The 121,896-nt window shown below is 36.0% G+C and overlaps 1 protein-coding gene across 1 annotated transcript; it reads left to right on the top strand.

Moving 5' to 3' along the window:
* Positions 1-241: 241 nt before the first annotated feature.
* LRRC9 (leucine rich repeat containing 9) lies at positions 242-99,908 on the top strand (the record flags this gene model as incomplete). Its single annotated transcript, XM_082845499.1, has 32 exons — positions 242-289; positions 7,382-7,600; positions 8,216-8,356; positions 8,891-8,954; positions 9,229-9,299; positions 13,862-14,044; positions 17,463-17,618; positions 20,797-20,993; positions 21,891-22,022; positions 29,368-29,544; positions 29,875-29,992; positions 33,560-33,692; positions 35,788-35,910; positions 36,530-36,645; positions 41,416-41,628; positions 46,549-46,668; positions 55,562-55,753; positions 57,002-57,127; positions 59,273-59,407; positions 60,431-60,608; positions 62,709-62,929; positions 63,854-63,976; positions 68,237-68,367; positions 72,090-72,198; positions 72,841-72,980; positions 75,804-75,940; positions 85,841-86,058; positions 87,944-88,012; positions 92,790-92,930; positions 97,000-97,144; positions 98,946-99,114; positions 99,869-99,908. The coding sequence occupies 32 exons, from the start codon at positions 242-244 to the stop codon at positions 99,906-99,908; spliced, it is 4,485 nt and encodes a 1,494-aa protein (XP_082701625.1).
* Positions 99,909-121,896: the final 21,988 nt, after the last annotated feature.

Here is a 121,896-nt window from a genome sequence, read left to right as displayed (position 1 = left end):
GAGAATTAAATGCAGAATAAAAAATAACTGTCTAAGAGAAAACTTCATAGATGGAATGGACTGTCTTGGGGTCCAGACATACTTGGTAATGTACTGTTGGGAAATGTCAAGCCACAGGTGAGTAATTCCACCTAAGTAACTTTAAGGCTCCTTTAAATGATATGGCATGACTCTAGTACTTATTTCAACTTTTCCTTTTCCTTAACAGTTATATTATTATAACCTTCATTTTTAATGGAAGATGATTGAATGTGAAAACCTAAACCAAGAAGACATAATTAAAGAACTGGTGAGTCAAAGCCAGGTTTCTTTTCAACTACATTTGTAAGAATATTAAATGGAACATTTCTACACTCCTTTCTGGAGCTTATCTAGAGATTTCTTCTACACCATGATCTTTGGAAATAGAGAAAAATCATATATATGACACAACTTTTCTTCTTGTGAGTGAAAAATGACATCAGTGAAACTGGCCGTTTATAATTTCTAATGGCAAAAATAAGTTTTTCTCTTTTTTTTTCATTTTAACATCTTTATTGGAGTATAATTGCTTTACAGTGATATGTTAGTTTCAGCGTCACAACAAAATGAATCAGTTATACATATACATATGTTCCCATATCTCTTCCCGCTTTTGTCTCCCTCCCTCCCACCCTCCCTATCCCACCCTCCAGGTGGTCACAAAGCACCAAGCTGATCTCCCTGTGCTATGCGGCTGCTTCCCACTAGCTATCTACCTTACGTTTGGTAGTGTATATATGTCCATGCCTCTCTCTCGCTTTGTCACAGTTTACCCTTCCCCCTCCCCATAACCTCAAGTCCATTCTTTAGTAAGTCTGTGTCTTTATTCCTGTTTCACACTTAGGTTTTTCATGACATTTTTTTCCTTAAATTCCATATATATGTGTTAGCATACGGTATTTGTCTCTCTCTTTCTGACTTACTTCACTCTGTATGACAGACTCTAGGTCTATCCACCTCATTACAAATAGCTCAATTTCGTTTCTTTTTATGGCTGAGTAATATTCCATTGTATATATGTGCCACATCTTCTTTATCCATTCATCCGATGATGGACACTTAGGTTGTTTCCATCTCTGGGCTATTGTAAATAGAGCTGCAATGAACATTTTGGTACATGACCCTTTTTGAATTATGGTTTTCTCAGGGTATATGGCCAGTAGTGGGATTGCTGGGTCGTATGGTAGTTCTATTTGTAGTTTTTTAAGGAACCTCCATACTGTTCTCCACAGTGGCTGTATCAATTTACATTCCCACCAACAGTGCAAGAGGGTTCCCTTTTCTCCACACCCTCTCCAGCATTTATTGTTTCTAGATTTTTTGATGATGGCCATTCTGACTGGTGTGAGATGATATCTCATTGTAGTTTTGATTTGCATTTCTCTAATGATTAGTGATGTTGAGCATTCTTTCATGTGTTTGTTGGCACTCTGTATATCTTCTTTGGAGAAATGTCTATTTAGGTCTTCTACTCATTTTTGGATTGGGTTTTTTTTTTTGTTATTAAGCTGCATGAGCTGCTTATAAATTTTGGAGATTAATCCTTTGTCGGTTGCTTCATTTGCAAATATTTTCTCCCATTCAGAGGGTTGTCTTTTGGTCTTGTTTATGGTTTCCTTTGCTGTGCAAAAGCTTTGAAGTTTCATTAGGTCCCATTTGTTTATGTTTGTTTTTATTTCCATTTCTCTAGGAGGTGGGTCAAAAAGGACCTTGCTGTGATTTATGTCATAGAGTGTCCTGCCTATGTTTTCCTCTAAGAGTTTGATAGTTTCTGGCCTTACATTTAGGTCTTTAATCCATTTTGAGCTTATTTTTGTGTATGGTGTTTGGGAGTGATCTAATCTCATACTTTTACATGTACCTGTCCAGTTTTCCCAGCACCACTTATTGAATAGGCTGTCCTTTCTCCACTGTACATTCCTGCCTCCTTTATCAAAGATAAGGTGACCATATGTGCGTGGGTTTATCTCTGGGCTTTCTATCCTGTTCCATTGATCTATCTTTCTGTTTTAGTGCCAGTACCATACTGTCTTGATTACTGTAGCTTTGTAGTATAGTCTGAAGTCAGCAAGCCTGATTCCTCCAGCTGCATTTTTCGTTCTCAAGATTGCTTTGGCTATTCGGGGTCTTTTGTGTTTCCATACAAATTGTGAAATTTTTTGTTCTAGTTCTGTGAAAAATGCCAGTGGTAGTTTGATAGGGATTGCATTGAATCTGTAGATTGCTTTGGGTAGTAGGGTCATTTTCCCAATGTTGATGCTTCCAATCCAAGAACATGGTATATCTCTCCATCTATTTGTATCATCTTTAATTTCTTTCATCAGTGTCTTATAATTTTCTGCATACAGGTCTTTTGTCTCCTTAGGTAGCTTTATTTCTAGATATTTTATTCTTTTTGTTGCAATGGTAAATGGGAGTGTTTTCTTGATTTCACTTTCAGATTTTTCATCCTTAGTGTATAGGAATGCCAGAGATTTCTGTGCATTAATTTTGTATCCTGCTACTTTACCAAATTCATTGATTAGCTCTAGTAGTTTTCTGGTAGCATCTTTAGGATTCTCTATGTATAGTATCATGTCATCTGCAAACAGTGACAGCTTTACTTCTTCTTTTCCGATTTGGATTCCTTTTATTTCCTTTTCTTCTCTGATTGCTGTGGCTAAAACTTCCAAAACTGTGTTGAATAAGAGTGGTGAGAGTGGGCAACCTTGTCTTGTTCCTGATCTTAGTGGAAATGCTTTCAGTTTTTCACCATTGAGGATGATGTTGGCTGTGGGTTTGTCATATATGGCCTTTATTATGTTAGGAAATTTCCCTCTATGCCTACTTTCTGCAGGGTTTTTATCATAAATCGGTGTTGAATTTGGTCAAAAACTTTCTCTGCATCTATTGAGATGATCATATGGTTTTTCTCCTTCAATTTTTTAATATGGTGTATCACGTTGATTGATTTGCATATATTGAAGAATGCTTGCATTCCTGGAATAAACCCCACTTGATCATGGTGTATGATCCTTTTAATGTGCTGTTGGATTCTGTTTGCTAGTATTTTGTTGAGGATTTTTGCATCTATGTTCATCAGTGATATTGGCATGTAGTTTTCTTTCTTTGTGACATCCTTGTCTGGTTTTGGTATCAGGATGATGGTGGCCTCGTAGAATGAGTTGGGGAGTGTTCCTCCCTCTGCTATATTTTGAAAGAGTTTGAGAAGGATAGGTGATACCTCTTCTCTAAATGTTTTATAGAATTCGCCTGTGAAGCCATCTGGTCTGGGCTTTTGCTTGTTGGAAGATTTTTAATCACAGTTTCAATTTCAGTGCTTGTGATTGGTCTGTTCATATTTTCTATTTCTTCCTGATTCAGTCTTGGCAGGTTGTGCCTTTCTAAGAATTTGTCCATTTCTTCCAGGTTGTCCATTTTATTGGCATAGAGTTGCTTGTAGTAATCTCTCATGATCTTTTGTATTTCTGCAGTGTCAGTTGTTACTTCTCCTTTTTCATTTCTAATTCTATTGATTTGAGTCTTCTCCCTTTTTTTCTTTATGAGTCTGGCTAATGGTTTATCAATTTTGTTTATTCTTTCAAAGAACCAGCTTTTAGTTTTATTGATCTTTGCTATCGTTTCCTTCATTTCTTTTTCATTTATTTCTGATCTGATTTTTATGATTTCTTTTCTTCTGCTAACTTTGGGGGTTTTTTGTTCTTCTTTCTCTAATTGCTTTAGGTGCAAGGTTAAGTTGTTTATTCGAGATGTTTCCTGTTTCTTAAGGTAGGATTGTATTGCTATAAACTTCCCTCTTAGAACTGCTTTTGCTGCATCCCATAGATTTTGAGTTGTCGTGTCTCCATTGTCATTTGTCTCTAGGTATTTTTTGATTTCCTCTTTGATTTCTTCAGTGATCACTTCGTTATTAAGTAGTGTATTGTTTAGCCTCCATGTGTTTGTATTTTTTACAGATCTTTTCCTGTAATTGATATCTAGTCTCATAGCGTTGTGGTCGGAGAAGATACTTGATACAATTTCAATTTTCTTAAATTTACCAAGGCTTGATTTGTGACCCAAGATATGATCGATCCTGGAGAATGTTCCATGAGCACTTGAGAAAAATGTGTATTCTGTTGTTTTTGGATGGAATGTCCTATAAATATCAATTAAGTCCATCTTGTTTAATGTATCATTTAAAGCTTGTGTTTCCTTATTTATTTTCATTTTGGATGATCTGTCCATTGGTGAAAGTGGGGTGTTAAAGTCCCCTACTATGAATGTGTTACTGTCGATTTCCCCTTTTATGGCTGTTAGTATTTGCCTTATGTATTGAGGTGCTCCTATGTTGGGTGCATAAATATTTACAATTGTTATATCTTCTTCTTGGATCGATCCCTTGATCATTATGTAGTGTCCTTCTTTGCCTCTTCTAATAGTCTTTAGTTTAATGTCTATTTTGTCTGATATGAGAATTGCTACTCCAGCTTTCTTTTGGTTTCCATGTGCATGAAATACCTTTTTCCATCCCCTTACTTTCAGTCTGTATGTGTCTCTAGGTCTGAAGTGGGTCTCTTGTAGACAGCAAATATATGCGTCTTGTTTTTGTATCCATTCAGCCAAGCTGCGTCTTTTGGTGGGAGCATTTAGTCCATTTACATTTAAGGTAATTATCGATGTGTATGTTCCCATTCCCATTTTCTTAATTGTTTTGGGTTCGTTATTGTAGGTCTTTTCCTTCTTTTGTGTTTCTTGCCTAGAGAATTTCCTTTAGCAGTTGTTGTAGAGCTGGTTTGGTGGTGCTGAACTGTCTCAGCTTTTGCTTGTCTGTAAAGGTTTTCATTTCTCCATCAAATCTGAATGAGATCCTTGCTGGGTAGAGTAATCTTGGTTGCAGGTTTTTCTCCTTCAACACTTTCAATATGTCCTGCCACTCCCTTCTGGCTTGCAGAGTTTCTGCTGAAAGATCAGCTGTTAACCTTATGGGGATTCCCTTGTGTGTTATTTTTCCCTTGCTGCTTTTAATATGTTTTCTTTGTATTTAATTTTTGACAGTTTGATTAATATGTGTCTTGGCGTATTTCTCCTTGGATTTATCCTGTATGGGACTCTCTGTGCCTCCTGGACTTGATTAACTATTTCCTTTCCCATATTAGGGAAGTTTTCAACTATAATCTCTTCAAATATTTTCTCAGTCCCTTTCTTTTTCTCTTCTTCTTCTGGAACCCCTATAATTCGAATGTTGGTGCGTTTAATGTTGTCCCAGAGGTCTCTGAGACTGTCTTCAGTTCTTTTCATTCTTTTTTCTTTATTCTGCTCTGCATTAGTTATTTCCACTATTTTATCTTCCAGGTCACATATCCGTTCTTCTGCCTCAGTTATTCTGCTATTGATCCCATCTAGAGTATTTTTCATTTCATTTATTGTGTTGTTCATCATTGTTTGTTTCATCTTTAGTTCTTCTAGGTCCTCGTTAAATGTTTCTTGCATTTTGTCTATTCTGTTTCCAAGATTTTGGATCATCTTTACTATCATTATTCTGAATTCTTTTTCAGGTAGACTGCCTATTTCCTCTTCATTTGTTAGGTCTGGTGGGTTTTTATCTTGCTCCTTCATCTGCTGTGTGTTTTTCTGTCTTTTCATTTTGCTTATCTTACTGTGTTTGGGGTCTCCTTTTTGCAGGCTGAAGGTTCGTAGTTCCTGTTGTTTTTAGTGTCTGTCCCCAGTGGCTAAGGTTGGTTCAGTGGGTTGTGTAGGCTTCCTGGTGGAGGGTACTAGTGCCTGTGTTTTGGTGGATGAGGCTGGATCTTGTCTTTCTGGTGGGCAGGTCCACGTCTGGTGGTGTGTTTTGGGGTGTCTGTAGACTTATTATTATTTTGGGCAGCCTCCCTGCTAATGGGTGGGGTCGTGTTCCTGTCTTGCTAGTTGTTTGGCATAGGATGTCCAGCACTGTAGCTTGCTGGTCGTTGAGTGAAGCTGGGTGCTGGCGTTGAGATGGAGATCTCTGGGAGATTTTCGCCGTTTGCTATTATGTGCAGCTGGGAGGCCTCTTGTGGACCAGTGTCCTGAAGTTGGCTCTCCCACCTCAGAGGCACAGCACTAAGTCCTGGCTGCAGCACCAAGAGCCTTTCATCCACACGGCTCCTTAATTTGGGATGATTCGTTGTCTATTCATGTATTCCACAGATGCAGGGTACATCAAGTTGATTGTGGAGCTTTAATCCGCTGCTTCTGAGGCTGCTGGGAGAGATTTCCCTTTCTCTTCTTTGTTCTCACAGCTTCCAGGGGCTCAGCTTTGGATTTGGCCCTGTCTGTGCGTGTAGGTCGCCGGAGGGCGTCTGTTCTTTGCTCAGACAGGACCGGGTTAAAGGAGCCGCTGATTCGGAGGCTCTGGCTCACTCAGGCCGGGGGCAGGCGGTAGGGAGGGTCACGGAGTGCGGGGCGGGCCTGCGGCGGCAGAGGCCGGCATGATGTCGCTAGCCTGAGGCGCACCGTGCGGTCTCCCGGGGGAGTTGTCCCTGGATCCCGGGACCCTGGCAGTGGCGCGCTGCACAGGCTCCCCGAAAGGGGACCTGTGTTCGCACACAGGCTTCTTGGTGGCGGCAGCAGTGGCCTTAGCGTCTCATGTCTGTCTCTGGGGTCCGCACTTTTAGCCGCGGCTCACGCCCGTCTCTGGAGCACCTTTAAGCAGCGCTCTTAATCCCCTCTCCTCGCGCACCAGGAAATAAAGAGGGAAGAAAAAGTTTTTTGCCTCTTCGGCAGGTCCAGACTTTTCCCCCGGACTCCTTCCCGGCTGGCCGCGGTGCACTAACGCCCTGCAGGCTGTGTTCACGCCGCCAACCCCAGTCCTCTCCCGGCGCTCCGACTGAAGCCGGAGCCTCAGCTCCCAGCCCCGCCCGCCCCGGCGGGTGAGCAGACAAGCCTCTCGGCTGGTGAGTGCCGGTCAGGTCGGCCCTGATCCTCTGTGCTGGAATCTCACCGCTTTGCCCTCCGCACCCCTGTTGCTGTGCTCTCCTCCGCAGCTCCGAAGCTCCCCCAATCCGCCACCCGCAGTCTCCGCCCGCGAAGGGGCTTCCTAGTGTGTGGACACTTTTCCTCCTTCACAGCTCCTTCCCGCTGGTGCAGGACCCGTCCCTATCCTTTTGTCTCTGTTTATTTTTTTCTTTTGCCCTAACCAGGTACGTGGGGGGTTTCTTGCCTTTTGGGAGGTCTGAGGTCTTCTGCCAGCATTCAGTAGGTGCTCTGTAGGAGTTGTTCCACGTGTAGATGTATTTCTGGTGTATCTGTGGGGAGGAAGGTGATCTCCGCGTCTTACTCTTCTGCCATCTTCCTTTATTATCTTAAACAGGTAATAATCCAATTTCTTTTTTGAAAACAGTGTTTATGCAATGGTTTATCTTATGAGATGATTGGAGAAGAAGGATCAGATACTTCAAAACTGGAAATGTTTTTCTCAGGGTACCCTCGTATACTCGGATTATCATTATTTCCTAATTTAACAAGTCTTACAATTGTTGCTCAAGATATAAAAGAAATTTCAGGACTAGAAACTTGTTTACGGCTTAAAGAACTTTGGATTGCCGAATGCTACATAGAGGTAAGTCTAAACATAACCTTACATGAAGATTATGCTAAGTCCTTTGGCTTTGGAAAAATAATTCATTGAAGTATATGCTTGAGGCATGGATCAAAACAGATAGATTCATACATGATGAATTGCAATTAAACCCTTTGCCCAGTAAAACAAAACAGAAAACAGATAAATGGACAAAATATAAAAATAGATTTATACAAAGGAGAAAATAGAAATAAAGAGCCAAAACATAGACACATTCTACTTTTTAATAATCAAATCAGATCAAATAATACCCAGTACTGCTAGTGAAATTGGTTTACTTTGACCCTATTGGTTGTGTGAAAATTATAACATCTATATTGAAAAGCAATATTGCAAAATGTATATGGTTATCATTATAACCATATAAAAATAGGTATCAAGTTGATTTAAAAAGAATATGAAAATTGAAAATAGTATTTAGGCAGAGGGATTGTATGATTTTTTATATTTTAGTACATTTCGCTGGGTGTTGATTTTGCAATCTATTCTGAAAATGTGCTTTTTAAGGAAAATGTACTTAAAATCTACTTTATTGAAGGATTAATAGAAAAACACAAGTTAACACTATTCAGGCTCCTCTTTTTTTTTTAACAGAAAATTGAAGGTATTCAAGAATGTAGAAATTTAGAAAAACTGTACTTATATTTTAATAAAATTTCTAAAATAGAAAATTTAGAGAAATTATCCAGATTGGAGGTTCTTTGGCTGAACCACAATGCAATTAAAAATATTGAGGTAAGATAATTTCAGTGATTTATATTTAAAGTCAACTCCTGTAGAGTTTAACCACAATGTCCAAGAAATATTCATGACTAGTTTAATTAGTTAAGAAGAACTAATGTGTATGTAGCATATTGTAACATATAGAGAACTTCGTATGCATCATTTTCTTTACTCCTCCCACCGTGTCTGGGAGGTAAGGTGTTATTTCTTCTCTGAAGGTTAAAAAAAAAAAAAAAAGAGGTTTAGAGAAGTTTTGAATATAACTTGCCTAAGATTTTAAACACACTCTGTGTGATGTGTTCTTTTTGCTACTCCTCCTCCTCTTTTCCTCTCTGCTTCCCTCCCTGTTCCCTTCTCCTTCAAAAATTCTTTCCAGGTTCCAGAGAACAAAGTAGACTTCACTGAGGCACCCACTTACTTCTAAGCTTGTAAAGTAAACAGCACCTGGTGCTTGGAACACCTGGAGAACTAACCAGATTGCTCAGATGATTTATAAACATAGATTTTAATGATTTCTTCTAAATTATATATTGTCTAAAATTTTAGGGTTTGCAAACTTTGAAGAATTTAAGTGATCTCAACCTTGCTGGAAATCTAATAAGCAGCATTGGTATGTACAGTTTCATTTGGAATATGAGAGAATGTTACAATAATTTTTTGTCAATATGAAAAGTACAGTCTTGAAAAGCATTTCTAAATCTATAATTACAGGATGTGAAAATACTACCCATTGATCAGTGGTTACTAATTATACAACGTTACTGTTAGTCTCATTTATATGCAAGAAAAGATGGTCATATACAACTCAGAAATATGACAAGATATGAACAGGAGGTAAAATGAGAAATTTAACTTTTTTCTCATCTTGTTTTTTTTAATTAAAGGTCGATGTCTTGATCCCAATGAACAACTAGAAAGATTAAACCTTTCTGGTAACCAAATATGTTCTTTCAAGGTATGTTTAAGTGGAATAATTTATTTTATTCATCAACCTGGATCATGAACCATCTTTTTGCAGAAAATGGACTAAAGAGTCCCCACTTAAAGAGTAATTTATTTTGGACTACCCAATACTCCCAGAAATTTGAGAGTTACCTGATTAAATTGGCCCTAACGATCTGACACTATTAAAACCAAACAAATAACTATTTACTTGGTCTTAGGATACCACTTTCTCTTAGTTTTTCTCCCATCTTTCTGGCTACACCTCTTTGGTTTTCTGGTTTTTCATCCTCTCCTAGCATCTAAAAAATGGATTGCCCCAAGTTAGTCCAAGATCTTTTCTCATTTCTATCTGCATTCATTCTCTAATCTAATCATCTTATAACTTTAAATACCTTTATCCACTTATTACTCCTAAATTGGTATCTCTACTTTCCCTAACAATTACCCCAAATGATAGACATCTCCTATCCTAACTCAAACTGATTTCCCCTCTACCGAACCTTTGTCTCCTGCAGCCTTCTCCCTTTCTCTAAATGTCATCTCAATTCTTCTAATAACTTAAGCCAAAATCCTTGAGTCATTTTTGACTCCTCTTATTCATTCATACCCCATAATCAGTCCATCAGCAAATTCTGTTGGCTCTACCTTCAGAATATATCCAAAGTCTGACCATTTTTTACCACCTGCATCACTATCAACCTGGTTGAAGACACCATCATCTCTTTCCTGCATTATTGGAAAAAAAAAAGCCTCCTAACAGTTCTCCCTGTGTTTACCCTTTCACTGCACTCAGTCTGTTCTCCACATAGAAGCCCACTCCTTTAAAAATATGTCAGATCAAATCATTTCTGCTCAAAACCCTCCCTTGGCTTCTCATCTCTTTCAAAGTAAAAGTCAGTTCTTACAATGGCCCACCAGACTCTATATAATCTAGTCTCCCCACTGTCTCTCTGACCACAGCTTCTACCACTCTCCCCTTTGTTTTCATCATTCTAGCCACTCTGGTCTCCTCACTGTTCCTTACATATATCTAGGACACATTCACCTTAGGGCCTTTGCACTTGCTGGAGTATTCTTACCCCATATATCTTCGTGACTCATCTCATTTCTTTCTGGATGTTATTCAAATGTTATGTTCTTGGTGACACCTTTCCTGCCTAATTAAGTAAAATAGCAATGACCCCTACTACCCTCCTCAAGTGGAAGCATTCCATTACTTTTCCCCTGTTTTATTTTTCCTATTGGCACTTACCCACAACCCTTACTAGAATACAAGCTCCATGAGTACAGGAATTTGGCTTGTTTTGTTCACTGCTATAGCTACAATACTTAAAGCAGTACTTGACTTGTAATGAATCTCAATAACCATTTGTCAAGCACATAAATGAGAGAGAAAAAACAAATAAGAAGACAATGTTTATGGTATATAATGTGGGTGAAAGCATATGGCATTCATAATTCTGACAGCGTCAGACTGAAGGTACATTTTCAAACACTTCCTCTAGACAATAGGTGAGCAAATTAGCTATAGAAATAATTTTGAATTGATCAATATTAAAGTAGGCATTCTTTTACTCAGAGAAGAATATAAGACACCAAAAATCTATAGAATGAGGCAGAATGTTATAAACACCTTAAAAAGAAATTTCAATAAAATTTAATTTTATTAGTCAAATTCAAGAGGAAATATCTGATGTGAACATTGAAGGGTTGACAGAATTTCAACAGGCATTGTAGGGAGGATTTTCTACAACGCAGTGGGAAGTAGGCATTCCAAGATGAGAAGAACAATATGCAAAAAGGTGTGGAGGTAAGAAATCAGTGTTATTTGAGTAACATCAGCAGCAGAGATCAGAGGGAGCTGTGAAAGGTAAATTCAGAATACTGTAGCAGGTAATGTTTAAGGTAACAAATGAGACATAAGCAGGAGTTACCTAGGGAAATAGCATTCCAAGCAAAGGTGTGAAGGACCTAAGTGGTGGAAAGAGTGTGGCAAATATAGAAAACTAGAAATCCTCTGTGCCTGGAACGGAATGAGGGAGAGAATCATGAGTTGAGGCTGAAGAAGATAAGTGCAGAAGGCTGGGAGGATAAGGTATCACCCTGCCAAGAAGCCATATGGAAGTTTATCTCACCCTGGCCAGCCACGGCAGCCTTGTGGTAAAGAGCAGAGGCTGCACAGGCAGAAAGATCTGTCACTTCTAGCCCTGCCACAGACTAAGGGCAGCATAATACAATGGTAACATGAAGTTGAAGTGAAATAATAAAATAAAGCTCCTAGAACAATGACTAAACACAGTAAGCACTCAATAGATATGCCATTTTATTATTATTACTATCACTTTAATGACGTTAACCTATTTCAATCTCCTCATCAAAAGGATGGGGATAAAAATAGGATTATTGTGAAGGTTCATTGTATGGCATAAAATTAAAAAGGCTCTCTATAATAATTATGGCTTCTCATAAAAACATTGAACATGACTCACAGCAATCTTTATTATTCAAATATTAGGAATATTCCTGAAATATTATTATTCTGAATTTTTATGTCTACCCTTTCCAGTCACCCTAAAAAGATACTATCCTGGTGAAAGTGAGATGTGCTTTCATAGACTCCAGCGTCATCTAACTTCTGAGTGTATGTGGAGGATTCCTGCATAAGACTTCAAAGTTCACACCCGCCATAGCCCAGACTGATGGTCAAATGCAACACAGCCACCCAGAAATCAAACAGTATCTTTACTCTTCAGCATAGTCAATGGTTTACCTTCCTTGCCCTGCAGAATTTGACCAAATAATTCTCTGCACAGCTCTATTCAGAAATCTCCTTTTTAGAGTCACCCTGATTAGTTAGTCCCACTCATGCTATGGGCCTAGCCATAGCCTTAGGTCCAGCCAGTAAGCCAAGTTATCACTTGTCCAGAGAGAGTTTGGACACACATTATCCACCTCACCCTGTCTTACTCTTAATTCTAGCAGCCTGATTTCACTACTTGCTTCCCGATTCCATTTGTATTGATACTTTATCTTCTAAATTAGTGCCTCCTGGTCCTTGCTTTGGATTTCCTTTAATTCTGATTCTGAGTCTCTTAACTAGCAGTGCATTCATTTAAGTCCAACTCTACCATAGTACCTTCCTACCCCAGGCACCACCCTAGTAATACTATTATTGAGAAAGATGTGGGCGTGTCTTAGAGGTTGGTAGAAAGTAATAAGCATTCAATTCAATTCACATTATTTATTTAGTGCCTGCTGTGTTCTAAATGCTGAATGCTGGGAATGCAGTGTTAACAGGACACAAACCCTGTTCTCAAAGAGTTTATCTCAGGAATTGGCAAACTTTTTCTATAAAAGGCCAGAAAGAAAATATTTCAGGTTTTGTGGGCCATATATGGCCTCTGTCACACATTCTTCTTTATTTTTTCCCAACACTTTAAAAATGCAATCACCATTCTTAGCTTGTGGATTGAGGGCCAAAGCACATACAGACCCTTGGCTTATAGACTTGTGGATAATTGACAATAGGGTGTGATAAATTTTATAACAAGGGTAAGCCCCGTGGCTAAGAGAGTTCATAGGAGGAGCATCTACCCCAAGCCTGGGGGATGAAACAAGGCTCTCAAAGAAGAAGATACCTAGGTTGAGTCTTGACAGATTAAAAGGTAAAATTGGGGTGAAGTTCAGTCCATTCAAAGGCAGAAGCGTGAGTGAATGTCTAAATGGTCTGGGACATTCTGAAACTTCAAGTTGTTCAGTATGGCTAAAACATAAAATGTCAGGGTTTAAATAGAAGGGACAAGACTGAAGAGTTAAGCAAGGGCCAGATGCCAAATAAAGGAAGGTGTAAACAGTGACTTAAACTTCAAGATAAAAGATGTTAAGGAATCACATTGGTCTGGAAGTGCATCGTCAACCCCTACCCCTCCAGAGGCTGTGAGGAAAATGAGGCCCTCAGGAGAAAGCTAGCTTTCAGTTGCCCTTAATAGGCAGAAAGGGCATTTATAGAAACAAACAACAACAACAACAACAAAAACCTCAAACCAAAAAACCCTAAAAATCAGGAGTTCAGTGTTAATTATATTAAAACATGGGTGCCATAGCCTTTGGTGAGAAGAGCAGACCTGGAGGCTGAGGAAAATAGCGAGCTGTGTTCCTGGGTGGTCAGTGTGGGGAGTATGGTGAAGGAGGTAGGAGACCTACATCCTTGTTATTCCTGGGGCACGTGTTAGCAAAGGGGCTGTGCAGAGAGGGAATGGTGTCTTAAGGAATAAATGGGCTTCAGGGTTTCATGTGGAATACATCATTTAGTAAATACTCTGTCATTTTACATTTAAAATGTATAGTTATATAGAGTCTGCTGTTTAATTATTGTTGATCCATTTTTCATGTATTTAGCATCTTTTTCAATAGAGAATAACACTTTATGCATCTAAATACCTTTAACATATTAAAGCACATAATTAGAATGCATTACATTAAGTTATGGGTGATCTTAAGAGCTAAAATGCCTCCTTTAGAAATGGAGAGTTGCAATTAATCAATTGACCATTATTGTTGCTGTTGTTTTAGGACCTCACTAACTTAACCAGGCTGCGTCGCTTAAAGGATTTATGTCTCAATGATCCTCAGTATAAAACCAATCCAGTTTGTCTGCTGTGTAATTATTCCACACATGTGTTATATCATTTGCCTTGCCTTCAAAGACTTGACACGTTTGATGTGTCAGCAAAGCAAATCAAGGAACTGGCAGATGTAAGTGCATACCTAATCAGGTGTCTGTGTCTTAAGTTTAATTAACTCCTTCTTTCTGGCTGTGTCAACATGTGGTAGGTAGTATGATCTTGTCAGTGTTGTCACCAATTCTACTTTTGCCCAGTGAACTGGATATTTCACATAGATGCATACAGATAATAACATTAGTACTAGAATCTCAATTTTGATGACAGTATTGGAAGGTAAAATAATAGAAAAACGTTTAAACTTATATAAAACTTGAAGGAAATCTGAAAAATTATCAGTGTTAAGAATAATTAAACTAATGCTATATATACGAAAATTAAGCCTAAATAAAGTAGAAATGAAACAACTAACCTCCTCTCATTTGGAGTATTATATATCAAAATTAGAAGATACCCATGGTTGATGGTAGTATGCCAGGATTAGGTAGATTTTAATCTAATTAAAGATGGTTTGGGGTTCTCTGTAAGTATAAGTGAATCTACCCACACTGCCAAAATCTTGAAGATCTCCAAAATCTTGAAAAGGGCTTTTCCTGGGCTGTCACTGATGGTGAATCTCCCAGTAAAGGGACTACTATGCTATGGTATGAAAGGCTTTATAATTTGAGAGTAGAGTTCATAGGAATTTACCATGTTTTTTAATATTCTTCCCACATTATATTTCTACCTCTCCTTCTAGTCCATTGAGTCCCATTTGTTTATTCAGTTAACCATTCAATAAATAGTTTATGAGTGTCCAGAATGTGCCCACATGAAGCCCTCCCATCCTTTCCTTGTGGCTCATCCATCATCTCAACATAGATAAAGAATGTCTTTATCCATTTCTCTTGTATCTCTTCTCTTGGTAGCTTGAGGATTTATTCTCAAGTTCCACTGTCTCCTCTCATCTTTTCAAAACTGAGATTATCCTCTCTCCCATCCCAATCTAAGAAGTGAGCTGTCTTGTAATATTGAGCAAAAGGCTAGAGTTATTGTCTACTAGCAGATGTCCAGAGTCATTGGAGGGTCAGGGAGGAATGTCTTCTCTAACAATGTTAAATCAAAAATAATGACAAAACTTTGCAGTGACAACCATATTTTTGAAATTTCCATTATCATCTCTGTAGTTTTTCATCACACACTTTCTGAAAAGGTGAGCAGGATGAATGTGCTTCACTAAATTACTTGGCTGATTAATTTATCTAACAAATATTTAATGCCTATTACATTCGAGGCACAGTTCAAGGCACTAGAAATAGAGTGACCAAAACAGAAAAAAAAAACCTGCTTCCTTGGAGTTTACATTTAGTGAGAGAAGACAGATAGTAAGCAGCTAAATGAGTGAAAAACTAGTATGTCAGATGGTGATAAATGCTATGGAGGAAAATGAAATAAGGGTGAAGGAAACAAGATTGTTGGTAGGGGCAGAGAAAGGGCTGTAGGCTCTTTTCTATAGAACTGTTGGGAAAGGATTTACTAAGGCAGCATTTGAGCAGAGACCTGAAGGAAATAAGGGAGCAAGTTTTTCAGGGATCAGCAAGTACAAAGACCTTGAGCAGGAGCATGCCTCATATTTTAAGCACAACAAGGAGGCTAGTATGGCTGGAGCTGAGTAAGCAAAGAGGAAAGAAAGAAGAGATGAATACAGGAGTGGTGGGGGGCAGATCACGTGAGACTGAAGAATGTTGTAAGGACTTTGGCTTTTACTTTGAGTGATATGAGGCCACTGGAAAATTTTGAGAGGAGGAGGAAACAAGATGACTTATGTTTTAAAGGGATCCTTTTGGTTAATGAATTAAGAATAGAGGATTAAAGGAAAAGGTGAAAGCAGAGAGACCAGTTAGATTCCAGAAACTTGGATGAGAGATGCTGATGGTTTGATACAGGACACTGTAGAGGGGGTAGTAAAAAGTAATCAAAAGTAATTGTAGCAGTAGTTAGAAGGTAGAATCCATCTGGATTTGCTGTAGATTGAATTTGAAGTGTAGATGAAAAGGTAGAGAATAATTCCAAGCAACTAACCCAAGCAACTGAAGGAGGGAAGGAGTTGCTATTTGATGAGATGAGGAAGAGTATGGGAGGAGTAAATTTAGAAGGAAGAATCACAGCATAATGTTAAGCATATAAAGTTTGAACAATCTTTTGAATATCCAAGATGGATATATGAGACTGTTATTTAAGAGAGTTGCCTGGATTGGAGATAAAGATATGGGAATTGAAAGCAGAAGGATGATACCAAGCCGAGGACTGGATGAATCACCAAGGGAATGTTGTGGGTGGGGAAGTGTGTCACTTGGGTAGGTAAGTTCTGACTTTACTTGCCACTTGTAGGCAAAAAAAAAAAAAAAAAATCAAGAAACACCATCTGCCATTTCCTTAGTTACAGTTTTTTCTACTCAATTGCACCTGAGAAACAAGCTCTTCTTGATCAGGAATTTTTATCTGCTAATCATCACCCTAAAACAGCCTTTTTCCCCTTAACTCTTCTATGTTATGAATGCCTGATTTTTTGCAGAAGAATTTAGTAATTTCAGTTTCAGAATTTCATATTATGTGTGGAGAAGGAATTCTTTTGTCTGTTCATCGAGCCATATATTTGTTTCCATTCTATCTGTTATGCCAAATAATTCTGTTGGGATCTTGACTATCCACTTTCTACTAAATAAATCACACAACAGTGTACAAGCCTTCCAACTTAATTGAGGTACAGATTTGCTGATAATGCCTTCATTATTTCAAGTAAACAGTTAAAACTAGGTCACATTATAACATGCACCTGATTTGTTTATTTTCTTAGCTAGTTCTTTTGACTAATATAACTCTTGAGCACCATTTACCTGGTATATTTCTTAATGGTGGATTTAATTAATTTATCATGATAAACATTAGTAACTGCATGATCCATTGATATTAAGGAATTCAAGATAACTGGATTAGATTGACAATTTAGTAATTTGCTCAATCTAAAACAAGTTCATTTAGAGCATTCTTTTATAGATTTGGGGGAAAAAACCCATGAAATCCTATTTCTTAGCCGTGCATTTAAAAAATGAATAATGTTACATTTGATTTTATTCTTTTAAATTTATTTTTTCTCTAAATTAATCAAATAGGAATAATATGTTAGCTTCAGTAGTACTGCCACATTAGCTAAATGACACTATTTTGTAAATTGAGTTCTTTCTATAGTCTCTTTATGTTGTCACTGAAAGTAAATATGCCTCACACTTAAAATATTATACACAAAGAACATCTTTGAAATTTTATGTTTTGCTTATTAAATTTAAATAGAGGATTCTGTGTAGCCATTATCATTTCAACTAATATCATTATTAGTAACTGAGCATGTAAAACTTAAAAATAATTATATAGAACATACCACACTCATATAATACCACTAATAATTACCTATAATGTTTTTTGTTTCAGCTAACCTTTTTTCTCACTTTTAGACCACAGCAATGAAAAAAATAATGTATTACAATATGCGTATAAAAACTGTTCAGAGGCATCTTAATGAAGACCTTGAAAAACTGAATGATCGAAAATGTAAATTACAGAAGTTGCCAGAAGAACGAATAAAATTATTCAGCCTTTTGAAAAAAAATGTGAGATTTAATATTGTAAAATTTCCATAGCCTTGTCTTAAGAAAACTGGCAGATAAGATACTATTATCTTTTAAATTTTATATGTATGTATACATTTATAAATATGCATACCTTTTAAAATTAATACTAAGTTTCAAGTAAGTTTGCCCTGAAAATGTTTTGATTCTAGGTACTTAACTAAGCTTCATTCTGTGCTTAGAAATCTGCAATTTAAAAAAGGTATAGGCAGGGCTTCCCTGGTGGCGCAGTGGTTGAGAGTCCGCCTGCCGATTCAGGGGACGCGGGTCGTGCCCCGGTCCGGGAAGATCCCACATGCCGCAGAGCGGCTGGGCCCTTGAGCCATGGCCGCTGAGCCTGCGCGTCAGGAGCCTGTGCTCTGCAACGCGAGAGGCCACAGCAGTGAGAGGCCCGCATACCGCAAAAAAAAAAAAAAAGTATAGGCATATTAATTTATAAAGTTTTAAAAATGCTGTGTAATTCAATATGATTCAGTGAGTTATAGAGATCTGTTAGACTTATTTCACTACATTTTTATTAGATACCAGCAGGCTGTGCTCAAAATTCATTTTTTTGTCTAAAATGCTAAAGTACTCTTTACTATTGTGTGTTGTATACTATTAAAATATAGCTTGTTATAAAGTTCCCATAATGTTGTATACTTCAATAGTTTGTGCTTTAGTAGTTATATGTGCTTTTTTAATTTAGAATAAATTAGATTTCCTTTACTAAAAGTAGACTCTGAGAAATGAAGGCTTACGTCAAAACAGAACTTTGTATGTATAAGAACTTACTGTATTAAAAAAAAGGTATAAGAAAATAATGGTTTATTCAAAAAATGGTGTTACAAAAATAGTCAAACTACTTGGGAATAGGGGACTTGGATCCTTAGTTTATACTTTACTAAAAGTAAATACAGTGGGGAAAATAGAATTAAATGTAAAATGAAAACATAAAAAAGCAGAAGAGTATATGGATTAATATATTTAACTGATCTCAGCCTGCCAAGTAAGAAAAATACTAGAAATCACAGGGAACAGAATTTAGCTTTGATTGAAAAAAAAAAAGTAAAACGCTTTTGTACTAAAAAGCATCATTAATGAAAATAAACAATAAATGACAGTCTGAAAAATTGTTTTCAACAAACATGAAGGACAAACATAATATCCTTAGTATAAAAGTACTCATAAGTAAAACAAGACAAAAAGGGACTTCCCTGGTGGCACAGTGGTTAAGAATCCGCCTGCCAATGCAGGGGACACGGGTTCAATCCCTGGTCTGGGAAAATCCCACATGCCACGGAGCAACTAAGCCCATGAAGCCCACGTGCTTAGAGCCTGTGCTCCGCAACAAGAGAAGCCACTGTAATGAGAAGCCTGTGCACCACAATGAAGAGTAGCCCCCACTCACTGCAACTAGAGAAAGCCCACACGCACCAACGAAGACCCAATGCCGCCAAAAATAAATAAATTAATTAAAAAACTTTAAAGAAGACAAGAAAGTATATATCCAAATAGAAAAATTAAGCAAATTCCATAAACTATCTTTTTACAAAAGAAGAAATAAAAACTAATAAACATGTGAAAGAGGACCTCAATCTGATTATTAATTTCCTAATATGAAATAAGACAACAAGCAACCATTTTCACCTATAAATTTGTCATAGCCTGCCTGGTGAAGATGGGTGTGACACTATTACACCACTGATGAGAGTGTAATTGGGTCATATATATTACTAACAGCCTAAAAATGCTCATAGCCTTTGACCCAGTAAATCTACTTCTAGCACTCCATTTAAAGATTTGGATAAATATTTATATGAGAATATTCATCACTGTACTATTAATAACAACAAAAAATTGGAAACTACCTAAATGTTTAAAAAGAGAGGCAGAATTACTCATTCTTAAGATTGAATGGTATGTAGCGATTAAAAATCAATTTTTAAAAATATATTTAGTACTCTTTATGAAATGAACAGGTTTAAATTCATATTATAATCAGAAAGGTATTCTTAAAACATTAACGTAATTTATTTATTTGAATAAAAAACGACAGGAAAACCAGTATATGGAAATCATTTTATATCTGCCATTTTCATGTGCAAATGGATGTATTAATATGTGAAAAATAATAGTTATAGATTATATAAACTATAGGTATTTTTATAAAATATGCTTACTTCATTTTTTTAACAGCTGTATGTAGCCATTATAGAGAAAGGAGTACAGATACTTAGCAAATTTCTATTTGTATGCACTTCTCTGTGTACAGTACAATTTATCTTGAAATCCATTCTACGATGCTGGGGTTAGGGTAAGGCAAATGAGGCACTCACCCTGGGCCCAAAGTTTAAGGGAAGGTCTAAAACCTCCATAATTAAGGTAAATCATGTATTTTATTATAATATATATTTTAAAAATATTTATTTAAATTTATTTGGTTGCGCTGGTCTTAGTTGCGGCATGTGGGCTCCTTAGTTGTGGCATGTGAACTCTTAGTTGTGGCATGCACGTGGGATCTAGTTCCCTGACCAGAGATTAAACCCAGGCCCCCTGCATTGGGAGCATGGAGTCTTAACCAATGCACCACCAGGGAAGTCCCTATTATAATATTTCTTAAAAATACAAATGAATGCAAAAAAAGTCCATTACGAACAATAAGAAAAAATCACAAATATCAAAATTTTAAATAATGACATTGCTGTGCTGAGCCGTATAGGAGACTGAGGCAAAGAGAAAAATGTGCACCCCTATATCCATGCTTGTGTATATTTTTTATGTTGTTTCCCAGAATACCAAAGTAGTTGAAAAATTGAAAAGTAGGAGTGATAAAAGTCACATTATTTCAAGCTTATTCTCTTTGTTCCAAAACCAGCATTTCTTATCATTTTACTTTGGCTTTATTAGAAGCTAACTCATCAATAATATTTTAAAATTTATTTCTTTGCTTTTCTTATTTTCAGTTGAGAGAACTGCCATGTCTGAAGTATTTAATTTCACTTGGTCAAGAGAAATTCGTTGACCAAACTTGTACTAAAGTTATAATCACATGCTTGCCATGTTTTTATGAAGTTTGGCTTATTTATTATCTAGATTGCTACTTTGTTAATTTAAGTTAACTAAATATTTAATAGATTCCACTGAACAATTTTGCTCTCTGGCACATTGATTTCAACAGTTGGAACGGGAACTGACTGAACTCAGAGGATCTGGCAAAGGGCACAATGATAGATCCAGTAACAATAAAGTAACTGAGCTTGAAAAATCAAAAAACTGTGAAACTGTCACAGAAGAACCAAGTCTTCAGCAGAAGATAGTGACCAAACTAAATGCCTTGAATGAAAGGGTAACATTCTGGAACAAAAAACTAGATGAGTATGTTTAATGAATTATCTCGTTGTTCAAATTTGAAACATGAGGGAAAAGAATGTTCTGGGCCACTGGTCAAGCTCAATTCTCTTCTTCAGGAATGGAAAGAATTACAGTATGAAGTAAAACACAACATGTTTTTTCAGTCCAGTTCTTAGTAGAGGTAGGCATCATTGGTTCAAAGTTAGCATATAGTTTTTTAAAGAAGCAATACTTTACTAGGAACACTGGACTTCCCCTGAGTGGCTTCTTGTCACATGACTCTAGTGTCTGCAAATTAAAAACATTAGTTTTTTTAACGTTAGTTGCTACTGGTGCAGAAAGCACATACAAAAGTTGTCTGGAATCATGTAGAAAGAAACTCAGGTTGAGTATCAACTAGAAACATAAAGCAAGAAGACTTATTAAGTACTGTGAATTTTTTTTTTAACTTACTAAGGCACTAAGTGGATAAGTTAGTTTGCCCTGTAATAATAAATAGTAGCAAAATAATAACTAATATTTATTGAGTTCTTACTCTGTGCCAAGCTCTTGGCTAAGAGCTTTTCATATATTTTGCCTATAATCTTCAAAAAGCCTATTCAGGTGTAGGTACTATCAATCTTGTCATTTTCTAAGAAGTTGCAGCAGAAAAATGTTGTGACTTGTCTAAGAGCTGAGAATCATAAATGGTGGAGCCAGGAGAGTCTTCTAACCTTCACTTACTCTGAGGTTAACAAAATTTGAGGTGATTTTAATTGCCAAAAACAGAATGTCTTTTACTTGGTTTAACTGTTAGCACCAAGCTTTCTTTGTTCATTGATGAAAGCCTTATACTTTAACATCAGCTTAGAAGAAACTATCATGAATTTTAATGTTGTGAATTTTAGATCATTTTAATAGCTTTATTTTTTTCTTAAATAGAATTGAAGGAATTTATCGTATTGAAGTAAAACAAAAGAAGAAAAGTCATAGTTTATTAATCCCATTTTTGTTAATTGAGTTGGAGACTGTGGGAAACATCTACTTTGAAGAAGGCACTCGATCTGATGACTGGTAAATCTTTTGATATTTAGTTATAGCTTTAAAACTAATTTTAAGTGCTTAGGATCATCAACCAAAATATCAACTTATAAAAATCTTAAAATGTCCCATTTCAAAACACTTACCATATAGAGTATTCATCCACTGAAAATTGGCAGTTACCTACTTTACCATATATACATTTCTCTGTTTATACTATTGCCATGAGCTAACTTGAAAACATCCTAATAGTATTTCTTTGCTCTTTACTTAATTTTCCTTAGCCCAAGAGCAGAATATAATTTAGAAAAGCTTATGGTCATGAATTAATTTTATGTATGTTTATACGGTTTATTTCTGGACTGAATATAGCCCTGGATTCTGAATATTGGGTGAGAGGCTAGAATAGGGAAGGAGTGGCAAAGCAGGATTGGCAACAGCAAGTTGCAAATACTGGAGGAGGCTGCCTAGTAAATTTCCTGGGGGTCCATGATCAAAGTGAAACCAGTTGTCTAGAGCTAGATAGAGTCAGGGTGCACATAGACTTTATGAGTTAAAATAAGGCAGACGCTTAAAAACCAGGAATTTGGGTGAAAAGCCCATTTGGACAAAAATGGCAAAGCCACCCAAAATGGAAACAGGAAAAAGGGATCCACACTTCAGAATCAAGTCCTACTGGTAGACACAAGGAAGTGGTTGTGTTGCTTCAACTAGAGGGTACAACCCAAAAAATGATCCTAAAAAAAGAGAGCCTTGGCACAAAAATATCATAACTTTCATATTTCTGCAGTCACTTTCTCAAAATTGAGAAGCCCGTGAACAAGGAAACATGTAAAGCTATAGCATGGACTTGATATATCACCCCAGAGGATGGTTTTACTCACTGTCACTGTTGAAACAAACACGATTTTTGTGAAGTAAACTACAAAACTTACAATAACCTTTTAGAAAGAAAAATGTGTGCCTGTTATCCATTACTTTAAGCCAAGCCCCCTGATTCTATTAGATGTGGCTCTAACTCACCTCTGTGAGTAAAAGCTTCTGAAGGGCCTTGGGGGTACTTTGGTGGAAAAGTCTAAGACGCTCTGCCCAAGGGACAAAGGGATCTTCTAAAATACTTTCTTTTGTATCAGTAGATCCATTTGCCCAACAGTTATCACTGTTGCTTAACCACAGTATTTGATTTTTATGTACAAAGATATAAAAGGTATTCATCCCAGTCCCCATGTAAACAAGTAGAGGCCTTGATTTTTCAAGTGTTAAGAATTGAATGGTGTCTCTCTGCAGGATGTATGCATAATTCTTCAGTCTTTTATTTGTATTCACTTAACCTAAACAGAATTGCTTTTTATTATTTGTTTCTTTTTAACTTATCACAAAGTAAGCTCTTTATAAAACAAGTACATTAGTGAAAAAACTATGTAAAAGCAAAATAACTAAAAAGCCATTTAGGTAACTGTGTCAGCCTGATAGTAATTTAGATAGCTTTGGTGGATTTTAATAAGCATTAATAATTGTTTACTTGTTTTTAATAAAAATAACCTTGATCCATTTTAAGGAGAAAATCAAATACATGTTGGCAGAATTTCAAGGACTGTTTGTTACTTTTAGCATACTACAAGCTTGGCTACCTTAGCTCTGATCGTTTATGTATATTAGGAAATAACTATTAAAGTGCTTTAAATTGCTCTGTGTGGTACATATCTAGTCATTTTATAATTTAAACACTGACTTTTCTTTAATATTTTTAAGGCCAATATTTAGCATTGAAATAAAAAGTACTGGAGTAGAGCTAGAACTAAAACATAAAGGTTTTCTCTCAGAAAAGCCTATGTTTATAGTAAAAGAGCATTGCAGATTTCTAATTGTATATTGTTAAAAATTTCTTAGTGGGCTTCCCTGGTGGTGCAGTGGTTGAGAGTCCGCCTGCCGATGCAGGGGACGCGGGTTCATGCCCCGGTCCAGGAAGATCCCACATGCCGCGGAGCAGCTAGGCCCGTGAGCCATGGCCGCTGAGCCTGCGCGTCTGGAGCCTGTGCTCCGCAACGGGAGAGGCCACAACAGTGAGAGGCCCACGTACCGCAAAAAAAAAAAAAAAAAAAAAAAAAAATTTCTTAGCTTCATTTCTTTTTTGAAATTGAAGAGCTTTATTTTTCAGTTTAAAAAAGTCCTGATTTTACAGAGACTTGTCTGTTGAGTAGATTGTTGCCACTACAGCATTTTCATTATAGATCATATTATTTACCTCTGTATTGCCAACTGAGTTATATCTATTGACAACAGACAACATTTATCAACATTTATCAGATGGGGACTCCAATGCATCAAAGATGCTGTCCTTGTGCTTGAGAAGCTTTTTTAACCTGGTTATAGATACATGCATGGCATTTACAATTTAAAGAAATAACTTCAAAGTACCACAAAACAATATATAAGTGACTCTGTGAGATCCTTGGGGACAGATAGGATGTGCCTTATAAGTCATTACATCTAGCATAGGGCTGGCTGGATTCATAACTCAATAGATAACTAATTGAAGTCTCTATATCAATATATAGATATTCACTTAGTAGGTTCACTTTTGTCTATAAAATAACTTTCAGTAATTAATCTAACTTTTTATATATAAACATTTCAGGCTGTACTGTTTTAGAGAGCTACAGAAACTCAGACTTTTTGTTTTATACTGTTTTATATTTGTTTTTGATATGGTTTAAGTCAGCAAGTCAGTTAACAGTATTTATTAAATGCTTGTTTAGGATTTTGAAGTGATTTTAATAGATTATATTATGCTTCAGCCATTTAAAACCATGTGCATTCTACATTTGCTAAATGGGTGCATCATTTGTATATTAAGAACGTTTGTAGGCATCTCTCTGTGTAACTGAATATCTTAGTCAATGTGTATATCACCACTGTGGATGCTCACACATTCAGGTCTTACTGAATGAGTGGGGGCACCCAGTGACATGAGGGGCCCTCACTCTCCTAACCTCTGCAGATCTTGTTGCTTTTAGCCATTCCTTCCATGTAACTTCACCTCTCTCTCTCTCTTTTTTTTTCTTGTAGTTAGACATTTCCTATTTTCTTTTTACACTCTCCCTTGACAGTCTCTTCTACTCCTGCACTTTCAAAAATTACTTAAAGTTACAATCTCTCTCCTTTACCCCAGTCCTGAATTTCTACCTATTAGACATTTCTAGCCGAATGTCCAACTGGCAAGGCAAACTCAACATATTTAAAAGGGAACTCAGCTGTAAAGTAAAAAATAGACAGTGGGGTTAGAGTCAGAAAGCCTAGGCTCAAACTCTATCTGCATAGTCTTAAAACAGTTATTTAACTCATCTGAATGTCATCTGTAAAATGAGAAAATAAAAAACTATCACAAAAGGTTACTGTTAGGATTAGACAAGGTGATGTAAAAATATTTAGTTCTTAATCTTTTTGCTTTTGTTTTCCTCTTCCTGCCCACAAACCACCCCTTCCTTCTGACTCCTCCATTCCTGTTTGTAGCACTACCACCCTCTTAGTCATAGAGGCACAACAAACACTGAAGCCATTCTTGACTCCATTCTCTTCCTCCATCTCCATATCCAATCAGCCTAAGACCCACAGGTTCTCTCCATAATGTCTCTTGCATTCATTCTCTCCCTCTTTGTAACCAAAATCTCCTGCACATGGGCCATCATAACCTTCCTCTTAGACTATTGCTACATATAGCTGGTCCCTGCCTATGCCAAGAGCACTCCGTTAAAAACAAAACAAAAGCCTCCTGTAGCAACCTGTTATCTTCCAAATTACATTCTAACTCTTCACACTGACATTCAGTGTCCTTCACTGTATAGTCTCCAAACTACTCTAACCCCTTTTCAAACCCTTTCAGAGTCAGCTGAACTGTTCATGCCTCACTGCTCTTGGAATATATCTGGTACACCATCACATAAGTGGTTTTCTTTGTTCTACTTCCTTCACCCAGAATGCCTCGCATCCCAGGCCCTGGCTCTATCATTGCCTGTCAAAACTTACTTTATCTTCAAGGATGACATCAAAAGCCATTCCTTTGTGAGGAATTTTCTTGTCATCTCCATCAGCTATAGTCATTTCTTCTTCTTCTTTTTGAATCTTCATAGCACTGAGTTTTATCTCTCCTATCTTATACTCTATTATAATTTTGCTTGTACTTATCCATTACTTCTTCACTTTATTGGTTTATAAACTCGGTGAAGATAGAGACTGCATCTTTTTAATCTTTGAGTCTTTTCTACTTTGTTCACTTGCTCAGCATTCATCCACTGAGCTTCTACCATAAGTCACATTCTATGCTAGGTGCTAGTGATAAAAGTCAAATAAGATATAGTTCCCTCTCTAATCAAGCCTACAATCTGCTGTAGAAGACTATGGTAATGAAATAGTAATAAGTTCTGGGATGATTGTACACATGGAGAATGTAGGAGAGGGCAGCTATGTGAAGATCAAAGCAGAGTGGCAAGTTACAGAAAGTATTGTGGAAGTGGGGACACTTGAGGGAGATGCTTTGATCTGAGTTTTGAAGGACTGATAGAAGTTAACTATACGAAGAATTAGAGGAAGGACTTTGCAGGCAGAGGAAACAGCATGTGAAAGGGTGTGGAAATAGTATAATATGTTTGGAGAACTCAGTAGTTCCACATGACAAGGGCCTGATCATTAAGGGTCTTGCAGGCTGGGCTGGGTAGTTTCAATTTTGCCCTTAAATCTATCAGACTGAAAGAAAGGTGTAGCAGATTTCAATATTATTTTATACAAAGTCCTACAGAGTCATTATTTCAGGTTCAGACTAAAATGTGTATACATCAGACCAGTAATGACATGCTCCCCAGTTGCATGTAGCACATATTCAACAATGCTGTGAGAAGTTATCATCCTCCATGACGTACTGATAATATTGTAAGTCTCAGTACTTCTCTATCAGCATAGGTCTGTTCTCCCTCCTCCAGCAGTATTGCAGCCTCTGAATGATGTTTTCTCATCCACGGTGTGGCCAGGTGATTGAATGAATTGCTTTACTTCTGTGACCCCAGGTAGCACAGAGCCCTTGTCCTCTCAGCACCAGGGTTCTGTATCTCCAGGGCTCTAGGAATTCCATATGAGGAAGGGATCAGCTGCTTAATTCCCAAAGAAAAGCTCTATGAAAGGATCATACTACTTGGAGTTTCCTGTGCCATTCCTGGTTCTTGCATTCCTGGGAGACCAGGCTAGAAGCTGGGAACTGTCCATTCATCACTTCCATCTATTCTCGATTACTCTCAAGGGCAATTCTCGATTACCCTTTTGTTACTTTATAACAAAAACCTTATCTACATAAAACGCCTATAGCACTAGTTTCTATCAGAGCACAATAATAATGATAATAATAACAATTAGAGTGCAAGTAATAATGAGTTTCAGTGGTTCCAGGACATGTTGTTTAGGGGTGACTTGGACTAATTTAGGCCCACCCAGGAAATGATCCCCCTATACATGACACTGTAGGTTTCCCACTGCACATGATGATCTGGTTGTTTAGCCGGACCTCTGAACTAGTTAGCAGCATTATGCTGGATTGCAGCACTATTTCTGTCTCCTTTACCAGACTGCGAGCTCCTCTGGGATTAGTTTGGTTTGGGCAGCTCACTTTTCAACTCTTGGGGAAGAGTAACTGGGCAGTTCCTAGCTGCACTGGTTCAGTCTTTGCTAGTGAGAAAGGCGAATGCTCTAAATTAGGAGCTCAGATGTTAGTCTTAGGAAGAGACACCCCATCAAGAAGCTTACCTTTGTGATCTTAGCCCACACCGACGCTCAGGCCCTGGTTGATTATCCCAGTGAGGACCAGTCATCTCATTCAAAGGCAGATGTACCCCATATAGGAGCACTTAACTTCCTTTTCAAACTGATCCATTTTTTTCAAATTTATTTTTTATTTTTACTTCTTTTCATTAAGGTAACATTGGTTTATAACATTATATGTTTCATGTGTACAACATTATACTTCTACTTTTGTATACATTACAGTGTGCTCACCACCAAATATTTAGTTTCATCTGTCACCATACAGTTGACCCCGCCCTTAAATTTCAAATTAATCTAAATTCTGTGCTACTTTAAGACAGTGCCAGAATTATTACTGTGAGTGTGGCCAGGCAAGGGCAGCAGAGAGCAAATGAGCATTGTGTACATTTTCCTGAGATCTTCACACAGCAGGCCCCTACTTCTCCTTCAATTTTTAGCTCAAATATCTTCTCTGAACGTCTTACCCAAGACTTGTCTTAAGTAGCCCCTGCCTCTCCAAGCCTCTCTTACCCCAAGCCTCTCTTTCTTCAGAGCACTTACCAGTTTAGATTTTTTTATGTCTTGTTTATTTTTTTGTCCAACTCCCTTGGAAGATAGGGTCCATGAGAGCAGGGACCCTGCCTCTTTCACTTCTATATCCCTAGCTATGAAGTTATTGCAATAGCCCAACTAAGAGATGATGGTGATTTTAACTAGGAAAATAGCAGCAGTAATGATTAAATAGGGTCATATTCAGGATGTATTTTAGATGTAGAATCAAACAGACTTGCTGAAGACTTGGATATTGGTGAGGAAGAGACGAGGCAAGGTTTATTCCTGGGATTTTAACCTAAGCTACCAGTTAGGTGATGTTGCCATATACTGAGGTGGAAAACACTCAGGAGGAGCAGGTTTAAAGGCAGGTGTGTTGGGTGAGTTAAATTTGAGAGGCCTATTACATATACAAGTGAACACAGCAAGCAGGTAGTTGGATGTTCAAGAGTAGGTATATCCAGCTAAGTGGGGTAAGGGTAAAGCCTGAAAATAAAATGTTGGAATTTACTAGTATAATAAATATATATGTATATGTATTTATATATATATAAATAATATATTTAAAATATGTATTCCCAAAGGACCAGGTGAAATCACCTAGGGATAGAGTTTATGGAAACAAGAGGAGAGCCAAAGACTGATTGCTGGGGCAATCCATCATTTAGAAGTCTGTCAGAGGAAAGAGAAGCAGCAAAGAAAAACATGAAAGAGCAGCCAGTAAGATGAAAGCCAGAAGCATGTAGTTTTACTGAAGCCAAAAAATGAAGTGTTTCAATAAAAGAGGATTGCTCCATATCTTTTAGTCAGAACAAATATATAATAATTAATGAAAGAACTATTATTTTATGTTTCAAAGTTTAGCGCCTCTTTTACTGATTGAATAAGAACCAAATCAGAGCTATACTATATGACCATTTATCTTTAGCAAAAAAAAAAAAATATATATTAGCTATTACTTTTTTCATATGTAACTTTGTGTTCTCAACATTTTAAGGAAAATCTCTTTTCTTTGCATATATTTTGTATTCTCATATAGGTTTAATTCCTGCTATGAATTAATTCTATCACGTTTTTGTACATGGGACTTCAGAACGTATGGTATTACAGGAGTGAAAGTAAAACGTGTCATCAAGGTTAACAACCGTATTCTGAGACTAAAATTTGAAGAGAAATTCCAAAAGTTTTTGGACAATGAAGATATGCATGATTCAGAGTAAGAAGTTAACTTCCATAAGGAACATTTTTACAACAGTCTGATTTTATTTTGTAAAAGAAAGTCTTTCTGTTTTAAAAGTTTACAATGTTGAAAATATCCTTGTCAGTAAATAGTTCCTTTTCATGCATCTTCCTTGACTAGGATGACCTCATAGTTTATCCACATTGGAGCTCTTTTTGAGACTGAGAAGGAGTGCAAGTTTAATAATGACACTGGAACATCCAGCGTAAATGGGAAATATCCTGGGCAAGGCATATGGTCACTTATCTACAGCTAGGCTTTTCTGAAATCAATTCTAAAACTTTTTTTGTCTTAATTATTCTTAAGGAGCTATCGACAGATGCTGGAATGCCTTTTTTATGTTTTTGATCCTGAAGTTACAGTGAAGAAAAAGCATCTGCTACAAATACTTGAAAAAGGATTCAAAGACAGTGAAACGAGCAAGGTAACATAAAATGTCATTCAGAATAATGCTTTCTTCCTAATGAATAAAACTTTGCCACTGATTAAGCGTGGTTTGATTCTCAATGCTTTCATTCATGTTAGAGCAAACTTACACTGTTTCACAAAAAGCTTAGTGCTATCATGGAAAGTACAATTCCTCAGTATCCCAGGGGGATTGGTTCCAGGACCTCCCACAAATACCGAAATCCAAGGATGCTCAAGTCCCTTATATGAAATGGCATACTATTGGCATGTAACCTATGCACATCCTTTTGTATACTTTAAATCATCTCTAGATTACTTGTAATACCTAATGCAATGTAAATGCTGTGTAAATAGTTGTAAGTACAATGTAAATTCTATGTAAATAGTTGTGGAAGCAGGGCAAATTCAAGTTTTGCTTTTTGGAACTTTCCAGAATTCTTTTTTAAAAATATTTTCAATCTACAGTTGGTTGAATCATGAATTACTTTATCTTCATTATTATCTATTTAATCTTTCTAGGCATCTTATATTTTATATTGTGATCCTTTTGTGGATGATTTTGAAATCCACTTCTTTAATCCGTTTTAAACTCTCCGAGGTCTTCTCCATCTTGAAAAAATTCGTTCAGTTAACACTGCTGTGCTTTCTATCATCCTATTTTTCTCTTTACTTTTACTGCCACCATTTCTTTATTCTCTACTTCATTTTCCCCACCTTGATACTGATATTGCTTTATCCTTGGTCACTCCTGAGCTCCAAAATATCCAATCAACCTTTCTCGGTCCTCCACCCATTTGACGAGGCAGCTGTAGCACACTGGTATAGAGCAGTGTTTCCTAATCCTTTTCTCATCATGGCACGCATAAAATCAAAGTATTGCTGTATTTGAATCCTGGCTTTCCTACTCACCAGCTGGGTGACTTCACCTCTCTGTGCCTGTTTCATCCATTCTGTAAAGTGAAGATAATAATAGTATCTTCTTAACAGAATGGTTAGGATTTAGTGAGATATGTGCAAAAAGGTTCTTGTATACTTGTTCATAGCATCATTATTCACAATAGCCAAAAAGTAGGAGCAACCCAAATGTCCATTAACTGATGAATGGATAAATAAAATGTGGTATATACATACAAGAGAATATTATTCAGTCATAAGAAGAAATCAAATTCTGATACATGCTACAACATGGATGAACCTTGAAAACATTATGTTAAATAAAAGAAGCCAGACACAAAGGGACAAATACTGTACGATTCCACTTACATAAGATATCTAGAATAGGCAAATTAGTAGAGACAGAAAGTAGAATAGAGGTTACCAGGGGATGGGGAGGATAGAGGGACAGAGAGTTATTGTTTAATGAGTATACAGGTTCAATTTGGGATGACGTTCTGGAAATGGATAGTGGTGATGGTTGTACAACATCGTGAATGTACTTAATGCCAATGAATTGTACACTTTAAAATGGTTAAAATGGTAGCTTTTAACCTTATGTGTTTTTTTTACCACAATAAAAAAAAAATCACCAATAAAGCTTTCCAACCTCTTGGTGGAGAATAAATTGGAGGGAGTAGAAGCAATGACAGGGCCACTATACGGGGGAGGTCCTACAGCAGCTCAGGCCAGAGATGATGGTAGCTTCAGCAGGGTGGTATAGTGAAAGTGCCCTCACTGTACTTTCTGGAAGAGAAGTAGGAAGGAGGTGAAGAATTGAGGAAGGTGAGTGAAGTGCTCAGGGTCATATCAGAGAACTCTGAACCATCATGGGCACAAAGGGTAGAGGAAGGATGGGGCTATTTCTGTGTGTTTTCTGCCTGCCAGACACTGTGCTAGCACTTTATCCCCTGCATCTCCTAAAGGAGATACAATATCTCTAATCCTTCCAGCAGTGCTCTACACTGCTCTGTCCAATATAGTAGGCACCACCCACATGTGACTACTGAGCATTTGAAATGTGACTGGTCAGAATTAAGGTGTGCTAAAAGTTTAAGACATATAATACCAGTTTTTGAAGACTTAGTACAGAAAAAAAGACTATAATTTCTTATATTGATTACATATTAAAATGATAATATTTGTGAAATATTAGATTTAAAATATATTATTAAAATTTACCAAAAACGTTCTTAGACCAGTTTCTGGCACATAGAAAATTTTTTATTAAATTCACCATTATTGCTGAAACATTTGATTATGAGACTGACACGCAGCCTTCTGTGCTAAGGAGGCAGGTTATTGCTAAAACATTTGACACTTTTGATTGCTCTTTCCATTTTGAAACTCTCCTTTAGCATCCATACACTATTGTTATCCTCACATTTTTCTGATTGTCCCATCTTTGTTTCCTTTTCTTTCCCCGTCTTGCCTCTAAACAAGAAAATACCAGAAGGTTAAAGTTTACTATTCTGCCCTTCTTTCTCCACACACCATCAATTACTCTCATTGTTAAGATCTTAGAAATGGGGCAAGATAATTGGCTAGAAAAATCACTGGGTAGCACAAAGCTCAGATAAGCTAAATTTCTATGTTATGTTGTGCACACAATGAGTAAAGATTGATATTTATGTTCTGTATCATTTAAGAGACGGGATCTGATTAAAAAGATATGCTGTGTAAGCAGCTGAGAAGGAGGATTTGGCTTAGTGTGGCAGTGTCTGGTCCAGGCAGAGAGCCATGCACATAGCCTCTATCTAATGGATATTTAGTGATGTTCATGGGAAATCTGAGATTATAATTACTAGAATGTGGAATTTGTGATCAGATGAGCCACATTTTAGTATTTATTTTTCTAAATCTCTTTGAATAACAGGTTTCAATAAGAAAATAGGCAATTCAGCATTTATATAAAAGATATATTTTAGATAATTTGGCTACTAATATTAAGCTAGTAATAATTTCAAAACTCCAAGAAGTGACAAGGAGGAGTAGACCTGAGTCCAAGTCATGACTTTGCCAATTTCTGCTTCAGTCCTTGGATAGATCATATAAACTCTCTTAGGTTTTTTTTTTTTTTACTGTTAAAAATAGAGATTTTTGTTTGTTTTAGAGCTGCTTTCACAGCAAGTAATATGAATATTTCTGATAAAACACTTTTAAAGAAGTAACTCTAATCACAATGCAAACTAAAATTTCCATGCATTAGCACAATGAGATGTATTTGGAAAATAATGTAGATTATTAGACCAATTATTAGACTTTTATTTATTTAAATAAGAATCTTCAGTGTAATTTCCCACAGAATTTTCTTTTTGGAATTTGCACAGTTGCTAGTGGAGTATCCTTGAAAACGTGCAAAACTATAGCTCCTGCACCACACAGAGTGGTCAGTTTTGACTCTGGCTGGTTTTACAGGAACAAATGTTGTTCTGTATTACTTTTCATAAATCTATTTGCATATAAATTTAAAATATATAAATGGTTTTATAGAATGAAGTTGCACCTGAAGGTTATCTACTTCTTTTCAGTGAGTCTGACCTGCAGTTTCCTTGTACAGACACATAAACATAAAATGATAAACCATCTTACTAAAGTTGAAGTATTGTCAATCTTGTAAAAATATTCATACTTTGTTTTTTCTTTACAGCTGCCTCTCAGAAAAGAAGCTGTTATTCTTGCTAACAGCCTAAGTATATGTGAGTGTCCCAGAATTGAATTTCTACAGCAAAAGTACAAGAATGAGAAGAAAAACTCTCTTGAGCATGAGCTCTTCAGACATGGTAATACAAGTATGCAGTGTTTCTGAACTTTTAAGTTCTAAGTATTCAAATTCATTAATTATTTGCATAATATTTTTGATACTTGGTTTTATCAACCTGGGAGGTTTTCTGAAACCCATTTTATTTAGTGTTTACCAGTGTAGTGATACATGACTTTCTGATTATTATTACTTTAGTCAGGTTGTCAACAAATATTTACTGAGTGATTATTATCAGCAACATCAATAGGATGAGACTCATTCGTTAATCATATTTAATCCATCTTATATAAAATAAACACTTTTCATAATCTGCTTTTGTTCATTGTGTCCTAAAAATAAACTTAACATATTTATGTACATGTTATACACAAACACACACACACAATCACCATACAAACCCCAAATTCATAGGAAAGAGAAAAGAGAACTTGGCCTATTTATATGATAATCATTATATAAAGCACTCAGGAAGACAGGCCTTATTTGTCCTTAATTATCAAAATATAAGATGATAAGAAAATCTGGTTATATATCTAAAGTTGGCTAAAGACAAATTGTGAAGTGTGTGGATTGCTTTAAAGTTGCCTTATAGAAGATAAATGTTTGGTATTTTAATTTAGTCACAGTTATTAGTACTTTATTTGCATCTTGAATATATGTAAATAAAAGTACATGAGTCAGTTTGTAGGACACTTCTGGGAGAGGTTCCCAGGTACCCACAGACTGGAGACAAAGACCAGCTCATCATGTCCTCTCTTGCCCCACCCTCTTCCACTTTTCATTCTTCAGTTCCACCAGTATTTATTGAATGCTTACTGGGTATTAGGCACATGGTTGGTGATAGGGATTTAGTCAATACAGACTAGACAGTTTCTCCGTTATGGTGCTTACAAATAATAATATCCAAATAAATGTAAAATTACAATTATAATAAGAGCTACAAAGATGAAGTATTAATGCATAGTACCAAAGAATGTAAAATAAACAGAATTGATCAGGTCAGGGAGTAAGGGACATCTATTCTTTGGTCTCAACTATTCAACCTTCTAAGGACTGGGTAGTCAGAAATTTGGTTAACTGAATTCTATAAAAGTAATATTCTAGGTTCCAGACTCTAGCTCTGTTAAGATGATGCATGCTGAACTAAATTATGTGTGTTTTGCAGTCTTTCATTCAGTTAATAATAATCAGAAAATTAAGCAGATTACTGAATCTAGAAAGAACTCCTATTTGAAAAAACCACTTGCTTTTTTTCTCATCCTTCTCCATTCTCATTTAAGAAATATCCATTATAGGGACTTCCCTGGCAGTCCAGTTGTTAATACTTCACCTTCCATTGCAGAGGGTGCTGGTTCCATCCCTGGCCGGGGAGCTGAGATCCCACATGCCTTGTGGCCAACAAACCAAAGCATAAAACAGAAGCAATATTGTAACAAATTCAATAAAGACTTTAACAATAGTCCACATCAAAAAAAATCTTTAAAATAAAAAGAAATATCCATGATGTTTTTCTTGATCCTTCTGGAATATTCTTTCTAAAACAATTAGGTTCTCCCAATTTACATTTCATAACTTGTACATAGTTTTAAAAAGTCATCTGAATACTTTATGCATAGTAATTAGAAGTTGTTTCATAGGATTCAGTGACTCCTAGAGATCCTTAGGATTTAGTGAATTTCAAGGTTCCTTAATATCTAAAGGGAAGAGAAATGTGCATCCATTCAGTAGACATATATTGAGTGCCTCTTATGATCTAAGCTATGTGCTGATGATACAGAGATAAATTTTTACCCAGTTAACAAGAACAAGTTTCTTAAATTAATTCATAAAAATATTGATAAATATTGTCTTCTTTCCTTCTTCCTTCTCTGTAAAGCTTTGCTTGATATAATCACAGGAATTCTCTTTTATAAACATTTTATTTATGCAACAAATATTTATAGAGCTTCTATTTTGGATCAAGCAGTGTGCTGTGTGCTTTACGGTGGCAGACAAGATAGCCAGGATCTCTACCTTTACAAAATATACAGTCAAGTCTGGGGCCAATAAGGAAGATGATATGGGAAAATTATTGAAATGAATTAGTGTTAAAACATTTTGTTTTTTCACACTAGGCATCCTCCTGATTACAAAGGTTTTCCTTGGCCAGAGTGTTCAGGCTCATGATCAGGACTCCATCAGTAAAGCCAACTACCCAATGATTAATTCAGTATTCATTCCTCGAAAATATTTACTAAGTATGTCTGTGATGAAGATAAATCTTTTTTCATCTTTCTGAATACAAAATGTTTTCATTTAATACAGATGTTTACAGTTTAACCTCTACCTAACAAAACTTATTAACTTTTTTATAAAAACCTGTTCCTAGCTACTAATGAACTTCTATATTTCTATTTCCTATTTCAGTGACATTTATATATGTGTGCGTGTAGATATTTTATTTTGTAAAAGTTTGTTTTATGTTTTATATACACAGATATATATATATATATGTATAATATATTATATGTATTTCAAAAAATAGAACCTACCCAACTTTTAACAACAAAAAAGTAATATATTTGTCAAAAACTATATGGCTAAACATTGAATAGAAAAGTGAAAAAGTATGAAAAGGGAAAGGAGATGAATATAACTAAACCCTACTAGTCTGTGTAGTGAAAGGGTGACTAGTATTTATAGAATTAAGAAATTGTCTACAGTGGTGGGAAGATATAAGAGAAAAAAACCTCAATGACATAATATTTGGAACTTACTGAGTTTGTTGTTTATTAATCTATGTAAGGGTGAAAAAATATTAAATATCATTTTGAAGAGTGTTTGTTTTGCTTGTTTTTGTTTTTTATTTTACCCTAGATTCTATCATGGGACAAAGAAACTGTGATTGCAGCATTCGGCAGTACAAGTGGTTTGTCTTTGATCATGACCTTGTTTTGCCTGAATACATCGTAGAATTTGAGTATATTACAGTGGTATGAACTCATTTTTTAAAAATTTTCTTTATTTTTTTGGCTGCGGCGGGTCTTAGTTGCAGCACGCGGAATCATCGTTGAGGCATGCAGGATCTTTCGTTGTGGCACACAGGCTTCTCTCTGTGTGGCACATGGGCTCCGGGCACGAGGGCTCTGTAGCTGTGGTACGTGGGCTTAGTTGCCCCAGGCATGTGGGATCTCCGTTCCCCGACCAGGGATCGAACCCACGTCCCCAGCATTCTATGTTATGGAGACGGCTTCTTTCCTTGAACCGCATTGAACCAACCTCTGCTAGTTTCAAACTTTTCTTCTGCAGTTTCCTCACCTCTCTCAGCCTTCATAGAATTGAAGAGAGTTAGGGCCTTGCTCTGGATTAGGCTTTGGCTTAAGGGAATGTTGTGGCTGGTTTGATCTTCTGTCCAGAGCACTAAATATTTTGCCATATCAGTAATAAGCCTGTTTCACTTTCTTATCATTCATGTGTTCACTGGAATAGTACTTTTAATTTTCTTCAAGAACTTTTCCTTTGCATCCACAGCTTGGCTAACTATTTGGAGCAGGCAGCCTAGCTCTCAGCCTATCTCAGCGTTCAGCATGCCTCCTCTCTAGACTTAGTCATTTCTAGCTTTTGATTTAAAATGAGAGGTATGTGACTCGTCCTTTCACGCGAACACTTAGAGGCCATTGTAAGCTTACTAACTGGCCTTATTTATTCATTTATTTATTTTTGCGGTACGCGGGCCTCCGCACTGCTGTGGCCTCTCCCGTTGCGGAGCTCAGGCTCCGGACGCACAGGCTCAGCGGCCATGGCTCACGGGCCCATCCGCTCCATGGCATGTGGGATCTTCGCGGAACGGAGCACGAACCCGTGTCGTCTGCATCGGCAGGCGGACTCTCAAACCACTGCGCCACGTAGGAAGCCCCTAACTGGCCTTATTTTAAGACTGTCTTGTCTCAGGTAATAGAGAGACCCAAAGAGAGGGAGAGAGACAGGGAAATGGCTGGTCAGTGGAGTAGTCAGAACACACACAACATTTATTAAGTTCACCATCTTATATGAGCATGGTTTGTGGCACCCCAAAACAATTACAAGAGTAACATCACAGATCACAGATCACCATAACATATATAATAATAATGAAAAAGTTTGAAATATGAGAATTACCAAATGTAACACAGAGACATGAAGTGAGCAAAGGCTGTTGGAAAAATAGCACCGATAGACTTGCTTGATGTCTTCAATTTGTAAAAAATGGCAATAAACCAAAACACAATAAAACAAGGTATGCCTATATATAAATATAATATGATTATTCTTTAAAGGACTTAATTTTCAAAACAAATCATTATGACACCAAAATATTTTATCATGCAAATATATTACATGAGTAATATATAACTGTAGTCTCACTGGAAAAGATTCAAACTGTATAGAAGAATATAGAATAAACATGAAAATCTGCTTTCACCTCAATCCCACCACCACTCCCTTTCCTGAAGGCATCCACTGTTAATAGCTTTGTGGGTTTGCTTTCAACCTTTTTTTCTGTGCATTTACACATATGACAACATATACCATTTTACGTAGTAGAGTCAAGTTCTAAGTATTCTGTAAATTTTTTGCCTTTAACAATATGTTTTGGACAAATTTCACTTCAGTACACATAGGTCTATACTTCAGTCTTTTGGTGACTTCATACTATTCAGTAATACTCTGATTTATTTGACTGTTCCCCTGTTGATGAAACATAGGTTGTCTCCAATTTTATTACTACTTAAAACAATATTTCAGTGAGTATCATTGCAGATGCATCTTCCATACAAATATGGAAGTTTTTCTGCAGCACATATTTGTAGAAGAATTGGCTAGTCAAAGGATATATGTGTTTTAATTTTGATAGATTTTGCCAGTACTCTTTACAGAAGTTGAACCATTTTATAAATTTCCAACAGTGTGTGACAGTGCTTGTTTCTTTACATCTTTACCAACACAGGTGTTATCAATCTTTTTGTTTATATCTGATGGCCAAAGAAAAGATATTTTATCCTTTCATGTGCTTATAGATTATTTACAGTTTTATGAATCACCTGTTTTATCCTTTGATCATTTTCTATTGGACTCTATCTTTTTCATATTGATTGGAAAAATCTTTATATGCATTCTAGATGTTAATCCTTTATCTTTTATATATATTGCAAATGTTTTCTGTCACTTGTATTTTCATTTTATTTGTAGCAAAAAAAGTATTTGTCATTTTCATTTGTAACTTACAAGTTAATTTTTAAGAGATCAGATCTCTTCATCTTTTACATTATGGATTCTGAATTTTATGTCTCACTTCATAAGGCTTATATAAATATTCTCCTTTATTTTCTTCCAATACTAATATAGGTTGTTCTAAAAATTTTAGCCTTTTTTTCTTTTTGGCTGTGTTGGGTCTTAGTTGCAGTACACAGAATCTTCGTTGAGGCACATGGGATCTTTTGTTGCGGCACACAGGCTCTTCTTTTGTTGCGGTGTGTGGGCTTCTCACTAGTTGTGGCGTGTGGGTTTTCTCTTCTCTAGTTGTGGTATGCAGGTTTTCTCTTCTCTAGTTGTGGCGTGCGGGTTTTCTCTTCTCTAGTTGTGGTGCGCGGGCTCCAGGGAGCATGGGCTCTGTAGTTGTGGCAGGTGGCTCTCTAGTTGAGGTGCCCAGGCTCAGTAGTTGTGGTGCACGGGCTTAGCTGGCCCCACGGCATATGGGATCTTAGTTCCCCAACCAGGGATCAAACCCACTTCCCCTGCACTGGAAGGCAGATTCTTTACCACTGGACCACCAGGGAAGTACCTAAAACTTTTAGCTTTTTAATTCTATCTAGAAATTGTTTTATTCTCTGTGAGGTTGGGGAGGTCAAATAATTTTATCCTTAAAAATGGACCAAGCATCATCTTTTTTACTCTATTTTGAAATATTAGCTATCATTAAAATTATTTTCATATATAAGTGGTCTATTTATAGATTCTTCTATTTCTGTTCCATTGATCTCTCTGTCTAATCTTGGACACCTACCACATTATTTTGGTTATTACAACCTGATGATATGTTTTGATATGTGATAGGGCAAATTCTCTTCCCCTGTCCCCACTTATGTATATTTTTTTAATTCTTGGCTATTCTTGAACATTTTCCTTTCCAAATAAAATTTAGAAACAGTTTGTTAAGTTCTATTTAAAAGTCCTATTAGGATTTGATTGTGATTGTATTGAATTTAAATTTAATTTGGGGCAAACTGACTACTTTGTAGTATTGGGCCTCTCATCCAGGAACATGATAAGTTATTCCATTTACTCAAGTCCTCTCCAACATTTTCCTTTATATACGTCTTAAACATTTCTTGTTAAGTATAGTTCTGGGCATTTATATTTTATATTGTTATGAAGCGGATTGTATCAGTCAAATATGCTTTCAGCAAAAGACACAGAAATCCAAACAAACAGAAAACAGAATAACTGAAATAACAAGAAGTAGTGAGGCCAAGTCCCTGGCTGTTGTGACTGACTTCAGTGATGTCGGCAAAGACCTCCATCATCCTTCTGCTTTGCCACTTCATGAACTCTTTTAATCGGAATATGCAGTTCTTTCGTCACCTCTGGGAAGTTTCTTTCTCTTAATTCCTTGATCATTTCTTCTCTTCCATTCTCTGTTAAGCCCTCTGGAACCTCTGTTTGTTAAACATTGGACATTCTGAACTGATCCTGCATGTATTTTAATTTTTTTTCTCTTGCATTTACATTTCTGTTTTTAAATTCTGTGCTCTGGAAGATGTCCTCAATATTAGCTTCCACTTGCTAATTTGATTTGCTGTCATATCCATTTGCTTTCTCAGAACGTTTATTGAATATTTTCTATTTCACTAATTGTTTTTACTTTGACTTCAAAGCATTTACCCTATTCTTTTCTATAGCAGCCTATTCTTTTATAGATGCTTTGTTCTCCCAGATTTTAAAAAATTCTCTTATGGGGACTTCCCTGGTGGTCCAGTGAGTAAGACTCCATGCTCCCAACACAGGAGGCCCAGGTTCGATCCCTGGTTGGGGAACTAGATCCCCCATGCCTGCTGCAACTGAGAGTTTGTGTGCCGCAACTAAAAATCCCGCATGCCGCAATGAAGATCCCACATGCTGCAACTAGGACCTGGTGCAGCCAAAATAAATAAATAAATATAAAATGAAAAAGTAAAAGAAAAAATTCTCTTAGGGACCATTTTGGTTTTTTCTAGACCCATTTCTGTTTGTTCATGTCGTTTTTGCCCATTCATCCACAGTTCTTATGATAATTACTTAGTTGCCTGATAATTACCTAGAGCATCCTCCTGCTATTTTACTTGTTCACTCTGAACGTCAAGTTTCTTGGGATCTGCTCTTTGAAGTGGTTATCTCCTGCGCATATTTTGGCTGCAGGTTACATTTCTGCTCCTATTTGTCTGTCAGTTCAGTACCTTCTGATTTATATCTCACAATTTTTAGTCTTTTGTTGGTACCCTCTCCACTGTTATAAAATATTTTTAACTTGTCTTTTGCTAGTTTTAGGGAATTTTCAGCAGGAGGACACACCCATTCTTAGCCCACAATTTTAATCTACTCTCATAGATTTCCTAATGTGATACTCATCATAGATATTACTATATAACAGGAACAAAAGTTAATTCATCTTTCCTACATAGCCTATTTCTTTTTCAAAATGATAAATACAGCAACCAAATTTTCAACATTTTTAATAAATTTTTTAGGTCAAGCCTCACTCTTTATTTTCTGCATTCAACAATGTTATCCTAGAAGAGAGCAAAAAAAATTCAGAAGGATCAGTATTGTCCCAGGATTTGAAATTTGATGATGAAGTTATAAAAATGGATCCCAGGATCAAGCCCAGACCAAAACTTACTCGCTTGGATGATAAAACAATACTTTCCCTTGCCAAGACTAGCATTTACAGTCATATTGTGGTGAGTATTAAAATTTGGGGACATGAACCTTGAATTTGGTCAGAATCTATCGCATGAAATCTAAAGATATTAAACCACCTATCTGATGATGCCAGGCAGCATGCTTTCCATGCCAGGCATGCTTAAAAGTGCCCAGCCCTTTTCTTCTACTGATCAGTGTTGTCCAGTAGTAATATAATATGAACCACATACGTAATTTTGAATTTTCTATTAGCCACATTTTTAAAGATTTTTAAAATTAAAAGGTAAGATTAATTTTAATAATATATTATAGTTAACTCAATATATCCCGAATATTATCATTTCAACATACAGGCAATATGAAGATTCATTAACAGATAGTTTCATGCTAAGTCTCTGAAACCTGGAGCATATTTTACACTCACAGTACATCTCAGTTCACAGTTCAAGTGCTCAATAGCCCCACGTGGCTAGGGGCTATCATAGAGGACAGTGGAGGTCTAGAGGTAGCCTTGTAATTTGCAAGGAATTTCATTCCTGAATAACAAATAAACTCTCTTTAACTGATTAAGATAGTAAGTTTCAAAACAGTTTCCAGGACCAATCAACATAGAATACAGGAGTTTTATCTTTACAAAATTAATCAACAGAATTTGAGTAACTTATTGAAGCAACTTACTTTACACTGAGGAAATTCTATTGAGATATTAAGCCTCCCTCTATATCTTGACTCTCAATCTGTCCATTTCAAATCTGCTACCGTTCTGTCCAAACTCCCTTTATCTCCGACCTAGACTACTTCCATAGGGCTACTACACAACTCCAGGAGGCACCATGCACATTGTATTCTGTTAATGTGCTCTTTGGATGCCATTCACTATATAACTTGACTATAACTCAATACAAGGTGTGTGTGTCTGTGTGTTGGGGGCTGGGGAGGTACATGCCTACTAGAGCTATGCAAAAGAGGCCTTGTCCTGCTTCCGCTTTAAGGCCACAACCCATTCTCCATGTTGAAGCGAGAGGAGTCTTTTCAAATAGCAAGTCTGATTTGTCACCCCTCACTACTCCTATTTGAAATGCTCAAATGATTTTCCATTGTTTTAAAAATAAAACCAGAGTCCTTAATATGGCCTATAAGGTTTTGCATGACCTGGTTCCTGGCCTGTCTATCCACACTCTTCTCATATTACCCTCCCTTTAGCAATCTGTGCTCAGCCTCCTTCTTGTTTTTTAATGTACCCTGTTTGCAGCCACACAGAGCCTCTGCACTTGTACTGTACTCCTGCACTGTACTCCTGCATGGAATGTTCTCCCCTGACCCCGTTTCTCCTAGTTAACTCCCACACATATTTTTGATCTATACTTTAGCATTAAATCCTCTTACCTCTAGGTCTAGTTAAGAATCTAAGTAAGATTCCTTTGTCATATGCCTTCCTAAACTATAAATTCCACAAGGGCAGAGATTAGGCTGTTCTTAGTCATTTATATTCCCAGCATGAGGGCAAAAATATAAGATTGTACAGTGTACATTGAACAAAAGGGACACACCTAAGGGGCAACTTTCAAATAAGAGTAGTATATTTACTACAACAATTTTTTGATGACTGTTGGTAAAATTTCTTTTACTAACAAAATCAGCCTATTGTAACAATTTTCTAAAAGCTGGAAAATAAAGGCATCTTGAGGTAAGGATGCCTTTTTCTAATTTACTCATAAACACTGAGTGGACTAGCATCAACTCTGCCATTATCTAGCACAATACCTAGCACACATGAGATACTCATTAGTTACTTGTTTTAAAACAGAATGTCTTGAGTGGTTCTTAACAAAGAAAGTGGGTTGTTTACTTGAACCTGCAGAAGTAGTAAACAAATTGATATTAACTGATAAATTGATAAGAATACTTAAGAAGACAAATTATTCTTACATGACGCTATCTTTCTATGCATGCACTGAAAGCTAAGGTACAGATAAAAATTCTGAAATGATTTTTATCTTGAAAGTCAATTACTTTGCTCCATCGTTACATTTCTAAATCCATTGTTTATGATGACAGTTTTTTCTCAAGTGATTGTGTGAAACAGAAAGTAAAAAATATTTTTTAAAATAATAAGTGAGGTCAACAGTTTTCAGTCTGCTTCTAAAAATATTTGAAACACTTTTTTAAGAAAGTTTATGGGATTGCGTTGGTTAAACTGTGTTAGCATCATCCACCAAATCTTCAAGTCTAGGAGACTGTCGTTACCTTAGAGGATTATTATTAGAGAGGAAGGAAAACTTCATAACATGATGGCAATATCACCACCTTTATCATAAGTGTGCAGTATACTTATTACAGGAGCAGTCTTCCAGCTGACAGCATGGAAAAATTGTTTCTGAACTATATTGTCAAGATTTCATATTTGAGTAATGAATTCTTGATAATAAAGCTTCAGTAATGAAAGGTTTAATAAATGAATGCGCTCTGATTGGACTGAGCTTATAGAACATGTATTCCTATAGATTTAAAGGGATTAAATAAAAGTTTAAAAAAAAAACAGCACCAGAAGGTAGGTCTTTTTTATTATCTTTGGTTTGTGATAAGAAACAGAGGAGAGTTAAGACTTCAGAACACCTTGGGCAGCTTGTGACCTCCACCTGACTGTATTAATTTGGTCAACACGCATAACATAAGAATGGAGGGGCTTTTTCATATTAAATTTGCCTATGTTGCTTAAAAGCCAGCAAATTTTCTAGGGTTTCCAGTAAGAATACTAGATATTAGAAGAAGGATATTTAGATATCACACCCTTTGTTCTCCCTTCTTTGTGCCGTTACTGTAAGAGAAACTGAGGGGAGGGTACATACCTCTTATTTTCTTTTCAGTTATCCCCACCAGGTCGAGTTTCATGAGGACATCTATAAAAATAAATAAAATATGTAGAAATAAAAAACCCAGAGTAACATAATTTTATATTCTCTTACAGCACAATTAAATACTGAAACTTAGAGTTGTCAGTTATGTCTGGCTTTTGTACTGGTTTACTCATTTAGCATTTACTGAGATTTGCTGTATTTTAGGCAATGAAATAAGTATTGGGGGTTCAATGAATAAGTTATTTTCCCTGCCCCAAGGATATTATTTCAGTGGAGGAGACAGATATGGAAACAAATACAGGAAGTTTGGAGTTGCTGGGAGAGGTCCACAGAAAGAGGTGGGTTTTTTGTGGATTTTTGAAGGATATGAGAGATTTCATTGTTTTTGTCTTCCAAGCAGAGGAAATACTTTATCTGTAAGCACATGGTTTTGAAAGATCCTGGTGTCTTCAGGGAACACTGAGGAATTCAGTGTGACTAGAACATAGGGTGTGTGACAGTGGAAGTATAGGTGTAGGTTGGAATACAAAGAAGATACATGAGGCTGTGGATGGAAGAGTAAGAGGTTATAGCCACATCGGGATGGATTTCAGAAGGCAGATTTATAAGTTTACATTCTTTTGTTTAGGGAATAGGCTCTCTGTTTTTAAAGACCCTAACTTTGATAGCTTGTGTTTAGATTTAACTGTGGTCAGACTGGTGGTATAGAAATCCAGTAGAAACTATTGTAGTAGTCCAAAGGACAAATAATAGTCTGAACTAAGGCACTGTAGTGGTGATGGTATGGAGCGGTTGATTTAAGAAACATTTCTAGAATCAAATGTATATAGAAAAGAGGGGAAATGGATGATCAACAATATCTGTTAGATGGTGAAACTCTTAATCAGGATTGAAAATATGGACTGCCAAGCAGATAAGAGAAGATGATGAATTCAATTGTGAACATGTTAAGTGTAAGTTATCTGTAGAATCTGTCATGTGTGACCTGTAAACTAGTCTGCATAAATTGGCCCTTCTTAATTTTAGCAAAGTTTTGATAACTATTTGACATTCAATTGTTTCTCCCTGCCAGGAATTTAGTTATGTCCACAGTATAATAGGGTATAAGATGGTGGTGGTAAGTGAAGAGGGTTGGGAGGTAGATACCTGATTTTATCATGATACCCATTTGTTGTGAATAAGGTGGTCAATTATATTGACATTTTCTTGTGCCACTATTTATTTTGTAGACTATACATAAATCTTCATTTGATACCATTAACAATGGTATAGTTTAAAGAGAAAAATTATGTAGACATCAGGGTTTCCCCTAAATATAAAAATATAGTAACATTCTTTTTTTTTTTTTTTTTTTTTTTGTGGTACGCGGGCCTCTCACTGTTGTGGCTTCTCCCGTTGCGGAGCACAGGCTCCGGACGCGCTGGCTCAGCAGCCATGGCTCACGGGCCCAGCTGCTCCACGGCATGTGGGATCTTCCCAGACCGGGGCACAAACCCGTGTCCGCTGCATCGGCAGGCGAACTTTCAACCACTGCGCCACCAGGGAAGCCCATAACATTCATTTTTATACAGCCCAGGATCAAATGGGCAGGGAAAATCTGGGCCAAATTCTGATGTAGAAACTGTCTTAGACACTCTCCCAATTCCTTCTTTGATGTTGTGTCTCCCACTTTAACACCCTCAGCCTTTCTTCCTTAGTCCAGTGCCCTCATATGGTTTCCTGTAATCAGGATGTATCCTTGCCATCCTTTTTCTTGCGAGGCGACCTAGCCAATACCCAAAATCTTTAGGGCCTACACTGTTCACTAGCCTGAGAAATAGGTCTGCCCTAATGAATATCACAACAAAATATTTAGCCATTTTCTAAAAAGAATTTCATGCCGATTATTGATAAACTTAGAGCAAGTGGAAGATCAAATTAATCAAGAACCAGATGCAATGCTGCTATTAGAAACTATACCTTTTAAAATCATATTATAAAATCAGACTATACTTTCAAAATTATATTTTTTTCTCATTGGCTCTCTCTTAATGTTATTTAAATAGCTATAATTAGGATATAATCTGTCTTGTTTTTTATTTACATTTTATTTTACTTCAGAGTCTGAATTTACATGGAAACAGCTTGAGTAAATTGAGAGATCTCTCCAAGTTAACAGGACTTCGAAAACTTAATATCAGCTTTAATGAATTTACTTGTTTAGATGATATATACCACCTGGTAAGAACTGTCTTTTTGAAATTATTTAAGTAAAATAAAATTATTAATTTAATGAATAAATTATTTTTGTAATTTAGACCTCATATATACCATATTAACAGCCCAATTCAGGAACAAAACATACATAAACTATATATATAGTATGTTACTTTCTCTAAAATAGGCCTTAGATTTAGATTCTGTTTACAAACCAAATATACACCTGTGGCCATATCTGATTTCTAACTACTTGAAAATAAATGTAAAATTACTCCAGACCTGTTTTTAAAATGGCATTTATAAAGTGTCATTTCCAATTTCTTCTGCTCTTTTTTTCTCACTCTTTTTTTTTCTCCTTATTGTGAGTCTTTATTTCTTCTTCACTTTCTAGTTTACCACTTCACAGCTAATGTTGTCAAGTCTTCCCATCTGTTCATTATCCATATGGTTAGTTCTCTTTCTCTCTGCCTTGTCCTTTCTACCCTCATCACACACATAGATCTTGTTTGATTTGTGTTTGCCTTCTTATAAATCAAGGACAAATACAGTAATACACATGTACACCCACGTATGGATCTTATCTGGCTTTTGTTTTCCCTGTTATATGTCATATAACAAAAATAATTACATATGGGTTCCAGAACTCCAACCCAGCATCCCCTGTTTCCATAGGTCCCAAGTCACTGACATACATTTTCAGAATATATCATCATTCTCAGGTCTTGCTCATTCTCTATCTCCTTGCAACCATGTCAAGGCCCTTGTACTGCTACTTCTGCGACTATGGTGAGAGTTGCTGCTTTGCTTATTGGCCTTAGATTTTAGTATTAAACCCTCTTCCTTTTTTCTTTTACTAAGCCAAAGTCCTTTTTTTTAAATTGAGGTAACATTGGTTTATGACATTATATAAGTTTATAAAAGTGTGTACAATATTATATTTCAACTTCTGTATATACTACAGTGCTCTCACCACCAAAAGTTTAGTTTCTATGTATCACCATACAGTTGACCACCTTTACCCATTTTGCCCTCCCTCCACCCTACTTCCCCTCTGGTAATCACTACTGTGTTCCTTTTATCTATATGTTTGTTTTTATTTTGTTTGGTTTGTTCATTTATTTTGGTTTTTTTACTCCACATACAAGTGATATCATACAGTATTTGTCTTTGTCTGACTTATTTCACTTAGCATAATACCCTCCAAGTCCATCCATGTTGTTGAAAATGGCAAGATTTCATCGTTTTTATGTCTGAGTAATATTCCATTGTATATATGTACCACATCTTCTTTATCCATTCATCTGTTGATGGACAATTGGGTTGCTTCCATATCTTGGCAATTGTAAATAATGATGCTATGAACATAGGGGTGCATATTTTGAATTAGTGTTTTTTGTACTCTTCAGATAAATAGAAGTAGAAAAGCTGGATCATATGGTGGTTCTATTCTTAATTTTTGAGGAATCTCCATACTGTTTTTCATAGTGGCTGCACCAATTTACATTCTCACCAACAGTGTATGAGGGTTTACTTTTCTCCACATCCTCTTTTTAATTCTTGCCTTTTTGATAATAGCTATTCTAATAGGCATGAGGTGATATCTCGTGGTTTTGATTTGTGTTCCCCTAATAATTAGTGATGAACATCTTTTCATGCACCTGTTGGCCATCTGTGTGTCTTCTTTGGAAAAAGCTCCTGTGCCCATTTTTAAAATTGGGTTGTTTGGGGTTTTTTTGTTGTTGAGGTGAACGAGTTTTTTAATGTATTTTGGATATCAGCCCCTTATCAGATATATGATTTGCAAATATCTTCTCCAATTCAGTAGGTTGTCCTTTCATTTTGTTGATGGTTTCCTTTGCTGTACAGAAGCTTTATAGTTTGGTGTAGTCCCATTTGTTTATTTTTGCTTTTGTTTAGGAGACATATCTAGAAAGACATTGCTAAGACCAACATAAAAGAGCATACTGCCTATATTTCTTCTAGGAATTTTAATGGTGTTGTGAAACTGGACGGCCACATGCAAAATGGATTAAGGACTTAACTGCAAGGCCAAAGTCCTTTTTAATAGAATTCCCTTGGGTTTGGTATGCAACTGAGGAAAGAAGGTAGTTTAATAGAGGTCCCAGGACTATATATAAATTTTGGGCATTTTTGTTTAATTTTCTTCTAATGATTTGCTTGCAGTTCCAAAGGTTATAATAAGCATTATAATTTTGCTTAGGCACAGATTTAAAGACTAAACTCTTAAGTCATGCAAGGTGAGTGAGCTTAGCCAGCTGCCCAGCATGTATTTGCAATGTAGTTTTGTTGTTCTTTAATACAAAGATTTCTTTCATCATCATAGCCTCACAGCCTGCTTATTGGATGACTATTACCACAGTTATTTTACAGGTAAGGGAACTGGACAAATTTTATGCCCAAGTGGTATTTTCAAATTTTAGAACTAGTAAAGGTAGCTAGCTAGATATAGACCCCTCAGACATTAAGAATCCAGTGTATAAACATGTTTCTAAAAATGACTGTAAGGATCTTCGGATGTTCAGAGAGAGGAGATACTGTATGTAAAATAAAACACGGATACTGAAAACTACATACTACAAACAAGTGGTTTAGTAAATTATTATAAGGTGAACATGCTTGTTAACTAGCGTCCAGGTCAAGAAATAAAACTTTGCCACCTACAGCATAAACCCCTTCTATATGCCCCATTCCTTCAAGAAATCATTATCCTGACTGCTAATAGTTATCCTCTCCCTGCTCTTTTCCCCCTATAGTTCCATCACCCCAAATGTGTATCCCTAGCACAGAAATTTGGTTTTCCCTTTTTTTTTTAAATGTACTGTATTTTTAAAGTCTCTTTTAAGTTTCCCTTCTATCCCCTTCTGCTCCCCACTGTTTATCTGTAGAAATACTTGGACCTTCAAAACCAGAGTTTACCACAGTCCAGACCCTGCCAATTTGCTTACCTATGATACACCCTACATGCCCTCCACCCTCCAGATTTTCTACAAATTGGCAACTGGATCCAGAGATTGGATCAGACTCTGGTTCCATTCCTCTGGCGAGACTACAGGGACACATAATGTCTAGTTGTCTCACTTTTCTGATTCTAGGAGCCATTATTAATGCCTGTATCTTTTAATTCATTGGAGATTACAAAATAGCAACATTCTTATTCTAGAATTTCTTTTTCATTTATTAATTGGAACACTTTTACATAGAGACGTTTCCCCTTATCTATTATTTGGATACCCAGTAGGACTATTCATATAGAAAATGCAGAATAGATGTTTATTTGCTTTTATTTACCAACTTTGAAGATAATGAATTAGTTCCTTACGAATTCCCAAAGATAAGCAATACTTTTTTAGTTTTAATATCATTAGGAATGCAAGGACTTAAACATATTTGATGATATTCAATTTACTGCAATTACTATCATGATTGAAGCTCAAATTTTCTCATCCTTAGCCAGTGGAAGCATCATAAGGTTAGCTCCTTTTGCCATGACCCTAGTAGTCTGTGATAGCTTCTTTGCCACCTGGTATGAAAGATGTTCCATACACATTTTATGTATTTTTCTGTTGCAGACATGGGATCAACTATTTCTTCAAGGAGCCCTGGTTTCTTTTAGAGAAGTGGTATTTAAGGGCCACAATCTGGGTTGGTAATTGTTTCTAGGTCTTTCCATTGGACAGAATTTGTTGTGGGGGAGGGGTGTGTGTGTGTGTGTGTGTGTGTGTGTGTGTGTGTGTGTGTGGTATATGTGCAAGTAAAACTAACCTCATGAATTTATATTGATGCTTCCAATTCGAATTTAAGACTGCAAATCATTTAACTTAACCTTTCTCTGTTACTTACATCTATATCTTTTTTTCCCACACCAATAATCCTGATTCTCAGAGATACAAGGTGATAGAATTAGGATATTTAATAATCACTCATTTGTTTTATCCTCTATTACACACACAAAAGTCTCAGAATGATAGCGCTAATACTCTCATCAACATGTTACTGGAAAGATTTTTTTAAAATTTTGTGTATGTTCTTTTCATTCTTCTCTATTTTAAAAAATAATTAAAATTATCATACTATATCTACTTTGTTAGAGCATGTAGCCCTTACATTCTGTACACTCTCCCTTTTAGTTCATTGGTAATTGTGTATTTAATTCTTATCACCAGTTCTTAGGGTGGTATCAAACATTTTGATTGTCTGAAAAATATTCTATTATAGATTCCTCAGGAAGGGCTTATGGAAACAGTATCCCTTCGGTTACTGAATGTTGATAATAATTTATCTATGTCCTTTATACTTGAAAGGCAGTTTTGTTAGATATAAAATCCTTGGCTCACAATTTCTTTTCTTGGGCATCTTGAATGTTATTTCATTTTCTTCTGGCATAAAGTGTTGCGGTAGAAAAGTCTGATGAGAATGTATAATTTTTTCCCTTGTAAGTCACAGGCTTCGTTGTTCCGGGTCAATATTTCGTATTCACAGTATGCTTTTCCAAAATGTAGATTAAAATCATTTTTTCTTTTATTTTTTTGAACTGGAGGTTTTTAGCAATTTTTCTGTTTCCTTTCTTTGGTTCTCTTCTTTAGGAACTCCCATTATCCATATGTTGAGTCTTTACCTATCTTCACTATTTGTCACTTTCTCTTGAGTCCTTTTTATCTCTCCATTTAGATTTTAAATTGATTTGATTTTTTAAATTTTCATCTTTTTCACCTTCTATTTATCTTAAGGCATTATTTGTTGTGTTTACGTCTTTTGTCTTTGACTAGTTTAATCTTCATTTCTGAAATGCTTTTATTATTTTATTTCGAATTCTTTTCTGGGTTCTTTCATCTCATTTCTGAGTTTTTCTAATCCAGATTTATGTTGTTATTTTGTATCTTGTATCATTCTTAAATCTTTTTGCTTTTTCTGAAATAATAGGTTTATGGTTATGATATGTTTCTTGGGCATATATTTCTGGTATACTTTTATTGCCTGCAGCAATATAGCAATATTTCTCTCTCTCTGTCTTACACACACACACACACACACACACACACACACACACACACACACGCACACAGCTTTATCTGGGATTTGACCTTAATACTTTTTTGCTGCTCATTTTCCAGTGAAATTAGTTCTTAACTTTTAAAACAAAAGTGGGGTTTGGGAAAGCTTTTCTAATTTCACAGATCTCCCTCTTCTGCTGTTTATATGTACTGTTTAAAAACTGTAGCACTTACTTTCTGAAATTTCCTGGCTCTATTCCCTTCTTCCACTTCAGTTTGAACTTTCTCTTTTATTTGCCTTTTTTGTCCTTATCCTGTTTAATTTTTATTTAGCCCAGCAGTTTCTTCTCCAAGAAAGATTCAGTTCTGTAAGGGGGCCCGGGTGGGGCAGTTTGAAGATTCGTAGGGGCTAGACTGCTCCATCCCCTTCAGACCTTTTTACTGTAGGTCCCATGCACTCACCTGGTATCAAAGAGGGCAAAACTCCTCCCACTTTCAACTGCTGTATTCAGTTGGCCCTCATACCTTCCACTGAATATTGGTTGGCTATTTTGGGGCTCTCTTATTCTCAGGTCCCTCAGAGGCTGCCCTGATGCTTCCTTCTTCCTCTCACATAGACCTGGACACCATGTAGGTCTTGTGGTTGTTGTTGGTTTATCCCCACCAACTTCTTTGAGACTTATGGGGCTACCTTGTTATGTAGCTTTGTTATAAATGTTGTCCATAGAATTTTGGTTTTATTTTTAACTCTCTTTTTATGTGGGGATTCAGAGAGATTGAACACCTATGCTGCATAGGCTCTATATTCTACAGTAATCTACTTTGTATGTGTGTTTAATATTAATTATATTTATCTCAGCATCATAAAAGGCTATGATCTAATTTAATCACTCACCTATTATTCCTATTGTCTTCTAAGTTTTTTAATTTGCCTCTCATTTTTACTATCATTTTCCTTAAGTGTGTCTCTAACATGGAGAGTTTCCATACCCATCTTGCATGCTAGGCATTAGTTATACTAGGTTGCAGAAAGCAAACATATTGTTACTATGTGTTCATCACCCTGGCCTTGCCTTGTGAGTCAAAATACCCAATCTGTGACTGTTTATATAATGAAAGACCTGGGCTTCATAAATGGTGGAAATACACTATATAGTTTTTGTAGAGTTTTTAAAAATCTAAATAAGATATCCACATAAGGTAAATTGAAAGGGCATAAGCTGTATGCCTGTCATTCACTCACCTGAACTATCAGAAAAGGAGAGTATCCAAGCAAAATGAATAGGAACAGATTTATTTTTCTCTGAAAATAGTTACACCATAGTCAGAATTGGCCAAGGAAAGACAAATATGTATGGCTATCTGCAACTTTTATAGATTATGGGCCTAATTTTTTATGGAAATAGTACTTCTGTCTTATCTTTTCCAATGAGAAATTTATTGTTAAAGTGTTTCTAATGCCTTGAGACAGCTAATCTACATTTAGAGATTGAACTATTACCCCTAAAATATTTTAAAGAGGTCTTGTGGGTTTTAATTTTTGTAAGTTGGGCTACATTGTACTGTAACTTACAAAAGATTTAAACTGAAGCACAAGAAATGTTAAAACACAAAACTCTGCTACAAAACTGAAAATATTATTCCTTGAATATTTATGGAGTGTATGGAGTCTGTTTTATATTCTGGGAATATAAAAAAGTGAAGATCCCACCCCTATTTTCAAGGAAAGAAGGCAGTTATCTTTATATGATGAATGATTCACAAATGCTAGTCTGCATGCGAGTGCCGGAATTTGGGACAAGTTTTTAACCACTTTTTGATGAAAAATAGGAGAAGATGGGCCATATAGTAAATTTTTATAAATCTAAATTAATTTAATTTAAAATACTGTTCTAAGATTATATCCTTAATACTTTTTTACTGCCAAATATCCTTTTGTTCAAGAAATTATAATCATAGTAAATTATAGGATTTATTTTTACTATGCTTACTTATGGAGATTAAAAAGTCAGTAACACTATTTGATTTCCAGAAATTTTTTAGATTTTAATGATCTGAACACTCAACTCTTGAAACCTGAGTCACTATAATAGATGCTATTCCAACAATATGAACTATGCGTTATATAAGCAGTGACTAATTCTATGGTGAATTCAAACAATTGTTTGTTTTAAACTGTAAAGAAATCAAGTTTATTTTTAATTTATAGTAATATTATTTTTATTTTAAAAAATATGTTGCAAAATGTTTTCTTCAAGTACTCTTTATCTCTTTCTTGTTCTGGGTCTGAGTTCGTATATACTTTAAAAGAAAATTTTGTTTGCAACAAATAGAAGTAACAAATTAAAGTCTTAAAGACTTCTTACAAATATGTAAAATAAAGATCTGAATATATAAATGGCCAAAGATGAGAAACACAACAAACAAACAAACAAAATTTTTAAATGTCTAATATAAACACATGGAAAAGATGTGCAACTTCACTGATAATAATATAAATTAAAATAAGGCGGGTGGGTTGGTGGGTATTTAAGGAAACGAGCATTCTCAAATTCCATTGCTGGAAGAAAAAACTGGTACAAACTTCCTTAAAACTATTTGGCAACATTTATCAAGAGTCTTAACAATACAGAAATCCATAAAACCAGTAATCTTATTCCTAAAAACCTTTTCTGAAAGTATATTGGCGTCTCGGTTAAAGTATTATGACCACGGACATTTGTTGCAGTGTTGACAACAATTAGAAGCCACATAATTGTCCATAATGAAATGTTTAAAACAATACTAATAATTCACATATTAGAATACTATGCAATCATGAAAAATCATTTTTAAAAATAAATTTATTTATTTAGTTTTGGTGGCATTGGGCCTTGGTTGCTGTGCGCAGGCTTTCTCTAGTTGCGGCGAGCAGGGCCTACTCTTCATTGCAGTGCGTGGGCTTCTCACTGCAGTGGCCTCTCTTGTCATGGAGCATGGGCTCTAGGTGCATGGGCTTCTGTAGTTGTGGCATGTGGGCTCAGTAGTTGTGGCTCGTGGGCTCTAGACTGAAGGCTCAGTAGTTGTGACACATGGGCTTAGTTGCTCCACGGCATGTGGGATCTTCCCAGATCAGGGGTAGAACCCATGTCCCCCACATTGGCAGGCGGACTCTAAACCACTGTGTCACCAGGGAAGCCCCATGAAAAATCATTTTGAAGAATACTTAATGGTGTGTGAATATGTTAGAAGGGTACAAAATTCTATATAACAGAATAATATGTTTTATATAAGAAAAAATATAGGGCTTCCCTGGTGGCGCAGTGGTTGAGAGTCTGCCTGCCAATGCAAGGGACACGGGTTCGTGCCCCAGTCCAGGAGGATCCCACATGCCGCGGAGTGGCTGGGCCCATGAGCCATGGCCGCTGAGCCTGCACGTCCGGAGCCTGTGCTCCACAATGGGAGAGGCCACAGCAGTGAGAGGCCGGCGTACCACAAAAAAAAAAAAAAAATCATGTACTTCTAAAAAAGGAAATTATCGAATGGAATAGATTTAGTTTCTACCTCTGAAGACGAAACTTTTTTAACCAGGCCATGAGTTCAATTGTATAAACTAGAAGCCTAGATATAAGAAATGTAATTCTTTGTTTGTTGGAGACAATTATCTTGCCAGTTTCTCTTTTCCTTCTCCTCCATGAAAACAAACATTGCCACTCTATGTTAAAAGGCTGAAGTGAGAATTAAGAGAAAATGACTAGGAAAATATGTACATTGATACCATTGCTGCAGTATAACTAGTGTTTGGGTTTTCTGTGAGGATTACCAAAAAAGCACGTAAAATACTTAGAGAATCAGAGAGAAAAGAACTATGTAAATACAAACCGTGATCCTTCTAGCATCACTTCTATTTGTATGTGTTGCAGGATAACCTTGAATATTTGGATGCAAGTCATAACCATGTGATAACTCTTGAGGGATTTAGAGGTCTGATGAAACTTAAGCACTTAGACTTGAGCTGGAATCAACTGAAAAAATCTGGCGATGAAATAAATATGTTATGCAAACACACCACAAGCCTTCTCACTCTGGATATTCGACATAATCCATGGCAAAAGGTATGAAACAGAAATGTTTATAAAAAAGCAAACAATCATTTTTATTTCAAAGCTGTTTTCTCACTACTATTCAAGAATAGCCAGAAATAGGCAAACTATCTTTGTCTCGCTAGAATTCCCTTAAGTATTTCATAAGTTGAATTTAGTGTAGTGATCAAGTGAATAGAATGTTACTATAAGAAAAGTCTTTAATTTCACATCAGACTTTTTTTGCAACCTCTAATAGTTTAAGAGTATTGTGGTTTTAAAAGTGTTAGATGTCACTGCCATTTGCACACCTTCAGAGAATTTTCATAGTGCAGTATAGCTCAGCATGCTAGAACCCTACTGTAATGAGGCATAGGAACCAAGAATAATAGAATACAGTGAGAGAAACATACTCTTAAAGGGGGAAAAATTAACAAAAGCATGTTTACTTTTAAATTAACAATAGTATGTTTCTCTCACTGTATTCTATTATTCTTGGTTCCTATGCTTCACATTCCCTGATGAACCTGAATTATAAAGTCTTATTTATGTTCTGTTATAAAAGGAAATTTGATTGAACGCTATTCTTTCTCATCACAAAAATATGTAGATTCATGCTAAGAAATTTCAATATTCAATGATTATACTGAAGAGTATCTCCAAGTATTTAAAATAAGCCCCAAGTTTATAATTTCAAGACTATTCCTTTCCTTGCTTTTCAAAAATGTATATAGACTGTGTTCAACATTTTTAAAAGGGACTAAAGCATGATTGGTTCTTTTAAATTGGCCGTATTACGATGTTTATACTATTGTATTTCTCCTTTTTAGCTCAGTAAAATTGAAGAATATTTTTCTTTTGCCAAATCAGACTTCCAGAATGATCACAGTACAGCTATAGCCCTGTTGCCAAATTAAATGTCAAGAGCTGAAGATCTGTATTGGATCACCCATGGAGCTGACTAGCTAAATGCTGATCTAGATAAGCAGGAAGCACTGCAGTTGTTCTGTGAACACTTTTCACCACAGTCACTTTTCAACAGCTTGTGGGATTTCCTCTCTCCACAAGAGTAGAACTATCCACCTTCAAACAAAAAAGATTAATTCTTAAATATAGTTTAATTTCAACTATTATTTAAAGAATTAAGCCTTTATTTTTAGACAAATATAATAAAGTAGGAGATGCATAATTTGAATTATGTGGGAAGGAACAAAGAACTCCTTTCCATGTCATAGCACATGTAATATTTTGTAAAAATTAACTTTTGGTATTTTTCCCAAGCCAGCCACATTAAGACTGAGTGTTATTGGCAGATTAAAGACTCTTACTCAGTTAGATGGAGTCCTTATTTCTGAAGAAGAAGCAACAGCAGCTAAGAAATTTATTTCTGGGACAAAGATTACTCAGGTTGGATTTTACTGTTTAATATTTCTTGTTCTATTTAGAATATACAAATAATATTTCCCATACTCTTATTTTGTTATTGAGATTTTATATTCTCTCTTAGCATGCTAATAAAAAAATCAGTCTATAACAATCATATCACTTGAATTTTTTTTCTGTTTAAATGTATTCCATTTAAATACCAACTGGTTGTATGGATTCTCATCCCTGCACACTACCCCCAAAATACCTCTAGGGTAACTGTTTTTTTCCTAGTCAACCTGAACTCACCAGAGTCCTTTAGAACCTACATGAAAATAAGCAACTTTCTGTGGATAAGGTAAGCTTCGAGGCCTTGAGAAAGCGTTTAGTAAATTATTTACCTAGTATTGATATTATATGTGTCTGGCTGAAAGAAAACAAAACCTATTAACTTGGGGAAGGGGAAATACCTATATTATCCAGATTAAGAATGCTACTTTGGCCAAAGTAGGTTCAACATCCTAAATATCTCCACTCTAGTTATCTAGCTATTTACTTTTTGTGGAATATTTGAATATTAATTCCTTAATGTAATGTTTAATTTTGTATCTGTTCAAAGTGAAGGAAAGAAACTCTTTTGTTGATAAGAATATAATTAACTCCTGAAGAAGAGTTGGGGATTTATCCTACCAGAAATCAAAACTTACTAAAATCCTGTAAGACAATGTGGAATTGGAAGAGTTAGACAAATAGACCAATACAACAGAGTATAAAGACCCAGTGTAGACCCACACATACCTGGAAACTTGATAAATAACAGAGCTGCCTGTACAGATCAGGGAGCTAGTCAATAAAAGGCACTGGAACAAGTGCATTAAGGCTTTCACTACAAAAAACAAATCCAAAAATGTTTTAGAAGAAAAGATCAGAGATTATCATTATAACCTTGAATGAGGGAAGAATTTATTATGCAAGAAACAAAGAGCATATACTATAAAAGGTTAGATTTGTCTATGTTAAAATTAATACATCTATTCCTCAAAGGGCAGAAAGTGAAAAGACAAGCTATATACTGGGAAAAGAAATTTGAAACACATCTGACAAAAAATATTCTTTATATATCCAAAATATATCAGGAAAAAGACAACCAATCAAACAGAAAACTGAGCAGAACATTTAAACAGACACTTCACTGGAGAGGAAATCAGAACAGCCAAACAACTTAGGAAAAGATGCTCTACCACATTAATACTCAAGAAAATAAACATTAAAACTTAAATGATCTACCAATTTATGGCCACTACTGGGGGGAAAAAAACCCTTGACAATATCAAGTTTTAGCAAAGGTTTGAAGTAAAGGTTACAATTGGTACAACCATCTTGGATAACAAATTGGCCCTATCTAGTAAAGCTAAATATATACATACCCTAAACCTAGCAAGTTATATACTCTAAAGAAACTCTTGCATATATATACCAAGAGTCATGCACAAGAATATTTATGACAGCAATGCTTATAATAGCAAAAAACTGAAATCAGCTCAATGTTCATTGATGGGAGAATTGATAAGGAAATATTATATAGCAATGACATATGAATGAACTACAGCTACAGGAAGAAGCATAGAAGAATCTCATGGATATAATACTGAGCAAAAAAGCAAGTCATAGAAGAATATAAACATTCAATTTACATAAAATTTGAATATGTATAAGACTAATATTTTATTTATGGATATAAACATAAGTCTATAAAGAAAGAAAGTATGATAGATACAAAATTTGAGATCAATTGAATGCTTCTTAGGGAATTGATTCACTTGAGATGAGTGATGGCTTCCAAGGAGAAGGAGAGAAAAAAAGATTAGGATGGGGCACCCAGGGAGCTTCTAGGGTAGTAGGAATATTCTGGCTCTTAAACTGGTTTCATGATGGATTATATGGTGTTTGTTTTATAATAATCCTTTCACAGTTTTATAAATATTATTTTGTGGTTAAATGTCTGCTAAAACAAAAAAATGAGTGAGATATATAAAGTATATCCAGATACTGAAAACATTTTAAGGTAAAGAAAATGTCATATTTTAAAAGTATTCATTGGGCCGCTCATCTAGGAAACAATTCTTTTAACTATATATATATGGACCTCTCTGTGCTATTTCCTTTATGTGTTTTTCGTTTTATTAGTTATCTCTCTTACGGCATTCTAGTACTAAAGAGGAGAGATCACGGATTCTTAGTATACGGCCTTCTGCCAAAATTCTGACACAGCTTGCAAAATTAGGACCACATTCACATCTGAGTGGAAACTGGTACTTGAAGGTAAAGACAATTTATTAAACCTAATATAAAAATTTAATTGATTTTTTTAGTCAGCTTTGGCCTTTTTATCATAACGAGGGCATAGATAGGTAATGGGCAGAAAACTGGAAGAGCTAAATTAAAAGTAAAAGAGAAGTCAAGTCATGAGTAGTTATGTCACAGGGGCTAGAACTCAGCAGTGGTCACTACAGAACAGGAAATTTAGGATAAAGGTACACTGCAAAACCAAAGGGTAGATTCTGAGAATATATCAAAATAAACAAGAAAACTTTAAAGCTCAGAGCCAGAGACCAAGCCAAAAATTTGGATGGCAAGGTAAAAGGGATCAAGAATCCTGGCAAGAGAATGGAGGAACTGGTCAGAATTCAGCCAAGGCTAAGGGAAAAGTTATGGAGCACTAGCAGCTTCTTGCTCAAGAAGCACCCTTTTACCTCTTGCCAAAGATAGAAACTGGGCTAAGAGAATCTGACCCTTGAAAATGGAAGATATTAGTGGCATTCTTTTTATTACAGAATATACATAGATATTTAGTTGTGATGCCGGCTCTGTGATAGTCTTAGCTGACTCCACAGGGAGTTGTGAAATTAGAATGGCCCTTTAAATCTGTCCCAAGTTGGGCTGAGATGGCCAGGCCTTTCTTTCCTTTCATCATTGGATGTGGGCCAACCTGGGAAGGAGCATGACCTTGGACAAGGCAGCTCTCTGCTGCTGATGCTGTCCCTGAAGGGACTGACAGTTGAAGGCTTTCTGCCAACAGCACTTGCAGCAACTGGGACAAGTCCTTCACTGCTGGGAATCTGACTGGCACAGCTCAGTGTCTGTAATACCATATAAGTCCCTCTGAGTTATAATCTTGTCAAATTTTACTTTTCTGTAAACTAAGAGCTTTGCAATATCTTTAGTTCCTAGAGGACTTTTTATGTTACTTACCACATTTGAATTATTTCATTAGCCTTTTTATCTTATAACATTGAAGTTATTGATGTCATCCAGAAGCAACATATAATGTGAATTATTCTACAGATAACTGCCTTAAATTTAGATGGGCAACATCTTTTTGAAATCACAAATTTAGAAAAATTGGAAAATTTGAAGTGGGCATCATTCAGCAACAATAATCTCACTAAAATGGAAGGCTTGGAATCTTGTGTTAACCTGGAAGAGCTCACATTAGATGGAAACTGCATCTCAAAGATAGAAGGTAAGGTATTAGAGAATTCTAAAGTCTTAAAATATGAATGTCTAATTAACAAGAGCAAAAAGTGAATAACACTGAGGATAGAATTTCTGAAGAGGAAGGTCTTCAGAGAATTTCCAAGAAGGTTTGGAGTAGAGTATTCTAAACACCTCTTTAGTGGGATCTGTGACTGACTGCTACATATAATGAGCCCAACTAGCTGCCTTCCCTCCCCTCTCTTAACCAGTGTTTACCATCTATTACCAAACTTAGCACATTACAAACTAGTCAGTGTTCAAAATCTGTACCATTGAGTAAATAAATGAAAGAATGAGGTGTGCTTTTGAAAAAGATAAAGCAGCTCAGTTCATTTTTCAAAATATGGAATTAAGGTTACATTTGGAAATTTGAAGACTTTCAACAAAATGAACATTTTATTCACTGGAGGTTGAAAATCAGATGTACTATATAAACTTTTACTGGGATCCACATACAAGTACAAATTAAGCAGCTTTATTAATGCCTGCATAAGTGTACACACACACACATCATGCATACTTATCTAGGTATAATACATTTCTGGATGTGCATTTTGGTAACAAGGCTGTCCTTGTCAAGGAGAGAAGGTAGGAATTGAAAATCATGCCTGAGAAAGAGACTTAATTTACACTTTATTAGCTTTTGAATTGTTTTTAGCATGTGTGTACTACCTTTTTCATAAAATAGAAAATTTTACTTTAAAAAATTACATATGCAAAAGCAAGTATTAAAAACAGCATGTATAACATTTGTTATACTTCATTTTAATGGCTGTTAACAATAGTTTCTAAAAATTGCTTGATCATAAGAATCACTTAGGATACTTATTGAGTATATAGATCCACAGGCCTCTCCTCTGTAGATTTTAGCTAAGTAAACAGTGCTGGGGGTTGGGGGTGGGGGGGCGGAGGTGTAGGTCAGGCATCTGTGTTTACAACTATCACTAGTCTCCATTCCCATACAATAGGGTGTTAATTTTGCTATGTATGTAACAATTGAGAACCCTATTTCCTTTTTATTCCCCTCCATAAGCCTACTGAAGGGAAGACTCCTTCAACCTGTATTTTCCCTATACCCACTTTTCAAACATAGCTACCCCACTAAACTTTAACAGATATTTATCTTCTTTTTTCCAAACATAGATAGGCTTAATATGCATTTAAGGATTTTTGCTTTGATACTACATCCTAACTTGCCCTAGATTGATTTGCTTTCAGCATTTCATAGTCCCATGATAAAGGCTGGTGTGAAAGGGGTGCATGAATAAAATTTATTGAGGACTGATTATTTATTTGCCAAAAGCTATAACTGATACTTTTCAAATGCCATTCCGTTTAATTCCATAACCGTTAGAAGTAGATTTCAGTATATCCATTTCATGGATGAAGAAAATTTGTCTCAGAGGTTACATAATTTTACATAATTTACCTATGGTCCCAAATCTAGTGTGAAACCAACATTTGAAACCAGTTCTAACTCCAGAGTTCTTATCTGTCAACTGCACCATCCTACCTACAGTTATAAAGTGTCTACAGCACATAATGTACATAGGGGGTTAGATTGTGGTGAGAGGAAGCATTTTCTAAAGTTCTGTCTTAGACTGCTTTCAAGCATACAAAGGTAGAATTAGGTTCTTTTTAATACAAATGATGGCACAGTAAGGAATACTTTCCAGAGTGTTGTATTCTAGTTCCTTACCCTTAATGTTTTACAATGGGTGTTGGTGATTATTTTGAGCTTTGTAAAGTAGAGCTTTATATTATTGTGATGGTGAAAACCTTAATTAATTACATAATTTAAAGGTTATTTGAAAGCTTAATTCAGTATTTCCTATACAATACCTTCCCTTAACACCTAAAAAAAAATGTGTCTACTTGGAAATCCAAAATTGGAATTTAATATATTATCTAGTACACATTTTATTCTTCTTTAACAAAAGGAAAAACAATGATGGTTAATACTATAAAATCTGTAAAGCCATTTGAACTTAGAAAAAGAGAAACAGTAAAACAACCAGCCAGGTATTTTTTAAATTAACTTTTCAGTGCTGTCTGAATCTTTTCTTGAATTTGCTTATTTTTCTAGGCATTTCCAAGCTGACTAAATTAACCCGCCTCAGCATAAATAATAATCTCCTCACTGGTTTGGAAAAGCATACTTTTGATAACATGCTTCATCTTCATTCCCTTTCTCTTGAGAACAACAAAATCACTTCATTGAGTGGTTTACAAAAAGCTTTTACACTAATTGAATTATACATAGGCAATAACTATATTGCTCTCAATCAGGAGATCTACAATTTAAAGGTGACTATCTGGAGTACTAATGTTTTTGGTTTTCTAAATATTTTCTTATTTCTTTATACTATGAAAGTAATGCATGTTCACTGTACAGAATTTGGAAAATATAGAAAAATGTAAGGAAGAAAATAAAAATCAAGAAAAATGTATTTGATGTCCATTTCCTACCATTGGGACTTGCAGTGGCCTCTTTCCATTTGCTGATACCATATAGGCTTTATCTCCTACCAAAAACTTATGTCCATTTCCCATCTTTCCTTACTTGCAGCCTTATCCTCATTGTATTCCCCCAATACAACTACTTCTAGAGCTGCAGAGTCAACCTAATCAACAACAGCAACAAAACAAACCATTTTACATTATAGATGAGGATTAGTTTTACTCCCTCTTGTCTTAACCTCTCCCATCCATATCTACTCAGGGCCCTTCCTTCACAACAAACGTCTTATCTAATAAGGAAGCACATTTTCCCTTAAGATGAATTCTGCTACTCTCTTACAAGGCAGAAGCACTTCAGTTTTATCCCTCATCAGAAGACTGTTTTTCATTGTTTCATTTCACTGTTGTATCTGTATACACACATACTATTTAACAGATCATTATTCTATAAACAAAGTATATGTTTTAAACTTTGCTAAGTTTCTTTGCAAATCTTTATCATGGGTAATACATTTAGCACCAGCATCCAAAAAGGGATTCTGATCGTATAATGTAGACCACTGAAATACCGCACAAAATTAGACCTTAACAGTATGAAAGTATAATGCTTGCACTAAACAGCAGCATACTTAAAAGCACTCAAATCACTATGAAATGATAGAGTAATTTAATATTAAAATTCAAGGATGATTAAACTCTTAAGGGGAAAAAAACTTGTTAGAGTGAGATATATATGTATATCACTTTAAATGTATGTATTTTTATTACCAGGGTTTATGCAACCTGGTCATTCTAGACATGTATGGAAACATTATTGTATGGAATCAAGAAAACTACCGGTTGTTTGTAATATTTCATCTTCCAGAACTGAAAGGTCTGGATGGAATCTCAATTGTAAGTTGTTTTATTGACTCATAGCATTTGGTCCAGGCTTCATATTAATATATCCATAGGCCATAATCATTTTGAATGTTGCTTTATCACTAGTATGTTACCCAAACTTATTATGCTTATTAAAATCTAGGTCTCCAAAGCACATTTTAGATCTGGGTTTTAATTGTTTAAATTGAGGTAGTCTGGGAGGGAAGATGCTGTGTACATTTGCACCCACTGAATTCAGTGCCTAACAAATTTATGAGACAGGATAGGAGAAACTGCCCTGGACCCCTACCATCCTCTTGGGCCTAAAAACAGCTTCCTGTTACCTGGAAAAATACAGTTGTTAAGATTTAAGAAAAACATATTTGAACCAAAAAATGGTATGTCAACATTACTAGTAAACTATACTAGTAAAAAATAACTTTTTATACTGTGGAAAAAATAACACAGAACATAGGACTGAATATGAAAGCAATATTTGGAAACTTGGATTCTATAACTAGTAAGTTCATACAGGGCTCCTGATTTCCATGTAACAGGATAAGTGCAAAACAAATGGGTGAAGAATAAAAAGGTTCCCTGTGTAACATTGCCTAGCCCCTGTCAGACAATAAAACTCATCAAATTTCTAGGAAACTGAGAGATAGTTCATGATTATTTGGGACTTTGAGGTGCTCTGAGAAAATTACTAATTCTAACCCTGATTTTTTTCAGGGCCCTTCTCAGAATGAAGAATCAAAAATATTCTCCCCCAAACACAAACAATTCTCTAGAATCTTGTATACTGGGTTTTATTTAGGTGTTGGCTTTCATTGAGGGACGTTTTAAAAACAGTCTCATGAAACTAGTACTGTATGTGCTCCAATGGTGGTGTTGAGTATCTTATCCTTCCTATCTCTGTGCCCTCATTTGAAGGGCCACCTGAGAAAGTGCTTTTAGAAGTCAGTGTAGGAAAACCTTTCCCCCCTGAGGAAAAGTTATGCTGTCCTCACTGACAATGAGTATTTTTAAACTATTTTCCTTTTCACTTTGACTACCTAAAAGCTCAGGGCCACATTTATGGTTCAATGACAGAAACCCTGTAGGACTTATGGTCTATCTGTCCCTATCCCCAGTTTTGATCTATTTAACTTACATCATCCTCAGTCTTGATCTTCACTATTTATTATTTGCATTTTACTATTTGAGTATATGTTCCTGCTGCCATAAATTCTTTGTGGAATGAGGTAGAATATAAATATATGAATTAATAATGGACATGAAGACTAGATTGAATAATTTAGACTTTAATTGAGAGGTAATGGGAAGGCATTGAAGATTTTTGAATTGGGGAATAACATTTTGAAAACCATATATTAGGAAATTTAACAGCAGTGTTTAAAGTGATTGATGAAAAACCAATAGGAGGCTATTAGCGTGGTCTACATGTGAGGTAATGAGAAACTGAAATAAACCAAGGGGAAGTGGTTTTTAAAATGGAGAGCTGAAAGGTAGGAGAAATACTGGGAAGAATTGACAGAACTTGGCAACCAATTAAATTTGAAGGACGAGGAAATGGAAGAATAAAAGATGTCTACAAGACTTGAGTCTATTCCACTAAGAGATATCATAACAGAAATATGATTACAGGAAGAAAAGCATTTTCAGGAATAAGATGATTAGTGTTAGACACACGAAGAAAGCTGATAATTAAAACCAAAAGGATATAACATTGACTAAGGAAAGAGAGTAAAGAAAGTAAAGAAATCCAAGTGAACCTTTAATACTTCCATTTAGGAAATGTAAAGAGGAAAAGAAGCCACCAAAAGTAGACACAGAGGGAAGTAGAAGAGCAATATAATCCTAGAGTGTTTGAGAGGTAAATGGACCTGGACTTTAGAAATGACATAGTCTAAATCCTTTATTTTATCAATGAGTGCAAAGAACTCCAGAGAATTTAAATGACATTCCAAGTGACATGACTTTTTAATGGTAAAGTATGGACAGCTGAGCCTCACTCTGTGCCCAAGGCTCCATGGATATATAATCATACCAGGAAGTAAGGGAGTGGTACTGGAAGTTCCAACCCTCTAATCATGGTTGCTGCCCCTGGCAACCAGCCCCCATTCTTAAGGACTTTCCAAAAGTCATCTTGTTAAGATATTCAGACTGGTTGAAAGGAGCTTGTCATAAATAGCAACACAGTCCTTTCACCTTTATGGCTCTGGACCTATTTCAGAAACCGAAAACAAAAAACCAAATATTATAATAAAAGATGCCCCTATGGCTCTTATATAGGAAATTATGAGGGTTTGAGGAGCTATGTGCCAGGAACAGTAGACAAAGACCAAATATAGGTTTCTTATTATAAATCACAATATCACAGCTCATGCTCTGGCCTTTGAACACAGATCCTTTACAGCAAAATGATCAGAAAATTCAAAATATATTGGAATATTACTGTAATCCCATTCAGTAATTATCCAGTCCATAATCATATAGAAATGTCTCTCCCAGTGAGGCCACTCAGATTTGCAGGTTTCCATTGGAGACTTTGTCAGGTTCCAAAAGCAGGAGTGGTCTCAAAACACATAGCTTAATCCTTTCTTCAGGCATCTGATATAATTGAACTGAGACAATATCATCTCTTGCTCTGAACCCCTTTTGAGGTAATATAATATTGGATTTCCTCATTACATAATCTATTTATTAATTCCTTTACCCGTAAGTGCCCTTCCCTGTTCTCTCCATTTATACCCATACTTTTCACCTTTGGAAGGGATATTAGATTCAGCCACTGTGCTGGTCTAGTCTAGCATATACCTCCCCTCAGTCCACCCCACTTCAGATAGGACAAGGTTATATAGGTGCAAAACTAGTGGGCTATTTTTGCCACCAGGAAATACAGATACATTCACTGTTAACCCCAGTTTTGCCAGATGGGGTGAAGGTAAAACCTACCCCCATCAGGCCTTTAGGAATCCTGACAAAAGGCTTAAAAACATAGTTTCTCTCTTAGGAATTATCCCTGTTTCCAGTATTTGTAGTTGTAGCTGTGGTCCTGTGGCCACTGCATCAGGTAGAAAAAAAATTTGAGGTGATGTGAGGAAGAATGAAAGAAAAAATATAATGGTTATACCAGCATCATCCTTCTTTCGCAAGAATTGCATAGTCATATCAGCATCCTTGTCCCATCCCCCAGATGCACCAGAAAAACAGAAGTCTATCCAGCGGGGACCCTCCTTTAGCCCCATTCATGTTCACACTGAGTATGAGCACTCTTAGGAAGGTATTTAAGCCAGCCCATCATGCTTTTATCTCCCCCCGCATTTTAGACAACCAATGTTTTAATTGCCCATTCTAGTTCTCTATTGAACTACTACTCTGAGGGGGATATCTTTCTGCCCACTGTTAGACATTATGGGCTGTTCAGTGTGTTCCTTGGTCTGAAGAAATAAGTCAGCTGTCCAGATTGGTGCAATATCTTCTGTTCCAGTTCTTTTATAGCATTATGTGCATTTGCATTTACACTGGGTAAGCAAATCCCAGTCCAGAGTCAGTATCTATTCCTGTCAAGACCCATTTGTAGTCCCCCAGGGCTACCAGCCTCAGTCTGACTTGCCAGCTATATTCAGGGCCTTCCCACAGGGAAATCTGCCACATAGCCATCTGCAGTCTCTGTCTCTTTTGCTGGCAGACAGAACAGTTCTTATTGGCATTTAGTGCCTCAGAGGGTGCAAGAGGAATATGTCTAGATTCAGCCCATCTCCGCACTGCTGTAGACCCCCAATGTCCACCTATTTTATAGACCCAGGTGGCCACCTTAAGTGAGCATATGGGCATATCTGCTTGTGAATTCCAATCACCTTCCAAAATGGGAAGAGAGTTCAGATGGGCATCAATGTGTCCTACTTTAATGTACACCTCAAATTTCCATAAGGCTGTGCCCCATATGGGCATCTTTTTAATAGGTCAGTTTTCCATTGCCCTCCTGCCTGACCATATGGCCAGGCCAGGAACAGTAGATGAAGGTTTCTTATTATTATCTCAGTAACACACCAGAGGACTCACCACAGTGTCATTCCTCAGGTCCCAAGGTCCCTAGGTGGTCTGCCTTCTTCTCTGCACCTTTCAGTCTCCTGTATTTATTTTATATATAATATCCAAGGGTTTAGCTGTACTTAGTAGGAAATAGGGAGAAATGAGGCTATTCCATTTTGACCTGGAACCAAAGAATTAATGTCATTTAGTCATCTGTAAGAGAGAACCTCACTTTCTAAATATCCTCATATACAGGAACCACCAGAGATTGAGTGTGCAAAAGATTTGTTTGGTGGCAGACTTACTTCTGACATGATTGCTGAACGACAAGGACATTTAAACTTCACCCAAATGCAAGAACTAAATTGGACTTCATCATCCATCAGGTACAATCATTTTATTCTATGCTATTTGATATTATAATATATAGTTATTATTATTTTTCTAAGGTTTATAATTTATACATCTTATCCAAATATAACCAGTAATTCAGAAAATCATCTACACTACTTCACAATCTCATACTAACTTTACCATCTTTGAATTGTATTAATAACTTTTATTATCACACACTATGATTAAAAATGTCATCAAGCTCTTTCTAAGACCTTATATTTCCCTTTTCTTTTACAATCAAGCTTTTAAAATTAGAACATACTAGGTTTGCTCCTCACATTGTACCACTCTAATCCAATGCTCTCTGGCTACCACTGCCACCATTCCTCTGATGCTGTTCTCATGAATGTTATCATTGTCCTCCTGTTTAATAAATCCGTTTCTCTTCTTTTTCTATTCTGCACTCTTCACAGGCAGACATCTTTAGCCATAGTTTTAATTTATGACGATGACCCCCTAATTTACCCCAAATCTAGCCTCCTAATTTGAATATTCGATTGCTCTCTAGATAGCATCTAGGAAACAACATTCACCTGTTGTCGCCCAAGCCAAAAATCTAGAGTCCACTCTCTCTCCTTTGTCCTCCATTTTTTTGTTTGTTTGTTTGTTTGTTTTTTTGCGGTACGCGGGCCTCTCACCGCTGCGGCCTCTCCCATTGCGGAGCACAGACTCCGGACCCGTAGGTTCAGCGGCCACGGCTCACGGGCCCAGCCACTCCGTGGCACGTGGGATCCTCCCGGACCGGGGCACGAACCCGCGTCCCCTGCATCGGCAGGCAGACCCCCAACCACTGTGCCACCAGGGAAGCCCTTGTCCTCCGTTTTTAATTAATCACTACATTCTATAGAGTCTGTGTCTTAAGTATGTGTCATAGTTCCCCCCTTCTTTCCATAGTCATTGCCCTTGTCCTAGGTTGGGGAATTAACTAATTTAGAAACTGTTTTTTTTTTTGTCTTATACAACCTTACCTGCAAATTCATCTATTATCCATACCGCCTTCTAAGATGCAAGTTTTATCATATCACTTCCCTTCTCAACATTGTTCAGTGTCTTTCCACTGTCTACAGAATAAAATTTTAAATCTCTTTGTACAACATAGAAGGCCCTTCCTTTTTTATTATAGTTTTTCTGAATCCCATTTCTTGAGGACACAGACAGTGACTTTCATATTTGTTGTAGCCTTTCCAAACATATTGTCTGCACTTAGGAAACAAACTAATGAAAACATGTCAAAAGAATAAATGACTTTTAATGTATACAGTGTATCATAATTATAACTTTAGGGGTGAGCATTTCTTTAAAGGTGTGGTAGGCTTTTGCACAGCCAAGGAAACCATCAACAAAATGAAGGGACAACCTACTGAATGTGAAAAAGTATTTGCAAATTAAATATATGACCAACAAGAAGTTAATATCCAAAATATATAAACAGACGATACAATTCAACATCAAAAAAAAAAAAACAACCAACCTGATTAAAAATGGGCAGAAGAGATCTGAATTGACATTTCCCAAAGAAGACATACAGATAGCCAACGGGCACATGAAAAGATGCTCAATATCGTTTATCATCAGAGAAATGCAAATGAAAACCACAATGAGGGCTTCCCTGGTGGCGCAGTGGTTGAGAGTCCGCCTGCCGATGTAGGGGACACGGGTTCGTGCCCTGGTCCGGGAGGATCCCATATGCCGTGGAGCGGCTGGGCCTGTGAGCCATGGCCATTGAGCCTGCGCATCTGGAGCCTGTGCTCCACAACGGGAGAGGCCACAACAGTGAGAGGCCCACTTACCGCAAAAAACAAACAAACAAACAAAAAACACAACGAGATATCATCTCACACTTGTCAGAATGGCTATCATCAAAAAGACCACAAACAACAAATGTTGACGAGGATGTGGAGAAATAGGAACTCTCATATACTGTTGGTAGGAATGTAAATTGGTATAGCCACTATGAAAAACAGTATGGTTTCTCAAAAAAACTAAAAATAGAACTACCATGTGACCCAGCAATTCCACTCCTGGGAAAAAATGAAAACACTAATTCAAAAAAGATACATGCACCCCAATGTTCATAGCAACATTATTTACAATTGCCAAGATATGGAAGAAACCTAAGTGACCATAAACAGATGAATAAAGAAGATGTGGTATATACATATAAAATGGAATAGTACTCAGCCACAAAAAAGCAGGAAATTTTGTTTTTGCTATTTGCAACAATATGGATGGACATGGAGGGTATCATGCTAAGTGAAATATGTCAGACAGAGATAGACAAATACTGTATGATATTACTTATATGTAAAAAATAAACTATGAATATAACAAAAAAGACTCACAGATATAGAGAACAAACTAGTGGTTACTAGTGGGGAGAAGGAAGGGGGTGAGACAAGATAAGGGTAGGAGATTAAGAGGTACAAACTACTATGTATAAAATAAATAAGCCACAAGGATATACTGTACAACACAGGGAATATAGCCAGTATTTTATAACAAATATAAATGGAATATAATCTTTAAAAATTGTGAATCAGTATGTTGTACACCTGAAACTTACATAATATTGTATATCAATTATACCTCAATTAAAAGAATATATAAATGAAACAAATTGGGATATATGAAAAAAAGAAGTGTTTAGAACAAGGTGATTAAGCTTTATGCTCTTCTCCCTCATAGCTCAAAGGAAGGTAAAACACTTTTAAAGCTGTGGACTAGGAATCAAGCATTCTGACCAATTACCAAAACATCCTTACAAGGTGGAATGCCATAAAAGTTTTCAGGAGATTCCACAGAAAACTCTGTTTTCAAAGAAATTACCTACTTTCTCCTTTTCTTTCCTATCCCAAACCCCTTCCTGGCATTTCAGAAATAACCTATTTCATATATATCCTCTGCAGTTTACAACCTGAAAATCTTATGGTTTACCGTATCAACTTCACTATGACTTCATGAACATGTATGGAATTATAAAGAAATTGGAAATGTTTATTTTTAACGTTTCTTTTATGATAGTTCTATATTTATGTGATAATAGACATGTTTTTTTAAGTCAATGAAATTGTATGTCATTTTCTTACACATGTACCCAACAAAAATGTGTATTTATCTGATCATTTGGCCCATATATTTTATTTTTTTAAACTAACTTTACTTTTTATTTATTTTTAAAAATAAATAAATAAATTTTATTTATTTATTTTTAAAAATAAATAAATAAATAATTTATTTATTTTTGGCTGCTTTGGTTCTTCGTTGCTGTGCGTGGCTTTCTCTGTTTGCAGCGAGCAGGAGCTACTCTTTGTTGCAGTGCGCGGGCTTCTCATTGTGGTGGCTTCTCTTGTTGCAGGGCAAGGGCTTTAGGTGCGTGGGCTTCAGTAGTTGTGGCACGTGGGCTCAGTAGTTGTGGCTCGTGGGCTCTGGGCGCAGGCTCAGTAGTTGTGGTGTACAGGCTTAGTTGCTCCGTAGCATGTGGGATCTTCCTGGACCAGGGCTCGAACCTATGTCCCCAGCATTGGCAGGTGGATTCTCAACCACTGCGCCACCAGGGAAGCCCTGACGCATATATTTTATATTAAGGCAATTCTTTTCCATAGAATTTGTCAGATCAGATCTTTTAAAAACGCCTTTGGGGTTACACATGAGAGATTCACCAATATAATTTGCCTGTTAAAATTATAACTGTATTTACTCTGTCTAAATTCAGAACTGTGGATTTGATTCCAGTTGACCAATTTAGAAATGTGTATAATGTGAATCTACAGAACAATAATCTTACCTCATTCAGTGGATTAATCTATCTGCCTAACGTGAAGGTGAGTCACTCACAAATTTTCTTTTTTTCTTTCAAGGTTTTCAGTGCAAGTTGTAATCTTCTTTACTTTGGGCTAAAATGTATACTCATGTCATTAAAGAAGAGAAATTAATTTTCTGAAAGTATTTTTTCACCAAGAAAAAAAGCATTACTTCCCAAAGTTATTTCAGTTGATCTCAATTTTATGCGATTGTCTTATAAGCAGTGAGTCTTCCTGTCTAATAGGAGATGGGATGGAAGGCTGCCTCTGTAGTGAGTGAAGTTGGAGGATACTGTGGTTCTCAAAGCAGCCTCATCGCCTCCTGTCCTACAGCTTTGAGCCATCTACTAATGCCTTTTAAACTTAGGGAAATAACGATCTCTCCAACTAGAGTTATTTCATCTAAATAAGGCTTGGAGAAGTCAGGAGTACAGATTGAGAAAGTTGAGCAACTTTCTAGGTCTCCATTATTTTGTTTGAAATGGTGTATTTTTCAGCATGTGAGATGATAAAAAACACATTCAAAGCCAAATCCAGACAATTTAGGACATAAAAATTTGTCATTTTTAACACTAATATATTAAATTATGTTGTATAGCCAAAGATATATTTACAGCATCATTCCTATGTTAATATCTGATTAATAATGGATTCCTTCTGTAGGTCTTATGCCTCAACTATAATCATATTGAATCAATCATGCCCCGACTAAAGCCTCAGACTCACTTGACCAATAGACAACTACTCTACCAGAAAGTGCCTTCAAGTGGCTATGGGCAGCAAGGAACTTCAAAAATAAACAGGTATTATTCTTTTTTTTTTACAACTATAAATAATTTTGGTTGGGAATTTAAAAAGCAGTTAGTCACATTAATGACAGCAGTACGTACATTTAGCTTATTTTAATACTTAATTTAATAGCTACATGCCAAAAATAAACTTCACAAATAAAAAGATACCAAAATACTTCTTTGTTATTGTTTTTTCCCAGCCTTCTCCATTTCATACTTATATTGTATGATAAATAAATTTCATTTTATTGCTAAGTAGTATTCCATTATATGACAAGTTGTTTATCTTTTATCATTGATGAACATTTGGGTTGTTTCCAGTTTGAAGCTATTTTGATTAAAGTTGCTATGAAAATTTATACCCCTCCTTTATATTGGAGACTACTCAGATTTGTTTTTTAACAGCTTTACTGAAGTACAGTTTACTTACCATATTCACTCATTTTAAGTGTATAATTTTTACTAAATTTATAGAATTGTGCAATTACTACCTACTGCAGTACAGTTTTAGAACATTTCCATCACACAACAGAGAGACGCCTTGTGTCTATTTGGAGTCAATTCCCTTTTGCACCTCTAGGTCCAAGATACCACTAATCTACTTTCTAGAGAGTTATGTTTTCCAGACATTTTATATAAATGGAATAATATAATATGTGGTCTTTTGCATTTGACTTCTTACACTTAGCATAATGTTTTTGAGATTCATCCATGTTATAGCATCTATTAGTTCATTCTTTTTTTTTTGCTGAATATGTTGGGCATTCCATTGTCTGGATATATTCCACATCATGTTTATCTATTCACCAGTTGATAGATATTTGGACTGGTCCCACTTTGGGGTTGGTATGAATAATGATGCTATAAAGATTTGTGTAGAAGTATTTGTATGTGCTCATGTTCACATTTCTCTTGAGTAGACACCTAAGAGTGAAATTCCTGAGTCATATGGTAATTTAATGTTTAACTTTTTAAGAAACTGCCACACTGTTTTCCAAAGTGGTTGCACCACTTTACATTACCAAAAATTTTTGAAGGTTCTAATTTCCCCACATCCACACCAACACTTGTTGTCTGTGTTTTTGATTACAGCCATTCTAGTGGAGTTAAAGAAGTACCTTATTGTGGTTTTAATTTGCTTTTTTTTTTTTTTTTTTCTGCGGTATGCGGGTCTCTCACTGTTGTGGCCTCTCCCGTTGTGGAGCACAGGCTCCGGACACGCAGGCTTAGCGGCCATGGCTCATGGGCCCAGCCGCTCCGCGGCATGTGGGATGCTCCCGGACCAGGGCACGAACCCGTGTCCCCTGCATCGGCAGGCAGACTCTCAACCACTGCGCCACCAGGGAAGCCCCCATTAGCCATTATTATATCTTATTTGTGACTGTTTAAATGTTTTGCTTATTTTTCAATTATGTTGTTTGGTTTTTTATTACTGAGTTCTTTAAATATTCTGGATACAAGCCCTTTATCAAATAAATGATTTACAAGTATTTTCTCTCAATGTGTGGCTTGTCTTTTTATTTTCTTAAACAGTGTCTTTTAAAAGAATTTTAATTTTGATAAAGTCCAATTTATCAACTTTTTCTTTTACAGATTATGATTTTGTTGTTGTACCTAAGAACTCTTTGCCTAACCTAAGTTCACAAAGATTTTCTCATATGTTTTCTTCAAAAAAATTTTTTTCCTCTTACATTTAGGACTATGATCCATTTTGAGTTTATTTTTGTACACGTTGTGAGGTAAAATGTGAGGACTAAATCCATCTTTTTGCACATGTATATTCATTTGTCCCAGCACCATTTGTTTAATATACTATCCTTTCCCCCACTGAGTTGCCTTGGTACCTTTGTTGAAAAGCAATTGACCATAAATATAAAAGTTTGTTTCTGGACTCTTAATTCTATTCCATTGATCTAGGTGTCTGTCCTTTTGCCAGTTCCAGACTGGTTTGATTACTGCAGCTTTATAAGTTTTGAAATCAGGACATGTAAGCCCTCCAACCTTGTTCCTTTAAAGATTGTTTTGGATATTCTGGGTTATTTGCATTTCCTTATAACTGTTATGATGAGATGGTTATTTTCTGGAGAAAAAAAGAAGAAAGAAAACCTGCTGGACTTTAGATAGAGATTGCATTGAATCTATTGATCAATTTTGGGACAACTACCATCTTAGTAGTAATAGTGAGTCTTCTAATCTGTGAACACAGAATATTTCTCCATTTATTTAGATCTTTAATTTATCTCCGCAATGTTTTGTAATCTTCTGTGTATACATTTTGTACTCCTTTTGTTAATTTTTTGTGAAGCATTTTATCCTTTTTTATACTATTGTGAATAGAAGTCTTAATTTCATTCTCAGTTTATTGAAGATGTATAGAAATTCAGTTGATTTTTGTATATTAATCTTTTACCCTGTAATCTTGCTGAACTCATTTATTGGTGCAATAATAGTTTTTTGGTGGATTCCTAAGGATTTTCTAAATATAAGATCCTGTCATCTGAGAATAAGGACAGTTTTACTAATTTCTTTCCAATCTGAATACATTTGTTTTTTTCTTTTTCTTGCCTGATTGCACTGGCTCTTGCTTTTTATTTCAAGTAACTCTTTCTGTATTTCTTTGTTCTTTAGCATATAAAACTGTTTTTAAAGAAGAAAATGTGATTATTATATAAATTATGAAGACAGAATATTATAGTTTGATTTATTACTAAATTCATTCTTTTTCTTTTTAAACTTCAATTTATAGTAAATACATACCAAACTGTCTTTTCATGTTTATACAAACAGCTGGTTTGAAATTAAGTTTATGGGCTCAAACTTACATGTGTGTTTCAGAGATACAATGAGCAGTGAAAATTTGCCTCCAATAATGCACAGTTTAGAAGTTCTTCATTTGGGCTACAACGGAATTTGTAATCTCATTCAGCTACAGCTCAACAGACTAAGAAATTTAAAATTCCTCTTTCTTCAGGGTGAGTAGCAACACTATTCATGTATAAGTCTTTATTATTAAAAACTGATTTGATTATCATCCTGTTTTGAAAGCAAATATAAGCATCAACATTAAAACAGATTCATTGACAAAAATATTTCAGTAATCACTAATGGGTTTATCTTGGGTTATTTATATAAATAATGTAAATGTGATATTCTAGAGCTATAGAATATTGCATTCTAGCTCTGACAACAAAACACATGGCATTTTCTATGCAGCATGAATGACATAATGGGGCTAGAGTGGTCTCAGTGGAAAGGGTGAGTCCAAAATGCAGTTTAAAAGAAGTAAATATTAGTACTTAATGACTAGATATACAAGGAAAGAAAAATAGTTCAAGATGTTTGCATGCTTTTATTAAGAGATTGGGCAAAATGAGGTACTAAAGCTAGGGAAAGATTAGTTAGTGTTGTGACAACTTTCAGACATGAAAATGGAAACTTTTTCAAGTTGTAGTACTGCACCACAGGTCAGAACTGGAGATGTATATTTTAGAATTATCCCAGTGGAGGTAACAGGTAAAGTCATAGCATATGTGCTTACTTAGGAAATAAGTATAGAGAAAGAATGAAAAGCCAAAAAGGGATGTGGAGACAAACACACTACCTCTCAGCAATTCCCTTCCACACCCCACACCCAGTATTAAGAAGGGTGGAATAAGCACCAGCAAAGGAGACATTCACAAAATTTTGAAAGAAAACCAAGAAATACAAACTCTAAATGTCAGGAGAAAAGAGGGTGATTGACCTAAAGTCAAATGATAAAAAGAATGAGGCCTATGAAAAACATACTGGATGTACACAATTGGATTCAACAAAAAAGGAGACCATTAGTAACCTTCAGAGTATCAGATTTGGAAGTGTGGGAAGAGCAAAAGCCAAAGTGAAAACAATATAGAGGGAAGTGGTTGGATAGGCAGTAAAGACAACAAACAGAGGTTGGATGCTCAAGGAACTTGTCCCTGAAAAGAAGGTAAGAGATCAGAAGGTAGCTAGTGAAATTATAAGCATATTTTAAAGGTTTGTAAAGAGGTGAGTTAGGTTAAAGATACTGAACAGGAGGAGATAATTCTAAGGTCAGTCTAAAGAGGGAAGAGGGCAAAAGTTGTAGAGGAGTACACAAATGTAGGCAGTGATAAGATGACGCCATGCCATGGTCTACCAGAGAGTTAATGAACTTACATTTCACATATTGTGTTAAGTTTGCAAGATGGTGGGAAAGGTACAGTCTTTAGGGAAAGGGCAGGGTGGGGCTGTAGGGAAGCAAGTTAGAATCTTAAGGGTTAAGGGTCAAATTTATCTAAAATATAACTATCTAGTTAAATAAGTGGGAATTGGGAGACCATCAAGATGGCGGAGGAGTAGGATGTGGAGATCACCTTCCTCTTCACAAATACATCAAAAATACATCTGCATGTGGAACACTCCTACAGAACACCTACTGAACGTTGGCAGAAGACCTCAGACTTCCCAAGGGCAAGAAATCCCTATGTATCTGGGTGGAACAAAAGAAAAAAGTAAAAACAGAGACAAAAGAATAGGGACGGGACTTCCACATCTGGGAGGGAGCTGTGAAGGAGGAAAAGTTTCCACACAATAGGAAGCCCCTTCACTGGTGGAGACGGTAAATTGTAGACTTCAGGTTTGCTGTCTGAGACTGACTTGTTTCTGATTTTTATGCTTAGTATAGTTTTTAGCACTTGTTATCATTGGTGGATTTGTTTATTGGTTTGGTTGCTCTCTTCTTTTTTTAATTACTTTTTAATTTTTTAATTTTAATAATTTTTAAAAAGTTTTTAAATTTTAATTTAATTTAATTTTTTCTTTCTTTTTTTCTCCCTTTTCTTCTGAGCCATGTGGCTGACAGGGTCTTGATGCTCCAGCCTGATATCAGGCCTGAGCGTCTGTGGTGGGAGAGCTGAGTTAAGGACATTGGCCCACCATAGACCTCCCAGCCCCAAGTAATAACAATTGGCAAGAGCTCTCCCAGAGATCTCTGTCTCAACACTAAGACCTAGCGCCACCCAATGGCTAGCAAGCTCCAGTGCTGGACACCCCATGCCAAAGCAAGACAGGAACACAATCCCACAGATTAGCAGAGAGGCTACCTAAAATCATACTGAATGCACAGACACCCCAAAAACACACCACTGGATGCAGCCCTGCCCACCAGAAAGAAAAGAGCCAGCCCAACCCACCAGAACCCAGGCACCAGTGCCCTCCACCAGGAAGCCTACACAAGCCACTGAACCAACCTTACCCACAGGGGGCAGACACCAAAAACAACAGGAATTACAAACCTGCATCCTGTGAAAAGGAGACCCTAAACACAGAGTTAATCTAAATGGAAAGATAGAAATTTGTCTATCGGATAAGTGACCTGGAAGATAAGAACGGATAAGTGACCTGGAAGATAAAATAGTGGAAATAACTACCACAGAGCAGAATAAACAAAAAAGAATGAGAAGAATTGAGGACAGTCTCAGAGACCTCAGGGAAAACATTAAATGCACCAACATTTGAATTATAGGGGTTCCAGAAGAAGAGAAAATAGGGTCTGAGAAAATATTTGAAGAGATTATAGTTGAAGACTTCCCTAACATGGGAAAGGAAATAGTCAATCAAGTCCAGGAATTGCAGAGAGTCCCATACAGGATAAATCCAAGGGGAAACACACCAAGACACATATTAATCAAACTATCAAAAATTAAATACAAATAAAAAATATTAAAGGCAGCATGGGAAAAACAACAAATAACATACAAGGGAATCCCCATAAGGTTAACAGCTGATCTTTCAGCAGAAACTATGCAAGCCAGAAGGGACATGTTTAAAGTGATGAAAGGGAAAAACCTACAACCAAGATTACTCTACCCAGCAAGGATCTCATTCAGATTCAATGGAGAAATTAAAACCTTTACAGACAAGCAAAAGTGAAGAGAATTCAGCACTAACAAACCAGCTTTACAACAAATGCCTAAGGAACTTCTATAGGCAGGAGACACAAGAGAAGGAAAAGACCTACAGTAACAAACCCAAAACAATTAAGCAAATGGGAGTAGGAACATACATACTGAGAATAATCTTAAATGTAAATGGATTGAATGCTCCAACCAAAAGACGTAGACTGGCTGAATGGATACAAAAACAAGACCCATATATATGCTGTCTACAAGACACCCATTTCAGACCTAGGGACACATACAGACTGAAAGTGAGGGGATGGAAAAAGATATTCCATGCAAATGGAAATCAAAAGAAAGCTGGAGTAGCAATTCTCATATCTGACAAAATAGACTTTAAAATAAAGACTATTACAAGAGACAAGGACACTACATAATGATCTAAGGATCAATCCAACAAGAAGATATAACAATTGTAAATATTTATGCACCCAATATAGGAGCACCTCAATACATAAGGCAAATACTAACAGCCATAAAAGGGGAAATCGACAGTAACACATTCATAGTAGGGGACTTTAACACCCCACTTTCACCAATGGACAGATCATCCAAAATGAAAATAAATACGGAAACACAAGCTTTAAATGACACATTAGACAAGATGGACTTAATTGATATTTATAGGACATTCCATCCAAAAATGACAGAATACAGTTTCTTCTCAAGTGCTTATGGAACATTCTCCAGGATAGATCATATCTTGGGCCACAAATCAAGCCTTGGTAAATTTAAGAAAATTGAAATTGTATCAAGTATCTTCTCCACCACAACGCTATGAGACTAGATATCAATTACAGGAAAGAAAATGTAAAAAATACAAACACATGGAGGCTAAACAATACACTACCAAATAATGAAGAGATCACTGAAGAAATCAAAGAGGAAATCAAAAAATACCTAGAAACAAATGACAATGAAAACACAACAACCCAAAACCTATGGGATGCATCAAAAGCAGGTCTAAGAGGGAAGTTTATAGCAATACAATCCTACATCAAGAAACAAGAAAAATCTCAAATAAACAATCTAATCTTACACCTAAAGCAATTAGAGGAAGAAGAACAAAAAAACCCCAAAGTTAGCAGAAGGAAAGAAATCATAAAGATAAAGTCAGAAATGAATGAAAAAGAAGTGAAGGACACAATAGCAAAGATCAATAAAACTAAAAGTTGGTTCTTTTAGAAGATAAACTGAATTGATAAGCCATTAGCCAGACTCTTCAAGAAAAAAAGGGAGAAGACTCAAATCAACAGAATTAGAAATGAAAAAGGAGAAGTAATAACTGACACTGCAGAAATCAAAGAATCATGAGGGATTACTACACGGAACTGTATGCCAAAAAAATGGACAACCTTGAAGAAAGGGACAAATTCTTAGAAAAGCACAACCTTCTGAGACTGAACCAGGAAGAAATAGAAAATATAAACAGACCGACCACAAGCACTGAAATTGAAACTGTGATTAAAAATCTTCCAACAAACATAAAGCCCAGGACCAGACTGCTTCACAGGCGAATTCTATCAGTTTGGAGAAAAGCTAACACCTATCCTTCTCAAACTCTTCCAAAATATAGCAGAGGGAGGAATGCTCCCAAACTCATTCTACAAGGTCACCATCACCCTGATGCCAAAATCAGACAAAGATGGCACAAAAAAGAAAACTAAAGACCAATATCACTCATGAACATAGATGCAAAAATCCTCAACAAAATACTAGCAAACAGAATCCAACAGCACATTAAAAGAATCATACACCATGATCAAGTGGGGGTGTATCCCAGGGATGCAAGGATTCTTCAATATATGCAAATCAATCAATGTGATACCCCATATTAACAAACTGAAGGATAAAAACCATATGATCATCTCCATAGCTGTAGAAAAAGCTTTCAACAAAATTCAACACCCATTTATGATAAAAACTCTCCAGAAAGCAGGCATAGAGGGAACTTACCTCAACATAATAAAGGCCATATATGATAAACCCACAGCCAACATCATCATCAATGGTGAAAAACTGAAACCATTTCCTCTAAACTCAGGAACAAGACAAGGATCCCACTCTCACCACTATTATTCAACATAGTTTTGGAAGTTTTAGCTACAGCAATCAGAGAATAAAAAGAAATAAAAGGAATCCAAATCAGAGAAGAAGAAGTAAAGCTGTCACTGTTTGCAGATGACATGATACTTTACAGAGAGAATCCTAAAGATGCTACCAGAAAACTAGTAAAGCTAATCAGTGAATCTGGTTAAGTAGCAGGATACAAAATTAATGCACAGAAATCTCTTGCATTCCTATACACTAATGTTGAAAAATATGAAAGAGAAATTAAGGAAACACTCCCATTTACCACCGCAACAAAAAGAATAAAATGCCTAGGAATAAACCTACCTAAGGAGACAAAAGACCTGTATGCAGAAAAGTATAAGACACTGATGAAAGGTATTAAAGATGATACCAACAGGTGGAGAGATATACCATGTTTTGAATTGGAAGAATCAACATTGTGAAAATGACTATACTACCCAAAGCTATTTACAGATTCATTGCAATCCCTATCAAACTACCAAGGGCATTTTTCACAGTACTAGAACAAAAAATTTCACAATTTGTTTGGAAAGACCCCGAATAGCCAAAGCAATCTTGCAAAAGAAAAATGGAGCTCCCTGACTTCAGCCTATACTGTAGATTTTTTGATGATGTCCATACACTACCAAATGTAAAATAACTAGCTAGTGTCTAGCCTTACATTTAGGTCTCTAATCCATTTTGATTTTATTTTTGTGTATGGTGTTAGGAAGTGTTCTAATTTCATTCTTTTACTTATAGCTGTCCAGTTTTCCCAGCACCACTTACTGAACGGGCTGTTTTTTCTCCATTCTTTATTCTTGCCTCCTTTTTCAAAGATAAGGTGACCATATGTGCATGGGTTTATCTCTGGGCTAGTGGAGCTCCCTGACTTCAGCCTATACTGTAGATTTTTTGATGATGTCCATACACTACCAAATGTAAAATAACTAGCTAGTGGGAAGCAGCTGCATCGCACAGGGTGATCAGCTTGGTGCTTTGTGACCACCTAGAGGGTGGGAGGAAGGTGCAAGAGGGAGGGGATATGAGGATATATGTATATATATATCTGATTCACTTTGTTGTACAGCAGCAACTTATACTCCAATAAAGATATTAAAGAAAAATGAACTGTTAAGAAGGGAAATAAATAATATCTCATAAGTAAAAAAAATTTTTTTAATTTAGAAGTAAATAAGTGAGAGTTTTCTAACAATGGCAAATTCTACTAGTTAAATATAAGATCCCTGAAATCACATTTAGCACTGTTGTTTTGGAGTTTTCTTTCTTAAATATGTTTAGTGAACATTCTAAAATGAAAAATAGCCAAAAATATGCTACTGTAGACATTATTCAGCACTTAAAGCTATGTCACGTGATTTTTATACCACTGGACTTTATTAAAAGTGACCGTCCAAATACATGATTTCATGAAAGTAATATATTAACACAACTGAGTCATTTTTCTCAGTCTGACTTGAATAGTCTTTTTTTCATTCTTAAGTAAGGCAGTGGTAATGTTTCAAAGTCTGTGATTTAATTCGGTGAGCAATTTTATTGAAGGTTATGATGTTATCAGTTTCTCTAAGGAATAAAACAAAATAAGGTAACTTTCTCATATTTCATCAATTATGAGACACCCACTTTTTATATTTTAACATGTCTTGAAATCAGGTTGTATCTTAATTGATGGCATAACATAGTTTACCTAGCCATGTTTTTTTTCCTTAGTATACATAAAATATTGACCTATCTTAACAATCGTTGGCATCTTAAGTTCGACTAAATATGTTAAATTACAAAGAGAAGAATTCCAAGAAAGTGGGATCACATGTTCAGTAGTATATTAGTTTGCTAGGACTGCCATAACAAAGTACCACAGCCTGCGTGGCTTAAACAAAAATTTATTTCCTCACAGTTCTGGAGGCCAGAAGTCCAAGATCAAGATATCAGCAGGGTTGGTCACTTCTGAGGGCCTCTCTTCTTGGCTTATAATTGTATTCTGTGTCTTCACATGGTCTTCCCTCTGTGTCCTAATCTCCTCTTCACATAAGGACACCAGTGATATTGGATTAGTGATCACCCAATGACCTCATTTAACGTTAGTTACCTCTTTAAAGACCGAAATACAGCCATGTTCTGAGGGGCTAGGGGTTAAGACTTCCACATATTAATTGGGGGGGGGACACAATTCAGTCCAGTAACAAAGAGGATAAATAGTGGATGAAAGAATGGCACAGAAGCAGCATTGTAAAAGGTCTAGGGTAGGCCTGGTGTTGCCACTTTTATGTCATTGAGCAAGACAGTTTCTCTGACCCTCAGTTTTCTGATCACTAAAAAAGGATAGGCTTCCCTGGTGGCGCAGTGGTTGAGAGTCCGCCTGCCGATGCTAGGGGACACGGGTTCGTGCCCCGGTCCGGGAAGATCCCACATGCCGCGGAGCGGCTGGGCCCGTGAGCCATGGCCGCTGAGCCTGTGCGTCCGGAGCCTGTGCTCCGCAACGGGAGAGGCCACAACAGTGAGAGGCCCGAATACAGCAAAAAAAAAAGAAAAAAGGATAAAATTTTCCCTGTGCTATTTTAAGAATCGAATAGAAAACACACATAAAAGCATTTGGTCAACTCAAAGGTTCTCTTCTTATATAAGTTATCATTCATACTTATAAAACTATTGATTGCTACAGCTGAGAGAAATCATAGGTTATAATGAAAGGATTGAGGTTTTAATTAACGTAATAAATTCTTAATTTTTTAATGTAGTTGCAGTGCAAAAATATGTTGAGAAAGAAAGAACAGCATAATTAAGGTATATTCTTCCAACCTAACATTACAACAAATTAGTTTATTTTAATAATTAGATATACCTATTTGAATACCTATTAGAATAATAATTAGAATAACCCAGTATACTCAGGAAGTGTATCTTTTTTTTTTTTTGCTTTTCTAACTACTTCCTGGTGCATTTTGGTCTTTCTTTTTAAGTTGTTTTTGTTTGTTTTTAAAATTAAATTATAGTTGATTTACAATGCTGTGTTAGTTTCTGGTGTACATCAAAGTGATTCAGTTATACATATATATAGTCTTTTTCATATTCTTTTCCATTATGACTTATTATAGGATATTGAATATAGTTCCCTGTGCTACACAGTAGGCTCTTGTTGTTTACCCATTCTATATATAATAGTTTGCATCTGCTAGTCCCAAACTCCAGTACATATTTCCCCCACCACCTCTCCCTCTTGGCAACCACAAGTCTGTTCTCTGTCTGTAAGTCTGTTTCTGTTTTGTGGATGGGTTCATTTGTGTCATATTTTAGATTCCACATTGAAGTGATATCATATGGTATTTGCTTTCTCTTTCTGACTTAATTCGGTTAGTATGATAATCTCTAGGTCCATACGTGTAGCTGCAAATGGCATTATCTCATTCTTTTTTATGGCTGAGTAACATTCCATTGTATCTATGTACCATATCTTCTTTATCCATTTATCTGTTGATGGACATTTAGGTTGCTTCCATGTCTTGGATATTGTAAATAGTGCTGCAGTGAACATTGGGGTGCATGCATCTTTTTGAATTGCTGGATCATATGGCAACTCTATTTTTAGTTTTTTCAGCCACCTCCATATTGTTTTGCATAGTGGCTGCACCAATTTACATTCCCACCAACAGTGTAGGAGGGTTCCCTTTTCTCCACAACCTCTCCAGCATCCCACCCCCCTAGATGGTCACAAAGCACCAAGCTGATCTCCCTGTGCTATGCGGCTGCTTCCCACTAGCTATCTATTTTACATTTGGTAGTGTATATATGTCCATGCCACTCTCTCACTTCATCCCAGCTTACCCTTCCCCCTCCCCAAGTCGTTAAGTCCACTCTTTACATCTGCGTCTTTATTCCTGTCCTGCTCCTAGGTTCTTCAGAACCATTTTTTTAAAATTTAGATTCCATATATATGTGTGAGCGTACGGTATTTGTTTTTCTCTTTCTGACTTACTTCACTCTGTATGACAGATTCTAGGTCCATCCACCACACTACAAATAACTCAGTTTCGTTTCTTTTTATGGCTAATATTCCATTGTACATAGGTGCCACATCTTCTTTATCCATTCATCTGATGGGAATGTAAATTGATACAGCCACTATGGAGAACAGTATGGAGATTCCTTGAAAAACTAAAAATAGAACTACCATATGACCCAGCAGTCCCACTACTGGGCATATACCCTGAGAAAACCATAACTCAAAAAGAGTCATGTACCACAATGTTCATTGCAGCACTATTTACAATAGCCAGGACATGGAAGCAACCTAAGTGTCTATAGACTTTTTAATGATGGCCATTCTGACCAGTGTGAGGTGGTACCTCATTGTAGTTTTGATTTGCATTTCTCTAATAATTAGCAATGTTGAGCATCTTTTCATATACTTCAGCCATCTGTATGTCTTCTTTGGAGAAATGTCTATTTAGGTCCTCTGCCCATTTTTTGATTGGGTTGTTTTTTTGTTATTGAGCTGTATGAGCTAGGAAGCATATCTTCTGCAGCACTTTTATACATCTACTTTTATCAGTATCAACTATTTTAGCACTTAACTGTTGAACAGACAGATTGGGTCAATTCAGTACATTTTGTGCATCATATCTTAAAGGAAAAATTTTGCCAAATATTATTTGATGATGATGCTACCTTCCTATAAATTACATTTCTGTTTCTCCTTGGAAATATGTTCTTTTTAATACTTCACTTCTTAAAGAATCATTTGATAAAAAAATATTTAAATGAAGATAGATAACTTTTATTCAGTTTGGGCTCACTTAACATATCATGAATTATCTTTTTCAGGGAATGAAATCAGTCAAGTTGAAGGGCTTGACAACTTAGAATTCCTTCAGGAATTGGTAGTGGACCATAACCGCATCAGAGCCTTTAATGATAGTGCCTTTGCCAAACCAAGCTCTCTGTTGGCACTTCACCTAGAGGAAAACAGACTACGAGAGCTGAGCAAATTACAACCTTTGGTAAAACTAGAGAAACTCTTCCTAGGATATAATAAAATCCAGGTAACATTATTTATGAGATTTAAAAGACTTAACTCCTTTGAATATAAAGCTTCCAAGCACACCAATGAAAATTTTGCTAGTGTGTTATTTATCATTTATATGACATGTAAATACTCTGGGATGCAGAAATGCTCACCTTGCTGCTAGACTTATAAACCCAACCAACCCACATGCATCTACCTGCAGATCCTCTAAGAGATATTTTTTGTTCCTGACTTCTCTTGGTCCAAGCTATTTGTGCATCTCAATCCTAGACTCCCTCTGCCCCTTTAAACTTAACATACGTACTTGTTCTACCTGACATTTGAATCAACTCCTGATAATGGACTCCGACTTGGCTTTAATAATCCATCTTTCCCCACTCAAGGCTTCCTAAGCTAGCATCCTGCATTTGTTTCACCTGCTCATAATTCAGCCTGTTTCCATTAGGCCACTGCCCCAACTGAGCCTGCCCAAACTCTCTTCTGAGATAGTATGCAGATAAGAGGGTTGAAGGTATTTCTCCTAACATTTCTCTCAGTGTTTTGCTGATGATCAGTTAGCCCTCCTTTTACCAATTTTGATATTTCTGCCCATACCTCTAAGACAATCTTGAAGACAAACTGAACTGTATACTGCCCTGCAAGGGCAGGGACCATGTCTTTCTTGCCCACATTTGTATTAGTATATAGCAAAGCGTCTGGTACATAGTAGATACATGATCAATACTTGTTAGTGGCTCTTCTTGCTGGAGTTCAGGAAGCCTTTTCTGGAGTGATATAAAAGCCTGTTCAAGGCTACAAGGAAATCATGATCAGTGCCCCTTTCTACACAGCAACTAGTAAATACATATACAGAGAAAATTACATACAACTCACACATCAAGGGTCAAACAACATTCATCTGAGAAAAAGCCTGCCAAAACTGGCAATGGTTCTTCCAAAGCTTTATCCAGAAGAAATCTAAATTAGGATAATTGCTATCCTATAGGAACTCTTTCCAGTGATAGCAACTGAGATAACACAAAGAATATGTCAAATCAGACTTACTTGAATCTGAGACCTTACCCAGTATCAAGCCTTACTAATAATTTCAAGGATACACAGGGTCTGGGGCATTCCCGTGGCTTCTCAAATTCCACTTCCAAGTGATCTAAAATAGGTCTAAATATTTTTATAGTTACTAGATGAATTGGCTAAACCCACTAGTCATCCCAAATAAGAAGAGGAGCATATCAATAACTTTGTTTTATTACTATGAACTAGCAACAACCTGAAGCTGATCTTGTTGCCTAAATTTTGTCAGCAATAGCATTTTATAAATAACTTTGCAGAAACTAAAATGTATTTGCAAACTTTCACCAATGTTAAATAGATAATAATAAATAATCCCATCCAGTAGCAAAGGCAAGTCATTCAACTAGAGAAATAGTTTTTCAACTATATACATTACCATCAAATATATCAGTATTAAGTCCATTCAATATGACATGCTCCTTCATGGTTAAGGTTGTGTTTGATATGCACCTTTGAAATTGTTTAGACTAGATTCACCTCCTTTTCTACACATCTAGGTCAATCCTCTTGGGAATTAACCAAATATAATCTGAGTTTTAGAATAGATCATAAGTCTTCTGAAAAAAATATGGTCTTTCCTAGTAAGCGCTGCTGTATGGCCTGTTTCCCATGTTAGCTTGTCATCTTTACCCAGTCATGTATTTGGAATCAATAGTACACAGATCTGTCTTTAATCAACAATACAGAATATTGTCAATCAAGCTCACTTCAGAAGATTCAATCATGAACTCGTTGCAATCCAACACTTACATATAATTACTTCAAATCAGCATATATTTAAAGATGTTGGGTCTAACCAAATAATAACTTACTGCTTAATTTTTTAATAGGATATGGCAGAACTGGAAAAACTTGATGGTATCTCTTCCCTCAGAGAGCTTACAGTTTATGGCAATCCAGTGAGTGTGTTATTTTTCTAATTTATTAGTTAATTTATTTTAAATATAATTTATAGTTATATATAACTTATTTTTATATAATGTGAGAAAAGATTTAATTTTATCTGTTTCCATATGCATAAACAGTTATCCAAGCACAATTTATTGACTAGCGTCTTCTTCCAACTGATTACAATATAAACTGTCATTGTCATATACAAGAGGGTCTACTTCTTGGTTCTACTTTGTATTCATTGGCTTATTTGTCAATCCCTATAACATTACACTGTGTTAATCACTAAAGTTTTACATTAAGTCTTGATGTCCAGTAGAGTAAGCACCTCTAATTTTCCTTGTCTTCCACCTTCTCTTTTTTTTTCTTCACTGTCTTGGCTATCCCTGGCCCTTTACACTTCCTATGAGTTTCAGTAAACAGCTTCTCAAGTTATATGAGAATCTTGTTGATATTTTAATTGGAATTGCACTGAATTTATATATTAATTTTGGGAAAAATTTGCCACCTTTCCCGTTGGAGTCTTTGAAGGGATCAAATAAGTAGCATCCTTACTCACCTAACATTTGAATGAATTGAGAAATATGACAGTGGCAGATAGAGAGCTGAGAATATTTTGCTTAGCTTAGTGAGAAAGCCAAATGGGCCTGCTAACAGATGCCAAAAGTAAGTCACGATGACCCAGTAGCAGGAAATACTTCACTGAGGCCTTTCCACATGGGAGGAGAGCTTCTCCTGGAGGAGCAGAAGGCATTCTCCCAGCAATAAGCTCCTTCTCAAGAGGAAAGACAGGAGCTAAACATACCTAGTTTAATCTTCCCAGATTGGGACTTCCCTGGTGGTGCAGTGGTTAAGAATCTACCTGCCAATGCAGGGGACACGGGTTCGAGCCCTGGTCCAGGAAGATCCCACATGCCGCAGAGCAACTAAGCCCATGTACCACAACTACTGAAGCCCACGCACCTAGAGCCTGTGCTCCACAACAAGAGAAGCCACTGCAATGAGAAGCCTACGCACTGCAACGAAGGGTAGCCCCCGCTCGCCACAACTAGAGAAAGCCCGTGTGCAGCAGCAAAGACCCAATGCAGCCAAAAATAAATAAAATAAATAGGGCTTCCCTGGTGGCGCAGTGGTTGAGAGTCCGCCTGCCGATGCAGGGGACACGGGTTCGTGCCCCGGTCTGGGAAGATCCCACATGCCGTGGAGCGGCTGTGCCCGTGAGCCATGGCCGCTGAGCCTGCGCGTCCGGAGCCTGTTGCTCTGCAACGGGAGAGGCCACACAGGGAGAGGCCCGCGTACCGCAAAAACAAAACAAAACAAACCCACAACAACATAAATAAATAAATTTATTTTTAAAAAAATCTTCCCAGATTTATCAGTTAAGTCGCTCTCCTTCCCCGAGTGAAGGAGTGAAGGGACTGAGAGAGCCAGTAGTGCCACATCATAAAGCTATTTCCACCAAGAAAGAAATACAATAAGCAGTCTCCCGTAATATTTATAGCATTGAGCCTTCTCTTTCACAAACACAAATATCGCTGTGTTTATGTCCTTCAATAAAGGTTTGTGATTTTCTCCTAAAGGTTTTAATCATCTTTCGTTAGATTTATTCTGTTGTTTTTTGTTTTGTTTTGTTTTGTTTTGTTTTTGCGGTACGCGGGCCTCTCACTGTTGTGGCCTCTCCCATTGCGGAGTACAGGCTCTGGACGCACAGGCTCAGCGGCCATGGCTTATGGGCCTAGCCGCTCCGCGGCATGTGGGATCTTCCTGGACCGGGGCACGAACCCGTGTCCCCTGCATCGGCAGGCAGATTCTCAACCACTGTGCCACCAGGGAAGCCCTATTCTGTTGTTTTAATAGCTGTTTTAAACAATATCTTTTTATATTTTTCTAGTTGTTTGTTGCTAAAGTATAGAAATTCTGATTTTTGCATATTACTCTTTATCCAGGAAGCTTGCTGAACTCTCTTTTAAATTCTAATGGATTGTAAATTTTGTTGGATTTTCTCTGTAGACAATCATAGTATCTACAAATAATGACTCTTTCTTTCCAATCCTTATGGTTTTATTTCCTTTACTTCTGTCAGTGTGCTGACTAGGACTTCTAGTACAGTGCTGAATAGACACACTGATAGTTACTGACCTCAAAAGAATGCTTCTAAATTGTCACTATTAAATATGTTTGCTGTAGGTTATGGGTAGATAACCTTCAACATTTTAAGGCAGTTCCTTTCTAATTCCAGTTTACTACTTGTTTTTATCAGGAATGGACACTGGATTTTAACTAATTGGAAATATAGTATCTCTCTTTAATCTGTTAATATGCAAATTATATTAATAGATTCTGGTGCTAAACCATCCTTAAATTCCTGGGATGAATACTACTTGGTCATCTTTTATACTTTATTGGATTCAATTTGCTAAAATTTCATGTAGCATATCTCTATGGAAATAAGTAAAATTATTCTGTAATTTTACTTTATTATACTATTCTTTTCAAGTTCATCAAGGCTGTTCTTGCCTCATAAAATTAATTGGGGAGTTCTCCCTCTTTTTCTAGTCTATGAATTAATTTATATAAAAGAAGACTTGTGTGTTCCTTGAAGGATAATTAGATCCTGTCTCTAAAACCATGTGAACTTAATATTTTTTGAAGTTAGATTTTAAACTACTTATTCAAATCCTTTAATTGATATATATTATCTAGCCATTTTCTATTAAACTGATAAGAACAGATACTACACTTGTTCTTAACAAAAAGGCAAGAAGCAATTTCTATTTATTCAAAAGTCAATATTGAGAACTTATATTTTTCAATAAAATTGTCCTTTTATCTAAACTTTAAATGCACTTCCATCATAATACTTTCATGAATTTTAAAAATCTCTACTATATCTGTGTTTTGTCACCTTTTTTATATCTAAATTTGTTGGGTTTTTTTGCTTTTTCTCTTTTATTCTTGATGAGTCTTACTAAAGGTTTGTCTATCGTATTAATCTCTTCAAATAACCATATTTTGGTTTTATCAAGTGTAATTTTTCTTTTTTGTTCATTAATTTCTACCCTTTACCTTTAGTTTCTTGGAATTTACTTTTTTAAAATATTCTGGAGTAGAATGCCTAGCTCATTAATTTTTAATATTTCTTCTAAATGAATAAATTTTAGGTTACAAAATACTGTTTTAGCAATAGCCTAAAAGTTTTGATATGTTGTGTTTTTCCTGCTATTTCTTAGAATCTACTTTACAGGGACTTCCCTGGTGGTCCAGTGGTTAAGATTTTGCCCTCCAATGCAGCGGGTGTGGATTTGATCCCTGGTCAGGGAGCTAGGATCCCACATGCCTTGCAGCCACAAAACCAAAACATGAAACAGAAGCAATATTATAACAAATTCAATAGACTTTTAAAAAAATGGTCCACATCAAAAAAAAAAATCTTAGAATCTACTTTACAAAAGATTTCTTCTTCAATCTGTGAATTATTGAGGATTATGTGTGTTAATTTCAAACCTATTAGGTATTTTTAGCTATCTCGTTATTATTTATTTCTAGTGTTATTACATTTTAATCAGAAGAGACAGTCTATACATTCTTTGGTTTTATGAAACTGGCTTTGTGGCCTTGAATGTGCTCATTTTTTTAACTCAATTTATGGCTTAGAGATCCCTCTCCATTAATGTATATGTATCTACTACATTTTTAAAAAATAGTTTATTCCCCTCTGATGATAATCTTTCTTTCTTTCTTTTGTTATCACAAACAGTGCTGCATACTTCTTCTGTGTTGTCAGTACCCCAGATCATCCCTATATTCGGAGATTTGCTAAAAGTCAAGGGACTCAGCATATAGCTATACTCATGGCTAAGATTTATTACTGTGACGTAATGAGGATACACAGCCAAGTGATGAAGGAAAAACACATGGGCAGAGTCTGGAGGAATCCATGTGCAGGCTTCCTTATGCTCTTTCCCTCACATGAGGGGATCACAGTGTGCACTCTTCACACACCAACAAAAATGTAGCAACAAATGTGTTATATTTCTGCCCAGGAAATCCCATTAGACTTAATAGCATTCAAGGGTTTTTTTGGAAGCTGGTCATGTAGGTACCCTGTGCCAATCACATACCAAAATTCCAGACTCCCAGAAGGAGAGCAGGTTGAACATGAATCCTATTGTTTGTATAAGCAGTCTAGGCATAGTGAACTACCCTTATCAGTTAAGGAATGGTGGGAGAGCTTCCAAAATCCAAGTACCAAACTCTTGTCAAGAGCTCCTTACAAACAGATCCTTCTAAAGATAACAGCCTCAAGCCTACTATGTTAACACTTTCTACACACTCTCTTATGTACTTATGCAAGTATTTTTATAGTAGGTTAATACTATGAAGTGATGGATCATATAGTTCAATAGATGTGTATTGAATTAAACTGCATAGTGTCTATGGGAAATTATCATACAAGTTTCAAATTAATTACTTATAAGTGAACTTTTATAATATAATCCTATTCATGAGTTGGGATTGCCTGTAGTTAATGAACAATATCATATACTCTAAAAAGACATTAAATCTCCAAGTGGTAGCCTTGTTTAAAAAAAAAAACTTCTCATCTTCATTTGGCATAACAGGGAATTGAGGAATCTTTCAATAAGGGAATTCGTATTTATATCATTTAATACTACAAATTAGCTGTTACATGTGATCTCTGCTGTCTATGCTTCTCTATAAAGGTTAATCTTTGAAATAAAAAGTTTTTTTAAGGAATGAATTGTTATTTTTAACTTTATTCAGATTTGTAGAAAAATGCTACATCGCCACGTGCTTATATTTCGACTGCCTAACTTACAGATGTTAGATGGAATCCCTGTGAATTCAGATGATAGGGCAAAAGCTGAATTTCACTTCTCTGAACCACAAGCAAAGAAAAATTTGGTAATAATTCTATTATTTACACTTTTTCTTTTAAAATACATAAATTATTAGTAGATGAACATTCTGTCATGAGTTTTTACGTAATGTTTAAACCTGATGTATGATGTTTTTCTAGATAATTTTAGTATATATTTGGTGATTACTGTCAAAAGCAGCTTGATCTGGTGAATAGAGCATATACACATAGAAGCTAGGAAAGCTCCTTATTCAAAAAACATACTTTGACATAAAGCAAATTATTTTAAACTGTGCCTCTTGTTCCATATGTCAGATAATGCTAGAAGGTAAGAAACTGTAACGTATCACTCTTATAAACAGTGACTAACAATAAAACTCTCTCCACTTAGGAGATAGAAAGGGAAGGAAGGAATAATGACCTCAAACTCTCTGGACTGTGTAGTTCATCTAACAAGGGAGGTGTGTGCCTCTTTTCTTGTATATTGGCAGAATAATTGGGCCTTTTGCCTATGAACCCTAGTAGGGTATCTGAGCATGACAGGGAAGAGGTTAGAGAGAGAAGCCACAAAAGCATATAATTTGGAAATTCTATCATTGACCACCAGGATTTTTCATAACTATCTTAAAAGACTAAATTTAACACAGAAAAGCTATGGTTTTTGAACAAAGAAGTAACACTATTAGAGCTGTGCCTTTGCAAGGTTTAAGGAAGAAGGAGCTGGAGGCAGAGAAACCAGCTAAGAGGCTTTTAGAATAATCCAAGAGAGATTATGAAAACCTGGACTAAGGTGGGGCAGTGAGAGTGTAAATGAACCTCTACTGTCAGTGAAAGCAAGAGAGCAAGGGCGTTAGTCAGTGAACAAAGATTACTTTTAAAAGTTGAGTTGAAGAGGAAAGCGATAAGACTACTGTAGATGCTTTCATTTATCTCACTGGCTTACCCAACACTCTCCACTCCCTTTGTAAAACAAACTAACGAGTTCCCAGAGCACATTGAACGTTTGATACTAGTAGGCTACTCTCTAAGCTCACTTCTGCCTTCAGCAATTGATTCACATATTTATTGAGTCGGCTGTGTTTTTTCAAAAACTTATAACTTTTATTTTAAATAAACAGATACACAAGTACAAATTTTAAATTATTATTTCTATGTTTCTATGAAAGCCAAATGGGATTCTCTGTAAAGTCTGGAAAAAGGTCAATTACACAAATCACAAATAATTGATTACACATACACAAATAATATCAAATTAGGTTGGGAGGGAAAAAACCTGCAAAATAAGGAAGAAAATTATAAAAATTCAGACTAATATGTGGGAAAATTTCTTTAAATCTAGACAGTTTCTTGTATTCAAATTTTCTCCACATGTTGTTGAAGTCTTGCTACTTTAACGAAACCAAAACTGGAAATTGTAGGTAAAACCCTTAAGGGTGGATTTATCAATCAGATAAAATACCAGTCAAGGGACTCTTTCTTAAAGAAAAGGCCTTGACCCTTCATCAAAAGATGTGTGGGCACATGTACTTTTATGTTTTAAAATTTTTTTTAAGAATTATAAAAAGAATTATAGATCTAATTCTTATTATTCCCTGACTTTTTAAAATTAACCAAGGGGATTCTATTATGGGTCAAAATAGCTATAGAGACCTGTGAAACTTAGAGCTGTACAATGTTAATAAAGATTATCTAAAAAAAAAAAAGATTATCTAGACTAGGCAGAGGAAATTGGTTCATTTATGGGTTATATTTACAAATGTTTTTCTAAAAACTATGCTTTGTGAAAAAAAGCTTAGCTACTAATCTGTATAACTAAGAGACAGCACCATCTAATGTCATCTACCTAATTATTGTCACAGTCTCTAGTCTTTAAAAAGAGAATAATTAAAAGTTAGTTCAATGATTTATGCCTCCTTTCCCTTTCTCTCTTATATTCCATGAGCAAGTCACTTCTTGCTTCCAGAAGTGGAAAACTAAAGGAAACTTTAGTCTCTTATTGCTGTTGTAACAAATTACCTCAAATTTGGTGTCTTGAAACAACACAAATTTATTATCTTACAATTCTGGAGGTCGTAAGTCCAAAAAATCAGTCTTACAGAGCTAAAATCACAAGTATCGGCAGGGCTGCATACCTTCTAGGAGAGAATTTGTTCTTTGCCTTTCAAACTTCTAGAGGCTATCTGCATTCCTTGGCTCATGGCCCTCTTCCAGCAATGGCATCACTTTGACCTCTGCTTCCATCATTACATCTTCTCTCACACTGACCCTCCCTGCCTCCCTCTTATAAGGACCCTTGTGATTGTATTGGGCCCACCTAGATAATCCAGGATATTCTCCCCATCTCAAAATCCTTAATTTAATTATGCCTGTAAAGTCCTTTTTTGCCACGTAAAGCATTCACAGGTTTTAGAGATTAGGATGTGGACATCTTGGGGGGCGGCATTATTCTGTCTATCATACCACAAATGTGAGGCCTCCAGTGAGAGACCTATACAAATTGTAACATTTGATAAATTCTATTTTAAGGTAATGTTGGCTACGTTTTAAAAATTCCATATAACTTCATAAATACTCACTAAATTCCATATAAAGAAATCACTTAGAGCAACTTTAAAGATCCCAATTTCCATACATATTTTTTAATTAGTTTCATATAGCAAAAAAAATACATAAACTCAAATTGTAGTCAATGATGATTATTTCACTAAAGGTTTTGCTTGTTGGCTATTCTTTTCTATTTCTCATATAGTGAACTAAGATTTTTCCAATTCTGTACTACCATGTCGTCTTCAGTGATTCTAGATACCTATTCTTGCCATTCAAATCGGTGCCGTACATAAGAATTTAATTACCTTTCCATTTACTCTATATGTAAATACTTTATTTAAAAATTGGGTTTTAAAGAATTCATCTATATATGGTTAGTAAAATAAAGGGGGTATTTGAAGTCTTTATTTCAGAGAAATCTATTTTAAGATGCAATAATAATTTTTATTTTCCTGGCCAGAAAAAAATTGAGCTATTCATTTAGCTGTTCAGAAGACACAAGAACAGAATACTTTTCAAGTTTCATCAGTTCAGTCTAATGTATTTTTCTTTGTTTTAGTTGCTGCTGTTCTTTCTTTTTAACAGCAAATAAAGAGGAAATAAATGAAATCTAAAGTTGTCCTTTAAACCAGAACATTTTGGTGCTCTTGTTTCAGAAGAAAATTTGACAATATTCTAGTTTAATGATGGGAAGAAACTCCTATGAAGGAATTAGGGAATTTGGGATCAGCTTTAGTAAAAGGCCTGATACCTTAGTGCTCATTACGAAGCTGCATTTTGGTTACGTTTACTGAAATACGAGGGAAATGGGTAATTTTACACAAATGGCAAAAGCCTGTATCTCTAAATAAATTAAAACATATATTCAGAATTCATATTTTTTAAAGTATAAACAAGGTCAGTCTTACTAAAGACAGAGCAGGCATAAATTTCTAGGGAAACCAAGAGTCTCCAGCCTAAAATACTTCTCTCCTCCATTTGCTGATTCCTGAAAATCTTTTAAAAGCCTCTTAATTCTCAACTAACATAAAATGTAAACACTGTTTAGAGAGTTAGCACACTCATTAAAAGTGATTGTTATAAGATGCTTTTCTTAGTCCCCATTTTATTTACTTGTTTGTTCTTGAAAAACTAATTAACTGCAAGACACCTGGTGAGGTAATGTGAGGAACACAAAGATGTGGAAGATACAACTCTTACCATCTAGAAATTCCTGTTCAGAAAAAAAGAAAAGATATCACAAAGGGGTAAAGGCTTAATTTTCTTAATTCTACACTTACCTTGTTAAGACTCTTTGGAATGGGGAGGTGCCATCACCCTAGACTGTTGTAATGAGTACAATGCAGTCTGAAAAAAACAGAACATAAGGTTCTGAGGGGGGTTAAGGGCCCCAAAATCTGTCTGTTTCACAGTTTTTGCCTCATACAAACTCTGAGTTTAGGGAAGCATATAATTTCTGACCTAAAAAATTTTAAGGTGATTATCAAGTGGGGCTTGTGGTAAGGCTAAGACTACTGATCTGAGTTTTTGAGATAAGGCATTCTTAACTTTTCTTTTATTATGTAGTCTATTCCTGTTACCAACTCTCCTGTGGATGGTGGATCGTTTGGCCAAGTGAAAGCTCCTCCCATAAAGATAACAAATGTAATTCGGCCTGGTGGATTTGGCCATTACTTGGGATCTGACTTCACTTTAACTCCTGAAGTTGAAGGTATTTTGACAGTTTCTGAGTGAATGTAAAAAAGCAAAAACACTTCATTTGAAACAAAAATCTCTTTGATTTCTAATACTACTTAAAATTGCATATTTTACATTTACATTTCCTAAAATTGAATGTTTGTTCAAGTTTCATGTGACCATTCTGATTTCAAAGAATCTACAGTATTTTTTTATTTTTGTGGTATGCGGGCCTCTGACTGTTGGGGCCTCTCCCGTTGCGGAGCACAGGCTCCGGACGCGCAGGCTCAGCCGCCATGGCTCACGGGCCCAGCCGCTCCGCGGCATGTGGGATCTTCCCGGACCAGGGCACGAACCCGTGTCCCCTGCATCGGCAGGCGGACTCTCAACCACTGCGCCACCAGGGAAGCCCTAAATAGTATTTTTTGGTTCTACTCAACTACTAATATGTTGTAACTACACATTTGCTTGCAATTTGAACTTTGTGATACTTGCACAATTGTTCTTGACATTTCTTTTCAAAGCTTTTATTACATTTTGTGTATTTCATAGCAAACGACTACTAAAACCTGTAGTACATCCTGCTAAAAGTAGAAATCAGAGGTTTAAAAATATTGGTAACAACAGACTCTTGGGGTTCAAAGGGTATCTTACAGAGAGAAGATCAAACTTCATCCCTGAAACCACAGTATTATTTTATATATTCATGAAGCTATTAGTAGGGAAGTGTTTCAAGAGGTAGCTCTCTAAAGGAAGGGAGTATATTAAAAGGACAAGGCATGGAAATGTTTCGTTCTATTATATACATTTTCATTCAGACTTAGATCATGCCTTTTCTCTAATTCCGGATCTTCACTGGCTACCATTTTGGTGAAATTGGGGGTAGCTACTCTTTCCCTGAGGGCTCACCTCTTCCATTCTTTCTAACATCCCACTTTGCCTCAGACTACTGTTAGACAATAAAACTGAACATCACAATAATAATAAAATGATCTAAAAGCCTGCTAAGAATATGCAATTTTTTTAAAGGAAACTCAGTTAAAAGAAATTCAACATAATTTACTCTAAGATGTTATTTTTTGTTTAACTTATTTTTCATACTTCTACCTACTTATGGCTTCAAGATTTTAATCATAGTGAGAAATTTAATGCTTTTGTCCAGTAGATAGAACTATCAGTAAAACTAGACATACCAAATTGTTATTAGCCTCCTTAATAGTACAGTGTCATCACTGTCATCTTCAGGAATGTCTTCAATATCTTTGGGGGGGGCATTAGTTCAACCCTGGATTCATTTCCATAAGTTTCTTCTCAGATATCTTTAAGATTCATTATGCAACTACTTTTTTAGGATTTTCTGGAAAAGTCCTATTTCTTTCCTATTTTCTGACTGTGTTGCCCCAATTTTTGTTTTGAAAAGTATGGTCATTTTATTGATACATTTATTATAGCACACAGCTCTGGATATTTATATTTTTAAAAATTACCGGGAGGGTGGGAGGGAGGGAGACGCAAGAGGGAAGAGATACGGGAACATATGTATATGTATAACTGATTCACTTTGTTATAAAGCAGAAACTAACACACCATTGTAAAGCAATTATACCCCAATAAAGATGTTAAAAAAAAAAAATTACCAAGAAGGTATCAAACTGATCCACTAGCTCAGAAAAATTTAAGCAGCATTAAGTGCTAGAAATATAGTCCAATTTTTATTTTTATTTAAAAATTTTAATTCATGTTATGAAATATGTATAGCACACAGTCAACTGAAGGACAACCAAACCTTATTAATTTATTAATGCTTTTCATTGTTTCATAATTCCTAATTTCAGACAAAAAAGACAAGAATGCAGGGATTCTAACAAGTAATCCTCAGAGCATCCATGCAGAAATAGCTTTTCAGCAACTCGGAGGGATAAATCTCTCTCCATCTCTTTTATCACATCAGAATATGGCATCTCCAAGTGCACAAATATACCAGAGCAACCAAGATGAGGGAAGGTAAAGCTTTTCTGTGTTTTAATATCACTTGTCATCATTAAAAAAAAAAAAAAACTTCCCCAATTTGCTTGTCATCTATAGAAATAGGAAACTATTAATTGGGAACTACTATTATGGGAACTACTTTTAATTGTATTCTCTCCCAAGTCACTTGTAATCACTGAATATGCAAAGCAGTTCACTTATATTTTGAACAACAGATAAATTCAACTCTGAAATCACAAAGGCTGAGAATTATGTAAATTTTCCAAGCTTCTTATAATTCCCAGTTGCCCTTCCTCCAATTTGGATCCTAGCCCTAGAGGCCAGCTGAAGGCCTAAGAACATGCTACTTCTCATTAAGAATTCACTCTGCTGCTCAACACCTGTCCACCCAGATTTCCAGTTAATACCTGTCCTCTAGCTTCTTTGTAGCCAATCTCTGCAGCGTCTATTAGAGTGACCTAGCAGCAAATCTAGCTTAAGCCTGGTTCTTGCTGTACTAACTTCCCTGCTATAATCAGTCGTGTCCCACTGAGAATATATTTAGTGAGTGTAATATACTGATACCATATTTTGGTATCAATGGTTTATCCTCATGATGACCTGATTTATAGATAGCCAAAAATAGGATATTATTCTTTCTTGTGTTGTCTTTTTGAAATTGTACACATATAAAATACAAAAATTATTTACTGCAGAATTACCTTAAGCGAGCTAATCCATTAAGAAATTGTCACCATTACTTGACTCATAAATATTTTGTTTCTGACAGAATTCCTGGCAGACACTTTCCAAGATCAAATCGAATGTAACTGCCTAAAGAGAAATGAATATATACCAAGAAACCTATTTCTGTTTAGTAGTTGTGCAAAAACTAGCAGCCAGTGTTGGTGATAAAAAATATAAGACAATCACGTTACTTATGTTACTGAAGCACTTCTGTTCCATATGAAGATACTCTCTATCACCCTTGGTGAATTTTATTTAATATCATCTTTCTTAAACTTTCTTTATGGTTATCTTAATTATTCATTTGATTTTCTATGTTAGAAAAATCATGAAATATATCATACAACAATTGAAAAGATACAAGTGGCATAAAACAAAGTTCAAAGAATCAAATGTTTAGTCCTGGGGTATTGGAAGCATTTAGTTGTAAAATCTCATTTTGGCTTCTCATATAAAGATACTAAGAAAAGGTAATTTTAGGAAATAAGCATACTTTCATTTGTGGAATATCTGTTCATTTAGGCTTACCTAAAGCTAAAGCACACATTTCTTACCAAACACAACTATTACTAAAGCAAGTTGAGTTGTGCTAGTTGAACTACAGATTAGTTTTTTAGGACTATATTTTGAAAAAAATAGCCTCAAACTGAGTCCGCCCTAAGAATTGTTTAGAGATGGAACTCATAGGCATCAATAGTACTTCCTGAAGGTAGCTATGAGTGCAACCAGCCATTCATGCTCTAAGAATAAAAGAATAGTATTTCATATACACAATTCATTGAATGTGCCCATAGTGATATAATTTTACAAACAAGTTTTAGGCTAAATAAACACATGTTCAAAATAAGTGGACACATTTAAAATTTGGACTCAATTATATTTTACTGGAAATAAGTTTTCTAAAATATTGACAATTACATTGTATAGTACTAGGAAAAATCATAAATCAAGTGTGGTTTTGAATTTATTTATTAAACACAGTTCTTTAAATTAATGATTAAATTGCCAATCATATTTTTATATCAATGGGCTCCAAGATTCATGAAGTATTGTTTAAATTTTTCAAGTAGTGGTTCAACGCTACATGTAATTTTCATATTATGTGTTCCTTACATGAAAATAAATTATTTTTACTAAAATATTTGTATTTTATAATCTATCTGGAAATAGTTTTAAGGATATTTTGGAAACTAATGCCAATATGTATGCAACAATTTTGTGTCTTCTTTAAATACTGTATGTTTGTAATTTAATGATGTAATATTTAAAATTTCAAACCTAATACAGATTGATTTTACCCTTCTTAATGTGTGGTTTTTAAACAACTATTACTCTAAGGTAGAAATAAGATCCTTTGTTTAAAAAGGAACCATGCAGTTCTTAAGATGTCCAGAAGATGTCTTTGTTGCCCTTTAGTTCTGACAACTGTTTTCATTACAGTGTTGTGATAAGCACCTGCTCTTCTCTATTTGTTACTAACTTGACATCATTTGCTTTTTCTTTCTCTTATGATTATGTATAAATGAAATGCTCAATATATGCTACTTTTATAGTAAAAAGTGTCTTTGTAAATAATAAACTGGATGGGAAAAATAAAGTAACAGGTTTTCACTGGAGAAAAATTTACAAGAGCAGAAAAGTATAAAGCAGGAAAAACATAACTTATTATTCAGCATCCACTTAACATTTGACATTTTTTTCGTGTAGCCATTTCTTCTATGTATTTTCTTCTATTCCATTTTCTTCTATGCATTTCTAATATATTTGATATCACTTGATTTTTTTGAACACATTGTTCAATTTTGAGATTTTATTATAAAATTTTAATTCGAATTTGTTCTAGAAAGTAAATTTGTGATAATTTAATAGTAACAAACACTAAGAAGAATAATAAACGTATATAGCTTCCCTGGTGGCGCAGTGGTTGAGAGTCCGCCTGCCGATGCAGGGGACACGGGTTCGTGCTCCGGTCCGGGAAGATCCCACATGCCGCAGAGCGGCTGGGCCCGTGAGCCATGGCCGCTGAGCCTGCGCGTCCGGAGCCTGTGCTCCGCAACGGGAGAGGCCACAACAGTGGGAGGCCCGCGTACCACAAAAAATAATAATAAAAATAAATAAACAAATAATAAACGTATACAGGCATTGCTAGGTGCTGTACAGAAACAGACACTGACCCAACCTTAAGAACATTTTAAATATAAATATACAATCAATACTTCCATATAAAAGCAATGAGGGGGATGATTACTAAGATAATTTGGCACAGTAGTTCTGAAGTTTTTCTGCCATGAAAGCAGATGATGATACATACTCTCCTGGACAGGTTAAGCTGTTGGTTATCTGCAGTTCTTAAAGCAGTTGCTATAACTTCATCCCCTTCCTATTCAACAAAACAAATGAAAATGTAATTGAATATGAGAGATGTTTTTACGGGTCTGCTTTAGATCTGCTCTAAAAATTTTTTTAAGTAGATCATTCACCAACTGTGAAATTTTAAATTATTCATAATACATTTCACAACCGATTGTAACAAAACAAGCAGGTAGTGCTTATTACTATAAACCACTAGTCCATATTTTACATGGTTTATCCTAATAACAAACTTATGAAATAGATGTGACATGTACTGTCTCAATTTATAGATTTAAAAACCTGGCCTTGGGCTTCCCTGGTGGCGCAGTGGTTGAGAGGCCGCCTGCTGATGCAGGGGACGCGGGTTCGTGCTCCGGTCCGGGAAGATCCCACATGCCGCAGAGCGGCTGGGTCTGTGAGCCATGGCCGCTGAGCCTGCGCGTCCGGAGCCTGTGCTCCGCAGTAGGTGAGACCACAACAGTGAGAGGTCCGCGTACCACAAAAAAAAAAACACAAAAAACTGGCCTTAAAAGGAAAAGATATCACACCAAATCCTAGATTTTTTCAACTCTAAATTCATTGTTTTGATGACTACAAATGAACTGACAGTTAATTATTCCTAATGTGCTGTTTAATCAGCTGTTGTCGAGCCCTAATGTGTGTAAAAATTGTAAACTATTCATTCTTTTTCAGTGTATTTAACTTACGGAAAATGTATAATTTCTGCAGTAAAATTAGTTCTTTGCCCCCCAGCAAATGTCATGATAAATTTATTTTGCATGCAGTCATATGCATAATTGTATGACTTGTTTTAAATTAAAGGAGAATTCCACAAACAACCTGGAAAGCTAAAATTTAGGGCACTTTAACTATAGACAAGGAGCCTACCTTGCTGAACTGCATATAGATGATGTCAAAGTGATCTTCTGATTTCTATTTATGAAGATTGACTATAACTGTTTATTAAAACTTTATTATTTACTTGATTTCTCTACTACTGACACAAAATTAACTATGGTTGTGAACATATTTTTGCACAGAATATTTAGTGTGGATCTGTGCGTGTGTTTGCAGGCACTCATGACTAGTTTTAAAATAGTCCTTATGTTTAAGTAACGTGTCATTTCATTATTTATTCATAAGCTATCCTATATTATGAGAAGTGTTTAATGTTTTAAAACATTAGATCTTACTGTTAGTCATGCTATAGGTGCTTAGCTTCAATTAAATGTTACATAAAAAGAAGTAAATTATTTATATTTCTGTAAGAGTAGAAGAAAGCACTTACGTCTTGAGTTCTGTTGGTTATTCAATGAATCTATTATCAGTTTGTTTTGGTATAGAAACTGGCTGTTTTTTTTAAATTCCTCTGCTATAAAACTTAGAACTTTTGGACAACTCCAAGTGCTTAACTACTTCTCTTGTTCATCTCTCTGTACTTTCCTCTATTACTGAATTTTTTTTCTTTCTTTTTTTTAAATTGAAATATAGATGATGTACAATATTGTTAGTTTTAGATGTACTACATAGTGATTTGACATGATTGCCACTCTAAGTCTTGTAACCATCTGTCCCCATACAAAGTTATTAACAATATTATTGACCATATTCCTTATGCTGTATATTACATCCCTTGGCTTATTTATTTTATAACTAGAGGTTTGTACCTCTTAATCTGCTTCACCTGTTTCACCCTCCACGCCTCTCTGCCTCCCCTCTAGCAAACACCCATTCTTTGTATCTATGAATCTGTTTTTTGTTTTGTTTGTTTTGTTTTTTAGATTCCACATGTAAGTGAGATTATATGGTATTTGTCTTTGTCTGACTTACTTCACTTAGCAAAATACCCTCTACATACATCCACATTATTGAAGTATTTTTAAAGAAAAACCTGTACCAAATTGAAATTTTAGTTTGCAGTTGCCTTTCAGAACTAGGTCAGCAAAAAGTACACAGTTATTTTATCACTAATATTTTATTTCTACAAGTCTATATCTCATAAAAATATGAATTATATTATTACTCTTTTTCTTCAATTTATGAATAAAATTGCTTTTTAATCTACAGAAAAGATATTTCTCAGGCCCAATTTATGTGTTTTTTAATCTCAAATTTAGTTTTGGTGATGATTTTTCCTTATAATTAAAGTAAAATATAGATAAATGATTTTATAGCAAAAACATGAAATTCTGTGACCTAAGAATAGAATAATACATTCAAAGGAACTTAGAAGGAGCTTTGAAAGTGTTAATTACCTTAAATCAAATTTTTTATCATTCATGTGTAATCTATTAGGCCTTACCTTAACTATATGCTCTTTCAGGTAAATCAGAAAGCAAATTCGTCAACATCATTTTCCATATAAAATACTGGTGATTCTGAAATGCTAATTTTAAAATTTGAATATTTTTCCTTATATTGTATCATTAAAAATAAGAGTATCTATTTCCATATGCTCTGAATAAAAATCCATTGGGATAACATATTTTGGTACCTTTTAAAAATTCATTTCATTTTGATCAAACAATAAAATGAAAATGGATGTGAAGTATTTTTCACAAATAGTATTCTACATTTTCTTCTAGTTTTTAATTTTATAATTCTAATGAACTTCCAAATGCTTAAAAGTATTTCATACCAACAGAGTTCCATTTTTAAACATTACAAATAGGAAAAAAGGTTAGTGATGATATTAAATAAATCATTTACAGTTTATAGTTTTGTAAACCATTATGATTACATTTATTTTTAAACAACAATATCTGTATTTTAAACAGAAAAAAATTAAGACCATGTGGTTTAAAAGCTGTAGATTTTAATCATGGACCTGCATGTTTTATATATTGCTTACTGTAAAACATTAAAATGTTTTAAATAATTTTAGTAGTTTGGCTCTACTCTTTGACTGTTTGTTTCATCTTTATTTACAGCATAACACCTTCCCTTCCCTCCCTGCCCCCAAATGTTTTACAAGTATGTTTCTCAAAGAACAACCAAAAAAGACTAATCTGTAAAAAATATATCAATAACATTTTTAAGTTTCCAATTATTTCTTATTTCATCCTACCAATTTAGCTGAAAACAGGTATTTACAAACACTGGTAACCTACTTTCTTATAGCCTTTCATTTTTTTATGCAGTTCTTTAAATGATTTCAATCAACCTTAATGGTGCAGTTTTAGTTAAGAAAATAGAATGAGAAGTCAATTTGAGCACTCAGATGAACAAGTGTCTTCAGAAAGAATAGGCATAAATGGGTTTAGAAAACAGAGAGAACAGGAGTAAAATGTAGTGAGCAGAGCACTCAGAGAAGCCAGATACAATGGAAAGAGTAAAATACTGCAGAGCTTTTTAAGCTACATACAATTGGAACAATGGACTTGATCCAGCCATCTATGTTAAACTGTTAAAATATAGGTGAAAAGCAAGATGGAATTCTATAAAGAGTGTTGAGGAACAGTAGAATGAAGAGCTTTAAATCTAAAGAGAGTGAATGCAGTCATTCAATAGGATGGAAATGAAGTCCAAATTGGCATATTTCCCTGGTTAATTTACCTTGTGACCAACTCTGTTCAGTTTTAGGTATTAAGCCATTATTAGCAACAAAACAGTCTTTAAATTGCCACCATTGGAGTTTTTAAGCAACAACATAGTGTACATCCGTGAATTTAATGAATACATGCAACTAACAGTTGGGGACAGGGGGCGAAATTTCCCCCTCTACCCCTGAGTTCTTATAGCTGGAATAATAATAAAATTTACACACAACAGATAACAGTAGAAAAACCAGCTGAATTTTGTGCACACAGAAGATCATAAAATGATGCTCAGAGACTGACCAAAAGCAGGCAGCTTTTGTATCTTTTTACATGAAGAAAAATAAATTTGTGAGGATTTGACAGGATAAATAAACTCAGGTTTGGGTTCTTAATTAGTAAGGAATTTATGCAAAGTTTAGGCTTGGGTAGTAAATTAGTAAAGAAGTAACAAGGTTTGTTAATACAAGCTTCTAGGCCCTGAATTCCCTGTCTTTTTGCCTCTAGGTACAGCGAGGGCACATTTCACATGGGAGGTTTATTTCCTACCTTCAGAGAGACAGAGAGGAGGGGTCAATATGTCCCTCTTGCATCAGTCGTGTTTTAAGTAACTTTAACTCAAAATAATCAATATGCCATTGAGGCATATTTTGGGGTGGTCCTAACACCACATAAACATACACAGATACATACAAGTAAAAATACAACATATAGCTCTCATATAATTGTAATAATTTAATATTATGGTCTATAGCAATCAGTACACTATATCAAACTTCCTATCCTCCAAAATCAAAAACAAAAAAAGGCTAATTTAGAGTTAATGGCAAAGGTGCAAGTGTACTATTACAAAAACTTGAAAAAGAAAGCTCATCTAGATAACACATGCAACTCACAGAATAGTATACTTTCGAATAATCAGATGACTTAAGTTTTTTAATTAGCTGGAAGTCAATCAGAACATTTGTTTTCTACATTTTGGGAAAACTTTTATTAAATGTATTGACATACTTTCCTGTTTTAGTAAGCAGAATAAATGAAATAAAATTTTATTTTCAATGATTTATAGTGTCTCAGGTGATAGATGTGCATGATTTACAATTTTAAAAAAATGTAGCTAAGAAAACTGTGTAGAATGTGACTGGAATTGACAATTTAACCTTGGAAGTTGCTTAAGACCAAGATTCGTGATTTTTGCTTTTGTCTTCTGGCTTGCATTTTGTGTGTGTTCCTTCAATGACTAAGATGCTTAAATAATTTTTCAAGTTAGGTGAAAGTTCTAATATTTTTCATGTATAGTAAACTTAAGCATTACTATATTATTAAGTTTTGAATGAAGGTATTAATTATATTTATGGAAATAGATCTAAAACCTCTGTAGATAGAAACTAAATAAAACTAAAGCCCAAATATCTGTCAATGTTAACAAGTTGGGCCATTGTTAACTCTCAAAAAGAATATGAAAACGTCAGCCATATAATGTCATCCTTTAATACTTCGTTATTGAAAGTTTTAAATACCTATTCTTTTTAAGACTTACTTTTAACTAATATTGACATTATCAAGAATTTAAACAACAGCTACAACAGACTTCAGAAAGAGTGAAGATTTCCTATTACCATAGAACTGTTTTAATATACTGCTATTTCCAGACTTTTTTCCAATACATTGTCAGAAGATAAGAGTAGAAATGTATGTATTTACCACATGAGTATTTCAGTCACTTCAATATTTAGAAGAGAAATCATCATGAACAGCTATTAAAGATAATAAAAGCCAAACTTTTTTTTTTTAAATAAATTTACTTATTTATTTATTTTTGGCTGTGTTGGGTCTTCGTTGCTGTGCGCGGGCTTTCTCTAGTTGCAGTGAGTGGGGGCTACTCTTTGTCACGGTGCGTGGGCTTCTCACTGCGGTGGCTTCTCTTGTTGCGGAGCATAGGCTCTAGGCGCATGGGCTTCAGTAGTTGTGGCTCATGGGCTCTAGAGTGCAGGTTCAGTAGTTGTGGTGCACAGGCTTAGCTGCTCCGCAGTATATGGGATCTTCCCAGACTGGGGATCGAACCCGTGTCCCCTGCATTGGCAGGTGGATTCTCAACCACTGCGCCACCAGGGAAGCCCCAAACTTACTTTTTTTTTTTCTTTTTTGTGGTACGCGGGCCTCTCACTGTGTGTCCTCTCCCGTTGCGGAGCACAGGCTGCGGACACGCAGGCTCAGCAGCCATGGCTCACAGGCCCAGCCGCTCTGCGGCATGCGGGATCCTCCTGGACCGGGGCACGAATCCATGTCTCCTGCATCGGCAGACGGACTCTCAACCACTGCGCCACCAGGGAAGCCCCCCGAAACTTACTTTTAAAGAGTATTATTTCCACGGAAGAAACAAACATGAAAGAAATTAGTTTTGGGTTAGGAAACACTTTTCTCTTGAAACTCAAAAACAACTTTAAAAAGTGAGTTATTTGTTTCTACTATTCAATCTTGCATAGTTTTTGATCAATTATTTTCAATTATATTCAAAAATCAATAAAGAATACAATTGTGAGACTAGATGGGGAAAAGCAAATGAAAACAAAGCAGAATATTGGTAACCAGAGTAATGTTATTCATATTTGGTTATAAAGAAGCTTGAATTCCCTTACTGGATCATAACTGTTTAAGTTATTTTGTCTTGAGATCATTTATTGACATTTACATACTGTTTTATTTCCACTGAATTTTGTAATTTTATTCATTATGTTTATGAGTCTTTTCATGATGTTTGTGGGGGAAAGAACAAAATTGATTTTTAAAAAATAATAAAATCAATCTACTCACTAGTTTAAATGAAGGTATAAGATTATGTAAAATATTTGAAACTTATGGGCTTATAAGTTTTTAAAAATTAATGCTATTCTTCTGATATAAATCCATTTATACATTTGGATATATGATTGAGCTTACTGTAGCTGAATGGCCTATGTATTAAAGAAGTAAGCACATGAATAATATTATAGCAGAGAATAGAGGACACACAACTAACAAAAAGAATGATATAAATCAAAAAGTTGTCCTACTACATACTGGATCATTTCTATTTCATGACATCATACTTTTATTATCCTTTCACATTTATAAAAGATGTAAAAAAAATGAGCTACGTAGTCTCTTATCAAATCCTCAAATGATCAGACTATACTACAAAGCTACAGTAATCAAAACAGCATGGTAGGAACTTCCCTGGTGGTGCTGTGGTTGAGAATCCACCTGCCAAGGCAGGGGACACAGGTTCGAGCCCTGGTTCAGGAAGATCCCACATGCCGCAGAGAAACTAAGCCCGTGCACCACAACTATTGAGCCTGCACTCTAGAGCCTGTGAGCCACAATGACTGAGCCTGCGTGCCACCACTACTGAAGCCCGCACGCCTAGAGCCCGTGCTCTGCAACAAAGAGAAGCCACCGCAATGAGAAGCCTGCACACTGCAGTGAGGAATAGCCCTCACTCGCTGCAACTAGAGAAAGCCCATACACAGCAACGAAGACCCAACACAGCCAAAAATTAATTAATTAAAAAAAAAGAAAGAAAATGAGGTCCAGAGATCACTAAAAAAAAAAAGTAGAACAGTACAGTACTGGCATAAAAACAGACACACAGATCAATGGAACAGAATAGAGAGCCCAGAAATAAACTCACACACTTATGGTCAGTTAATCTACAACAACTATACAATGGAGGTAAGAATACACAATGGAGAAAAGACCATCTCTTCAATAAGTGGTGCTGGGAAAACTGGACATCTACATGTAAAACAATGAGATTAGGACATTTCCTCATATCATATAAAAAATAACAAAAAAAAGCAAAATAGATTATAGACCTAAATGAAAGACCTGAAACCATAAAACTCCTAGAAGAGAACATAGGTGGAACACTCTAACATAAATCATAGCAATATTTTTTTGAATCTGTTTCCTAAGGCAAAAGAAAAGTAAAAATAAATGGGACCTAATTAAACTTAAAAGCTCTTGCACAGCAAAGGAAACAATCAACAAAACAAAAAGACAACCTATGGAAAGAGAGGAAGTATTTGCAAGTGATATGACTGATAAGGGGTTAATATCCAAAATATACAAACAGCTCATAAAACTCATTATAAAAAAAATGAACATAATTTAAAAATGGGCTGAAGACCTGGATAGACATTTTTCCAAAGAAGACATACAGATGGCCAAAAGACACATGTAAAAATGCTCAACATTGCTAATCATCAGAGAAATGCAAATCAAAACCACAATAAGATATCACCTCACACCTGTCAAAATGGCTATCAAAAAGTCTACAAATAAAAAATGTTGGTGAGGACATGGAGAAAATGGAATCCTAGTACACTGTTGGTGGGATTGCAAATTGGTGTAGCCACTATGGAAAACAGTATGGAGGTTCCTCAAAAAACTAAAAGTAGAATCACCATATGATCCAGCAATTCCACTGCTAGGTATATATCCTAAGAAAATGAAAATACTAATTTGAAAAGATATATGCACCCCAAAGTTCATAGCAGCATTATTTATAATAGCTAATATGTGGAAGCAACCTAAGTGCTCATCAAAAAATGAATGGATAAAGAAGACATGCCATATATATACATATATACATATATATTTATGTATATATATATATATACGCCATACATAAATATATATGTATAGGCTGGCTGAAGATCTAGGGAGTTCTAATTCCTTGTTTCTTATACAGCTACGGGCCAAGAAGTTTTATTCTGCACAAAGACAAAGGTGAGATTAGAACCAAGAGTCAACACAGAAGTTCCTGGATCCCATCAAGAATCATACTGACCCCACAAATAGAGATAACTGAATCATCTATCTGTTTTTCTCAGCTGAAGTAGAAAACACCACAATTTAACATTTGCACACATTTTTTCCTGTATCTTTCACAAAGTGAAAGATATCTTTATCTTTCAGTCATTTCTTCAGCCTACTGATGAGAATTTCCAATCAGGTTCACATTTACAGATCTTTGTTCCTAATCAGAGTAATTTTCTCCTGCATTCAATAGACTGTGTGGTTTAATAAGAAATACATTTGGTCTTTCTCTCTGGTTCCTGGCATAAAGCTCCTAAAATCCTTGGAATTTCCTGAGTGGTAGGAGTTCCTTTGTCATTCATAGGAGCCCCTTTAGAGCACATTTGAGTATATACTAATGAGATTACTTAAGACTGGGGTCCTAGATAGTTTATCCTAATGGGATAACTTAGGGTGGTAACCTAGGAGAGGGTCACCAGAAAGACCATGTAATTAGAGTTGGAACTTTCAACCCCACCCCCAACCTCTGGGAAGAGGAAGGTGGTTGGGGGCTGGAGATTAAAGATCTACAAGAACTCTTGAACAATAAGAGTTTGATGAGCTTACAGGTTAGTAAACACATCCATGTGGTGGGAGGGTGATGCCACCTAGTTCTACGGGGACAGAAGCTCCTGTGCTTAGGACCCTTCTGGACCCCACTCCATGTACCTCTTCATCTGTATCCTTTATAATATCTTTCATAATAAACTGGTAAACATAAATGTTTCTCTGAGTTCTGTGAGCCACTCTAGCAAATTAATCCTGATAAGAGGGTTGTGGGAACCCTGATAAGAGGTTGTCAGAAGCACAGGTAACAACCTGAACTTGCAACTGGTGTCTAAAGTGGGGCCAGTCTTGTGAGACTGAGTCCTTACCCTGTGGGATCTGATACTATCTCCAGATAGAGAGTGTCAGAATTGAGTTAAATTTGTATTGATAGTACACCTAGTCAGTGTCTCCTGAGAGAATTGCTTGGTGGTGTGGGAAAAAAAAAAAACACACTGAAATGAGTAAAGAATACTGATGACTATGCAAACACCACAGTAATAATTATTGCAGGTAAAAATCATCTATGGATTCCTAAATTAGTAGATGGTAGTATAAAGAAGATATTTGAGCAGAAGAATTTCTAAGAATTTCTCCACATGATACTTTTTAATTACAAATAGAAAAATAGTACCTTTATAGTGGAAAAACCTGGTAAACACCACTTTAAGTGATCAAAGTTAACATCACCAATGATCAGAATAATAATTCATAATAATATCATCATCATAACCATCACCAATGTCAATATCCTGATATGATGCACTAAGGGTACAACAGCATTTCTGTGATATTCTTGCCAAAAATACACAACCTGATCATGAGAAAATGTCAGAAAAACCCAAACTAATGGACATTCTACATATAAGTGGTCAATAACTCTTCAAAAAGGTCAAGAGTATTGAATGATGAAAACTGGAGAACAGTCACAGATTGGAGGAAACTAAGGAGACATAACTAAGTGTAATATGTGGGTTCTGGATTGGGTCTTGGACAAGAAAAAGGACATTAGTGGGGAAAGCTAGTGAAAACTGATAAAGTCTGCAGATTAGTTAAGAGTATTTATTATTGTTGACTGCTTGGTTTCAATCATCGTTCTGTTACATAAAATGTTATGTAAAATGCTAACATTAGGGGAAGCTGGGTGAAGGGAAGTGCACTATTTTTTCAGCTTTACTATATGTTCAAAATTATTTCTTTAAAAAAAGAATTAGGAATTTGAAATGTAAATTTTGGACAATGTTCCTGACTCAAATTGTCATTTTACTGATGCTTATGTGTAGGAGCAAAACTATCAGTAAGCTCTATTACCACTGTATTTCACACATTCTTCATGAAACTGGGGATCCAGGAAGGTCTTAGGAATCTTCTGTATTTTATTTTCATATCAGAATCAACAAGTAATGTAGTTTATTTTAAAACATGCCTTCCTTTTATGAGAACTTAACTCATAATGAAGCCATCATAGTTTGAAAAAAATCGAACTAATAGGAATTTTTGGTACAGAAATTTAAGCACTCTATTCAGGCAACTGGAATAAGTATAATTATATAATAAAAATGTTATAATGTCCAAAAAACTTTTTTTATTACAAAAGAAGCACTATTTTGGCTTTTTGTTCCAAGTTTTTTACTAATTAATTGAACTAAAAATGTACAAAGTCGTCCCAGAACAAAAAGCAAACTATGTCTTAGCTAGAAAGATGAGAAGTTACTTAGTGACATAGCTAAAAGAAGTGGAATTGTGGAGGAGACAACTAGTTACCCCAGCATCTGTTCATCATTTTCCTTTAGTAAAAGAACTCTGATTATTAGCTAGGTACAGTGCTTCCCTTGAAGCTAAGTGTGGCCATTTATTTTGGCCAATGACATACATGGGCTAGTGCTGTATGGGAACTTTCTGGAAATCTCCTTAAAAACGAAAAGGAAAACAATGTCCCTTTCCTTCGTCCTGTGGTGTAGAATATGACGGAGGAGTTCTAGTTGGATCAGGAGGGAAAAGACCCTAAGGATGATGGCATAATAAAATGGATGGACCCACCAGCCCACGGAACTGCCATACTGACCCTGGAACACCTAAATCCAGACTTACTCTATATGGCAGAGAAATAAATTATATGTTGTTAAACCACTGTTGCTATGATTTCTCTGTTACATGAAGCTCAACCCATTCCTAACTGATACAGGAACATTATCAGAAAAGAGATGTGAAGGACTTTTATATTAAAATTTTAGCAGACAAATACAACTCAGTGATAAGTGAGAAAGACAGCAAATAAGAAATGTAGCTCTTAAGAAAGAGTATAAAATGGAAGATGTAAAATGAAGGCAGCAACTGGTTCTGAATGAGTTATATTAGAAGGTCACTGCAAAGTCCTTTAGTATCAGTATAAGGGGCGGCACAGAAGAATAAACTAGAATTTGGGGCTATTAAATAAAGATGAAAAAAGAAATCATACTTAAATTCTCTAAGGTTCTAAATGATTAGAACCTTAGAGAAAATAATTATACTTCAAAATTATTTGGATAAAATTTGGCAGATTGTACTAGTCATTGGCTTTAGTTGCAAGGAAAAGAAAATTACTCTGGTTAATGTAAATAGAAAAGGAATTCATAGGATATTGAATAGCTTATACAATCACCAGGAAAACTGGAAAACCAGGGTCATAGAATGAGTAATTACCAAGGGAAGATGGATGATCAGAACACAGCATAACATTGCTTATGACATGGATCAACTCAATTAGGGTGCCAATACCTTGCTGCTACATGGGTGCTGCTGGGCCCTGAATGGTCCTGCTGCCATGAGAATGAATTCTAACTATTCCTGCTACTTTACTTCTCGTGTTTTACATTGAAAGCTCCAGGAAGATGGCCAAACGTAGGTTGCTTCCCAAAACTTTATGAGAGTTTTTAAAAAACGTCTGTATTTTTGAACTTCCATGGTAGGAGATGTGGCCTGCCTTTCCACTAAGGCTCCCACAGTGGCTCCCACAGTGGCTCCCACACTGGCTCCCACAGTGGCAAACGAATGGAATTCAAACAGTGAGCACCCAAAAAGAGACAAATATGCAATACATTAAATAATTTGAAATATTTTAATGGAGTTGAACAGGAACATTGATGTTTATCTAAAAAATGTTTTAAGTTGCTTCACATCTATAAAGTGGGTATAGTAGACTATGAGAGTTGCTCTTTTTGTCAGCCCAGATAATTCCCACCCACCCTCTCTTCAGATTCCTTTGGGAAACTCCTCCTTGAACATATGAGTTACTGTTGGGGCTGCTGATCATACGGGTAGGCACACAGGACCTGAAATTGAGATACGGACACTGGGAGAGGGTTCTTTATTTCCTCTACTGTAGCTGCTTAACCAGGAGGATGTGAGTCTGAAGCCTCTGGAGGTATTTGCCTGCCACTAGGAGAGAATCTATTTGAAAGATAAAATAATGCAAACCAAGAGATGGAGACAGTCCTGACAGTGGTATTTGAATCTCTGGATGCAGTCTTTCCTTAAGATCTACACTTGGACTTCTCAATTACATGAGCCAATAAAACCTTCTGGGGGTTCAATTACTGTCATTTGCAACCAAAAGTGTTCTGACTTAGTATAATACATAAGATCTAGGAGATAATATTGTCTCTATTTTGAGTCCTACAATTAAAGAGTAATTTGAAAAAATACAGTTCCCTCACTTCTTACAGTGGGGGTAGGAAGGATATTTGGCCATCAGTTCATAAAATATGAAGCACTAAAAAAACAAGTTCATAAAATAGTTTTAAAACTAATGAAAATGCATCTTCTCTGAGCATCAGAGGAACTATGGCTTGGGAAAACAAAAGGTGTGAAGTTAACAATTGCTTGAAAAAGTCAAAAGCAGAAGTAAAAGGCACAGATTTAAGCTATACTATAGGAAATTCATGTTTGATGTAAGAATTTCCTAGTAGAAAATAAGTAATTGAATGTTTCATAAGATTAACTTTTTAAAAAGATAAGAATCTGGCCTGTTTGATGTGGTATAAAGCTTAAATAACTTTGTAATAAAAGTGAAGGGAGAGGAACCAAGATGGCAGAGTAGAAGGACGTGCTCTCACTCCCTCCTGTGAGAACACCAGAATCACAACTAGCTGCTAGAAAATCATCGACAGGAAGACACTGGAACTTGCCAAAGAAGAGATACCCCACATCCAAAGACAAAGGAGAAGCCACAATGAGACGGTAGGAGGGGAGCACTCACAGTAAAATCAAATCCCATAACTGCTGGGTGGGTGACTCACAGACTGGAGAACACTTATAGCACAGAAGTCCACCCACTGGAGTGAAGGTTCTGAGCCCCATGTCAGGCTTCCCAACCTGGGGGTCTGGCAATGGGGGGAGGAATTCCCAGAGAATCAGAATTTGAAGTCTAGCAGGATTTCATTGCAGGACTTCGACAGGACTGGGGGATACAGAGACTCCACTCTTGGAGGGCACACACAAACTAGAGTGTGCATCGGGACCCAGGGGAAGGAGCAGTGACCCCAGGGGAGACTGAACCAGACCTACCTGCTAGTATTGGAGGGTCTCCTGCAGAGGCGGGGGGTGGCTGTGGCTCACCAAGGGGACAAGGACACTGGCAGCAGAAGTTCTGGGAAGTACTCCTTGGCGTGAGCCCTCCCAGAGTCTGCCATTAGCCCCACAAAAGAGCCCAGGTAGGCTCCAGTGTTGGGGTGCCTCAGGCCAAACGTCCAACAGGGAGGGAACCCAGCCCCATCCATCAGCAGTCAAGCGGATTACAGTTTTACTGAGCTCTGCCCACCAGAGCAACAGCCAGCTCTACCCACCACTGGTCCCTCCCATCAGGAAACTTGCACAAGCCTCTTAGATAGCCTCATCCACCAGAAAGCAAACAGCAGAAGCAAGAACTACAATCCTGCAGCTTGTGGAACAAAAACCACATTCACAGAAAGATAGACAAGATGAAAAGGCAGAGAGCAATGTATGAGATGAAGGAACAAGATAAAATCCCAGAAAAATAACTAAATGAAGTGGAGATAGACAACCTTCCAGAAAAAGAATTCAGAATAATGATAGTGAAGATGATCCAGGACCTCGGAAAAAGAATGGAGGCAAAGATCGAGAAGATGTAAGAAATGTTTAACAAAGACCTAGAAGAATTAAAGAACAAACAAACAGAGATGAACAATACAATAACTGAAATGAAAACTACACTAGAAGGAATCAATAGCAGGATAACTGATGCAGAAGAACCGATATGTGACCTGGAAGACACAATGGTGGAATTCACAGCAGCAGAACAGAATAAAGAAAAAAGAATGAAAATAAATGAAGACAGCCTAAGAGACCTCTGGGACAACATTAAATGCAACAACATTCACATTATAGGGGTCCCAGAAGGAGAAGAGAGAGAGAAAGGACCTGAGAAAATATTTGAAGAGATTACAGTGGAAAACTTCCCTAACATGGGAAAGGAAACAGCCACACAAGTCCAGGAAGGCAGAGAGTCCCATATAGGATAAACTCAAGGAGAAACACACCAAGACACATAGTAATTAAATGGGCAAAAATTAAAGACAAAGAAAAATAACTGAAAGCAGCAAAGGAAAAATGACAAATAACATACAAGGGAACTCCCATAATGTTAGCTGATTTCTCAGCAGAAACTCTACAAGCCAGAAGGGAGTGGCATGATATATTTAAAGTGATGAAAGGGAAGAACCTACAACCAAGATTACTCTACCTGGCAAGGATATCATTCAGATTCGATGGAGAAATCTAAAGCTTTACAGACAAGCAAATGCTAAGAGAATTGGGCTTCCATGGTGGTGCAGTGGTTGAGAGTCCGCCTGCCAATGCAGGGGACACGGGTTCGTGCCCCGGTCCGGGAAGATCCCACATGCCGTGGAGTGGCTGGGCCTGTGAGCCATGGCCGCTGAGCCTGTGTGTCTGGAGCCTGTGCTCTGCAACGGGAGAGGCCACAACAGTGAGAGGCCCGCATACTGCCAAAAAAAAAAAAAAAAGCTAAGAGAATTCAGCACCACCAAACCAACTCTACAACATATGCTAAAGGAACTTCTCTAAGTGGGAAACATAAGAGAAGACAAGGACCTACAAAAACAAACCAAAAACAATTAAGAAAATGGTCATAGGAACATACATATTGATAATTACCTTAAACATGAATGGATTAAATGCTCCAACCAAAAGACACAGGCTTGCTGAATGGATACAAAAACAAGACCCATCTATATGCTGTCTACAAGAGACCCACTTCAGACCTAGGGACACATACAGACTGAAAGTGAGGGGATGGAAAAAGATATTCCATGCAAATGGAAATCAAAAGAAAGCTGGAGTAGCAATACTCATATCAGATAAAATAGACTGTAAAATAAAGAATGTTACAAGAGACAAGGAAGGACACTACATAATGATCAAAAGATCAATCCAAGAAGAAGATATAACAATTATAAATATATATGCACCCAACGTAGGAGAACCACAATACATAAGGCAACTGCTAACAACTATAAAAGGGGAAATCGACAGTAACACAATAATAGTGGGGGAATTAAACACCTCACTTACACCAATGGACAGATCATCCAAAATGAAAATAGATAAGGAAAGAGAAGCTTTAAGTGACACAATAGACCAGATAGATTTAACTGATATTTACAGGACATTCCATCCAAAAACAACAGATTACACTTTCTTCTCAAGTGCGCATGGAACATTCTCCAGGATAGATCACATCTTGGGTCACAAATCAAGCCTCAGTAAATATAAGAAAATTGAAATCATATCAAGCATCTTTTCTGACCACATCGCTATGAGATTAGAAATGCATTACAGGGAAAAAAACGTAAAAAACACAAACACATGGAGACTAAACAATATGTTACTAAATAACCAAGAGATCACTGAAGAAATCAAAGAGGAACTCAAAAAATAACTAGAGAGAAATGACAATGAAAACACGATGATCCAAAACCTATGGGATGCAGCAAAAGAGGTTCTAAGAGGGAAGTTTATAGCTATACAGGCCTACCTCAAGAAACAAGAAAAATCTCAAATAAACAATCCAACCTTACACCTAAAGGAACTAGAGAAAGAAGAACAAAAAACCCCGAAGTTAGCAGAAGGAAAGAAATCATAAATATCAGAGCAGAAATAAATGAAATAGAAACAAAGAAAACAATAGCAAAGATCAATAAAACTAGAGCTGGTTCTTTGAGAAGATAAACAAAATTGATAAACCATTAGCCAGACTCATCAAGAAAAAGAGGGAGAGGACTCAAATCAATAAAATTAGAAATGAAAAAGGAGAAGTTACAACAGACACCACAGAAATACAAAGCATACTAAGAGACTACTAAAAGCAACTCTATGCCAATAAAATGGACAAATTCTTAGAAAGGTATAAACTTCCAAGACTGAACCAGGAAGAAATAGAAAATATGAACAGAACAATCACAAGTAATAAAATTGAAACTGTGATTAAAAAACTTCCAACAGGGCTTCCCTGGTGGTGCAGTGGTTGAGCGTCCGCTTGCCGATGCAGGGGACACGGGTTCATGCCCCGGTCTGGGAAGATCCCACATGCCGTGGAGCGGCTAGGCCCGTGAGCCATGGCTGCTGAGCCTGTGCATCCGGAGCTGCTGCTCCGCAACGGGAGAGGCCACAACAGTGAGATGCCCGCGTGACGCAAAAAAAAAAAAAAAAAAAAAAATTTTCCAACAAACAAAAGTCCAGGACCAGATGGCTTCACAGGTGAATTCTATCAAACATTTAGAGAACAGTTAACACCTATCCTTCTCAAACTCTTCTAAAAATTGCGGAGGAAGGAACACTCCCAAACTCATCCTATGAGGCCACCATCACCCTGATACCAAAACCAGGCAAAGATACTACAAAAAAAGAAAATTACAGACCAATATCAATGAATATAGATGCAAAAATCCTCAACAAAATACTTGCAAACAGAATCCAACATCACATTAAAAGGATCATAAACCATGATCAAGTGGCATTTATCCGAGGGATGCAAGGATCCTTCAATATACGTAAATCAATCAATGTGATACACCATATTAACAAATTGAAGAAGAAAAACCATATGATCATCTCAATAGATGCAGAAAACGCTTTTGACAAAATTCAACTCCCATTTATGATAAAAACTCTCCAGAAAGTGGGCATAGAGGGAACCTACCTCTACATAATAAAGGCCATATACAACGAACTCACAGCCAACATCATTCTCAATGGTGAAAAACTGAAACCGTTTCCTCTAAGATCAGGAATAAGACAAGGATGTCCACTCTCACCACTATTATTCAACATAGTTTTGGAAGTCCTAGAGAAGAAAAAGAAATAAAAGGAAAATCAGAGAAGAAAAAGAAATAAAAGGAATACAAATTGGAAAAGAAGACGTAAAACTGTCACTGTTTGCAGATGATATGATACTGTACATAAAGAATCCTAAAGATGCCATCAGGAAACTACTAGAGCTAATCAATGAATTTGGTAAAGTCACAGGATACAAAATTAATGCACAGAAATCTCTTGCATTCCAAAACACTAATGATGAAAAATCTGAAAGAGAAATTAAGGAAACTCTCCCATTTACCACTGCAACAAAAAGAATAAAATACCTAGGTATAAACCTACCTGGGAGAAAAAAAAAACCTGTATGCAGAAAACTATAAGACACTGATGAAAGAAATTAAAGATGATACCAACAGATGGGGAGATATACCACGTTCTTGGATTGGAAGAAACCATATTGTGAAAATGACTATGCTACCCAAAGCAATCTACAGATTCAATGCAATCCCTATCAAATTACCACTGGCATTTTTTACAGAACTAGAACAAAAGTCTTAAAATTTGTATGGAGACAGAAAAAACCCCGAATAGCCAAAGCAGTCTTGAGGGAAAGAAACAGAGTTGGAGGAATCAGACTCCCTGACTTCAGACTATACTTCAAAGTACAGTAATCAAGACAATATGGTACTGGCACAAAAACAGAAACATAGATCAATGGAACAAGATAGAAAGCTCAGAGATAAACCCATGCACCTATGTTCAACTAACCTATGACAAAGGAGGCAAGGATATACAATGGAGAAAAGACAGTCTCTTCAATAAGTGGTACTGGGAAAACTGGACAGCTACATGTAAAAGAATGAAATGAAAACACTTCCTAACACCATATACAAAAATAAACTCAAAATGGATTCGAGACCTAAGTGTAAGACTGGACACTATAAAACCCTCAGAGGAAAACATAGGAAGAACACTCTTTGACATAAATCACAGCAAGATCTTTTTTGATCCACCTCCTAGAGTAATGGAAGTAAAAACAAAAATAAACAAATGGGACCTAATGAAACTTCAAAGCTTTTGCACAGCAAAGGAAACCATAAACAAGATGAAAAGACAACCCTCAGAATGGGAGAAAATATTTGCAAACAAATCAACAGACAAAGGATTAATCTCCAAAATATATAAACAGCTCATGCAGCTCAATTTTAAAAAAACAAACAACCCAATCCAAAAATGGGCAGAAGACCTAAATAGACATTTCTCCAAAGAAGACATACAGATGGCCAAGAAGCACATGAAAAGTTGCTCAACATCACTAACTATTAGAGAAATGCAAATCAAAACTACAATGAGGTATCACCTCACACCAGTTAGAATGGGCATCATCAGAAAATCTACAAACAACAAATGCTGGAGAAGGTGTGGAGAAAAGGGAACCCTCTTGCACTGTTGGTGGGAATGTAAATTGATACAGCCACTATGGAGAACAGTATGGAGGTTCCTTAAAAAACTAAAAATAGAATTACCATATGATCCAGCAATCACACTACTGGGCATATACCCAGAGAAAACCATAATTCGAAAAGACACATGCACCCCAATTCTATTGCAGCATTATTTACAATAGCCAGGTCATGGAAGCAACCTAAATCCCATCGACAAATGAATGGATAAAGAAGATGTGGTACATATATACAATGGAATATTACTCAGCCATAAAAGGAATGAAATTCGGTAATTTGTTGAGACGTGGATGGATCTAGAGACTGTCACACAGAGCGAAGTAAGTCAGAAAGAGAAAAACAAATATCGTATATTAACGCATATATGTGGAACCTAGAAAAATGGTACAGATGAACCTCTTTGCAGGGCAGAAATTGAGACACAGATGTAGAGAAGAAACGTATGGACACCAAGGGGGGAAAGTGGTGGTGGTGGTGGTGGTGGTGGTTGTGTGATGAATTGGGTGATTGGGATTGACATGTATACACTGATGTGTATAGAATTGATGACTAATAAGGCCCTGCTGTATAAAAAATAAAATTAAATTTAAAAATTTAAAAAAAGAGGGAGGAGATATGGGGATATATGTATATGTATAGCTGATTCACTTTGTTATACTGCAGAAACTAACACACCATTGTAAAGCAATAAAGACGTTAAAAAATAAAATTAAATAAAATAAATAAATAAAAAAATAAATAAATAAAAATTAAAAAAACGTGAAGGGACCCATTGTAGTCATTTCTGTCATTACCTATCAATATAATCTTAACTTCTCTGGACCCCTGTTTTCTCACCTCTTTTTTTTTTTTTCGCGGTACGTGGGCCTCTCACTGTTGTGGCCTCTTCCGTCGCGGAGCACAGGCTCCGGACGCGCAGGCTCAGCGGCCATGGCTCACAGGCCTAGCCGCTCCGCGGCATGTGGGATCTTCCTGGACTGGGGCACAAACCCATGTACCCTGCA

This window comes from Leucopleurus acutus (assembly GCF_964270905.1).
Source record: "Leucopleurus acutus genome assembly, chromosome: 1".
In the NCBI taxonomy this organism is placed as follows: Eukaryota; Metazoa; Chordata; class Mammalia; order Artiodactyla; family Delphinidae; genus Leucopleurus; species Leucopleurus acutus.
Note: the sequence above shows the minus strand (reverse complement) of the source record. Positions and strands in the feature narration are given on the sequence as shown.